Source organism: Lytechinus variegatus, chromosome 4, assembly GCF_018143015.1.
Source record: "Lytechinus variegatus isolate NC3 chromosome 4, Lvar_3.0, whole genome shotgun sequence".
NCBI classification, from domain to species: domain Eukaryota; kingdom Metazoa; phylum Echinodermata; class Echinoidea; order Temnopleuroida; family Toxopneustidae; genus Lytechinus; species Lytechinus variegatus.
In genome coordinates, this window is record NC_054743.1 from 20,285,034 (window position 1) to 20,388,728 (window position 103,695).

At 36.4% G+C, this 103,695-nt stretch overlaps 1 protein-coding gene across 1 annotated transcript; it reads left to right on the top strand.

The window, feature by feature from the left end:
- The first annotated feature begins 2,705 nt into the window (after positions 1-2,705).
- LOC121413582 lies at positions 2,706-72,321 on the top strand. Its single transcript, XM_041606448.1, has 7 exons — positions 2,706-3,682; positions 31,738-31,924; positions 32,574-32,679; positions 38,759-38,849; positions 55,035-55,080; positions 56,228-56,297; positions 71,940-72,321. Exons 1-7 carry the CDS (start codon positions 3,194-3,196, stop codon positions 72,049-72,051), a joined length of 1,101 nt encoding a protein of 366 aa, XP_041462382.1. The 5' UTR covers positions 2,706-3,193; the 3' UTR covers positions 72,052-72,321.
- Positions 72,322-103,695: the final 31,374 nt, after the last annotated feature.

The window sequence follows — 103,695 nt, forward strand, 5'->3', positions numbered from 1 at the left end:
ATACAGGCCTCCAAATTTGTCATTTGCAGAAATAGTAGACTATAATTCGGCGCCCCCTAGGTCGAACATCAATTCGCTGCCCCCTCCCTTCCCTCTATTTTTTCCTTCTCTATTTCTTTCCCCTTTCTTTTTTCTTTCTCTTCTTTCCCTCGTTTTTTTCTCCCCCTTATCCTTTCCTCTCTTTTTTGCGCCCCCCTTTTCGCCTACCCGGGGGCCCGGGCCCCCGAGCCCCTCCCCGCATACGCGCACGATCTACGTACCTAACTCGGAAAGCGAATTAGCAGCTGTTTCCGCGTATCTTACTACAACAGAATCTCAGAAGCGGATCTAGAGGGGGGGGGGGGGTGTTGCAACCCCCCCAAAAAAAATCCGGGGACCATTTTTTAAAATCTTATCTTTTTTTAAACTTGTAATTTTATTTTATTCTATTTCTATGTATTTATTTCATTAATAGTGGTGTTTTAGATGCAAGAAAACGCTATTTTCACACACAGATTTTCAAAAATTTTCCCTACTGTTGGAGGGGGGACACCCCCTCCCACACCCACCCCCCTCGCTCGCTTGGACTAGGTCGCTACGCTCCCTCGCATACCACCCCAACCCCCCTTTATAAAAAGTTGGATCCGCCCCTGTATCTATCTTTCTATCTATCTATCTATCTATCTACCTATCTATCATATAGTCATTGAAGTCATAATTTATATCAAGAAATTGAAAACACTGTATATGTCCATTGCACAAGCACAGTATCAATAAAACAGTAACTTGAAGATGGTCACCAACCTGTCTAAAGTGGTCACATGTCTATATTTCCCCTAATATTTCCCTTCGGTGGCCACTCATGATTTCAATGCACACCTTTGACGTTGTTAATTTTTTTATTAATTGTATTTTAGCTGTGTTCATATATATATCATTTTTTTTATCTTACAGTTGGTATAATTCTGTTATGTTCTACTTTAAAATCGGCTTTGACAATAAATGAAAATAGAAATAAAATTGTCTTATTTTCATTATTCATAATTTGCTTATTTCACATGCTTATACAGTGCGTATCAAAAAAAAGTTTACACTTAGAAAAAATCCTGTAAAATTATACATTTGTAATATCCTGAAGATTTTACCACATTTTAAGATTGGTACAGATCCATTTCATCATATGACAATATAACTGTCGAAAAATATTTCCGCTTGAGTGAGCACCACTTACTTTTGAAAAGTTAATGAAAAAAGATTTGCGCAGAACTTTGAAATTGTTATGCGGAATAAAAATAGACCTTAATCATGAAGAACACGTTGAATTTAGCTAGTAAAATTGATTTGAATATATCTTTTACCTTTTTGAGTTGTTTCCTTGCCTAAAACACTTCGAAGAGTGCATTGCGCCCCACCCCACTCCCCCACACACCGAGGCCATCGTGACGATATTTGCTTCACAACGAGCTGTGATTTACATGAAATGGCTTAGGCTTGATTTTCATTTTGTTAATCATTGTCAAGCTTGGAAAAGGTGTGGAGAAACAAGTATTAAATAAAAAATGAAATATACACCCATTCTAAATGATAAGAACTTAGTTTTAAAAAATGCTGGAGATGTCTGATATAAAATTTTGTTCAGATTTGGTTATGTCCTCAGTTCCAGCTGGCACAAAAAGGGTAAAAGTTGTGCTTACTAACTGTTGAAATTTCAATTTGGGTGGCAAATTTGTTTAAAAATGCTTGAATGTATCTGTTTTATCTTAATTGACTAAAAGTGCAAGGGAAATGTAGGAAAAATGTATCGCAGGGCAAGTTTGATTTCGCCCTTTCCCCTTGACACTGCGTGAAAACGAGCATTTCTGCGCAAACAGATTTCTGCGAGCTTTACAAAAATGGACAGTGCTCACTCAAGTGTAACATTCTGTCAAAACTTTTACTTTCATTGGATAGATGAGACCCAAACCTAAGATTATATGTGAAAAAATTACCCACATGTTGTATATTTTGTTATTCCCAGGGCTTTTTCAAAGTGTAAACTTTTTTTTGATACGCACTGTATAATAGCCAGCCCAGGGAGTCTGGTGTATGAATTGTATGAAATGATTGGGGAAGGGGGGGGGGGGGTACATGGCCCTGGTAAGCGGGGGTGCTGCTGATTATTCTCCATAGGCACCACGTGGAATTCTGATAGGGGTCCATGGTGTGACAAAATGGAGAAGGGTAACCACAATGACCTACCTCTTGTCAAGCCTTTTTTTCGCTTGTCGATTTTTTCGGAGCCAAAATGACATTTATTATGCAGTGAAACCCTTTTATTTTTTGGCTTGTCAAATTTCTCGGAACCAAGATGACCTTCATTGTTGGGTAATGCCCCCCCCCCGGGGCGTAACAGCGGTCGGTGGCCAGGGGGGGGGGCAAGAGCCAAGTATTTCCCGTTCATATCGTTGTATGAACAGGATTATTTTTTTATGATCACGCCTGAGCACTAGCATGATGAGGGCGAGGCGAAGCCCAATGCGTGATATAAAGTTTAAAAAACAGAAAATGAACTTCATTTTTAGTGAACCCCCATTTTTTTTTTTTTTTTTTTTTTTGCTTGTCAAATTTGCATCAGCACCCGGTAGGAGCTTGTTTATTAACTGGCTTGGAAGGATTATCGGAGCTTTTCAATGCTCATTGTGCCGTTTCGCTTGTATTGCGTGGCGTCATCTTGTGGCGGCGCAACTCCGTAAAAGAAAACCGGTAGCTAAGATCGATAATGCGTATCACCTGTAATGGATGTCGAAAATCCTACTCTCGGAGGTGTGTGAAGTTAATATTTCCCGTTCTGGATCTCTACTCTCAGAATGCGACTCAGATTAGACGAGGAATAAACCATTTATTATGCTTTCATAAGTAAAGACCTTGGATTAGACATCGGATATCAAAATACATCGCAAATGCAAAAGAGTTGGGATCGACGAGACGCCGCGGTTGCACTTGCAGTTCATGGAACCAGTGTTATAGCAACCGGGATGCGACGGCTCGTTGAATGGTTCTAATTGCATTATAAACATGGATGCAACATCACTCATTATTTAGCTTGGGGATATTTACAGTGTGATTAAATATCATGAATGTTGTCTATGATTGATGGTTATTGCAATGGTAAGACATGGCTGCTTTGAAGTGAAGAGTGAAACTTAGAAACCAGTTGAGAAGACGAGGCGTCAAGATGGCATCTCGTCCAAATTTCAATCCACAGTGGCACGGATCGGCGGCGGCTTCTCGACGGAGACGCGTCGGCTTGGGTACTCCACAGTACCTCGGTGGAGGCAGCGCGTCGATGCAGCCAAGGAATTCTCGAATGTTTAGCGGTGTCCAATCCCATAGAGTAAGAAATTCTTATGATGCTAGGGATTCTGGAGTTAGTTATGTTCCAAGAGGACAGTTTGCCACAGACTTTGCAACTTACGAAGACGATGTGATAGTGGAAGAGATCGAAGATGAGGATTGGGAGGAATATGGCTTTGGCGAGCGTGAAACAGTTGTGGAAAGGCAGTTGAGTCAGAGCATATCATATGACTCGGATCTGTCCGGCAGTCCATCTAATTCTACTGTGAAGAGAACTACGGAAGATTGGCACTCAGTGTTTGATACACGGTTGCAACAATCATCAGACTTTTCAGTAACCGCCACTTTGCCCAAAGGACGGAAAGTTTCGGTAAGTAAAAAAGAGCAAAAAATTAGATCTAATGAGTGATAGATCTCTTGGTACTAAGATACATGAGGGTCTAGATCAAATTGTAAAATTACAATATTAAAAAAAGAAAATCAACGACCAATGACTTTTTCCTATTCTGACCATCATGCATCATTTATTATCACTCCTACATGTACCACCATCAGCACCACTGTTACCAGTAGCACTTAAACATCACCTTATTAGAATCATTGCTATTACTAGTTAAAACCTTCATCACAAACATAGCCACATCGTCATCATCACCACCACCACCATCATCATCATTGTCATCATCATCTTTAATTCATCATATCATCATCACCGCCATCATCACAAGCATCATTTATCATCATCAACATCATCATTCATCATCTTCATCATTCACCACCACCACCTTAGCCAGCGCTACCACCACCACCACTGTACCACCATCAGTTGCATTAATTACTAATTTCATCATCACTGACTTCACCACTATCTTTGCCAACATCAATTCTCAATACCATAGTAAACATCTTCATGATGTCATCCCAATCATCACCAACCCCATAAACATCACAATCATCATTACTGTTGCCATCATCATTGTCATGTACCATCAACATACATGTACATACAATTATCACTTTCACCAACATTTTCCTCCTCTGCCACTTCATCATCACTTTCATTGTCATTTTTATAATCTCATCGCCACCACCACCACAATCATCACCACCACTACCATCATCACCACTACCACCATCACCACTACCACCAAAACCTGCAACAACCCCACCACCACCATCATCATCTTTGCCACCACCACCTTCATCTTTGCCACCACCACCTTGTCACTATCACCATCATGTTTAACATGTACCTGTACAATCATCACCACCATTTCCATCATCTCCATCACCAAGCAACCACCTCAACTACATGTACCACCATCATTAATATGACAATGACAGTGACCACCACCAATGAAATATCACCACCACATGTGTACATGTACCTGCATCATCTCCATGTGTATGTGGATGTAAATTTCTGTAATTTACAAATCGAAAAGACGAAAATACCATGAGGGGTATTCACACTTGCAGTGAATCATCGTAATGATTTGTGCCGTTTTTCTGAATGAGAACAGAAAAACTGCACGAAACTTCCCGATCAAGACTGCGCGAAATATTGTGAGTCATCTTGTGGTTTTTCTATTATCGCGAGTAAATAACTTGCGACGTGCATCCAATGACCCGAAACTCTGTGATGTTTTGTTTAAATATTGTGCGTTGCCTATAGGCAAAGCAATAATTCCATTGCGCAAGCGCACTTGTGTCCAAAAGACCCCGATGTAGATACGGGTCCAGAAAGATTGCAATGTTTTGCTCCAGTGTGAATCAAGAGGTTAAAAGATCGCAATGAGCTCGCAAGTCAAATCATTGTGGTCAAATGAGAACGGCCCTGATACTAATTTTGTGAGGGTCTATCTTTTTGTACTCAATATTACCCGATTGGGTCCACCCAACATGGATGCATCTGATCTTGCAAAAGTAGGTAAAGCATGTTGTAAAATAGTAATTCTATGCCAAATTGGACTCTGAGAGTGAGATAGGTATTGGGACTATAACCCTGAATCAGGAAGATCAGAGAACCAATATTATTATCCTTCATGTTTACAGACTGGGGTTATTTTACTTTGACTTGAAAAAAAAGAGGAAATTTCCCAACTCCCGGCTTTGAAATTACAAATTGAGACGACTGCACAGTGTACACATACGGAATCAAGTGCAAAGAGTAAAAATTACTGGTATGTGTGTGTTTGTAAATTCAGTTTTTGGACTTAAATCTATATCATTATAACACTGTACGTCTGGGCCCAACCTTAAACGTCACCATCTGAACGACCTGACTAGGACTAGAACCTTGATCCTCAACATCATTATCCCCAGTGATGGTCTGGTACACTTCACAACACCTTGTTTGCCAAATGAAACTCTGGAGTTTGGGATTAAGAATAGTGTAGGGTTTAGAACAAATTAGCATGCAATTGGTGTTAAAGTACATAAAGGCTATAGCAAAGATGGTTTGAGGATGCTGCCTGAAAAAGAAGAATTTCAGAGAAATGAGGGCCAGGTTAAATGAAGTGAAGTCACACAGTACTGTGTCAATACATGTACATTAATTAATTAATGAAAAAAATATATATTATGGGAAATTTCATCTGTCAAAAGTCATTGACTCCATAGATGTTCAGTCGTGAAATGAAAGAAAAACAGAACGAAGGTGGGCATTGTTTACTTCTGTGCAGTGCAATGTTTTGTTTGGTACTATTCTTTTTTCTACCAGTCACCTCTCTGTGACCTATCTTTATTATGTATGTCAAGGATTGACATCTTCGCAGGGGGTCCCCACCCTCCCAGGGGCTTCACATGCACAACCTCCCAGTGACATGATACCCCCAGGGGCCACATGTACTGTAGGCTACGATCAATCAATGATTCAATGGTTTTTTATAATAGTTTTAAGAGCCAAAAGTATGGAAATTTCCTTTTACTGTACGTATGTGAAGGATTTATGTTAGATCCATATTACAACCCTAGATAAGATCTTGGCAGCAATCAGTGGGCAGGACGTTTAACAACAAGAACAAGCCGTTTAGATCTGTCAACTTCTCATGGGGATACGACTAGGGAAAACTGATCTCAAATGAAAAGAAATATTTATATTGACAGATTATTATGAATAACCTACATTATAAATCATTATGATGGGACTGTGTCTGTGAGTGGTACAGTATTTGCTTTAGGTTGCAAATATTGAATTAACATAATTTTTGTCATTCATGTTGAATAGCCAGTTTGTCCTCATGGGGATGTTTGTTTTAGATGCATGGTGAATTTAATGATTCATTTGGTACACTGTACATTATGTATGTATTAGAGGTTGGGGGTTACTCTACATGTACAACTGCAAGTTTTGTAAAATTCGTAAATTTGAATCATTTTTGTTGTTACCGTAATAAATGTTGAGAAGCAATTGCACAGACCTTGATACTAGAAATTTGCCATTGTGCGATTCTATTATCTGTGGTGGCATGTCTGTAAAAAATGGGAAAACCAATCTACATGTAATATTAAAATAAAATCAAATTGCACTGCCTATTTTTATTTAAAAATAAATACATAACTTCACAGCCTTTTACTATTTGAAGTTTTACATGGCTGTCTATAGATATAGAGTGTCTGAATGTTATTTTCCTATACTTTGTCATCATTAAACAATCCAAACTGTTTGTATTTTTACTACAGGAATTATTGATAGAATTATCCATGTTCCATAGCAGTACCGTACATGTTTTCCACATTACAGTAATGAATACACTCATTGGCTTGCCCTTTCTATGTGTAGTCATAACCATTCCAGGAGAGATTTTACAATAGTACTAGTGGAAAAAATAGTGGTGCACAGTATTTACCCATATTTTGTGAATAGACCTTCAAATTTGCAAAGTGCAAACACGATTCTGGGGCTTGGTGTAAAGCTGAACTTTTCATTTCATTTTATTTCACTTTTAGTGCTACTTAGAGTGGACTATCAACCAGAAAAATCTACCATGTTTGAGTTTGATTGGTCAGATTTTCAATAAAAATCAGCCATTGTTGATATTCTTTGAAGGTTGGAATTGCACAGTTTACAATATACAGGCCCTTCATGTATTTGTAGTCAAGATTGACTTAGTGAATTTAATGAATTGCAATGCTGTATTGAGTGTACATGTATTTGAATTGACTTTATGGTTCCAATTGAATATTGTGTGTCAGTCTGAAGCAGGGGAGAAAAATACACTGGGGTTTGACTTGAAAATAAAATGAAAACCCATATTATTTGTATTGTTCAAAATTGAAATCTGAAACAGAAATACATGTACAGGGTAGTCTGAAAATTCATTTTGCCCAGTTGATTGTAGGACCAGCAGCCAGATCAACATTGCTCTATCCCTTGGCTTACAGTTAATTGTTGAACGCCAACAGGGTAGAAGCAATTCATATCTTTTGGTATGATTTGGCTGGGGTTTGAACTACCGACCTTCCGGTTGTGAGACAGATGCTCTACCAACTGAGCCAAAACAAAAAGCCCTCAAAAATAACAATAGAGCCCCCCCCATTCCCCTTTCACTGCAATGTGTTAAAGGCTTATCCAAGGTTGCTGATTTGGTTGTGAATAGTAGCCCCTGAAAATGATAAAAATTGCCTTGTTTGAAGTAGAATTTATGAAATATTAGAAATGAAATAAAAATGAATGAATAGTATAAAGTAAACAAAGTCATTAGTTGAAGTACTATAGCCAGTCTTGTATTGTATAAAGTTAACATGAAAATTTGTTCAAGTATGATAGTGTATCTTTTTTGCACTAAATGTACGTACATGTACTATATTGACAATTATCAATTTCATTTGAGTTTGGATTTCAACCTGAAGTGCTCTTGAATACCAGAAGTAGAAAACCCTGGCGAGGAATTTAGAGGATGAAACATTCCTGACAAGAATGATGAGGGTAGAAGTGTACTTTAGCTTTCTTACCTGCTTCAAAACAAAAACGTAGGCCTATTTTGCCTATTAATGGATCACTCTCAGATCACTGAAAGAGTCTGTATGTGGCTACGTGCATATGCACAGCTAGACCACATCATATAAGTTTGCTTTTTTATCATCTTCTTCACCAAGTCATTGTGTGAATGTACTGGTGCTATTGATTATTGTATTGAAGAAGACTGTGAATTGACATAGAAATGTCTTTCCTGGTGGTCGGTTAAACCACCTGTCGCTTGTCACTACTTTCAATGAAAAGCTCCTCTTCATGAAAAACATGGCTTCATAGTAGTTTACAATGTACGTACAGTCTATTATACAGGGATTTAGTAATCTATCATCCTTATCCACCTTATCTTCTCATTCACATGAGAATCAATATCGTGCATATACTTAATGTAATAAATCATGTAATAAATCATGTAGCCTGATACCATGGGGAGGGGAGGGGGCACAGGGCTATACTTTCCAAAATACAGTTTACAATGTACATACACATGCAGGCCTACTGTCTGTAGCCAGTGTAGGCCAAGTCTTTGTGTGCTCTGATAGTGACAATGAAAGTAAAATTTTACCAAAGGGAAGGGGGGGGGGGGGGAATGCCGGGCCCTCTCCTAGGCCTCCCTCCATCCCTCCTCCTGGAAAGATAGTCGGACAGTAAATTTTGGGGGAGCCCTGTACATTTACATTGATGTAGGCTGTATTATTTTTGAGTGGGAGCCTTCACAGCATCTGCTTATCTCTTGATGACCTTTAACCTCTGAAGAGAGAGTGCCTCCTGTGATGGATAACATGGTCAAGAACTTGGACCTGGTAGTGACTGCATGTGTGGTAGAATATTTGGACTCGGGGGAGTAGGCCCGTGACTACTCTGTACACATACCTGTATTTTGTAAATGGTCTTTCATCCAGCCATACAGTGTGCTTTTCAAATTCAAAATGATGTTCATTTCATTTCGGAGACTGTTTGTAGTACATTGTGTACAGGCGTTGGCCTGCGTTCTTTTACCTCCACCATCATAATGCATGAAAAAGATGCCATTAAAACGCACCATGGACAGGAATCATTTACCCTAGTATACATGTAGTGTTCACTTTCTTGCTCAATAGGTGGTTTCAGACCGCCTCGAAGTTCGCCAGTTCCAGGTATTCTCTGATCGGGAAATTTACCCCGATCAGAAAATACCAGGTATTTTGGTAATGTGAAAGCAAACTACGCGTAATCTCCCCGAAAGAAAATACCCGCTAAATAGTGGGTACTTGGCGAAATTACGAGAACTTTCGTGGGGATTTTTCCAAGGTCGCAGGTATTTTGGCGATGTGAAAGCAAATTACGGGAACTTTTATCCCAGCGTGTCGTTGGGCGCGGCGGCGTGGGTGGCTGCTGGGCTAGAGATTTTGAATCTCCCGCCTTGCCTGCTTATCAGACCACACTGCGCATGCTCGTAACTTCGGGAACTTATCTCGAAGGATGTGTTTCGGGGCGGTGTGAATGCAGGAATAATTAACGGGTATTTTTTAGCCTTAAAAAGTTCTCGTAATTTAACGGGGATTCTTGTGATCGAGGCGGTTTGAAACCGCCTAGTGTTTGGTGTCTGCAGGATGGGTGGGGAGTCTACAGGGTTTAGAGGTCATGCTCCGTTGGCTTCAGGTATGCCAGAATTTTATTCCTCTTGAGATTGAATTTCAAATGATGTCAGAATGAAAAACAACCCCATTTACCAGCTTTTGTAGACTTGTTGACAGCCCATGGTGTGGATAAACATGCTTACTTATGACATAGGCCTACATGGAGGCCCAACATCGTGGTGTAGTGGTTCTGACACTTCTCTGGTAATGAGAGGGTCGTGTGTTCGAATCCCACCATAGCCTAACAGTCCGTTGGCAAGGCGTTAATCCACACTTTGCCACGCTCTACCCAGGTGGTAAATGGGTATCCAGGATGTGAAAGCCTATGTACATGTAGTATGTCTAGGCATACATTTACAAAAAGAAGAAATTGCAAAAGAAGAAACCCAAACAACATGTAGGCCTACATTACATCTCAATTGGTTCAAGTGATATACCGGTATATGCAACTACATGTATACAATATCATTTTGAAGTGAAACTTCATGATTTTGTTAAATTATTTTCAAACAGATATATGGCAAGAAACAAATGCTGGTAAAAAGTGGGAATGTGTAGGCCTAATTGAAGATGTTACCAGATCCAAAACTGAGAAAAGGTACATGTATCCTAAAGGCCCCACAAGAATGACGAGATGCTAGTAATACATACATGTATACATGTAGGCATAACAAGTGAACAAAAACATGTAGAATTAGCTACAGTGTAAGATAATCCAGGACATATTTTTTGAAATTTTTTTAATTCATACCCTTTCATAAACCCATCCTCCAATTAGCCGCCTAAGGGTAAAGCGGATAATTCAATAAATGCGTTCACAATTTCTGAAAATAATCTGCACGTTTCTTTTTTAAGAGCGCCCGTCCTGAAAAAGGCAGACAATCGTCATGACAACTGGACACGCCCCCTCCGATGCGGTGGTGTTGGAAAAGGGTGACCTTGTGACCGCACCATAGCAATTATCCGCATTATTTGGAAATTATGCGTTCATAAAGTCAAAATCTGGTCCCGATGCTGCTATTATGCGGATAATAGCAGCATCAAAATAATGCGGATAACTCTGGTCCTCCTCCGATTTTACGATCAAATTATGCTGCTATTAGTCGCATAATTGGGTTTATGAAAGGGGTAGGACCCCTATCAGTTGTAAAAGTTGTAAGATTCTGATTATAGTGTTATGGATACCAATTACCAGCAGAATATACATGTGAGCAACCATTGCCCCCTTTATAGTGGACTTAAAGTTTAATCTTTCACAAATATTTGCCCTTGTAATACTCCGAATAAATAACTTTTTTCCCCATCCATGATTGCTGTATATACTTCAGAACAAATTTTCTATTTTGTATACTGGAACAAGCTATGATATTATTAGGTGGTCTGTCTATGACAGATCACCTATTGATTTCGTCAGAATTTTCTTTATTTCTTTCTTCCTATCTTTATTCATTGTACCTATTTTTTGTCGCCAACTTTTCTCGAAATTGGCTGAATCAATTTTGCTGATTTTTTTGTCATATATAGAATCTATCATAGAGACGGCAAAATAAGCTTTTCAAGGTCATATGGTCATGATGACGTCATCTACGCGCCATTTTGTAAAATTCTTCATTTGATCATATCTTCATTATCAATTATCAAAAATTAACAATATTTACATGACATTAACTTCATGTCAGGGGTCAAATGCCAATGTCATCAAAGGTCATGTAGAGGTCATGACGCGCGCGTACGCGCGCGTCAAAGGTAAAAAAATCGTCCAAATGACCTATAAATTTTTTTGGGTACGTTTCAGGTCATTTTAAGCATTTCAAAAATTTGCGCGCGCGCACATATGCGCGCGCGTTTCCGCGCGTTACACCTTAACACAACGCAGAAAAACCGTTTCTTTTAATATCATTGCATTGCTAATAAAATTCTGAGCAATTTGATACCTTGATCAACCTTCTACAACCATTAATAACGAAATTAACACCCGTTAAACTTTGCAGCACGTGTGCGCGCGAGCTCTCACTATAGGCCATATATGGGCAAAAACATGCCTATTGCAAATTCACTGTAGCTCTTTAAATAGTCCGTTGACCCCCAATTTTTTTTTCATATATCGATAGATTATGAGTTGTAAATTTGATTTCATGTCACCATTGTCCCTAAATTATCTCGTGACGTCATCAAATAGGCGCCCAAACTAAAAATTTCATTTATTCAAAAATGACGTCATCAAATTTATGCAAATTTGGCTGTAACTTCTCGAATATAAATCATTTTTCGCCCAGATTTCGATATGTTGTAGTTTAGAAGGTACTCTTTCTCCTCAGTTACATGAATATTCGTTTTGAGGAACGCATCATTGCGTAAAACAGCGATGAAAAGAGGCATGTCATTTTTCCTCATTTTGCGTGTAATCTCTATGGGACATGACTTTTTCCCAAAACTAGATTCGACATTCCTCTATTTCGTGAGCCATATCTCCATTTTTTCTTGTCAGCTTTCCTTGAGCTATTAACATGTTGTAGCTGAGATTCTGGGCTATCGGAAGTGTGCCCTTCATTTTTGGATCAGATGCCAGGATCATGCCCGTATTTCACTTGCAAAATTGGAATTGTAATTCTCAAATTTGCTTACGTGTAAAGTCTATGGGAAATATGCTAGCTCAATCGGTTAGGCGTCAGACTTGCATCTCATTCAATCATGCGGGCGCGGGTTCGAGTCCTGGGGTGAACAAGATGATTTTTTTTTTCAGTTTTTTTTTTCTTTTTGCCACTTCTTACATGATCATTTATGATAATTGAAAGGTATAAAAGTTAAAATTTAGCAAGATAAAACAGATTATAATTGTTTTTTTCATATCACATGTGTTTTGCGTGTAATCTCTATGGGACATGACTTTTTCTCAAAACTAGATTCGACATTCCGCTATTTCGTGAGCCATATCTCCATTTTTTCTTGTCAGTTTTCTTTAAGCTTTTAGTATGTTGTAGCTTAGATTCTAAGCTTTCGGGAGTGTGCCCTTCATTTTTTGATCAGATGCCAGGATCATGCCCGTATTTCACTTGCAAAATTGGAATTGTAATTCTCAAATTTGCTTACGTGTAAAGTCTATGGGAAATATGCTAGCTCAATCGGTTAGGCGTCAGACTTGCATCTCATTCAATCATGCGGGCAGGGGTTCGAGTCCGCGGGTGAACATGAATTTTTTTTGTACTCTCTTGTGCATGATCAGTTATAACAATTCTAATAATTAATACCTAAAATATTGCAAAATAAAACAGATTATAATTACTTTTTTCTTATATTATATCTATCTAATCATATCCATCCATCCGCTATCTGTTATAAATCTATCTATTTATCCATATATATGTCTATCTATTTACTTACTTTGTATATGTATCTGTCTATCTATCCCTCTCTCTCTGTCTAATATAACATATCTATCTGTTTTGATATGTATATCTATCTATCGTTCTATATATCCATCAATCTATCTGCCTGTCTCTATCTATCTTTATATATGTATGTCTGTCTGGCTATCTATCTATATCAATCTATTTGTCTCTATCTATCTATTTATCTATCTATATGTCTGTCTGTCTGTCTATCTATGTTTTATTAATGTAACCACCTATCATTTATCTCTCAATCGATCACTTGATCCATCCATCGCTCCATCCATCACTCCATCCATCTATATATATATATATAAAATCATCTATCTTGTATGTATCTGTTTGAAGATGTATGTCTGACGATTGTCATCACCACATCAATAATCACATTTAGCAATGGTCAAAACTAATTCTTAGGATGTCCACGATCAAGATTATCAATATATCTAAATGATTTATTTCATACATTAGCCGACACTGAATGACAAATCATGACAGACCACCTAATTCGTCCGCATGACGAATTAAATTCTAGTTTATTTGAATTTTATGCAATAGAAAAAGTGCAGGCCATATACATGTACATTGATTAGCAGTGAGTACAAAAATATTTGAATTGCCTCCTCGGTAATCATGGATAGGCAAAAGAATACAGTAGGCCTTACAGTGTATGTTTCATTTCTATCATGGACCTACTTAATGTCGGTCCATGACTTTAAAACTGTTTGCAAACATACAGGCATGCAATGAAAAGTAGGATATAGAATAAAATATTACGTGGAAATATGTAAAATAGGTTTATGGTCCAGCTGAAAGTTCAAATTTCAAAAGTTCAGTGTCCATGCATCAGGGAATAAAAACGTTGAATAAACATGAAATAAAAATTCTACATTGCCCTCTCAATCTAAGAACAGAGAAATAATGTATAGTTTCATATGCAGACCAGTATAGAGTCGTGATTCTTGGATTTACACGTATAATCATTTATTATACATGTAAATCCAAGAATCAGGACTCTATACTGGTGTTATAATCATTTATTATACATTGTAAAATGTAAATAGATGTATATTGTATTTCTCAGTTGATTCAAATCTGTAGGTCAGCTACATTGTGCATGTACAATGTTTACATCTAAGGTGATGTTTACATGTTAATCATGTAAGTAATTATCTGTTAATTATGAAATGACATAGCTCTGAATCATCAAATACAACATTCCTATGAAAGGAGTTTAGAGATGGCAGACCGATTTCTCAAACAAAGTTGTAATTTGGTATAGATTGAAGATTGTTGTCTGATTATGTTTCCTCATTTCTATCATAATGATCATCATTTGCATTGCTACACCCCAAACAACCCACCTAATTTTGAGTCTGTAGAGTGTAGAATATATTTCCCAGCAGAACTAGTACTGTAAGCTGTATGTTCATGTGTCACTCTATGTACAGTGTAGAGCACCGAAGCTACTAAAGTGTGACATCTTCATTTTTTCTGTTTTTGCATGTCATTGTTTTTTATACCATATTTTAGTAGAGCTGGGGAGCGTTTCATGGAAGGACTTGTCAGACGTTTTATCCAACAGTTACTTTAGTAAGAGTGCTTCTCAACCAATCAAAATCCTGGAAAGTTGTCAGATCTGACAAATTGTCAGACGAAAATATTGATGAAATGCCCCCCCCCCCCCCCGATGCAAAAACCCCACAACCCAAATTTGGCTGGAATCTGTCCATGGGTCCATAAGAAATGACCTCATGAATACATAATTAGCCCCATTGAAGTTTATTGGTCTGGTTCTAAATGTTAGGAACCAGGCCAATATACATTTATGTATTCATGAGGTCATTTCTTGGGGCCATGGACCGATTCCCATCAAATTTTTTATACTGGGTGTTTTCCATCATTCTCTGCCAAAATATGGTATGAAAAACGCTGACATGCCAAAAAAGTTTTTTTATGATGTCATCACTTCTGTAGGCCTACTCTGATACCACCCCTTATTCCTTACAGGATATACATGTACTCCAAATCATCTGGACAGATACTTATGTGACATAGACCCCTGTTACATCTGAAAGTTTCCTACCCGAGACCCGACCGAGTCCACTTGCAACCTTGACTGGATTATTGGTGGATTAGCTTCGCGAACGGACCGAGTCCGAAATGTGGTCTGTTTACATCACAGTGTTCATTCCCTCCCCTTTCGCCCTATCTGTACTGTTTCGAGCGGCATCCGATTGCTGACACTTTTAAAAGGCGCTCTCGATCTAGGCTCCGAATAATTCGCGCGCGCTAATTGAAGTTACCCGAGATTCTGAAAGAATGCTGATGATCCCAGCAGTCGTTGAAGATATGATCGACTTGAAAAGGATACGTTTAAAATACTTCTTTTCACTCACATCAAAGACTTTATCAATCACAATTCACATGTCGCATGCCGCAAAAACATTCGAAGAACGACGGGGCTGGGGAGGGGATAGCGCGCGCTATGACGTAATTTGACAGCTGGCAAACGGACCGAGATAGGTTCGAAAGCTTGTGTGCGTTTACATCTATGAATCGGTGGACCGGGGCCGGCCCGATACCTACCCGAGACTACCTCTGGATGTGGTCTCGGGTAGGTTCGCTAAAAGGTGGCCCGAGGTAGGTTTGGGATGTTTACATCTGATTTCTTTCCGACCCGAGGTAGGCCCCGGGCCGGCCCGAGGTAGGGAATCTCTCAGATGTAACAGGGGTCTTCCATGTAGGGGAGACCAGGGTTAGTTGGAACATGGGGTAAGTTGAAACATTGTCATTTTATTTAAGGCCTGTAAAATAAATTTATGCAATACTGCCCTCAATTTATTGCTATTAATAATACAACAGTGTTGAATTAGTATTGCAATAAATTGAGGGCAGTATTGCATGAATTTATTTTACAGGCCTTAAAGAAAATGACAATGTTTCAACTTACCCCACATTCCAACTAACCCTGGTCTCCCCTACCATGTAGTAGAAATTTACAAATTTTGATATTACATACAGTCCGACAATTTTACACAAACAAAATTTAAAGAAAGTTTTTTATTCGTACTACAATATATTACAGCATGGTAGGCGTATATTATGGTACATGTACATTATAATTTTTATGAAATCATGCTGCGAATAAAAAATAAAGCTGGCCTGCATTGCATTTGTTTATGAAGATCCATATTACAAATCCACCTTTTAATGAAAAATATGAAGACGAGCAATATGTTGGCTACTTTGCATCATAATACATAAATGTATGCCAACAAAATATATGCTGCTTTCATTCACAAAACAATAAAAGTGTTCTGATTGAATAATCAATGCATGCAATGAATTTAAAGTGAATACTTGTATGTTCACATTGTCACATTTTAACAAAGAATGTCACCAGCTCTGTAATTTACTCCATATACACATGTAGACCGACATGTAGCTTTTTATTCATGTACACTGCAGTAACTATTGCATACATGCATCTGCAGCCATACATGGATGTACTTCAAAGAGAGAGAGAGAGAGGAAATAAAAGAGAAAAAATAATGAGAAAGAGAGAAAGAAAATGTTTGTAATAATACTGCTGGGATTATAAGGATATTCTATTCAGAATCAACCATGTAATTAATTGGCCAAGCGCACTGTTCACTGAGCACACTAGGTGGTTTCAAACCGCCTCGATCACAAGAATCCCCGTTAAATTACGGGAACTGTTTTCGGCTAAAAAATACCCATTAATTATTCCTGCATTCACACCGCCCTGAAACATACCCTTCGGGATAAGTTCCTGAAGTTACGAGCATGCGCATAGTATGGTCTGATAAGCAGGCAAGGCGCGAGATTCAAAATCACTAGCCCAGCAGCCACCCACAGCTCCCACGCCCAACGACACGCTGGGCTAAAAGTTCCCGTAATTTGCTTTCACATCGCCAAAATACCTGCGACCTTGGAAAAATCCCCGCGAAAGTTCTCGTAATTTCGCCAAGTACCTACTATTTAGCGGGTATTTTCTTTCGGGGAAATTACGTGTAGTTTGCTTTCACATTACCAAAATACCTGGTATTTTCTGATCGGGGTAAATTTCCCGATCAGAGAATACCTGGAACTGACGAACTTCGAGGCGGTCTGAAACCACCTACAGTGTACTGTTACACATACTCTCTGTTCACACTATCCAAGGAGGGGCAAAGTCATAGAAGTTTGTTTTAAGAATGCCTGTGACCATTTACACCCTGCTTTTGCATCTTCGACAGAGGCTCTAGGCTACTACAATAGAATATATAAATTATGCGCATGCATACAGTAAGTCCTGCCATTACATTTGCACATTCAGTCAAATACTTTCATGTACATGTGTGGCTGGTGAAGTTTACTGTACAACCAAGATCACTTGCCCTGAAGTACCCCCATACCTCTTGATGGAGATGGAAGCAAGGAGGGGATTGATACTTGTACATGCATATGTCGGGCATGGGGGAATTTTTCTCTTTTCATAGAGACCAATGTGAATGCAGAGATACTTTCAGAACTTGTAAAAAAAAGTTATGTGTAGCCCAAATGCCAACACATATTTAATTGCCAGATACATGTAGTTACTTCCATTTTTATACAGAGATGATAAGTTAAAATATAAATGTTAAAAAAGCAGTTTTGGGATAATAGTAGGCCATACAGGTCTACAGAATGTACAGTTTTTACATGTACATGTATCTGTAGGACGGTAAGACCTACTTAATCTGCAGGACAAATGCTCAAAAATCCACTGGTCCATGAAACTGTTTTTATTCCAAAACCTCAAATCCAGCCTACTCAAAAAATTCTTACAAAAGCAGCATACAGCTTTTTGTTTATTACATGGGTTTTAAAGACTTTTTTATGGATGAATTCCTGTTCGGTTTTTCTCACGCCCCATTCGTCTTTTCTTGAGACCGGTTTCCTTTTTTAGAATGTGAACTTAGATGGCTGCATAGTGATAAGTACGGTAGTGCATAGACTTAGAGCTTTATTAATGTAACCAAATATATTCTGTTTTTATTACAGCTTTCTTTTGCCAAGGTTTGAAGATCTAATGCATATTAAAGTCAACTACAGGTTGCTTTCAGACATTCAAATTGTTGATCATCATTTGCACCATCATACAATGTATCAATCAGTTAGGGTCAAAATATTAATTTCTATATTTTTGCAGAAAATCAGAGTGGAAGTCCTGTCCAATATTTGTGAAAATGGTATGTCTGGAAAAGGTAGCCTGCATAACCCTAAAATTCCCGTGTATTTTAAGGGGTCTTTTTAGATTGAATCCCTTTCATTTGCAAAAATTTATCAGAGTATATGTGTGTTTCTATCAACAATAATGCTGTATACATGTAGGTGAAACTTTATTACTTCGGGTCTTCACATTAGCATACTGCACCAATCCATGTCATTTGTGAGGCTTCTATTAGATTAAAAAAATGAAATCTCAAGAAAGGTATTTGAAAAGAAAAAAGAAAGAAGAATGATTGGCCCAGGGTCAACACAGTACTGTATTCTGGTATACCCTTGCATCTACACAATAACAATTGAATTAGTGAACCTTAATTAATACATAGGTGAAATGAGATCTCACTCAATGGCCAAGTTTCTTTAACTGTGGTTGTTTGAGGCACAGAGCTGACCAATTGATACTAAATTGAGGAAAGGCAGGTGCAATTAAGCAGTTAGTTAGTAAATAGTTTAATTGTTTGTGCTTCATTGGGTCACAGAGGTCAGGTGTATTGTATGTATTGCCCCTGAGTGATTGAGAATATTTTTGTTAGATTGTCATTAGGATGTCAATAACAACATTCGTGTTGTGACTGCATGGGTGATCATGAATGAATAATTTGTTATTCTGTTTCATTTAACTTTGTGCAAATTGTTATATATAGAGAGAGAGAGTATACTTACTAATTGTATTTTTTCCACTTGAGAATTAAACTCCCCTTTTTATAGCAGAAAGATTATTAATTCATGATATTCAGTATCTCAAATTATTTTTCATTTTCCTTTTATTGGAGAAAGCTCTTCTCACTGATTGAATCCAGTCTTATACATCTTCATGGATACCTTCATGTAAAATTAGCAAATTATTTTTGTCTTTGCTTGTAATTGTTTTGATTGTTGCAGCTTGTTATAATTTAGATTTGATCCTCAAATTTGAAGGGCAAAATGTGTATTGGAAGTTCTAAGATGAATGTGCCTTACTTTGTATTTATTACTTAAAAAGCATTTAAACCACTAGAAGAAGTTTAATTGTTCACTTTTCTGCCAAAAGATTATTTTGGTCTGACTTGGAGCTTTGGAGGGGTTTGTTATATTTGCAGTTGGTCAAATGCTTTTCTTAAACATTCAGCAGTGTGTAAATAGTCCCCTGGTCTCTTCAAGATGTTGGTAAAGACGTCTTAAAGTAGAAAACGACCATTCAGACTCTTGTATCTCAGGCATTGTATCAGTTCTTTGATTGAGTAGTTATATCTGTAAGGCAAATCGTGGAGATGTTTTTGCAGTTCCTCAATGGAAATAATTAGATTTTAATTGAGTAACAATGTGCATATGTTGAGGATGAATAAAAGGATAGAGGGAGGAGGAGAGAGAGATAAAGTGGGGAAGGGGTTGAGCAGAGATAGGATCAAAGATTTGAAGTAGAAGGGCTCTCAACTGTATATAAAGTCTCTAATGATGACGCTGGCATGCAGGCTGTTTTTACGAATTAAAAATGGATGAGGTTAAAATAAAAGCCCACAATCTTTCATTATATAAAAAAAATCTTTTTAAAAAATAAACATGAAGTACATGTATGTTCTTGAATCCTCACAAGTAATATGCAATATTCAACACATTATTTCCAGGAGTTGCATTTAGAATATGAAGCTGAATTTAAAAATGTTGAAATTTATCAAACGTATGTACCTTTAAATTGTCATTGTTACCTATTACAGTGTACATGTATATTGTTTTTATTATTACAATATCTTTATTTTTTTTAGTATTTTTTTATTTCTTTTCTTTATTCCTAAACTTATATTTGAAACATTAAATTCTTCACTTTAAAAGCAATGATACATGTACAAGTAATATGAATATAAGATTTTGTATGTGTTTCTTGTGTATTCATTTTCCAATTTTATGTTTATTGTTTTGCTCTTTGAAAATGAAAAAGAAATTCAATCAATTATCAAAATAATAAAAAATTACATACTCCATGTACATGTACATGTGTAATTTGCTATTTGCTATTTCTAGAATCCCAGGTATTTCTTCACAGAAACATGCTATCTACGAAATCACGAATAATTTTCTCACAGTGCGATTTCAATCTCTCCACTTGTATTCTAATGAAATGTGCAAACTAAGGAATTTTCATACTCAAATAGCCCAAAGCCGTTTCTTTCAATCTTTCTTCATGTAGTAAACAATTGGGAAAAGGGATTGTATGACAAAGGCAGGGAGAAGACTGTCAAATTGCTACACAGTAGGTCTGCCTTCGCTGCAGTGAATCTCTTCTGAAAGCATGCATTTTTTTTTAGTTTCACACCTCTCAAAGACAATTTAACTTTATCAAAGATTCCAAATTATAATTGAAAACGCTGGTAAAAAATTACTGTAGGGCCAGTAACTTTTCAGAAGTAGCCAGATTTACAGGTGCGACATGACCAGTAAAAAATACAAATGATAACTACTATACTAATAATATAATAATAATAATAACAACGCGCCTCGGAATAGAATACATGTATTTCTGGATAGATGGTGCTTTATTAATGCCTATTATTATTATTACTACAAATGATATTTTCTTTTTTGTAAATTATGAAATTGCCTCTTGCATCTCAAGAAATGGCTCTCTAAAAGAGTTCTCATGAGTTATGTTGTTTGTGTGTGTGCTGTTTTTTTGTAGGGGGGGGGGACAATAAGCAGTAAAAGACAGAAAAATTAACTTGAGTCTTTTTTATGTTTTCTCTTTATTTCTTTGGACCAATAAATTTTTGGTTTGGACCAGTAGAAGTGGTTTACTTGGTATATCTACTGGTTCGACCAAGGAGATGTTACCTTGGTTCGACGTGAAAGTTGGACCAGTAGAAAAGTGGTTTATAGTGTGGAGCCTTGGCTTAGTGCTGGTAACTCCTTGATCAGTCTCACAATTACACATACTCTAATGTGATATTCAATTCAATTTTATAGTAATGGGAGAGAGAAAACATCAAGAAATATATATGTACATCTTTGATTGAAAAATCCCTCCTTGGGTTGGCATCACTTTCACAGCCTGTACAATACCTCTAAAAATCACTTATTCTTTCAACAAATAATGATTCAACTATAATCGCATACTTGAAGAGATTAGGCATACATTTTAGCTGGATACTGCCCATGAATAGTGCACTGACGCACTCTTTATGTGTAATCCTCTTTAGAGTTTACGCTGATTTCCTTGTTTTCAGGTTACGGATTAAAATTCCCCACTAAAAAGAAACTTATCTATAATTGCTAAATTACATTGGATTGAATCTGTAATTTAGGAGGATTTTGTTTTGGTTCCATTTATAATTGAAATTCTCTCATAATGTTGGTAGTTAGATATATAAAATGATGTTTTGAAAGATATTTTAATTTGTCTAGTACCTAGAAATTACAATTCACAAATCCTTTTTGGTGAATCCACCCCCCCCCCCTTTGAGGGAGGGGGATGATTTGCCTGCCCTTGCAATTTACCGTATAGTGGTTCAATTATGTCTTTCAGTTTTAATTTATTTTTCTAATACTGCAAAGAGAGCGTAGATGCTTGGATGTGCTGGTAAGCAACCAGAGGACTGATGGCTTAAGGTCCTATTCTATCCAAGGGACCTTGTAAAAATCAGCATTGAGCATTAAGAGGAAATTGATAACATCAAAAGGAATGCTATAGGAATGTAACCGAAAGTGACTTCCTCATTCTTTATTTGGTCATGTGAGGGAATGTTACGTCAGTTTCTCATGTTATCAAAATCAAGGTGTATATTTTTGGTACTGCCATGAGACCGACAACCACAGGTTTAGTTTAAAGACTGTTTTACAAGTCTGATGACTACATGTATCATGTTCAGTAGAGTATACAGGTGTATGTAACAAGACAGAAAGTACATTACTCGCCATCAGGAGACTGATGCTATATGTAGACAGAGATCCATGAAACTTTATGACGAGATACACGAAATGGACAGTGCCATCTGTAGATTTGAAAGAAGAGCCGGTTTACAGAGGCCAACATTACAGTATCAAACAGTATACAAATAGCGAATAGGCATGAGTACGATGGAGCGAGATATCGCATGAGGTGAAAGAAAGATGCTCTATTCAACTCTAACGCCTCGTTGAATAGAGCGCTTCTTTCTTTCACTAAATGCGAAATCTCGCACCATTGCACGAATAAGAATATTCGCTATTTGTGTTGTACAACGCCTCAGAATTTAGGGTAAATATGAAAAAAAAACAAGAGTTTATCCCTATAATAATCTATGAAAAGGGAGCAAAAATACTGAAAGCGAAAAGCAAAATCCCACAAGCGCACATCGACCTTAGCCAGCAGGCTTAATACGCGCATTGCACCTTCATTTTTACTGAGCGCAATGAATTAAATCATATTGTGACGTCACCTAAAGCCGTGCAACGGTACATTTTGGATGGTATGTCTTTTGTGCAACGGTACGAATGTTTGACATTTAGCCTCCAATTTGCTTGCGTACGACAAGCTAAGTAGGTGTTGTACAATATGTGACACTTAGAGGCCGTTCTCATTACGCTTTCTAAAACTAGTTTACTGGAAGCCGTTTCAGGAAACCAGTTTGGAAGGTCGCTTTGCTAGCGTTCCCACTTGATCACACGAAAGTGGTTTTCAAAATCACGTCACGTAAAGCGCTCTTGTTGCTATAGAAACGCTCTCAGTGGGGTGACACATTTCGCGCGAAATTCGAAACCGCAGGATGGTCATTCTACACCTGTGGTGTGGAGTAGCGCGCTCAAAATGTGCGAAGATCGCTTCCCGAAGAATGGTTGTGTCCTCACTTACGCTAAAACCAGTTTAACGAGGCAAAGCGATCTTGAAAAGTACATCGCGAGGTGGTTTTCCAAACTGGTTTAGAAGATCACTTCCAAGACCGCTTCGACCGTTCTCACTTCGCGTTAAACTGGTTTCCACTAAACTAGTTTTAGGAACTAAGTGAGAACAGCCTCTAAGAACCACTGATTTTATGCCACAGTCCCCTCAAGGAAACCGACTCCAGGCCTTTCAAAATGATTTGTATTTTCAATGACTGTACCAGGCAGTGTGGACTTGTTTTCCTTTGGTGTGACTGTAAAGACAGATAAAGACCCTGCATATAAAGGGTACTTGATGCTCCTGATGAAATTAATTCAAACTTTTAATACAAAAGAGCTTTTTAAACTTTTGCTCATGAACTGTTAGTGTATTTAACTAAATTAAAAACCCCAAACTGTCTGTATGGTACATTGCAAAATGAATTCGGATTGAGTGGGGAAGGTCCATACCACATTAATCTTGGACCCAGCCCTCTCACGAGCCAATATGAAAATAGTAAGTCCTCCTGTACATGTATGTATTTAGAAGTTCTGGATGAATGAGATCCTGTGTGTACAGCTCTGGCTAAGAAGCTTTCTAAAGACCTCAGGGAATCGGGCTCTCACTGTGGCCGAACAAAGAAAGAAAAATTGATTTTCCTCAGAGAGTTATTTCTCCAACCAGCTGAATTAGCTTCCCCCAACACGGGATAATGGTTGCACAAACGAGAGCTATCGCTTCATGGTTGGCCCTTTCATAAAGCTCAGAATCCACATTGATTAACTAAATTAGAACTTATTAAAATACTTGGGAAGAATTCTTGCTCAACGTACCAAGACTGTTGTTTGCCAATACAATCTCTTATTGTCAAGAAATGACAACTCAAGCATTTGCCACAAAAGACTTGCATCTTGATTCTTCCAGTCTGTTGTCATATATTGAAGAAGTCTGTGTTTTCATTATAAAGTTGATTAGGGAGATTATACCATGTTTCTTGAGTCCCTCTATTTCTCTTCCATGGTCTATTTGATTTTCCACTCAATCCATTGATGTTTCTGAGGAAATGTGATAACTGAATCATAATACAGTTTACATGTAAATCAAGGAGCTTCATGTATATGCATTAGATTGAATATCCACAAGAAAGGAAGAACAGAAAGAAGAAGAGACACAAATACAATGTGACTTGTTGATATTATTCCTGCATCTTGTTAGAAAGCTTTTTATTTAAATGTGACATCTGTTGGTGGTTTCTTTTCCCAGATAATTCTGGGACAACCATATGGACAACAAAGGTTCATAGGGCCTAGCTACATGTACCTGTTCAGCATATTTTGTACATTAACGATAATTTCAAAATATGAAACAGAGTTTTCTCTGGTCCTTCATCAGGGTTCTACTTGTGTAGGCCTATATGCAAGGGAAAATCTTGAAAATTCACTGGTTTTTCCCATTCTCTCCATTCATCGTGTTGTATTTGCCCCTGGTGACTTCAGCTTTTGGGAGTTCCTCAGCTACTCACAGTGTGAAAAGGTCAGGCGCTTGGTGTGACCTGTCACAAGTCATTCTCATTCACAGCTAACAATTGACCATGCACTTTGCAGTTCACAATCTGGGCTCAAAATTTGACGGAAAAGCCACATTTTTTGTGATGCTGTCATGTTGGTACCTTTTCCATGGACCTTGTTTGGTGTGGACATGAACTTGCCCTTCATTTGATATAGATATTCTGATAGCTGGAATGAATTTGAATCTGAATTAGAATTCATGGAGAGTGTTATTACTTTTGGATGGTAATAATAGTTGTCCAGTGGTAATATAAAGCCTGAATATTATCAGCTGTCATATTAATGCATATACATGTACATACAGTTACTGTATTTCATCCCCTAGCAACATTGTAGGAGAAGGAGTTGGGAATAATTTTCAGGAGGTGGTCAGACTATTAAGACAAAATAAGCTGTTAACCCAAGTATACATTCAAATTACTACAAGTATCAAGAGGAGTGGAACTTTTTAAATTGGGGATGGCAAATACTCCCTGTCCCCAATAGTTCAGACACTCCTTGGATACATTCCTATATGGAGAGCTAGTGAGAGGGGTGAGGGGGGCAAGCGTGGATCTTTATGCCAAGGATTGATTTACCTGGATTCACAAAGCATGGATATTGATTTGTACTGACCCCAGTGGTGTGAACTTTTGTGCCTCTCTTGATGATTTTGTTGCTCATCCGTAGACGTGTAGGCATACATTTTGACATTACGATATCCCCTGGGGCTATTTTTCTTTATTTTGATAGACGTTGTTCATATACTGGGTCTGTCTTCTAAATGTAGCTGTATGAATAATTAAGATTTCAGACTTATACAAACTTGCTTGTGATCATCCATGGAATTACAATGTAGGTCATGAATAGAAACATATCACATCTACATGTAAATCACATATATCACTCATAAATTATAATATTTTGTTGTTATTTGTTATATTATTCCTTGTAATTTTTTAGATTTTCCTCCATGAATTTTTGTTTTAAGTCTCAGCAGGCTTAAATCTGAATTGTTTTGTAGGCCTATTTCTTTACCTCTATCCAGTAGTTTTTCTTCAACTTAAGTATATTTGTCTACTTGTATGTATTTTCCAGCACTTAGAAACATTGTTTATTATTAAACTGCTTTACAAATATGATTAATGTTATTATTAAATCATATAACAGCTAATTAATTCAGAACATTGAATCATGTTTACCTTTTATAATGAAACTACTCTGAAAGACATGATGAAAACTGGTCTTTATAGACAGGTCCTAGTCAGTTTATGATGAAAAATGGAAATAGGAAATGTGACAGATGGTTCTCCATAATATTGTGGGACGTGGGTTCAAATCCCAGCCATGTTTTCCTCCAAGAAATTTACCCACATTGTGCTGCACTCAACCCAGGTGAGGTTAATGGGTACGCGGTAGGATTTATTCCTTGAATGCATTTATTAGCTCCTATATGGCGGCTCAGCTATACATGTACAGCCAGGGTACTATAATATGATACCAAGTATCAAGCGCAGTAGAGTATATACAATTATAGTAGTTGCGCTATGTACATGGACCATATAATTATTTTTATGATAGTAGATTTATAAGGATTAAGATGTAGGTCAGTGTCAATCCTTTGGTTCAAGCCATGCATGGTTATAGTTTTATGTGGGCCTTTTTTTTCTCTCTCCCTTTTCTAGATAATACTATCAAATCATCAATATAACAGATATCAAAACACAATAGGTAAAACAACAACATTACATTTCATCCATAAATTTGTAAACTCATTTGCATCTCCATTTTCAACAAAGAGGTTTACAAAACTAGGAGCTCTACTTCTGTAAATTTTTGTTGCATTTCCTCTGGGAAGCAATTAAAATGCTGGTCTGCTAATGATCGATGACCATTTGAACATCTACATGTAATAATACTCTGGAGGTTTCTAAAAATATATTACAACATTTCCTTTTAAGTATGACAGTACTCTACATGTACATGAAGTTAAATATCTACATGTATATCTGTGAAGAAATTAACAGCACCTGTGATAAAAAAAGGAAAAGGAATAGGGGCCTGCTTCCATGTAATTGCTCCTAGCGATCAATCATGATGCGATTTAAAGGGGGTTTGGGAATGCTTACTTGTAAATAGTTCTTACCTTTATCAAGGTCCTGTACTATTCATTCTAATCCTTTTGCGGTCATTTCAATTCCGAGACTTTCATTGTTTCTCTTCATTGTGCTTCTAAACTCTGGGAGCAAGACTTTTGCATGACTGGGCAGCGTTGCAATGCCTAATATCATGAATATCTTTTGATTGATTTTGGTTTAGATTGAATGGTTTGATATTGTTGTTTGATTGGTCTTCAAAACCAGTTTAAAGCTGAAGATTATGTCTTGATATGAATGCCTCAGATACACATAATGAAACAGAAAAGCAAAATTCGACCCTATAGATTCTTGGTAGGAAGGGGTATAATTTTTTGGTAGTGAAGGAATGGGTGCTCATTTAGTTTAACTTTGAACTTGGGTCTCTCTGACTCCCCTATTGAAAGGGAGTTCAATTTGATGCATAAGAAGAGATATTTGCTGGTTTGTACATCTTCGTTAGATGTAAAAAAAAAAAAATTATTACAAGAAATAAAGAACATTTTTTTAGGTTGATAGAATCTTGTCTTGAAACTGCATGTAGTTCTAACAGGCTGTTGGAGATACATGTATTGGACATGATTTAAAGACATTTAACAACAGAGAATTGTGCAATTTGAATCCCACACCTTGGCTTAGAGTCCTTTGGCAAGGCATCAATCCACACTTTTCCACTCTCCACCCAGCAGCTAAATGGGAACTTGGTAGGCCTACATGTATAGCTTGCAAAAGTCATTGTACAATCATGGAGCTAGCTCTATGGTACAATGTAGCTTGTCCAGTATTATGTGCGCCTCAATGGCAACTGGCTGTAATGCTTTTCAAAGAGTGGAGGATGTACATAGCTTGTGTGCAGGGAAAACTGCTTGAATCTGATTTTCAGGGTAATAACAAATCTGTAAGCACCTTAAATATGTACAGTGTAAAATGTATTTTATTATGAAATCATTACTGACGGCACAGAAACGCTGTTAACTCTAATAAACAATGTGCTAAAGGCCCTGTTACAACCGGTAATGTGGCAGTGATGCATAATGTTTAACAATGCATTACTTACCACATTGAAATAAATGTTCTGACTTCACAATCTGAAAGATGTGATTGGGCTTACTGTTAGCACTCTGAATAGGCTACAGCATTTCTGTATGGCCAGCACAGATCACATTAATTTTAATTAGCATACAATTAATAAAATTGTAGCTTCACTGACAGGGGCTCACACATCATTGACAGCCTTAGAAGTGCTTCTACTGTTGACACAGTTACATGTACATGCATGTTGAAGGAGAAAAACCTTGCAGTTCCGTTTGATTCTCAATACAAACACGACATTACTACAGTGTCCGCATGTAAAGTAAATCATCAAATGTATATAAACATGTACATAGTGTATTGACAGTAGGTATTAAGAACCATAATCTTGGCTCAATAATATTTGACTTGACTTTTGTCTGCATGTTCAAAGAGGAAGAATCAACCTTGAAAAGTGACAAGGAAGTCACATGATCATATTGTCAACATCATTTCATGTGTGATGTAGCCATAATATTTAGCTACAGAGGTGTTCGTTAAACACCACGATACATCAAAACTGTTTTTTTTTTGCACTGGTTATATATGTAGAAATAAATTAACAAATCATGCGCTGATTGGAAGGTGAGGTCTCTAAAGTCTGAGAGGAGTTGTACATTTTGCAATGAAAATATGTTTATGCCTTTTATTTGGCTCTCTGTAAGTTCATTTTTGGTTGTATGGAAACTAAATTACTTACAGGGTTCTAGAATCTGAAAAGTAGTAAATTTTGCAATATATGATATTTTTTAGCCTTAAATTTAGCTCTTAATGTGTCAATTATTGGTATGGAAACACTCCATAAGTGTAAAATGAAATTTCAGGGTGTAGTGTTATTGAACGACATTAATTGATTTCCAGGGTTTAAATGAAATATTGTTTTGCTTTTTTTTTTACTTTTCCCATTTGTGTTTTAATCCACTGTAGAAATGTGCCCTAAGGAACACTTACATTTACCAATATAAACTTGTCAAAATTTAAGGCTTGGTGATATTTTGAAATAAGATATCCTTTAATACTGAATGCCAAATTCATGTAATGTAGGAATGTCATTCAGACCATGCTGGTAGGTCCATGTTCAGACGTAGGCAAATCATGGAGGTATAGCTTATGGTCTCATCCAAAATTTTCTTGGCAAGTACATGTAGTCCCTGTATGTTCTAAACAAAATTTATGTTTCATCATATTCCCAATGTCTGGAATCATCTGTCAAAAATTATTCAGTCCAAGGATACATGTATATGCCAAAAAAGACCAGTTTTATGGCCTTATTGCAGAAAAACATCTTTCTTCATTAAATTGTAAATCAAATGCCTTTTTCACCAGAAACCCATGTAGTTATACATTTGTAGTATCAAATACATTGGGATTGTACTAATGTATAATGTTTCCATGTTGGATTTTTTATGTCTACTCCGAATCTATTCAAAACGTCCTTGAGTTTCTTTTACCATTAAATTGGGCAATTTCACTTGAGCGATTATCATTGTAGATCAATGCAATTGATGAATCGTGTATTTCTAGGGGGTTTAATGCATTCAGAGGAAACATTTCATTTCAATAGGGAGTCTAATATTAAAGAACCTGCCTCAGTATATATGCTCATGAATTATGGAATTAGACTGGGGGTTATAAATCATCTTATTTACTTTTGGGATATAACCTTACTACAAAAGAGAGTGTTTCCACCTATAGGGACAGACAATCCCTCTCCCAATTCTGTTTTGCATGGCTTGCAACAAATATTTTTGTATCAATTTCACTTTTTTTTAAATAACCAATCATTATTAAAGACAGGTGATTCATTGCCTTGTGTGATGTAGATTAGACTGGTCAGACTGAACATTGTAGAATGATGGATTAAATTGTCCGGTCATCAGTCATTACTATTTTCCATTTATATTAAAGTCAGATATTTACTATATATGATCTTCAATAGGCTATGGTTTGTGGAATTAGAGGTGGAATAATTTTGAAATTATGGTGGACCATGCTATTAGCCATTTATTTGGAAAAATAGTAGCCGATTGAGGAAAAAGGTACCATTAAAATGATCTCCTGAAGTAACTGTTTTATATTTGCATTTTAATGTGTGAACCTTGTCTTTGGTCGTAGCCTACATGTATTAACACTTTTGTAAATTCGGCTAAAATATGAGTAGTCTGGATCAATTTACAGTGCAGTGTGGACTCACAATGAAATTAGCATTCTTTAATTCAGAATTAGTTTGCACTTCTTTTATGTAATAAAAAGTAGTTTGGATTAATATGAACATAAAGAATATGAAGGGATAAAGGGCGTCAAATATGATGGTCAATCAGTTTATGCTGTGCAGCGCAGTGCCATGTCATTTTGGAAACTGACTGCAGAGTCTCTACTTCTTGAGAATCCTGTTCATGGATTTCAAGATACATGTACATGTAGATCGAGTGCACCTTTATACTACATTGTAGTACGAACTGAGCATTAACCCCTTGCCTACTAGAACCAGGTGATCTCTGTACAAAGTCTATGTGAATCACAGAAATCGGTAGTCAATAGTTTAATAGCAGCACTCAGATTGTTCAGACTATTCTGGTTCTCGATCGTGCTCTCGATTTGAAATTGTTCCTTACCCAAGACTGGATAAGAATTTGATTGAATGCATCCTTTGGAGTCACGTTGGTGAGAGCCTGTACAGACCATTAAACAACAGTAAAGATTGTTCAAATAGTCCTTTAGCTCAAAGTTTTTCAAATTATGCATTCCATTCTCCTTCCTGTGCCAGCAAAATTTATTTACTTGCCTTTATTTTAGTGTTTACTTTGTTTGAAGTATTGAGCTTTCCATAACTGCAGTATTTGGAAGGAAGTGAACTTTTAGACGGTTTGCTCAAGTTCATGTGGATTTGACCAAATACGCGTAGGCGCTACAATTTTCTGATAAGTTTTGAGACTTCTTTTCTTCAAATGTCAGAAAGGTCCTTTTTGGATTCACTGAAAATTTGTTTTTGTGGTAAATGGTATATTCATTGGCGATGGTTTAAGCGCGTAAGAAAGGTTCACCAGTCTTTCTTAAAGTCACTTTTAACTTAAGAACAGCTTTATGAAGCGCCCCCTAGGTCCACTTCATTGTTATATTTTTTAGATGTAATTTTTTATCATCCCAGCAGTTATTGTGTAAAACATCATTGGTGAGGATTCTTATTTAACTGATTTAAAATCAATTTCAGATAATGATGCTTCATTGGGACATTACCTTGAAGAAATATAGTATAGTAGAGGTGTTGCAAACGAATTGAATAAGTCCTCGGACTATGGGGTCTGGGGTTCAAATCCCAACGCATCACTTGCGTCCTTTGTCAAAGCATTTATCTACATTTGCCACTCTCCACCTAGGTGTAGTATATGGCCACCTGGTAGGAAGAAATTCTCAAATGCTTCAGCAACTGATCAAGGTAATTGTGATAAAGCCAATTTAATAATAACATCATATTTAATAATTTCAAGCAGGGCCCGCTTTGAGAACAGTTTTCGGAACTGAAGTGGCTACCCTGGGTAAAATATGACAGTGTTATCATTTTTCTCATTCAAATGTCTTACATTTATTTTAATTCATTCAAACAGTTGCAGTGTGTAGACGGCATGCGAGTGAGGGATCTCTTGGCTGGTGCTATGTTAGAATACAAGCTTCCAGACTGTAGGGTTCGTCTAGTCTCAACGAGGGCGCTACTCAACGAGGATGCAGAAGCTTATTTACTCAGGAATAAAGACATTGAATTTGAGGAGAGGTTGCTGGAAATACCAGTAGAAGGTGAGTTCTTCAAAATGATAATGAAAATATTTTTTTAAATATTCTTTTTACCATATTAGAATCATAATATTTGTTTAAGATATTCATCATACATGTATATCAAGCCATTCCATCTCGAGTCCATCTTACATGGTTTTATGTAACAATTTATCTTTCTGCATTCATTTATTGCCTGGGTAAAGTGAAAAAATTATGTAAATGTAGATTTGAAGTTTGCCACAAGTCATTAGTTGGTTATTGGTCATTATCGTCATCATCGTCATCATTATCATCATCGTTCTTATTGCTGTCATCGTCATCATCAACATCAATATCATCATCATCACCACTACCACCATCACAATATTCCTTACATGCCTTGAGCACTCTACTGAGTGGATTTAGGACTTTATAAGTCACATCATACTCTTTGTTATTATTATCATCATATCACTTTCACAAGCTCCATCATCTCATAGACTTTTTTAATCGTTGTAAATAAACAGTGTTTGGTATCTCAATAGATATTGATCTCAAAGTGAATGATCTCATCTCAATAGCCTATTTGTCTGTACGATGAATAAAAAGCAATGCTTTTGATATGTTTTTGTTTACCCTTTTTTCAATTATTTTTCGGACTGCATGATAAATGTATATCTTTCTTTTTCAGGTACCACCGACCGATGTCTAGCTCTTCTTCTCAACTTTGTCATATCACAGAGGGATTACTGTGATCTTCTACGCAGCTACTTCAATACCTATGAAGATCCACTAAGGTATTTACCTACCAATTTGATAATTTTGGTTTAATTGCAGGATTTACATAATAATTTTCCCGGGATATATCATGGCTTATCATTTATTTTGAAATGTTGTTAATACCACAAAGCTTTATATATAATAATAATAATAATATAGGGTTTGTATAGCACATGTATCCACCTTGCTAGGTGCTCAAGGTGCTCCTATATTACCCCGGCTAAGCTAGTCTACCGATTCTGGTGTTCACAGCTTTTTGAGGAATCACTTCCTGCCGGTACCCATTTACCTCATGCACCTGGGTCAAGTGCAGCACAGTGTGGATAAATTTCTTGCTGAAGTAAAACACGCCTTGGCTAGGATTCAAACCCACGACCCTCGGTTTGAAAGGCAAGAGTTAGAACCACTAGACCACAATGCACCCACATAAAAAAGAAAGATATTTGTAGTGCCAATTTGCCGAAATATAGTTTTTAAAAATGAATTAAGTCCTGAAATGGGAAGAATATGAATATAAACAAAATCTAATGAATTTTTATGAATTCATTGATACATTAAAATTTCCAAAAATATTTAAGAAATATTATTATGAAGCCCAGGATATCATAAAAGTGTGGTTTAAAATTCTTATTTAAACTAGGGTTAACTTTATGTTTGATTATCAGAATACCACTCCTTGTGTAATGTATTGCATTCAAATATGGATATATTTTGTGTTTTTTTACTTTTAAAGCACTAATAAACCAAACACAAACAAGCAACAACAAAAATGAAAAAAAAGAAAAGAGAAATAACAAAATTGAAATAAAGAAATAAAAAAGACACTATTAAAAATCAACAGCATGCAAATCATTGGAAGCCTTCTAATGTAGCTCTGCTTTAAAAGTAAGATTTTTTTTTACTGAAAAAAGAAATGGTTTTGAATTAGCTGGAACAGTTGGTATAATTTCTTTGGCAAGACCTGAAGACTGTCAAGGGATCCAGTTAGAAATAATGAACTTTCTTGCATGGTTTAATGCACTATTAAACAAAGTAATCCATGTCTTATACATCTATTTCAAGAGTTTGAATGCAATGCAAATTGCTTCTTATAGGATTATACATGTATGCTGAAATTAGAATTGGTAATGTGTAGAATCTAGGGTATTCATGGATACAATTCTTGCGTGAAAGTACAAGGATATTTCACACTTATTCAAATCTATAATATTTATTGCTGTGTTAAAGTATGCAAACTCCGCAGTCCAATGTCACATTCCATGTTCACACAAGAATTATCCTCCTTGGCCTGATGGAGATGGGGTTTATTGAATGTTGAGATTGAGCCCACCTGGGCTGATGGAGCAACATCCACTGTGCATGTGTAGGAAATAAAAACATTAGTACCGTGTTTACACATTGACTCGGCTCGGGGGTTGAACACGAGAGCCGTGCTCAACACGGCAATTTTATGCTGTGTAAACGCGATCAGAGTGATCCGCGAGCCGTGTCGAACACGGCTTTATCGATCCTACAAAATCGAAGGTTTCAACCCGCGACCCGAGTCAGACTCGGCAATTTTTTCGTGTGTAAACAGAAAGCCGTGTCAAACTCTCGACCTAGGTCACTGCGCGCGCTTTCACTTTTGGCATTGTTGTTGTTCGCACGGACAAGATTCGATTCCGGCGGTGAATTTCCCGCTTTTAATTTGCGACGTCATAATTCTTCTTCCGTTCGAGATCCGCGAGCCGTGTTGAACTCGCCTTTTTATATGTACGTATGAACGCGATCTCTGATCCCTTCTTCGCAGTGTTCAACCCGGCTCGCGGATTCAACACGCGAGCCGAGTCAATGTGTAAACACGGTATACATTTAGCATGCCATGATTGCAATGTGATAACTCTACACCATAATTGGAGCTGAGATAACATCTCAATTATGATAGGAACCTAATCTGGTGATTTATAGATTGGATCGAAAGCGGCAATTCCAGAGTAAATTCTGTTCTATCTGTAAAATATGTGAATTTTTCAAGTTAATGAGCCAATGCGACAAGTTAATAATGTACAAGTAGTATTTAGAAGTTGCAAGATGAAGTTTGTCCCCACTTTTGCACTAGTATATAGCTATTTTTATTGATACTAAAATATTTCAGAAATTTTTCCTTTTTTTTGCAACTTAAAACAGAATTCTCTCTGAAAAGAATGAATGATATTGTAAGTTGCAGTTCAGTATGAAAACATTAATGTGGATGAAAAATGTAATAATAAACTCATGAATTCACTGTTTAATTTGAATCCAATCCAATCCAGTACTCATTTGATATAGTGTCTTTTTCTTGCAGTTACAAAGCACTGCACACATATTTTACAAGCATCTAATGAGATAAAATATTCACTCAAAACACAACAATTTTTTCATAATTGGACATTAAAATGACAACCATATCATTTGGAATCTTGAAGATGGGCTTTTGGTTCACATTATCTGGCTGATTTAGCTAGATTTTGATGAGTTATAATTATTTGGGAATTCACTGAAGAAATTTTTAGTCAAATGTTGAAATCCTGGGATTTTTTTAAAGAAAACTTTTCACAAGCCCTGGTGATTTAATTGCCAATTATTACATGTACATGTTGGTCCACCAAGACAGGACTTAGAAAATAGAAAGTTGACCCTGACGTTGAAGACATTTTGATGAATTTGATAAAGCAGAAAATGACAGAAAAATATTGGTGAACATTTTGCATAAGAAAAAAAGCCATTACAGAATAGAGTTATTATGATTTTCTAAGTTTTTAATATGAAGCATCATAATCACATGCCCAATATGGTCACGTGATACATTTTTTCTAATGGTTCATGATAATTGATAATAGTTTTTCTCATAGAAGCAGGTATGAAATTATGTGTATGATAGTATGTTAAATGCACAAGTATAATCATTATCAATTTTCTGAAAGTGGCATTTTGATTTTCATGGACTTTATATTACATGACTACATGTATATACATGGGGAGCTGCTTGTGTGAAGTCACAAAATTAAATCTGTATTCTCTATAGCCATAAGTCTGCTAATCTTTAACAGATTTTTGTCATATCATCACCAATGTGTTTTTCTTGTTAAAAAAAATGCTTTTACAAAAACCAGCTTTATGTATGTCTGGGTGAACTTTACTTGATGAAACCCCAAAACTAAGTACTTCAAATAATTTTATAACCAAAGTCAATGTTGCTTGAATGTATGGTGTCTTTTCCTTTCAGTGTCAAGTACCGCTTGTTTCAATTCTCAGTTTAATGACTCATAAGACTTCTTTGTCCCCTATCTTTCCATGGAGACATTTTTCAGATATTATAAGTGACATTTACTCCTTGAAAACACCATTTTTGCCCAGAGTTACAAATTTATGAGCACAGGTCACAGCAAAGAGCGTAGCAAATTAAGTCTGCCTGAAACCAAAACTAAGCGGGATGACTAAAAAAGCTGAATTACGATATTAATGTGATGGAATTCGGCAACAATACAGGGGCAGTACTGTTCTTCCGTGATTTTGGTTTCTTTTCCTGGCCGACCAGCTCATTGCCCCCTATAGATAACTACTTATCCCCCATTCCATTCAAATGCAGAAATAGAAATGCTTTGTTATCGTCTTCTGGTTTAATCCTCATCTCTCCCCTTTTGACCCCTATCAGCTATAGAACATGGGCAGGATGATTCTGTTTTGCATTGTAGAGAAAAGGTGGTTTCAAACCGCCTCGATCACAAGAATCCCCGTTAAATTATGAGAACTTTTTTGGCTAAAAAATACCCATTAATTATTCCTGTATTCACACCGCCCCGAAACGTACCCTTTGGGATAAGTTCCCGAAGTTACGAGCATGCGCAGTATGGTCTCATAAGCAGGCAAGGCGCGAGATTCAAATTCACTAGCCCAGCAGCCACCCACGCCGCCGCGCCCAACGACACGCTGGGCTAAAAGTTCCCGTAATTTGCTTTCACATCGCCAAAATACCTGCGACCTTGGAAAAATCCCCGCGAAAGTTCTCGTAATTTCGCCAAGTACCTACTATTTAGCGGGTATTTTCTTTCGGGGAAATTACGCGTAGTTTGCTTTCAGATTACCAAAATACCTGGTATTTTCTGATCGGGGTAAATTTCCCGATCAGAGAATACCTGGAACTGACAAACTTCGAGGCGGTCTGAAACCACCTAAAGTGTGCTGTGATTCTTATTGTATAAAATATGTACATGTACCAGGGTATTTTAACAAACATGTGCTTTCCTACCACAAGATCACAGAAATATCTAGAGTTTTCCGATTAGGAATTTCACAGGAATCAAGAAATATTTGGTATTTTCCAAATATGAAAGAAAATTACATGTATGATATTGACTCTAAAATTCCTGCAAGTGTAGAAGGTACATGTAGTCCTACTTTTTCAAATTGTGAGACCGTTCACATTAAGTTGTCAAAAATTACCAGGTTTTTGCTGGGTGATATCTAGCAAATTTTAAGAACTTCAGATGTAAGACAGAAACAAAAGAATGTGCTGCCCTTGTTTTGGAATTCAAGAGTCTTTTACCCCTTTCATATTGTGCTTATCTCCGGCGAACTTCACCGGTGAAGGGGAAAGTGTCCAGTATGAAAGGAGAACTTCGCCGGTGAAACAGCCAGTATGAAAGGAAACCGGAGAACTTCTCTTTATTGACGTCAGAGGTCAATTTTTTTTCTCTCCCAAAGACCCCTGTACCGAAATTCCACGCGCAATAAGTTGCAAGCTCAGCTGAATGCTATGGCCAAGGATAAACCCTCGAAAATAATTTGTTTTACTAACAATATTTATTTAAAAGCACTTTTTACATGTATAAAATGTGCTAAAATATAAAAACAAGGTGATATTGTTTGTTTTTCTCGAAATACTTCCAAAATATGCTGTTATTAATTTTTTTATACCTTTTTGTAAAAGGTAAGAAGTAATGTTTACAATTTTCTTTCGTTTTGTTCTGCAATCGCCCGTTGACTTTCGCCGGGGAAGTGCGAAAGGGTATATTTTTTTCTTCGCCGGTGAAGTGAGGAATGCGAGGCAGAGAAGTGAAAAAATTAAAAGGGCAATATGAAAGGGGTATTAGTGCTGGCTCATTACTACATGTATAGGAACATTTATGGTTCAGGTGGGGGTGAACATACATGTACAAAAGAATTAGAGACCCAAATAGGTTTTCATAATTTACAGATTTTCTTACGAGTGAGCAAGTATAAAAGCACCCATTAAGAGTTAAAAATGTATTTCTGAACCAGTAGAATTCATCTCATCTTCCAACACAAACTCTTCTTTTTCTCTTTCTTTCCCCCTTCTCTTTCTTCGCCTGTTTATGGCCGTGTTTATGCTTCCTCTTTTCAGGCCAGAATCAGCGTTTCCAAACGTGATTAGTCCAAAACATGGTTGCGTCCATGCTTACTTCCATTTAAACGCTTTTTCAAAACGCAGATAGTAAACTCACAAAAAGGTGCTTTGTAAACATCATTTGACCAGAATCAGGCTTTCTGGGGAAGCATAAACAGAACCACTATCGTAAACTTGTTTAAATGACGTCATTTGGTACATGCTTCCGGTGAGATGAAAATCCGCGGGCAAATACAGTCGCATTGCTCCACGTTATAACAACAATAAAAAAAAAACTTTCGAAAAAAGGCGCGCCCAATTTGACCTCGCTTTACGATTCGAAGCCAGCTGGAGATCTTGATTTGCGCTCAAAAGTTAAGCATAAACAGCACTCCCAGAACCACGTTTACGATCGGCGTTTTGAATCGACATTTGAAATCGCTGATTCTGTCCTCGCAATGGAAGCATAAACACACCCTATGTGTATCTCAATCCATAGATATTTATACCATTGCTCGTATGTATGTCCCTTTTACTGTGTCTCTTGTTTTCTATTCTTATGTTTACCAGTGACTACCTGACTTTGTTTTCAAACTGTATGCATTAATTATGTTGTTTTGGTATTAACGTTTCCTTCCTTTTTAATTTTGAAACTTCACCTGTTTGGTCAAATAATGCTAGAAATATGTTTGCCATTTATAATTTTTCCTCCTATATTTTTTTCTCTGCAGTCAACTACCTTCATTATCATCATACCATAAACGATTGTTGTTCTCAAATCTCAGGCCAATTCTACGCTATAGCACCAGACTATTAGCACAGGTGAGTGAGTTTAAGTGAAATTCAAATTATTACAATTAGAAGGTTTTACTACTAGATAAGTTTGCATTCTTATGTGTCAGTAAATTAGTATGAGAGCTTTGTAAAAAAATTATCATAATTGTAAGCATAGAACTACCAGCAATAGCAAACATGACATCAAGTTAAAATATAAAATGTGAGAAGTTAAATAGGTATAGAGGTAGATGTAGAAGTAAAAGTAAAAAGAAAAAAAAAATCTGGAAAATACAGGACAATCATGGTGCTATCAGTTAGAAAATACGATTTGGGGGAGTATTAATGAATGCCATCAGAAGCATAATAATCCATCTTTAATTTTGTGTCAATATTTTCCTGTGAAAAAAAAGAAAGCAAGTTTTTCTTCATGATAAATATATTCATATGATCTTATTAAGACCCCTGGAAATGTCATGTGAAGCATCACACCCATTTGTAAATAGAGTTCTTACAAATACAGTGACAGTGGGTTAGAATGTTGGAAGCTCCTTGTGAAAATATAGTACATAAATCCCTGGTTTTGCTGTATTTTGCCTGATAAAACACCTCCCCAACAGACTAATCAATGGGCTCTGTGAAGTAAAGTGCAATACTGCCATCTTGTGGTCACTGTACCAACAACTTTCAATTTTCCAATGCATTGGCCAAATTTTTGTCCAATGCATATGAAGTTTCTTTCATCAACAGCGCCACCTATTGGCAGTAACCTGTACATGTAGCTGATCTGCAGTTTTCGGGTTCTTCTGTGTTCTTTGAGAGAATGTTTTGTTGCGCTCAGTGATAATTCCCTTTTGTTTGAATGGATTATTTTACTAGGAACGCTGTATATAATTTGAAAATTTGGTATCAGTCATTTGATATTCAGGAGTGAAATCAAAGATTACACTTTCTTTCAATGATTCACCTGGAATCCACATTATAGAGATGAAAAACAAGGAATATTTTGTTTGAAAAAAAAGAGAATGCATTGTCCTTTTGCTTCAGAATTCCAGCCCAGTTCCCTCAGAAGTTTTATAGCATACTCTGTACCCAATCCTCTCATATATCCTTTTTTTTTAAGATAATATTTTTAATGTTTTATTTTCTCCTGGTTTAGTACATGTATCTCCTTATCCCTATGTAGCCCGATATCTGCATTATACTTGTTATCAGGGGAGCAATACATGACGAAGTTCTGTCAGCCATGTAAGAATTTCAGTATCTTATAACAACAGCTTATGAAAATCATTTGTTTCCAGAAATGCTGCCCGGGGGCCCGTAACACAAAGCTTATCAATGCTTGTAGAGCATTTTTGTACAATTGATTGCGTTGACTGCAATGTGCAATTAATCGTGAAAATCAAGCGTAGGATTAATTGCTAACCTTTGTGATACGGGACCCAGGTGGGTGTTTCATAAAGCTGTCCGTAAGATATGAACGACTTTACACACGACTGGTGACCCCTTCTTGTGCTAGATGATACATCCCTATGTCATCCATTTAGGACATAAGAACATGTTCCAGTCATTCTGAACACAAAAGTTTGCAATTAAAGGTAAATTCCAGTATTGGTAACGATCTCAAAATGACTTTTTACAGAATCTAATATGACCACCCAAGTGTCTGTTTGTATGAATAAAAAATATGTGCCAAAGGATTCTGGAAGAAATTGTGTAATTGCTGAGAAATAAGCAAAATAAGCGCGGATTCGGTCACTTCCGTCGGGTCTTTATTCCAGCAATAATAATACACTGTCCCACGTGTGCCTATCTGTGTTGGTGATCTTCAGTGTGAATATTTTTCGGCATAGATTTCAAGATTTCACAAAGTTCAGTTTATGTAACTGTACCAGATCTAGATCCTCAATGATATAATGACAATTAAGCCTGGTTTTACAGACTTTTTCATGAAATCAGTGTTTATTGCAACTACTGGCATTTCTCTTTAATCGCTAAATACCAGTGACCAATCAAGATCATCGTTGCATGCGCACTCTGTTTGAAATACTGACCGGGATCCAATGAGTGCAGTTCTTTCATATTTGCAATTCATCTCAAACCTTTGTGTTCCGGACCCCTGTCTCATTCTATATCTACCCTCTCATCCATCCACTCATCCATGTAACTTGATCATGTTGTTTGGCATGACTCCAAGTGATGAGAACGAGATGAAATGATGACAGATAATGTAATGATAGGTCTCTAGAGATGTATGCCATTATTTATCATATTGTCTGACATCAAGTCAAACTTGAATTCTAGGGGGTAGGCCCATTAACACTGCAACAAGTTCAGTTTTTTATTGTCATGAACATAAATGGTCAGCAGTGTAAACTGGGAGGAAGAGAAAACATCTCTGTAGAATATGAATATGACAATACATGTAATCCATTTTTAAGATGGCTCTAAATACTTGGGTACTGTCTCTTAGGGCCTCCCAGAAGGGCCATCTGCACCACCCCGAGTTTTCAAATTAGCGCGATATTTCTGATCCAGTAAATTATCCCGATCTGAACAATCTCGAGATTATTTGCAATGGAGATGCAATTACACTAAATGTATCGCGCTAGTTCTTAGGATTAATCTCGAGATTGCAATCCCAAGTCAACTTGGGATTATTTGCAAAATAGCGTGCTATTTTACGAATTATCGCGCTAATTCGTAGGTGCAGACGCACTCGGGATTCGGGTGTCAGACCATAATGCATCGATGCCTCGCTCAAGCAGGAATCGCTCTTCTTGCGATGGTTGAGACGGGGTTTCTTGAATCTCGAGATTAATCGCGAAGAGGGCCAATCGGGCTAAAATCCTAAAATTGAGCAAACTCGGGATGGTGCAGCACCGCCTAGATACATCATCACTCCGATGGAGTCTGGTCATCGGATTATTCTTGCACATGATCTACATGTATGCATATGAAAAAGATAGGATAAAAACTTGAGAATTCCTCATGTGTGAATGTTTTTCATCTTGCCAAGAAGGTATCTCGTTGAATACCATACATCTGTTGTTGTGATGAACTTGGTACCAATTTGGAAATGCTGATTAGGGTTTTCATTGTCTTGAAATGTTTGGTAGATATATTTGATTTTCTCTGTGCATACATAGCATAGGGAAAAGTTAAGTTAACTCCATGTGAAAACACATTGGAACCTGCAGCAAAGTTGTTTATTTTCGTGGTTCAGACAGAACTTTGTAATAATCTGACATCCAACGCAATCCCTGATGTTTCTAAAACATCAAGAGAAATGGAATAGATTCATTAAGAAAAAGCTAGAAGTATTTAAGCAAATAATCCAAGTAATTACTTCGTAAGTTGCTGTCTTGAGATTGCGGGAGGGTGATGATGTTGATAATGATAATAATACCAACATGCTTATATAGCGCATATCACTGCCAAAATGCATCCCTATGCGCTTAATTGGATATTATTACCCTGGCTTTAGCCTCGCAGCCTTTTATAGCGCGATGGCATTTCAAGGAATAAATTCCTGCCAGGTACCCATTTACCTCACCTGGGTCGAGTGCAGCACAATGTGGATGAATTTCTTGCTGAAGGAAATTACGCCATGGCTGGGATTCGAACCCATGACCCTCTGTTTCAAAGTCCGAAGACTAATCCACTGGGCCACAATGCTCCACGGTCCATAGTTTTCGGTCATTGACACAGAAGATATATAAAAAGCCTCAACACTGCTCTCCTTGCCGACTGTTTTCGCAACTTCATCTTGGTTGGACGGGTGATCTCATACTAGAGTAGGCTGACTGGTTGTCACAAGCTAACTGTGTGTCCTGGATGTGCTCTGATGTATATCTGGCTGAGGCCCATTAGAGAGAGATTCAACCTGAGAATTATACCCCTTTCATATTGCGCTTTTCATCGGCGAACTTCAGCGGCGAAGTTCGCCAGCGAAGGGGACAGTGCCCAGTATGAAAGATACACAAGAGAACTTCACCTGTGAAAAGGCCAGTATGAAAGCAAACCGGAGAACTTCTCCTCTTTAATGACGTCAGAGGTCAATTTTTTTTCTCCCCCGAAGTCCCCTGTACCGAGATTCTGTGCGCGATAAGTTGCAAGCTCAGCTGAATGCTATGGCCAAGTAGATACCCTCTAACTTAATTTTTTTTACTAACAATTTTTATCAAAAAGCACTTTTTACATGTATAAAATGCACAAAAATATAAAAATAAGGTGATATTGTTTGTTTTTCTCGTAATACTTCCAAAATATGTTGAAATTATTGTTTTTGATACCTTTTTGCAATAGGTAAGAAGTAATGTTTACAATTTTCTTTCGTTTTGTCTTGCAATCGCCCGTTGACTTTCGCCGGGGAAGAAATGTCAGTGCGAAAGGGTACATTTTTTCTTCGCCAGGGAAGTGAGGAATACGAGGCGGAGAAGTTCGCCAGCAAAGTTTTTCCGGTGAAAAATGAAGAGGGCAGTATGAAAGGGGTATTAGCGAGCCTTACTTCTACTCTCATAACTTCTTCGCTTTCTGCTCGAGCTGAAGATAACTACATCCACATATCATTTGTGGATATGGCCTAGTATGGAGGAGAAAGAGGGAGGGGGGGGGGAAGGAAGAAGTTAAATCTTAATGAAATATAAATCAGTTAAACTGAATTCTTCTAGGATAGGTTCCTAATACTGCAACATTCCTTGCATTTTTAATAAAATGAAAGTAAAAGGACTTTTCTCTGACTGATCTGTTTTAAGCAGTTAGTGATGAAAACTAAAATATGGATGCATTTGCCAAAGGCCAGTACAAAAGAAAAGCCAGAAAAAGAGAGAAGTTACACAAGATAAAAGACCAGAGATAAGTGGGTTTAACTCCGCTGTACTTCTCTTTACAAAATGAGGAAATGTATCAGAGAAGAGCCAATTAGTTGAGATTTGTTGAACCCATGCCAATTGATTCTTCGTATTCTCTTGTAGCTTCTCAAGGCAGCATTACTGGCATATTTCTCTTTGCTTACAATAATCCTAATCTGAGTATTTAAAGCCTAAACTGGTACTAACTTATTGAATATCATTGTCATACCCTTTGTCGCAATCAAATAAAAGGTGAAAAGCAGCTCTTGGTTCCACATTATTGATTTTACGTCATGTTTAAGTGTTGAAAGTCGCCACATCTTTGACAATTACTGAAAGGATTTCTGTTTTGATGCATGGTGATCGATGCAATCCTTTGTATCTCCGAATACAAATTACAAAAACTTCTTTTATCTTACAATAACAATTAAATGGGTATTTAGCCTTAAGTGGAAATCCATGAAAAAGTGCAGATACTTGAAAGTCATGACCCGCATGTGTGTGATCGTCACGTCATTTTATTTCTCATCTCCAGTAACCCAAAAGTTTACACGTAGGCCTGTCCTAGTTAGGTGGTATTCGGTTGCATGGTCTTAAATCTCGAGTACCCTATAGACTTCTTAATTTGTCCTGTTTACTTTCTCAATTTTCTGATGCAATTCTGTTATAACGTTTTTTTGTATGGTAAATTTTGATAATGGTGTTGAATGTATGATGGTGATGATGATGATGGTGATGATGGTGATGATGCTGATGATGAGGATGATTATGATGATGAAGTTGATGATGATGAATATGATGGTGGTGGTGTTAAAGATGATGATGGTGATGATGATATTTGTGATGGTGGTGGTAGTGGTGGTGATGATGATGATGATGATAATTGTGGTGGTGGTGGTGATGATGATGTTGATGATGAAGATGGTGATGAATGATGTTGCTGTTTTTACTGATACATTATTTACCCAGGGTAGTAGCCTCACAATTGCTCCATCTGCTACAAAGCATCTACCATAGTGTCGTCAAGTGAAGGAGGCAGATTGGGTTGTGGACCCATCACCTCCCATTCATGAGTCTGATGTTGTTAACACAGAGCATACACATCTGAGACACTGATGATTTTGTGACCATTATTGGTTCACACGATGGTTTATTGCCATACTTTCCATTTTGTTGATGCTGTTCTTATCAATGCAAACTATTTGCTTGTACATGTATTTTCAATTAATGATTATCTGTCATATATCATCTCAGCACTTCATGCTCTCAGACTAGCTTATCAATGCCTTCACTGCAGGGGAAAGCCTCTTGTGGGAGACATTCTGTGCTCCCATCTTCTCAAAGATATTCCAATCTTTCAAGTCATTATAAAGAGGGCAGGCTATTGCTTTTTAAGAAGTGAAAGTTTATGCTAACTTGAAGTTGGATATTGATTTAATTTTTGGCTTCTGAAAGCTGAAGAAAGTGCTCAAGAGATTAAGTGGCCTTTCTCGCCATACAGGCCAAGGCAGATATTGTGGATGGTTTGCTTGGACACTGGTCACATGCTGGTCCATGTGGGAAAGACCCAGGCAAGCAAGGGGGTCCAAGGTACCCTCCAGACTGGTTCAAGACTTAAAACCATTGATACCTGCTCACACAGCAAAGAATTGCTGTGTGAGCAATGGCATCTTACGCTCCACCTATTTTGTAGTGGTCTTTCCTATTCAGTTAAGAGAGTTAAGAGAGATACAAATGACCTACACTGATGCAATGACCATTATGTCCACATTTCAGCAGTGATCATCCATTCCTTATTATAAGCAGTATCTCCATTCACTTTTTACATCCTTTGTTGCGTCAGTTTTTTTTATTGATTTGCAGTTTATTTTGAGACGCAACCTTTTATCTCAAAAGCAGATCATCCAGCACCAAGACAGATTATTTTGCCATTACACAGTTCAGCCCTACATTCAATTTTCAAGCATGTTTGAAGAGAAGTTGACAATTTTTCAAACTTATTGCAAAATGTCTTTGCTTATTGGATACTAACACCATTCATCCCCCTTGCTCGGATACAACAAAACAAATTGTTCGATGGATATAGGCCTAGGCCTGTAGCCTTTTAAAGCACCTGACAAGTAGGCATATCATTCTATACTGTGCTACATATGAAACAATGTTTATGTAGCTAAGGCATAAGTTGTAGGCCTATATGTCACATATGTTGAAAAAAAAATACTTGATAGTTTGTCAATAAAAAGACAATAATCATGCCCAGATTTGACTATGCTGACAAAGGTATACAGTCTCCATGAGAAGTGAATTATTCAATTGAAATATTTATTTGCTCGTTAGGGAATCATATCCAAGGTAGTCTAGATCTTCGTATTCCCAGGCACCGGGCTGTAGGGTCAAAATCAATCAATGGTTCTATCTCTGAAGTTCTGGTTCTTGTGCACATCACCTGATGTGACAGAATGCCACTTGTTGGGTCTAAATCACGGCACAGTGGTGCTGTAGGTATACTAAGGATACAGCCTTCCCAAGAGAAGTCTTTCAAAGGATAATTTCCTGGAAACCAAGTGCAAATTTTCTTACCTTTTTTGCCTGGTAGGCTATACACTAGTTAAACACATGGTTCTGCCTTTCTCTCATACCCCTTTCATAAACCCAATTATGCGGCTAATAGCAGCATAATTTGGTCGTAAAATTGGAGGAGGACCAGAGTTATCCGCATTATTTTGATGCTGCTATTATCCGCATAATAGCAGCATCGAGACAAGATTTTGAGTTTATGAACGCATTTCCAAATAATGCGGATAATTGCCATGGTGCGGTCACAAGGTCACCCTTTTCCAACACAACCGCATCGGAGGGGGCGTGTCCAGTTGTCATGACGATTATCCGCCTTTTTCATGACGGGCGCTCGTAAAAATAATGCGGCTTATTTTCGGAGTTTGTGAACGCAATTTTTATTGAATTATCCGCATTACTCTTAGGCGGCTAATTGGAGGATAGGTTTATGAAAAGGGTATCATTCTGTCAGATCAGAAGGAATTTTTTTCTTCTTTTCATTCCTTTAAATTAAAACAAAATAACAGTCATGTAATGTTGCATGCTCTTATATTTCATAGTCCTTGGTCAAGTATTTACACTGAACATAATTTCAGCAGACAAGAAGGTAGCAGGTGTATTGAGGTCTACCATAGAATATTAAAAAGTCATTAATTGTTGGAATTGCTTTTCAATCTCATGAATCTTATTTTATCATACTGTACATTCATCATTAGAAATACATGGGACTAGGCCCAGAAAAAATCCTTCAGGAGGAAAGTAGGTTGTTTATTTCTAAGGCTTTTTAGACCTTGAAGCTCTCCTATGTTTGTAAATATTGTGACAGAGAGGACTGTTAATGTTTATACCTTTTGCATCAGTCATTGCATGGACCTTACCACAAATGGTCCTTTTAACCAATACAAGGATAAGTATACTTCTAGGATGATAATCTTGAATATGTAGCAGACTTGGAAAGAATATTTATTCCTCATTGGAGAAATTTGCTTGGTTTGTGTATAAAATGTGTTTCCTGTTATTTACATTGTGGCAATCCGTAATAATGATAAAATAGGGCTAACCCCATATAGAGTTTTGAATTGTAAATTAGCTCAACCTTTGGAAATCAATCCAATCCAAATTCAATTTACTCTTGATAGGGCCTAGTCAAAATTTTAAAACGCTGTTCAGATGACCGTTCAAAGCATTAACGTTGACCTATTTTGATGACCATATAGATCTTTGGCCTTTATTGGAAAAAAAAACTAAAAGTAGCAGAAATTTCACATTTTACATCTTTATATTTATTAAATTCCCATCTATTTTCCACAGTTAGCATTATAATGAAGTGATGAATTGATGCAATCATTTGATCAGTTCAATGGGAGTTTTAAAGGCACTTTGAAACTTATAGAACGAACCACCCCCAAGAGATGCCCCTTGATGGGTAAATCAGCAAGCTCCATTGAATGTTTGATCTCGACATTATATAGGCCTACCACTAATTCCCTGATGTAGAAAATATTAGGGATAATTTTATTGCACAGTAGAAAGGGGCATCCCCTAAAATGATGAGAGGGCTTGCTCTAATCTTGGTTCATACCCTTTCTGAAGGAAATGCCTCAATAGGTGGTTTCAAACCGCCTCGATCACAAGAATCCCGTTAAATTACGAGAACTTTTTAAGGCTAAAAAATACCCGTTAATTATTCCTGCATTCACACCGCCCCGAAACATATCCTTGGGGATAAGTTCCTGAAGTTACGAGCATGCGCAGTATGGTCTGATAAACAGGCAAGGCATGAGATTCAAAATCACTAGCCCAGCAGCCACCCACAGTTTCCGTGCCCAACCTGCTGGGCTAAAAGTTCCCGTAAATTGCTTTCACAAAATACCTGTGACCTCTTAATTTCGCCAAGTACCTACAATTTAGCGGGTATTTTCTTTCAGGGAAATTACGCGTAGTTTGCTTTGAGATTACCAAAATACCTGGTATTTTCTGATCGGGGTAAATTTCCCGATCAGAGAATACCTGGAACTGACGAACTTCGAGGCGGTCTGAAACCACCTAATGCGACCACTACAATGAATAGTGGGGGTGTCGTGGTATAGTGGTCAAGACTCTTGTCTTTCAATCTGAAGAACGATGGTTCGATTCCAATCCATGGCCTATTTTCCTTTATCAAGAAAATTACCCACATTGTGCTGCACTTGACCCAGGTGAGGGAAGGGTACCTGCAAGAAGTAATTTCTCAAAAAGCTCTTCGCACCAGAATTGGTAGACTAGCTTAGCAGGGGTAATTGGATCCCCTTACATGCGCTTATATAACCCTTTTCATAAACCTATCCTCCAATTAGCCGCCTAAGAGTAATGTGGATAATTCAATAAAATTGCGTTCATAAACTCCGAAAATAAGCCGCATTATTTTTACGAGCGCCCGTCCTGAAAAAGGCGGATAATCGTCATGACAACTGGACACGCCCCCTCCGATGCGGTTGTGGTGGAAAAGGGTGACCTTGTGACCGCACCATGGCAATTATCCGCATTATTTGGAAATGCGTTCATAAACTCAAAATTTTGTCCCGATGCTGCTATTATGCGGATAATAGCAGCATCAAAATAATGCGGATAACTCTGGTCCTCCTCCAATTTTACGACCAAATTATGCTGCTATTAGCCGCATAATTGGGTTTATGAAAGGGGTATTTGATTCCTATTTTATTTATTTCATAGGTCCATGAATAATACCAAAAGTCTGTACAATTTGAATTTACAGGGAAAACTAGTTGAGGGTACACTAAATTGTCTAGGGAAAGAATTTTTTTTGTAGAATAGTGGGAAGGGCTTTGTCCCTCGAGCTGATGGTACAAACTGCACCCCATCCTGCCCCAGCCCCTCTGTCTAGGCTCTTGAACAAATTATGGCAAAATTCTAAAATCTAAAATTTACTTCTCTCTTTTTTCATTAATTTCCTATTGAAAGCACTGCTGTTGATAGATACTTGGTTTATTAGTACAAAGCTCCTTTTGTACATGATATAATGCCGATAATTTTTTTTTATCATGTCATTTCAATTTTCAAAGTTGGGGAACTCAAAGCACCCCCATAACTGTATGCCTCTAAGTAAACGGATATTCATTCTGCTTTTTCAAGGGGGATCGTGTTTCTTGCAATATCTAATTTCCAGATAGTTTAAATGAAAGGAGATTACATATTTTCAAAGTTCCAAGCAGCTACCGTCAATACTTGCAAGATAAGACCCTTTATCAAACAAAGCAAAACAAAAGATTACATTTGACATCCCAAGGTGTGTAGTGAAGACCCCTACTTGACGTCATAGATCAGACGACCTCCCATCTCTAAGATATGAACTTGGTACTGGTTTTGAGCCATTAAATTGCTTTGGGAGGGCTTAGAAACTAACCTTTAAATCGCTCCTAAAATCAGTGTCAAGGATAATATTTACTCCTATATATTTAGAGTTCAAGGAGATAGGGTTAAGCTCACTTGACTTGGCAGAGAGTGTTTTGTAAGATTTTCTGTGGCCTTATTTAGTTGGTTTGCTTGTTGCTTCATTGCATGACGCTAGGTGATTTGATGGAAAGAATCAAGGTGAAGGATTTCTTTTTCCTGTCCTATATGTTATCTTCTTTGCTACCGCCAACACCCGGCTCTCCAGGAACACCCTTGCCATTACCACTATGCCACCACTGTTTGCATCCATCCATTGTGCTCCACACCCGTTACCACAAATACCATTGCAACTGGTACTGCTACCACCGCTACCACTGTACTATTATTCCACTATCCACCACCGCTATTATTACAAGTACTTTGACTGTCACTACCATTATAACCATCATATAACCATCATTACCATCACTCCATTAATACCGTGTTTACACATTGACTCGGCTCGGGTGTTGAATCCGCGAGCCGGGTTGAACACTGCGAAGAAGGGATCAGAGATCGCGTTTATACGTACATATAAAAAGGCGAGTTCAACACGGCTCGCGGATCTCGAACGGAAGAAGAATTATGACGTCGCAAATTAAACGCGGGAAATTCACCGCCGGAATCGAATCTTGTCCGTGCGAACAACAACAATGCCAAAAGTGAAAGCGCGCGCAGTGACCTGGTCAAGAGAGTTCGACACGGCTTTCTGTTTACACATGAAAAAAATTGCCGAGTCTGACTCGGCTCGCGGGTTGAAACCTACGATTTTGGCGGATCAAAAAAGTCGTGTTCGACACGGCTCGCGGATCACACTGATCGCGTTTACACAGCATAAAATTGCCGTGTTGAGCACGGCTCGCGTGTCGAACCCCCGAGCCGTGTCACTGTGTAAACACGGTATATATCTATTTAGGCCTAGGCATATCATCCATGATCTCAGACATATTTACATTATTTGCCACTTTAGGCATAGCTTTTTTTTTTTTTTTAGGGGTATCGGCATTTGGATTGTCTGTAATATTTTTGCCTGGCATAGCAACCACAGAATAGATGTGAAATAAGGCTAACAAAGAAATTTAAAGAAAGTACAGTCTAAAACCCATCAAATTATTAAAGGCGCTGTCACACCTTGGCGTTTTAGACAGCGTATGCCCGACGTATGAGGAATTTGGCGAATACGCTGGCGTACGTCGAATACGTTACGGGTAAGTTTTGCATACGTTAAGAGTACGCTAAAACACGCTGGTATACGTTGTCATACGGCGAGGTCGTCGAAAAATTTTGTGCAAGCTCAAAAATTTTCGACGTATGCCGGCGTATGGCTCATACGTCCCGCATACGCGGGCCATAAGTTGTAGGCAAGTTACGCGATCGTTGATACACGTTGACACACGTTACTCGTAAGTTACTCATAAGTCGATGTACGTCGAGATAATGTCCAGCGTACCCTAAAACTTACTTCTAACCTATGAGTAACGTGCTTTGAACGTATGTGTAACTTAACTCCAACGTATATTGACGTATGAAGACGTGCTCCGGACGACCACAAAACTTACTGAACGTGTTTATAACTTACAGCTACCGTATAATGGCGTATTGACAACGTTTATAGGAATTGGTATATAAAGGTGGGGTTCACAGGACGACCTCGCCGTATGACGACGTATGCCAGCGTGTTTTAGCGTACTCTTAACGTATGCAAAACTTACTCGTAACGTATTCGACGTACGCCAGCGTATTCGCCAAATTCCTCCTACGTCGGGCATACGCTGTCTATAACGCCAAGGTGTGACAGCGCCGAGCGGCAGCCTTTTTATAGGCTACGACACGTGTTCGTCAGCGATACGCTGCAGCGCGCTATGCGTAAGTTAGGCTATCGTAGGGCATAAGTTGTGTACGCCAGCAAAACGCTAAGCATTCGTTGGAATACGTTACTTATAAGTTAACGAAGCGTTCGATATAAGTTACTAATACGTTATGTATACGTCCAACTCGTTATGAATACGCTAAGTATACGCCCAGAGTTGAAAAAAAAAAATCAAAGTTCAGCGTATGCCGACGTTTTAGAGAAATTTTGATACGTCGGGCATACGCTGTCTAAAACGCCAAGGTGTGACAGCGCCTTAAAGCACATATTTTCGGTATTGTAATTTTTCTTTTTAAAAGAGAAAAACTTCAATTTATGTGTTGTAAAATAGGGGAAATTATTAACAACTGTTACTTCATGCAAGTGCATGTACTGGAATCACAATTTTATTCCAATATATGATTTCTAACTTAGAATTTTGGTGATGAATGGCTAATATAGCCCGTTGTGGGGTTCTCATATTTCTTTATTTCTAAATCAAATGAGGCCTTCTCAGCTAGTAAGCAATGGAAACGATGGATCCTTTTATGGAATTGTTCTGTATTTAATTACTTTCCCTTTCTGATAAGGTCTTCACAGTAATTAAAGTAAAAAAATGGTGATAAATTAATTCTAAGTATTGTAATTCTTATTGTACACAAGATCATGTGATACTTTCTTGTGGTTTTGTGAATATCGCATGATTACCTTCCTCTAATAATTTTTTTTTGTTTACATTTATAACCTATGAAGTCTTAAAATAGCATACCTGTCATCAGAACAATGATCTCTGAATAAAAGCAGTCCACACTTCATTTAATAATCAATTAATTTACTCATTATCTCACCCTCTCTAATCGCTTTAACCTTCTTCGATTGATTCTTTTAAAACTTAATGCCATGGTAGGCCTGCATCCAGTTTAATGTGAACATTCCGAAAAGGACATTCACCATATTAGTATGTGAGTGAGGTAACGCCTTTGGTAGAGCAAAGTTCAGTGATTGGTCACGATAGTTCACTCACCTAGCTGCTTGATTGGTCCCATATACCCCAGATGACCTTTGACCTATTGATTTATGGATTTGTGATTGGTCAGGATGAATGGACTAGCCCATTGGGTGTCATAAGACACAGATTGCAAATGAAGTGTAATAAAGATTAGACAAAGAAGAGATGAAGCAGAAATTATGACAGGTAATGTGTGTGTGAGAGAGAGCGCGAGAGGAAGAAACAAAAGTTTTCAAGAAAGGAAATATGAATCAAAATTTCATTCATTAAATTTTCTCAATGGTAACAATTTTTGCGCTAGATATAAAGACCTTGATTTGTGATAAGTGCTGTTATTAGTCTATTCCCAATAGTCATGGATTGGGTTTGGATGATTGGATAAAATCTAGGGTGATTGGAGTTTAACTTCTGTTAAAACTTAAAAAAAGTAGATGATAAATTAATATTAGGATTGTATGAATGGAATGGACAAACAGGAAGTATTGCAAAATTGAATCCAGATGATGTCAGTAAAAGAATAGGAAAAGGGAAATTTTGGTAGAAATAAGAGATGGGTTGTCTGAGAAAGACAGATAGTAATATCTCATTGTTAATGGTCTTTCTGCTTTTATACAGTGAATGAATACAAAAAGGTCATACACCTGTTTGAAACTATGACCTGATATGTTGCAATGAAGCCATATGTATTCTTTGTACTTGGACATCATACTAATTTGTATGCATATTTAGAGATTTTCTTTTAAAAGCTGACAAGAAACTTCATGGAAAGATGGGCCGGAATGCTAATTATGAACAATGAAATGGGTACCAATAAACGTAATTGATTAATAAAGAAAATAAGATACCACAGTGACATCTTGATGTAGACATTTATGTCATGTCTAAGGATTTTGTGTTATGACGCCATACAGTATATTTCCTTTAAAAAAAATTAAAGGCAAATGAGACCATCACTTACTCGTAGGACCTGGCTATATAAACATATTCTCCTGTAGATGACTAGAACACACTTGTCTAGATTGGGTGGTCCTTTTCAGGACCAACACTTGCCCAAGAAAGATAACTGGGGGCCGTTTCATAAAGCTGTTCGTAAGTTAAGAGCGACTTTAAGAACGACTGGTGATCCTTTCTTATGCGCTAAACCACAGCCTATGAATATACATTTACCACAAGTAAGGATCACCAATCGTTCTTAAAGTCGCTCTTAACTTACGAACAGCTTTAAGAAAGATACCTGGTTTACCGTGAAACCTACTACACTAGGACCTACAGTACATACCTGATTGGGCAACCTCATAAACCTCTGGTATTCATGCTATTCAGGGGGCCTGTTTCATAAAGACTTAAAAACTATTGCAACTTTGCCATTATTGTAACTTCCATAGAATCATTGGTTGTGATTGGCTGCTGAGCCTGGTTACCATGGTAATCACAAGAATGGCAAAGTTATAGTAGTTGCATATTCTTTATGAAACAGGCCATCAGATTGGACAGCTGGTTGATTTTCAAACTTGATGCGATCGGTCCATGATGCGATTTTCTTCTAAAGTCGGTTCATGATCAGGTCATGTTCCCAAGTTTGAACTGCGGGGCATTTTGTTTTTCCATTTACATTTTTTACAATATGATTATACAATTAAGCCCAAATGTGTATAATGGTACCAGGGGGGGGTCCTGGATATGATTAAGGATTGGGATTATGATTTAACAGCAGATTCTTGCTTACATCATATTGCCAGTATTATATCTTTTGTAATTGAAATATTGAATTATGTCAAATGTTGTACATAACTCTTATAATTCTCATTTTATTTGGTTTGGATGAAATGCAGTGGAATCAATAGATATTCTTATTTTAAAATAAATAGAGGAAGGGAAGGAAGAGATATTTCTGTAGGGCAGCCTGCTCAAAAGTCAACCACTTGCAGATGTAGGGATTTGAAGGAATAAACATTTGTAAAATGGGCCAGTTGAGTTGAACTGTAGAAATACCTAAAATGCATTCCACGAAGCTTCACGTTACATCTAATAATGTACATGATGACAGCTTTCAAATGTTGGTAGACTCAAGTTTCCATATTCAACAAGCCTAACCTTGAAATTTTTCTTCCAAATATATCCCAAATTTTCTCTACTTTAAAGATGTAAACACAAATATTACTTTTTTGCTTAATCATTTCGATATGTGTTTAAAAAGATTGTAATAACATTTATCAAAATGAATGAATTGAATAGATGTATACAGAAGATGCATGCTAGTGAAGAAAGGTGTTTGGTAAACACAGGATTGAAAAAGTAACCTTTCTTTTTACCTATGACATTTGAGTATATTTCTTTAACTGAAACATATTTTACTACATTTGAAATACGAATAATTGTTATGTTTATATTATTGGCTATTATTTTTTAATAAAGACTGTATTTTTTTCAGAAATTATAAAATTGATTTCATATTGTCAAATTCTTATATTAACAGAGATCTACCTTGTCTATTATCACTTACATGTTGTATTTTCCTCTTTTCACATTTGCAGTTAGAGGAGTTAGTCACAAGCTGGAATACAAGACACAAACCTATAGGTAAGAACAAATTTAATTGTATTTCCTAAGTTGATTGATTAAAGAAAAACAGTTTGTAGTAATCGCTCGATTCAAATGACATCTCATATCCAAATTTAAGGTATTTATTTATTTATTAGAACATATTTAATCAGGTACAAAAGATCAGTATAAAACTGTTTTTCATCAATGACCTGATGAAAACATAAAGAACAGCATAAATCATCACATCATACATGAAAATAAAGTCAAAATCTATATCAAAGATAACAATACTTAGTAACATAGATAAACAAATATTGTTACTTAAATGATAACATGAATCAAACTAAAATATTTTAAATTATTAAAAGGGAACAGTAACTAATTTTAAAACTACTAATTGTATAATTTATTCGCTGATAAAAACAATGAACAATGAAATAATTCTGGCACAATAGAAAATCGAGTGAAAAAATGGCAATCAGTTATAAATGTATGTCTAACTATAAGATATCAAAGGGTTAAGATCATTACAAATAAAAGCAATGTAACATCAATGTTAAAGAGGAATAGGGGAATTGTATGTAACAGCATTATCATCTGAACAATTTGCATACACCATTCATGAATGTTGTGCGTTGCTTGGCCCTCACAAGCATCTCTTAACCTCATAAAGTTGATAATCAATGATACCGTTCACCATAGTTTTCATCTGCCTTTACCTTGTACATTTGAAAGTGGTTTCAAAATAAAGCCTTAAAGATAAATACCAGTTGTGGCAATGATCTCAAAATGAGTTCGAACAGAATCCAATGAAATTACCACCAAAGTATTTGTATGTATAAATAAAATATGTGCCAAATAGCTCTGGAAGAAAATGCGTAATAGCTGAGAAATGAGCAAAATAAGCACAGAATTTTCCATAAAATTTTGGGCATTTTTCGAGAAATATTAATACACTGTCCAACATATGCTTTTCTGAATTACTGAACAACAGAATTATTGATTTTGAGTTAAGATTTCATGATTTTTACAAAGATAATTTCACATTATTGTACCAGATCTAGATGTATGATAATATTTTTATAATTAACCTTTATTTAAAAGACTTTCTCATGAAATAATTAATTGCTGCAACTATTGTCTCTTACCTTTAACATATAATTCCTTGTATTTCTATTCCTAGGTGTCATCTTTTCACGTGAACTTTGGCAGGAACACAGAAAGTATTACAACACATACAACGAAATCAGGAAGTAAGTATATGATCATGTTTTATGTACCCAATTATCTCTCGCTTTATGATTCAATAAGAATGACTGAATTATAATGATTGTTCGGAAGAGAATAGTTTTGGTGAGAAATAAAAGCTAAGTAGTTGATTGCATGGAATTCCATGTACAGGATTGTAATAGATATATCATAAGAATTAATAGGGCATCTCAAACCTGGTAAATCACAAAATATATATTTTTTTACATTTAGATTAAAATTTATTTGTTTATTGATTTATTGTTATTTTTCCTTTGGGATAGGGTGAAAGGGGATGAAAATGCGTCTTATGTTGTTTTATATTTATTTTAAAATAATTTCATTAGCTTTTATCCCTGACCAATATTTTTAATCTTTCACTTTTTTAATATTTTTCATGCTTTATTGTTGAGGATTGCAGATTTTGAAGTGTGCACTAAGCAAACCACCTGATTTTACTTGCAAATCTGTTTTGCTTCATCGAAAAACATGTCCAAGTTCAACAGCCTCTTGAGCAAGTTCTGACCATGACTTCTCTATGGGGATAAATATAATCGAAAATTTCCAACAATAATCTTCAGGGTTATCTTTGACTAAAAATCTTTGCTAGACTCCAGATAAAAATTTCAAACGTAAGCAAAATTTGCATCAACAGCAGGCTTGGTTTTAAATAATTTTTATTCAAAGATAAGTTGAAGTTCAATATCCTCTCGAACAAACTCTGACCATGACGACTTTTTGGTGGACAAATATTGTTGAAAGTACCCAGTATATTCTTCAGGGTTGACTTTGGTTGTTAGTATTAGTTTATTTTGGCATTTTTACTAGGTCAAATACAATACTGTAGGAACAACAAAGTTATAACAATATAGAAAAAAAATGAAGGATATTTCACCATACATGTACATATCCAAGTTGCAAAGGAAAGGACAAAGTAAAACTGTAGTTGATATGATTTTTGCCCTGACCTGGACATGTTAATAACATTTACAGAAATCAATTAAAAAAAAATATTCACTTTATACGAATATCAAAAGAAATGATTTAAATAGCATCATCTAAAATTGGAATGAAAGAATGATATGGAATTCTACAATGTAATTTGGAAAAAATTGATATATTATTTATTTTGACATAGAATATTGATGATTTGCAATTAAGCAAAATTAGACTGTGCAATTCTAACTGCTTCTTATGACGTAACTTTGACATGAAAAGAAAGAGAAAAGTTCTGTACTCAAGAATGTTCCAGTCCATTCTTCCAGGCCATTGACCTGTGTGGATAACAAGCTTCATTCTTGTACCATGGACCCTACATGCTTGTACTAGCACTGGATGATGTTGAGTGGTTTTAGATGATGTAGCAATGACTTTAATTGTGGCTGTGATATAGCGGCCCTCTAGGGGGAGCTATTAGTCATGATATTTCAACACCCTTAATACCAGCCAATGACATTTACATTTATTGGTAATTTGTGAGATTAGGATTTAATGATTACAAGAAATTGAATTGGTTCAAATTTTCTTTCAGGTGTAGTGGCAAGAAATTGATGCTTTCGAGCTTTGCCTTACGACGATGTGACTTCAACTTAATTATATGTTTGAAATTTTGTAATCATTAATTATTATTCTATTCTAGTAAACCTACATTGTTAATGATTTTGGTACTAATAAATAGCTGGATTTATAAAGCGCTTTTTGCCAGAGGATCCAAAGTGCTGCTATTATTACCCCGGGTTTAGCTCGAGCTACCATCACCAGTGCTCATTGCATGCAAGGAATTACTCCTGCCGGGTACCCATTCACCTCACTTGGGTCGAGTGCAGCATAGTGTGGATAAATTTCTTGCTGAAGGAAAACAAGCCATTGCTAGGATACGACCCTCTGTTTCAAAGGCGAGAGTCAGAACCACTAGACCACGACGCACCCACTACAACCTGATTACAAATATGATAACATGATAAGTCTGCAAGCACAGACTCATATTTGACACTTTAACCAATAAACAGGTCTAGAGTGGAGACTAGATGTCAAATACTCTGTGTCAAATAGCCAGTCACAGAACATAGTGAATCTAGTCTCGCTACTTCAGACTTTGCATTATTCTCTATAGGAATTGCAAAAACCAAGGGTCTTTGCCTGCAGGCTAACATATGACAGTATCTGCACACAGACCAATAAGGAGTTTTTGATTGACAGAGAATATAACTTTAAATCAAATGATGTAGAGAACCAGCCTCCAATATTGAAGTGCTTCACATAAATGTGTCTCACATTTCTGTTTCTGTCAGCTAAAGTAGATAGAATTTAAAATTTGTTCCTTTTCAGTTATTAAAATATAATTAAACAGTTGAAAGCTTGTGTAAATGAACTCGTCATGCATCATTTTCATCTTCCTTAGGGAGTTGATTATTTCAGTAATTTGCATCTTTTCATTTCAAAGCCCAACCTTGTTATCTCTCCATATTGTAATTAAAACATTTAAACTTCAACCTGAATAAAGTTGAAGCATCATTCATCAATCAACATCAGTTCTATAAATGACATTTAAAGACAGAAATTGATGGAGACCATCATATTAGAAAAGCTCAATGTACCCCAGGGATTGTAGAGTATGTACAATGGTTATCACCTTACATTCTTTGTCTAGCCCTCTATGACCATGATCATCCATCATTTATATAGGTGTTTTCAGACCGCCTTGATCACTGTAGCACCCGTTAAATTATGAGAACTTGTTCAGCCTAGAAAATAAATAATTATTTTCTGCATTCAAACTGACCCGAAGAAGGCCCTTTAGGGATAAGTTCTCGAACTTACATGTACGAGCATGCGCAGTATGGTCTAATAATCAGGCAGGGTGTGAGATTCAAAATCGCTTGTTCAGCAGCCACCCATGGCGCCTGTGCCCAACTACATGCTAGACTAAGAAAGTTCTTGTAATTTGCTTTCACACTGCCAAAAAACCTGCAACCTAGGAAAAAATCCTCACGAACACGAAAGTTCTCGTAATTGTGACAAGTTCCTACTTTTTAGCAAGTTTTTTTCTTTTGAGGATGTTACGCGTAATATTTTCTGATCTGGGTAGATCAGGACAATTTTCCTGATCAGAAAATACCTGAAACTGATGAACTTCTAAGGCAGTCTGAAACCACCTATTGACTTGTCTGCATCTCTTCCACCATCTCATTACACAAAGCCTAGTAATTGATCTTATGTCTGATTTTACAATCAATTGAACAATGTGGTTGATCCATTGATGCAATGAATAAAATGTAATGTCATCACTGCGAGCCTAACATTTCTGGGCCCTTGCACCCCTTATGCAGAATTTGTAGAAGAGGGGTCCAGGCTGTGCCCAGCTGAAAACAAGCAAATAACATAAACAAAAACAAAAATACTAAAAACAAATAAAAACAAAGATAAAAAAAAACGCTCGGCACAATGCATACAAACACCTTGTCATAATTATATGTGACATCTGAACAGACAAACAGTTAGATATGCAGACTATAGTTTATTCTTACCCCAAAAATTGTTATAGTAAAGTCATACAATCTTGCAATTCTAGTTTGAAATCATGCTCAAATTGTACTTGGTTCATGGTGTTGTATATTTTGTAGTGGGTTATTTGATTTAAATGTTTCTTTAGTCTTTATTTTTGTTTAGACTTAATTATTAGTATAGGTTCAATGACTGATGAGCTATTTAATGTGTCACGCGATGGAGATATTAGCATCATGCCATCATATACATCAAGATCATTTATACTGAGACCTAACTGATATTTTTCACGATGGTCACATTATTCATTCTCAGAAATCAATGTGTTATGAAGATCATTAGTATCCTTGGCTAAGATTAAGATTTTAAGATGAACGATTATACATCTACTGCTTCTATCACCGCCACTCACTTCTACTGTAATATGTACCCCTTGACAACCATAGCCAAGAAGCAACAATTCATGTTGTGAACCATGCCTTTGTGTTTCACTGAATTAATTTTAAGCCAGTTACATTCATCCCTCATCCTTATGATCCAGTCTTCATCTGCAAAGAAAGCATCTCATTTTAATTTCCGAAACCTTTTCTCAGAAAACCAAAGTCAAAGACAAAGGAGACAGCACAGACATCTCATCTTGTTTTTCAATAGTTATGGGAGTGTGGCTGCTCTCAGGGGTACAAATGACCGATCTCATAATGAACCAAATGACTTGAGGGGGGTATGGGCTTCTAGTGCCTGATGATGGATCACTTTGTTTTCAGCTCTGGCAAAGAACAAAGCAATATCTACTCAAATTATCCAATTAGGACTAACTAAACCAATTTGATGAGCAGTCAAATGAAATAAAGATGAACGACATAAAAATGAATACGGACTTCGTTGCAATCCTGCACACTTCATCTTCCGAAACTCCAAGTTTGTCGGTAAGGTGGCCTTGATGTCTCTTCTTTAAACTTGGGAAGAATGAAGAGCATCTAGAAGGTGAACTTGTTTTGTGTTAAAACCGTGTCAAGGAATTCAGGGTAATTTGATCTAGAGGGGCGCGGTGGTTGGTGGTTGGTACTTGTAGGGGCTTTATAGCTTTCGGCATTGACATAAGAATTTATGATAGTCTTTCATTCCTCTGTAAGGTTGGGAGGTATTTTACTTCAAGCGATGAAAAGTTTAGAAGGATTTATGAAATGATTTACCAGTGGCACGATTGATAAAGATATGCAATTTGAAATTTTGGTTTTGCAAAATGACTTGGTAGATTGTTGCTCTACTTTCCCTTGTTTTCATTAGAATATTTGAATAAAAACAAAACAAACTTGCATTGTATGGTTTATGTTTATGATAGAATTATCAACCGGAAAGCATATCTAGGTTAATTCATGATCATTATTTATCAAAATTTATAATATTTCACATCTTCATCCTAATTTAATTCATTCCCTAAAAAAATTAGTATTGATTGGACTAGGATGTCACCAATATTTTTTATAAGGGAAAACAAGTAAAATTTTATGTTCATATTTGTAAGCAAGAGAGGTTATCATAACTAAGCATACTAGTTTTAAGAAAGGCCGTAGGGGAGGGGGGGGGGGCTTGGGATGGATATTTTTTTACCAATATTTAAAGCTACTCCATCTTGCATGATTTACACCTGTGGCTCAGCACCTTTCATCACATTCCCTCACTGGAGGCTTATACAAACTTGACTTTCTAACTTCATGTTCTTTTAAGCTCCGCTCTCTTTCTTTCCCGTTTCCGATGCTTATGAGCTTCACTCGGGGCTTGTTTTGATGTGAAACACTTTCGGAAGCCCCGTCAACCAGAATAGAACAATTTTTCAACAGCATTCCATGAAGCAGGAAACTTCCTGACATTCTCTTTGTGTAGAAATATTTCTTATATAATTTGGAGTCAGAAGAGCTTTATTTGTATACTGTTTAATATATAGGCTTAATGCCCTTTTAATCCTTAGGCACATACAATTTTAACACCTTTTGGCTGTGCTTAGACAATAGATAAGTTCATGAATGCCATGCCTTGATTAGATATGATTATAGATAATGAAATTTCACTATGAAGATTGTCATTGAATTCACCTGCTGCATTTTATTTCCCATTGTATTAAATTCTTGGACTTTCTCACCACAGGATTAGTCTGCTGGGCAAACCCTTCATTCGAGTCAAGGGTCTGAATGTGCAGCCTACTCATGCCTTGTTTACTGAAAGCTCTCAAGTTTTGTATGTGCTAGTCTTTGTGTGGAGGCACACTTGTTGATCGAAGTTCCAATCAGGGTCTGTGCCTGCAGACTACTACAGGATATTCAACCAATCCACCTGGATAAAGAGTGGCAAAAGTAGATAAAATAACCATGCTGAGTTACAGGTGCTGGTTTCAACCCCCCCCCCCCCAAAAAAAAAGTTCTTTGCTGAAAGCCGGTCAATGAACCTCCTGGTATATGTATCGTTATCATCCAAAACAAATTAAGAGTTGATTCATTCTGTCCCTTTTCCTGAACATTTATTATGAAAATATTGAAGTAGGTCATTGAAGAACATCAAGCACATATTTCCTGTCAAGTTCAGGATCATTATCCATCATAAATCTCTCCAATGCATCCACTTACAGAGGGAGGATCCATTAACTAGGTTGAGAGAAATATAACCTTGGAGTAATATAGAGTCTTGAAGTTGTCCTATCATGTTTGTTTTGATCCATAAATTGCTCATGAAGTTTACTTGATCGATGACCTTTTTGCCGATCTTTTGTTCACTCCAATGAAAAGTTAACCTGCGAGGAATGATATTGGCCATTTGTGTCTTGCTCCTTTCTCAACATGAGCTATTTGGAAATTATTCAATTAGTGATGAAGTGACACTAGATAATGTCATTATTTTCTTGAAGAAGACTTCTTGAAAGGAGGGATTTATTAGCATCTATGGCATTAGACATGCCTCTATTATCAGACAGTTATATTTAATGTCTTTTTTTCTTGGGATTGTCCCATATGGATGTTGATGTATTCATTTTTACTGGTCTGCTCTGGAAAATGCCCATAATCATCAATCTGTTCTGACCTCAATATTGATTATTTTGCCTTTCACACCTGCCTTAGGTAGATAAATTTTCGTAGGTTTTATTTCCTCTCGTTTGGCATCAAAATTAAGGAGGAGGATTGATAAATCAAATTCTGCAGAAAAAAAGATCACGAAGTGTAGTTGATTGATGGTGAATAGCACTGATCTTTTATACTCAACTTCTGAATTATGAGCCATCGATGCTGTATTGCTGAAACGTGATCATGTTGGTATATTTTATGGAATAATTTTTGAGTAAATAAAAGATACATCACTATGAACAATAGGCAATTAAATATATTTGAAATCATGCACTGTGGGGTCTAAAACAATATTACAGGAGTATACAACTGGTGACTGTTTCAGGATCCAACATAATTTGTGCCCTTTTCATGTGGCATACCTTGAGAGGAGGAAAGAATTTTTTTTTTGGGGGGAGGGGGGGGGGTAGCCAAAACAAGATTATTACCCCTCCCCCCCAAAAAAAGGAAAGGAAAGAAAAAAAACTTGGAAAATTCATGTAATATACAAGAATCAACCAGCAATAGCAGTCAAAAGAGGATGCGATTTTCAGTGCTTGCCCCATTGCACTATTGAGACACTGTTCTCATTATACTTTATAAATTTTAGTTTACTGGAAACCGGTTCAGGAAACTAGTTGGAAGATCACTTTGCTAGCGTTCCCATTTGATCTGCCGTAAAGTAGTCTTTTCGTTATGGGAACGGTCTCAGTGGGGTTGACATGTTTCACGGGAAAATTCGAAATGGCAGTGTAGACATTCTCAATACATTGTGTGAAGTTGCACGCCCAAAATGTGCAAAGATCGCTTCCCAAAGAACGGATGTGTCCTCACGCTAAAACAAGTTTAACGAGGCAAGGCGATCTTGAAAACTACATCGTGAGCTGGTTTTCCAAACTGGTTTGGAAGATTGCTTCAAAGACCGCTTCCACCGTTCTCACTACGTGTCAAGCTAGTTTCCACTAAACTAGTTTCCAGTAAGCTAGTTTTAGGAATGTAATGAGAACAACCTCTAAGTGATCTTCAAAACTACATCTCTAGGTGGTTTTCTAAACCGGTACGTTTGGAAGATCTTTTCCAAGACCACTTCGACCGTTCTCATTACACGTTAAACTAGTTTCCACTAAGCTAGTTTTATAACGTTAGTGAGAACGGTGTCCTAGATACCCCACTGTCTGATGCTACTGATTGGGAAAAAGAGACGGAGACTGGATTTATTTTATATTTGGGTTGAGCCGCAAGTGGAAATCATTCATTACTGGTGGGAAGGAATTTGGAATCAATATCTGATCGGCATGACTGGCAAAATTTATGGTCGAATCTGAACATTTGTTAAAAAAGAAGACTTTGACATTAACCTGCCTTTATTTTGAACTAAAACAGTGATATTTGACTGGGAAAAACAGAGGTAATACCCTTGAAAATGAGTGATAAGAATACATGTAGGCTACACTCTAAATCATGATTTACCATGCTTTAGCTTTACCTCATTTAGGTCTTAACTTGTAAATGAAATGAAAGAAAAAAGGTTTTTACAATGATTGAGTGTGATATTCGGTTGTGTCTCTAGACTAGGAATTGATTTGGTCTTAAAGTGATCATTATACTTGGCCAAATTAAGTTCAGTTTTCTTGAATTCTCAGAGAGAGAAGTGATGCACGGAAGTCTGTGCAGTAACGGACAACAAAGACACTCAATGCGCAAGAACCTGACAAGGTATTTAATTTAGAACATTGATTAAAAAAGGAAGAAAAAGAAGTAAAGCCTGCCAACCCCTCCCCTTTGCCTTCTCCTTCACCTTTCCCTTCCCTGTCATGGAAGCATGCATGGGTAGTATATTTCCCTATACTTTATCACATTGATATTTGACTGAAGTTGGGCATTTGCTGTAAGGGGAGGGGGGTTAGCTACATGTATAAGCTATACTAGTATAATGATATTAGAGCAATGGATCTTAGGATTTGATCAGTGACGATTCCATCCATACATCATAACAGGAAACCAAACTGTCCCATCTTAGTGGGGTGCGATGACAGGGTTATCTCAGGAAAAGGGGCTGCCGTCCATACCATTACATCCTTGGTGTGCAGATCAGATTGAAGCCATTTTACATTTTAAACCCTGATCAGTCTTTTTTTTAACGATCCACTGAATTTGTCCAGTGATAGTCGGTGACCTGTCTGTTGGCTCAGTTGGTAGAGCATCCGTCTCACAACCGGGAGGTCGGGGTTCAAACCTCGGCTGCGTCAGACCAAAAGGACGTTAAAAGATGGGAGTTGCTGCTACCCTGTTTGGCGTTCAACGATTAAAGGGATAGAGCCTCGTCGATCTGGCGCTGCACAGTGGCTGCCGGGCCCACGATCAATTGGGCAAAGCAAATTTTCGGATTATTTTATTTCATGTCTATTTTGAACAATAAATTATGGATAGTCACTATATTGAATGATCCACTTGAGCATGTCCCAAGATTGTTGATATGTAATTGCATTGACTGATTCTTTGAACTTATCCAGGCTCCCGTTGCATAAAAGTTACCATTATGATAACTTTGCCATCCAATGGTAACTTACATGGAATCCTTGATTCTGATTGGTTGTTGATGAGTGTAACCATGGTAGTTACCATAATAGTTACTTTTATGCAATGGGGCCCAGATATAGTATTTTTACGCTGATGGGTTACTGAACTTTATATCCAGAGGATGCGTCATACTGGAGTCAAGTCTTCCAGCTTAGTTTTATCCATACACATTTGTTTTGGCCCTTGATAAAAAAAAATGTTCCCCAAAGCATGGAGGTAGATACCTAAAGGTGAAGATTGCTTGTGTTCATGATTTAAACCAGGGGCTGTTTCATAAAGCTGTTCAGAAGTTACAAGCAACTTTCTTTTTCTGTTTCTGGTAACTCCCTTTAGGAACTCAGCAGGACAGCATTTTGCTGGTAAACGCCAAGCACCAATTAGTACCTAGGAAACATTTTATGTCTAGGTTAATCAGTCATAATGGCTTCACGAACACACTGGTGATGCTTGTAAGTTGCTTGTAACTTACAAACAGCTTTTATGAAATACCCACCAGAACTTCTCTACAGCTGGAGGAAATCCAGAAATCCGTAGGGTGAGCTGCATTGGAAAGGTTCAGAGGTTTGGTTGTAAGATCGCTTGGAGCATTCACCCTAAATTTACTATAACACTGGACCAGTTCCCACTGGATCAATCCAGAAAGAAGCAGATTTACTACTGGCTTGCAGTTTATGTTGTATCATTTTGTTCATATCTGCCCTTGTAGAGGGCATTTCCTCTGAAAACTGTATCAGTCAATGCCCTTCTGGCACTCACCAGAAACTTTGATAGTGTTTTATCTTTAAAAAAAATCGAATAAGTGAATGGACTGATACAGTTTTCAGAGGCAGTGCCCTTTTGAATGGTTTTAACCTAACATGTTGGCTCAGTGGTAGAGTGATTCCTTGTTAACGGGTGGTCGTGGGTTTTTATGGAATTCTTTTTCAAAGGATATTATACAATGTAATTCAATACAAAATTTCAAAGGAAAACTGAAAAAATATCTTCTGGATTCATATTAGATTATCGTTTTTTTTTCCACAAAGTTATGTAACTCAGAACTTAATATGTAAATGTGTTTGTTAATTTCTCTTTGTATATATGTTTAATCGTTTTATGATTTCTGTGTACAGTGTATACTGATTCATTAATTTTTATTTTTATTTATTTTTATTTTTATTTTTGTTTATTTTTTATTCATTGTATTATGTATTGTTTATTTCTTTATTTTATCATATTTTTATTCATAAAATGTACTTATGAAAGGGGCCTTCACCCTACAAGCTCTGCTTTTTAGTTGGTCTCCTTCTCTTTCGATTTCATAGCATTATTGTATTATAGAAATGATTTATGTATTATATTTTGTAAATATGTCTATTGAACTATCATTGTAAATGTAAAAAGATTGAAAGAGAAAATAAATGAATTGAATTGAATTGATTTGACAGTGAAAAATACAAGTTTTCTGTCAGCCCTATCCACTTTGAAAATGTTTCATTGTCAAAGTTTAAGACGTTTTTGAAATTTGAAATAAAGCCAATTCATCTTCCAGTTTTTGTTCAACTTTTCACATGCAAAGTCCAACCATGGTCCAACACAACCATTTCATTTCAAATAACCTGGACACCGTTCTCACTACCTTCCTAAAACTAGTTTACTGGAAAATAGTTTAGTGGAAACTAGATAAACATTGAGTGAGAACGGTTGAATCGATCTTCCAAACTAGTTCAGAAAACCACCTGGCGATGTAGTTTTTAAGATTGCTTTGCCTCGGTAAACTGGTTTTAGCGTTAAGTGAGGACACAACCGTTCTTCGGGAAGCGATCTTTGCACATTGTGAGCATGCTACTCCACACGACAGGTGTAGAATGCCTACACTGGGGTTGTGAATTTTGCGCGAAACGTGTCACCCGACTGAGAGGGTTTCCATAGCAACAAGATCGCTTTACGTGAAGTGATTTTGAAAACCACTTTCGTGTGATCAAGTGGGAACGCTAGCAAAGCGATCTTCCAAACTGGTTTCCTGAATCGGTTTCCAGTAAACTAGTTTTAGAAAGCGTAATGAGAACGGCCTCGTAGAGAATGAATCCTGTATGGAAACACATGATGTGTTCCAGATGTGGTATATATACAGTAATAATGTGATGGCAGCCCAAGTTCAAGCTAATAAACCGGAGCTAAAGACCTCACAATGCCAGGAGTAAATCCACCGAAAACAAATTATGAAATCACATGAAATAAACAAAACATGAGTTTGATGTATTTCTGTAGTCTCCCACCATGTTTCTGCATGATTGCTCTTTCAAGACCACCAGTCTACTCCAGCTCTTAAAAAATGATTTTCGCAAGGTTTTTGAAGGTAAGAGGCATCTTGGGAAGTGAAGTAAAATACAAAGTAATTGAAGAGATGTTATTTTCATAATGGCCAGTTCTGATGAAAACTGTTTCTCTTACATTGGAGAGATATAAATAAAGCATGATATAAAATACAATATTGGAGTTTCATATCAATATTTTATCCATCATGGTTTTCTATAAATTTATGGATCTGATTAAAGAAATGGTCATTTATATCTCTCTGCTCCAATTCAACCATTAGTTCAACTAATTTCATACCAGAGACCATATCAAGTTGGCCAAGGACACATATTTCTTATTAGTGCTCTGGTTCTAATTCTTGGATCATGTCCAAAAGATAGATGAAACTCATCATATTTAATGATGTTTGACCTGAATTTGAAGTTGTATGAAAAGAAATGGGTCAGATTTGCTAGTAAAAAGGTCTGGATTCTGTTGGTTGTGGAAAGTGTTTTTTTTTCCACAAAAGAATTGTTTCTCTTTTTCTTGGCTTCTTCAGATATGTATATGGAAGAAATTACTTGTACTTCTTTTTGTCCATTCATCTTTATACTTGATATTTGGGTTTTTCAAAGATTATTATGCATTGTTGATTTGCTAAGATTTTGCTGTTGAAATCACATTTCTTTCACTTTTTCCCCAGATTGTATTATTTACTTTTGATTATGACATGAGCAATCAAGTATTTGTCTGACTGATTTGACAAAATCTGGCCAAATGTCCTTAATATTCAATCGTTACAAAATACCCTGTCAACATTACACCATCAAATTATTTTTATTGTCGTTTAAGCCGAGGCATACATGTTACTGTACCTTGCTTTTTATAAGATAATTCAAAGCGCTTACCACAGGAAACAAAATTACAAAATCAATATAGAAAATGCTTTGTTCACACTAATTTTGATTGAATGTTTTTCCTGAGTTGAACCTGGTGTAAACACTATACAGTACACGAACCCTGGAAGAAGTAGTAGCATTCCTCATGTTACATAAATCTTGACCTAGATAGACCTCAAATGTTAAACAAAATATGCCATTGCATCTTTGCGGAAAATTCCATATCAAATTCGACATTAATCTCAGCTCATTTTGAGGGATACTCTGGCACCCGTTCAATGCTGTTTGCTTGAGGGTAAATCTCTCTGCATATTTCCATCTTTCTGAAACAATGAATTTTGACAGAACTGTCCGTCTTTTGTGGATTCTATCAAATTGGATGAAATTTGTGATTTTGAGATGAAGCAGATTGGCACATTTTAACATGACATACATTATACTTTATTTATTGAACGAAATTGTTGCACAAATTTGGTTATATTTCACAAATATTCATCAAATGTATCATTTTAAGTTTAAGGGGAGATGATGATGGGAAATGACTCAAAGAAGATATTTCAACAAGATTAAAAAAGGAAAGAAAAGTCAATAAATATGTGGAAGAAGCTTTGAGTAGTCAGAATACAAAGTATTATTTCTAATTTCATTTCTTTTTTTATTTATAGACAACAGTTTTCAGTTAACTTTTGTGTATTTGATTTTGTATGAAAGTCCTAATTACATGAATAAGGTTATCCATCATTCTAATTATCCCACTTCAAGATTAATCAATATATTTAAGTAGGCCTATGCCTGATAAAATATATAAAATACACTGACGTAGCAACACATGTGGCTTATTTCATAAACCATTGAAAATGTTGTTCTGCAGCCCTCCAGTCATGGCTGCCATAAGTTACAGTGCTCTGAAGTTGGACTCATCTGTAGTCTTGAGATTTTCTGATGGAATCATTTGCTGAATTGTTTTGCAGGTCGATGGAGATAGGCTTTGAATACTTCTCAAGAACCATGTCAACTTTGTTAGATGTAAATGTTTTTTATGATCTATATTAAGGTGATGAGATAGATGTATAAAATCCTTTCAAAGCCTTCCAATCAAACGGATGACCCTATTATTTTGGCATCTCCCGCATTTTAGGGGTGAAAAGGTGGCACAAAGAATTATTGGGTATGGCTCAGTGTTTGTAAAGATTTTGGGTTGGTTTGTTGACATCAAACTGTTATCCTTAGCCAGTCAGTTGCAATAAATATACCCTGATTATAGAGAGATGATTTAAAAAATGACATTTAGTAAAGGGATGATTTATAATAAGCGCTGCCCTATTGAAAGATTTGCTACAGTTTGATCCATGGATCAATCCAAATCTCTCTGTGTTTAGGCCTATCTAGGAAATTCAAAGATTTGGGAAAGTCAACTTGGATTTGATGTAGTAACTAGAAATTGTCGCATTCGGCATGAGAAAGAGGCTGTTCTCACTACATTCCTAAAACTAGTTTACTGGAAACTAGTTTAGTGGAAACTGATTTAACGCGTAGTAAGAACGGTCAAAGCGGTCTTGGAAGCAATCGTCCATACCAGTTTGGAAAACCACCTCGCGGCGTAGTTTTCAAGATCGCTTTGCCTCGTTAAACTGGTTTTAGCGTAAGTGGTGACAACCGTTCTTCTGGAAGCGATCTTCGCACATTTTGAGCTCCACACGACAGGTTTAGACTGCCTATGCTGCGATTTCAAATTTCGCGCGAAACGTGTCACCCCACTGAGAGCGTTTCCATAGCAACAAGAGCGCTTTACGTGAAGTGATTTTGAAAACCACTTTAGTGTTATCAAGTGGGAACGCTAGCAAAGCGATCTTCCAAAGTGGTTTCCTGAATCGGTTTCCAGTAAACTAGTTTTAGAAAGTGTAATGAGAACGGCCTCAAAGACACCCCTTCCCCAATATCTTTCAGACCAGTTGGATGTTTAGAGGAGAAACTATACCCATGACAAGTGCTGAAAATGCACCTTCTTTTAATATCTGGTCAGATTAAAATTTCAATAATTTGTTGTTGTTTTTTAGTATTTTTTCAATTTTTCACTGCCTGAAATTGGGGCCGAATTTGGATAATGTTCTCCATACAACCCAGACACACCATTGTAAAAACTTTTAACAAGAGATGATTTGATCTACATTCAAGTTCAAATTTATTTTTTGCAGTTAGGACAGACCTTCCACTCCCATTCCAAGCAGAATAAATCAATGGAGTCTATATCATATTGATAATGTACATTTTTGGAATGACGCATATGTGCAGAAGGCAAAATCTTTATTTCATTTGTAAAGGAAACATTGCAATAATGTTGATCTGTTTTGAAGCAGTGCCCAGCATCACATGTAGTTCAGGTTTCTTGACCTCTGAGAGGATGTCTTATGACATGGAATGGAACAAGGGCATGGGTCAAAGCGAAGGTTGACCATCCCTTGACCATTACAGCTCAGGACATTTACCCCCAGCAAGCCTTGCTTCTAATCAGGCCGATGACAGAATTATCTTTGACTGAAAATGAGCAGACTTGAGTATGTCTTACCACTGAAAAATATATGACAACACGATAACAAGTATATATATTATCAGGCTACAAACTAAAGACATAGTTGCTTGACCGAGATAAAAACTATCCATGAAATTGTTGAGAGTATGGGAGTACACGTTTTTGACCCAAATTTACAAAAATACAAGGTTGATTTGTTGATACTTTGTCTATACATTGATTTACGAAATTTTGAATTTGTCAAATAATTTGATTCATTAACTATACCATGGCTCATTGATTTTATTCCATTTTTACAAATAGTTTTATATTATCTGGTTATAGTAGCTTTTAGGAGAATTTGGACAAAATTTGAAGGGATTTAAGATAAATGTTGAGCAAAGTTATGATGTTTTGGAATGTAATTGAAATCACAGTACAGGTAAAGAATTAATCACTATTGTTAATGCAATTGATTTCTAATTTAGTGTAGTTTTTATGAATATTGGCAGTTGTAATCAGATTTCAGTAGCTTTTTATCCCTTCATTGTATTGTGAACAATATCAATATGGATTTGCATCTTTATAAAACTCCCTTATTTTTTTTAATTAATTCTGTACATGCAAATTTGCGAAGTGCTGCTTATGGAATATGAAAACATGTTGAAACTTTGAATAAAAAATTATTGGCAGTGATTATACTTGCAGAGATTCTTACGATTTTATTATTTCATGGTAGTAACCATTTTTCTTTCCCTTTTTCACTTTGTTGTATTTAATCTTTAGACTTACACATTATCTTCGCCAACACAACCAAGAGTTTATTGAACTATGCCAAGAGCTACGAGGTGCTGCAAGACATTCATTTGATTCACTCATTTTACTACCGGTAAGTTGAAAGGATGGAGATGATGGCGAGAAGGAGGAGGGGGTGGGATGATGAGGATGACAATGTTCCCAATTATAATCATGTGGAAGTGATATGGATAACAAAAAGACAGGAATGATGAGAATGATGCTGGTGATGAGGATAATGATTAATATGATGATGATGGTGGCGGTGGTATTGGTGATGATAAGGATGAGGATGACAATGTTCCCGATTATAATGGTGTGGTGGTGATATGGATAAATATAAAGACAGTAATGATGAGAATGTTATTGATGATGGTGGTGATGAGGATAATGATGGTGATGATGGTATGATGATGGTGGTGATTGTGGTGGTAGTAATGGTGGGAGTGGTATTGGAAGTGATGGCAGTGATGGTGGTGGTGCTTTTGTTGATGCAGTCAACATTTGAAACACTATTGCAACCTACATTTTATTGCTTCATCTCAATTCTTGAAGCTCTCAATCGAGATCAGCCCATGTACCATTTCGCACGTACATCATGCCTACTTTCAAGCATACTGGATCAAGTTCAACTCCACGACAAAACCATACCCAGACGCAATAAATCTTTGCGAATTGGCTAGTCGACATGGCAAGTTAATTGGGCAGATTTTGAGCGAGACTCGTAAAACCCTGTATGAATTGAGAACAGAGCACTCGGCATGCTATGCCGAAGTCTACTGACTTTATTATTCCCTATCCGTAAGACCCAATTTCAAGTGAACCTATAGGCCTACAACGCAATCTTATACTTGATGATATAATATAATTTCTCCCCAATTTTACTTATGTATGGTTTGTGCAAGTAGGTCTACAGTTGGACAAAGGAAAAAAAATGAAGGAATGACGTATTCTGTGAAATTCCTGTGTGTTACTTATGACGTACATGTGAGATGAATTACTGCCTGGACCTAATTGGAATTGTGTAAGAACATCTATATGACACTGAAGGTGCATAAAGAGTAGGCCTACCTCTGTGTAGTTCAGTGATAAGCTCTCTATTTTTACATCCAGGGACTCTGAGGGATGATAGTGAGAGTGAGATGTGTATCATCCCAAGTAGCATCTGAGTACTGTTAAGGGGGAAATCATTACTTATTAAAAATGATGATTTCCAGATCTACGTATTAAAAGATAGATGTAATTGGAAAGAAATAAAGTTGCACTGAGCAGGAAATTAGTTATGTATGTTAAAATAGTAAACACAGTAAATAAAGGTATTCTGACCTAATTCTGATAGAGATTGGGGTCAATGACCCCAGAGCTGGACTAGGTCATTCCGACCTTGTTTTTCATGTCCAAAGTTGACCTAATTTTGATTGTTTGATGTTGGTCATTAAAAAAATCTTATTTCTTGCTATGAATTGCAGATCCTCCCACAACTTTTCTTAGATTATCATATTTTGTCTTCAAATTATTATATGAGATAGATTATTTCATAAAGTTGATGATGATATTTTAATGATATTAATTACAGTATAATCATTAATACACTAATGAATGTATGAATGCCTACACGCATGAACAGGCAAAAAACTGAATGATTGAAATAAATAAATGTAAGAATTTCTAAATTAATAAAAATGAATAAAAACTATTTAAATAAATGAACAGATCCTGAATATAAATTTACAAATAGATCAGTGCTAGATTTTACAAATTAGATAACAGGTGAATATACAAGATCCACCCAGTTCACAAAGTGAGTCCTTCATCAATTAAAGAAACATGTTATTTGAAACCGGGCCTATTCCTGTGGTTTGTATTTCATCCTTTTCTCATTGACCCAGACTAATTTCCCTTTCTGAAAGTGATGCAAATCCTCCAAATATGAAGCGATATCCTTGCTTTTCTTTGCTTCGAGCCTCTCTATTTCCTTTTCCCTGTTACACCCTTTTTACTGTTAAATATTTTGATATTTCCCATTTTTTCCCCTCAAGCCTCTCTTTTTCCATTTCCTTGTGAGCTATGACACCATTTTCTCCTTTGTTCACAACTTTAAGTTGAAATGCTATCTATATATTCCTTTTATAAAGCCAAAAAACGTTTTGCTTTAATTTCATGTGTGGAGATACATGTGGTTGGTAGTGATGTTTTTTTCTTAAGATAAAATCAAAGTTATAAAACAAACTAAGTGGCGAATGCTTTTCAGGACAATGATTTAAATTTAATTATTATGATAAAACCAAGAAAAATGTATTTGCCTTTCTTCAACCAATGCAAGAATCCGAATGCTCCCTTGCCTGGTGGATTGGTATGAAGATCTTTGGGAAATCTATAGATCCATTTCGAATGTCATAAGCGACCATTTATAAATAATTGCACTGTTTTCCAGAAATGTGCTGAAATTCATGGGCAATCATGAGTGGAAAATGAAATGATCTTCTTCATGTATCTTCATTTCATAGGCGGATAATTTGATACTTATGTTTCGGCATGTAATTCTGGGCCCCATCTTACAAAGTGTTACTATTGATCCCATCAATCGTAACTCTATGGAAATCCATCAATGTCATGATTTTTTCTACAGGAAATTTGCAAAATCAAAATGTCCTTTGTAAATAAGGGAGAGCACACCAAATCGTCAAGAAATCAATTAATTTATGGATATACATTCATATCTAGAATTTTTTTGAACAAACATGCATTTTATATGTTGACTTTGCTGGCTTTCATAGTTGCAATTGATCGGATCGATTACAACTCTTTGCGAGACGTGCCCCAGATCAATAACTGCCTTATAATATATTTGAATTATCTGATGAAATGGCAGATGTTCATAATCATGTACACCATTGAAGGCTTCGCTTTAATTCAGCTGGTATCCGATTCCATACAAAAGTGTGAGTAATGAGGACTCATAGGATTATGAATGTCAGTGACAATGGACCTGATTCGATATCCTGTATTAATACAATGTACATGTTTGATAATTTCTATATTGATGGAAATTGAATGATTATTCTGGGAACTGTAACAATGAAAGTGATTTCTTATTAAGTACTTTTAGTAGTGATAATTTTGAAAAAAGTTTGATTTAGTCTAGTAAAAAATAGTAAATCTATTTATTCAGTGTGTTGCAGTGTTTGTTTTACTTCAAGTTGGTCAACAAAGTCCAAGAATTAGACCTGCGTTTATCAGATGTCCTCCACTAATCGATTTGAACTTGGCAAAAAAATTATCTTGTTGAACATCGACAGGTGTATTTGTGTAAGTAGGGTAGGCCTATTGTCTTCCCCAGGTGTTCTTCAAAGGTTGACTTGAACTTGATGAATTCTTCTTGAACACCAAGCTTGTATGTGAATTTGACTTGGTGTTTTCAGGTGTTCTCGTGTTGAACTTAAATTTAAACTTGATGAAATTGTCATGTGTGTGAATGGTCCAGTTTTTCTTTTCACGGATACTCAGCCTGAACTTAATGAACTCATCTTGTGTGTGAATGGGGCCTGATTTTTCAGGTGTTCTCAGGTTTAACTTGAATTTCAACTACAGTAGATGAACTCATTGTGTGAGACATGGTGTTTTCAGATGTTCTCCTCAATTTCTCTCTGTGCTTGAATCAAAACTTGGAAGAACCAGATTTGTGCGTAGTGTGAATGGGTCTTGGTGTTTTCAGGTGTTCTCCTCAGGTTTACTTGAACTTGGTGAACTTATTAAACATCAGGGGTTGTGTCATACCTTGACACATCAACTATATAGGTCAGCTTATGTTCAGGTTTGTCTGTGACACCACATACAATCCCGCGGTGATGAGAGAGTCAACATACGTGCTAGATTGATTGAAACAAAGACATGAAAATATATTAGATAATGGCAAATAGGGTAAATTGAGTTGGATCAAGGAGAGCTTGAAATTTTATAGAGAGGGAGAGAAAGATGGCTGGTGCCCAAGTTCGTACTGAGATATGATGTAAGACATTTAGATTTGACAATTCTCATTGTTCGCAGCCAAAGCAATGATAGATAAGACCAATTGCCACGTTTGAAAAGGGGGCTAAGTACTTTTCAAAATTCAAATACACAACATAAAGTGAAAATCTATCAAACTTAACATTCAATAGAATGATGATATGTAGGCCGAGATTGTATCCTTCATTAAGAAAAATTGAAAATAATATGTAAAATCCTTTTGTTTTGAATCTAGTTGGGCTTACTAATCTTAGGTCCCACTGAAAAAAAGTAGCATGCAATATCTCCAAATTGCTGAAAGAAGAAGTTAGCAAAGCAAGTATGTAGGCCTTCTGCTTGTATCTGAAGATATGAAGAGGATCTTTATTCCATTTTAGGAATGGTGTAAATATTCAATGTCAAACATGGCCAAGGTCTAGTGATAAGTAGCTCTGTAATACCAGAAGCACTGGGTTTCACTGGTCCATCACAGGTGTGTTGATATCCTTACTAATACGTTTGTTGACAGCAGTTATTTTTTTATTTTCAGACTTTGCATTGTTTATAACAAGCATAATCAGTATGACCAAGGTTTCAATTTATCAGGTTCATGGAAAGGACAGGGGTTAAAGGTCAATCGTAAAAACAAATTTCAGACATGGTAACCGTTGGTAACCATTGCATTTTGAGAGGGAAAGTGGAGAAAAGTGAGAGAAGTTAAGTGATCCCCAAAGAAGTATTTAGGCTGTTTTCATTTATGTTTCAGAAAATAATAAAATTATTTTGAATGAGGATGGGGATAAAGACGAAGAAGAAACGCCATAAGGAGAGGGAATGGTGATGACAATGTTGATGATGATGATATTGATAATGATGATGATAAAAATGACGATGATGATGTTGATGATACAAATGATGGTGATGACGATGATGATAAAAATTATGACAATGTGGATTTTGATGATGACGATGATGGTGATGATGATGATTGTGATGGTGACAGTGTTGATGATGATGATTATAAACACGATGATGATGACGATAAAAATGATGATGGTGATAATAGTGATGGTAACAGTGTTGATGATGGTGATAGTGGTGATGTTAATGATGGTAAAGATAATATACCTGGGAAGGGGGTGGGGTAGTAAAATTAACAACAGTTTGGTACAACTACCAGTAGATTGTTATGCGAATACAGCAGAATATTTCCAAGAAGTTGATGGAAGCATATACCAAGCATTTTGATAAACACATTGTCATCAATCACTTCTTCGTAGGAGGGATATGACGATGATAAGTTCAGGAACAGAGCCAATAAAAGTTTTTGTAATGTTCATAGCATATTTAGATTTTTTTTTTCATTACAGGAATCTCTGCATTGCATTTCCTGTAATCTACATTGTAACAATACAATATAATGCATTTTTAGGGGGGGGGGGGCTCAATTATTAATTGACCCTTGCATTTATAAAAACTGTTATCTCCCAGAAAAACAAAGTATTTACCACGTATTTGAGTATACAGAATAATGCACAAACATTATCTAAAGTTGTTAGAATTGTAGTTTATCTAAGAGTACTTGTTCAGAAGAAAAATATTCAATAGATTACCATTTTTTCTTGTAAATATTCATTCCTCCTAAGGCAAATGCTTCATTTAGCAGGTTTTGAATTCCAAATTATTATTCCCAGGTCAGCGGATTACCATTATCGTCAATTCAGGTCATTATCTTCATTTTTTTACTTTAAATATTTTCATAATTTTGTGGTTTCGGTATTTTTGCTAATCGGTCTGGGAATGACCACTATACAGTGTCCAACTTGTATGGCTCTGATAGAAATGAATAGTCTTAATAACATGTCAGCCTTTTTCGTTATTGTCAAGAGAAACGTACCTATAATCATCATCAAGGAAGCCTGTTAAGTCCACAAAATAAAATTATAGGATTTCATAAACTTATTCATCACCCATTTAGGCCTCTCATTGTGAGATTATCTTCATGCATGATTACCTTTGGGAATATGTAGAAATGAAGATAGTAGCTTTCAGTAGTAGATTCTCATTCTTGATATCATCAGTTTGGGGGTTAAAAGGCATTGATTCATTTAGGGGCAGGATAGTTAAGTACTACCCCCCCAAAAAAAAAGCAAAAAAAAAAACACACTTTGTGCTTTCGTTTTTATAATGATGCAGTCAGGAAAGGTTGTCCCCCACATTTCCCCTAGTATTTCTGCTTTTGATATTTTTCTCCTGACCTGTATTTGTTTGTATTTGTTTTTCTTGAAAGAAAAAAAAAATTGCACTCTTCCCTTTAAATTCGACCTGGCAAATTATGTAAGCTTGACGAATAAATCATAAAATTTTGTTTAGAAACCTGACCTTTAGAAAATTGGGCCATTATTGGATTTAGAAAGGTGTTAATCCTGCTGATTCCACTTTGTATGAGGGATTATCCAGGATTAGGTATAATCTGAGATTATGTTGCCTTTTACCACATTAGCCTCAAATGTAAACATCCCATTGTACACCAATCCGTTGTTTCCTTATTTTGTATAAAATGTATAGGCTTAAGTTTTATATATCTAAAACTTAATGTCTTTTATACTAAATAGGTTCATTATTGCGGATTGAAATAATCGCTAGAGGGTATTCATTTGTCTCGCAATCTACTATGGTCAACAAGGAAATTCGTGATCACTCTTGCAAAAAGTGTTCACTGGCTTTCTAGGAAATTCGTGATCACTCTCGCAAAAAAGTGTTCACTAGCTTACAAGTTCACGAGCTTTCGAGTGCCGCTGCTACTCTTTATCAAGTGACAAGGATTGTCCGATATCGTACTGTATTTATACTAATCTCCAAATGTCTTTTTTTTGTAATTATAAGTGCACGTCCTCATGCAGTGTTGAAATTAATGAGAAGCATATTCTTTAAACAAGTTTCACTGGAAAAAATGCATATTGTGTGGCCAAATGTATTTTTTTACATGTAGGGTCTATATTTGACACATTTACTTTATAAAACTTGGCATGTGAGGGAGAAGGGTCACAAGGGTGTACTGCATCTGCATTGTCCTCTGGAAAAGAGCCGAGGAGGTGCTATCATAATAGGTTCATGGTGCTATAGAGCTATAGTGAATTAAAATGTGTGTGGGGGAGGGGTGTTTTCAATAAGTGACCAGGGGCCTGTAACACAAAGCCAAGCAATCATCTTGGAACATTTTTTTTTTATGATTGATTGCATTGACTGCAATGTACAATTAAATCAAGCGCACAAATAATTACTATCCTTACAGAGATCCAGGTGTGTATGAAAGCAAACCTCTGAAGATTAGGAAAAACATAAAAACTTGCCCCTTCCACATAGCCTCGGGAAACAAGGTTGCTGGGGGTGTATATTATTCAGTTTATTTTACCATAGGCAGCACCCCCTATCAGCTACATGTAAAGTAACCGTAAAAGCCATTCCTATGTAGACAAAGAATTTTATAAGATTATGTATTTATTTGGTTATTGAAAGCGATGGTCCAACCAGTATAGACTATCAGAACGGATTACTTATTTTCTGAGAATCTACCTCATTTCATTTCTGGTGTTTGTGTCCTTTTTCTCAGTGAGAATTTAAGATCTACAATATATAACTTGTATCAATCACATATTTCTCTCTTGGTGTGGCCTATCCTGCTTTTGAAATTCTCTCATGTAGATGATAAATGAATAGCTTTTCCTCTTTTAGACAAGGAGCCTCATAAAATAGATAATTATTGGATTATCGAGCATGTTGATCTAACAGGTATAGCCTAACATCGGATTTATTATTTTCTGAGCAACTGCAATATCACTATGATCTCATTTCTTTCAGTAACTTGTGTCCTTTTTTAAATTTCTCACGCCGAACAATTTAACGTGACTTGTGTATCACGTGTTCCTTTAGTGCGCGAACGGCCTAGGTCCCGCTTCAAAAGAGTGGAAACTGTGTTAAGAACTATTCTTTAAAAAATCGCAAGGAATTATATCCTTGTCACGTTCATTTTATGGAAGAGGCTTACTGATGAGCGATAATCAGAAAAGTATGATAAATGATATACGTTTCCAATGTTTAGATATCATTATTGGATAACTAGCATGACTTTTACCCTTCACAAATTTTGACTCCATATTGAGCTCTGCTTCATATTATAATATCGGTTTAATTATTTTCTGAGAAACTATAATGACGCTATCACATTGCATTTTTCTAAATCGTGTTATTTTCCCTCGTGCCGAATCATTTCATGTGACTTTGCGATCACGTTTCTGTAGTGCACAAATGGCCTGTCCAATTTCACAACGTGCCAAGATCTAACCTTTAAGTTTAATATCAAACCATGTCCCAAAATCTGTTGCGCTTTAATGCTTAAAGTGGAAGTTCACCCTGATAAAAACTTTGTTGTAAAAATAGCAGAAAAAATAGTAAAAATTATTGGTGAAGGTTTGAGGAAAATCCGTTAAAGAATAAGAAAGTTATTAGAGTTCAAAGTTTTGGATTTTTGACGTCATAAACGAGCAGCTGCTCCATGTGTTATGTAATATAAAATCATGAATTTCATTTTTTTATGGTTCCTGATGACTTAATTATGTTTTCTATTCATGATCGGGTGTGAAATGATTTGTCTATTGATATACAAAAGGTACAGTGAAAACCATTTTTGAATTTTCTGAGAAAATGACATTTCATTGATTTTTTTACCATTCGCTATGTAGGAATGCTTTCGTCAATATTTTTTATTATTTTTTCTGCTATTTTTACAATGAACTTTTTGTCAGGGTGAACTTCCCCTTTAATGATCTTGCATCCATTAGAACTGTGAGCTGCATCATTTGGCATTGGTTTATGATATGGTACCAAGGAACACATTAAAAATAATCTGATATCAATCAAATTCTATTGGGGATTAATCAATTCTTAATTGAATATATATGGCATAAAGTAATTCATCAGTGTTTGAAGTGTAGCAAGCCGTGATATCACTTGTCTGTCATACATGTAGCAGTAAGAGGTATGATATTTTCTTTGTCTGCAGTTGCCAGTTTTGTATGTAATTAAAAACTATATAAAACTCTGAAAATTTACTCAGTGACCCCCTAAGATCCGATCCAGGCGACTTTAAGTCTTACTTGGTCTAGTGACCAACGCCAGAACAGAAATACGGCCTGGACCCATTCCATCGCCCCAGACAGGTATGAGTCAGATGCTACAACACTTTCATTGTTCGTGGAACTGAATCTCAAAGATTGCAGACCTAATTTTGAAGATTTGAAATTGTCATAATAAATAGCTGGATCTGGCAGAAGCAGGTCATGTGTGTTGTTAAACAGTTGCCGGGTTAGATTAAATTGTTATGGCTTTTCGTAGAAATTCAGATTCAAACCCTGGACTGTCCCAAACTTTTTAAAACTGTATTCCATAACGAGTTCCAGCACGTTGTGAGGTCTGGCGAGCAAAGACTAGGATTAATCAATTCATTGATAAAAAATACCTCCCATGTTACACATTAGATATGGAGTAAAATCTCTTTGCTTAATATGATTCCTCAGGGATAGTGGAGGAGCCATGGTAGCTCTACCTTGAATGGAAGACACCAGATAAGAACCAAGACCATGAATACAGCTCACTGGGGCGTGGCAGTGTTTGACAACAGTTAGAATTGGGACAATAAAGATTAGGAAACAAGGTGTTATTTGGCGCCCCAACAGGTGATTGTTCAAGAGACAGGATAATAGGATTTAGAGGATTAGTTGATAGGCTTAGTCTATCAGGCGCTTCTTCAAATTCAGTCTGTCTGTTGAGGTTGGAGGGTCTGGTGAAGATGACAGAAGGGGGGCATCTTTGCACCCATTTCGCCTTCTGGTATAAGAACTTAAGCCAAGAGATTCATCACACTGATGCAATTTGTACCTGTCCTTTTATTTTTTTTGCTATTCCTTAAATATTTTGGAGCTTGAATAATGAATATCAAAATACAATTCATCTATATGCGATTGGAAAAATTCATATTCACAATGATCGGGCACTTAGAGCATTTACAGTATTCCTTCTTTCTGGGACGCTAGAGTTTTAATGCTGAACATGACATAGGATTTGACTCATTATGGCCTTAAACAAGCATCGATTACAAAGTATTAATTGATGATCAGTGTAAGGAAAGCAAGATTGACAGAGGAGGAAAGGGGATAGCTCCGCATTTCCCACCTTTGATTACTCCTCTCAGGAAGGGTGTACTGATGACCCCCTATCCTACCAATGACCCCCTTATCTTGCACTTACAACCCTATTCATGGCGAGTTTGAAGAGAAATAAAAACTGGAATGTAGATGCTTTCTAACCTAGCCGACCTGCTCACCAAGATACCTGGATATTTACAAGAACTTGTCCAGGTCTCAAAATACAAGAATTATTTTCTGCATTTATTTACTTGAAACAGACCCTTTTGGGGTTAGTTATCAAAGTTAAAAGCAGGTGCAGCCAGCAGGCTAGCGACCCAGGTACTCTTGCTCACATTCACTGATCCAGCGTACGCACAGGGATGGAATCAATCTTGTTATTCACTTTCATGTTTGAGAATACCCAGCATGGAAAAATCCCTTCAAATTTCCTGTAATTTGTACAAATATAGCTGCTACTATTTAGCAGGAGTATTTAAGGCCTGGTCATACCGCCCGAGCGTTGTTGGAGCGGTCGTGGAGCGGTAGGGAGAGATCGTTGAATTTCGTTCACAAAATTGGGGAAAAAATCAAAAACAAAAAAATAACAATCGAAAATGGTGAACGGTAGCGAGTGGTGATGATTTTTTCTCTCCGCTCCACGACCGCTCCAACAACGCTCGGGCGGTTTGACCAGGCCTTTACATTTTCAATGACACCAACAAAACTACTGATTGCTGTACATGTAGATAAGGGAAGGGTAGAATAACAAATGTATTAGCAAATATTTGGCCTGAATTCAAAAGTGTATTTCAGTTATGAAAAAAAATTGATAAAATTTCCCCAATAAATGAAATCATTAATGAAGTTTACATCGGAAATTACATTTTTAAGGGTACCATTGTGCATGTTTCTTAGATAATCTTTGCATATTGCATTTGATGCAAGGTTTATGTCCTCAATCCTCATACAGACATACCTTGTTAAGAAGTTATTTTTGGAATAATTTTTTATGGTACACCAATTAATCTTCTTGCTTTAAGAAGATATCCTCTAGATTTTCAGTGATTATGTACCGGAACATTACGTATGGGAGCCTCTTTCTTTAATGGCACCCCAATATATCTTCATATCTGTATTAAACACAGACATGACAGACTCATAAAATCAGTTCTTTTATTTTGGAATCTTTGGTACATGGATTATGATAGATGTGGGGGGTTTTATCTAATCCCCATTTTTGAGATGCCAATTTAGCACCTCCTTTGAGCCTTTCGGCAGACCACAATCACCCCAATCAAAGGGGTACTTCCGACTTCTCCAGCGTATATCCAATGAATTTTAAATCGGAAATCCTACTTGCCAAATCAAATGCACATTATTCTCTCACCCACTTCAGTTCAATTGAAAGGTGTGAGGGTACTTACAAAAAAAAAAATCATGCGTAAATACGGGATTTCTCAAACCAAACTAGGACAGAACCTGGAACAGGAAAAGAAAGGCATACACTCGCCAATCTGCTATGTATTCAAAATGAATTTATTCAAACGTGAAGTTCCAATACAATTTAATTCATTTGTTATTGAATTATTTATATTCTCTTTATGTCCTATGTCCCAAAGCCAATTATAATCACAACATTAGGTGTATAATTAAAAAATTTTACTTGTTGCGGTCCTCTAATATTGATGTTTAATGCTTTACATGTATGCAAATAATTTCTTAGCATTTTATACAAGAGAATAAAAGATGTTGATGTCGGGAAGGAATTCCGGGCATTGATTCTACATGACTTAACAAAAAATAATGAAGGAAAAAGTACAGGGCCTGCAATTGCCAATTACATGGACTATTGCTTAATACTTGAAACTACAATTATTTAGCCTACTGTATCTCTTTTTGTTAGCAAAATTTTTTTTACATGAACCAAAGTAGTTCTTCCCAATTATAGGTGTCAAACATGATAGGAAAAAAAGAGTGTGAGAGTATTTATAATAATCACCTATTGTATGCGTCATTAGGGATTAATATCTATTCTTCATTGAATGAATCATAGTTCTGTTCAAAGTACTTTTTGTTAGATATCATATCTGGCTTAGTTGCTATTTGATGACAAAGTTGTGGAGTAATTGCTCTCATTTTATCAGTGAATGCTACATCCTCTTCTGCTTATTCGACGTTATGTCGCAGAGTGAAATGAAGGAGAAATGGTAGAGAAGAGGAATAAGAGAGGGACAGTGAGATAGAGAGAATGAGAGAGAACTCACCCCTGCTGAAATAATGGTTTAGCCAGGTCTTTTCATTGGCTGAAAGTTGAATTGGGAGAATTCATTTTAGACTGAGGTCATTCATAAACTGAGAGTAGGGATTGCATGTAAGTGCTCTCTTTTTAGGTTATTTTTAAGTCATTCTTGATACTCAGGAAGTTTGATGTGATCAGGATATAACATTCCTCATGTAACAACACGTGACTTTATGCATCAATTTTCGAGAAAAAACTTACAGTTAGCAACAATGTATTATCATTGAATTATTTTTATTACTTGCTACATGTATTGTCAATAATTGAATGACATGCAATTTATATCATACATTAAATAGTTTGGTAAGGCCCATGTGGTGTTCCGCATGCGAGTGTGTTTTCCTGTAATTCTTTTGTTTAGATTAAAATGTCTGTCACGCATTATAAAATCTGTCATCCATTGATAAGTCCTAAGACCTTTAAATGTTCTTAAAGACATTGTTTTCCTTTTCCTTCTTCAGGTTATAAAGAATGAAATGAGTCTTATTCCAAGAAAATAACATTTGAATGCTGCTTCGCTGCTTTGCTACAAGTAAACATATGCACGAAAACCAGATCACATAATGGTAATATGTCATTTAGTCAGGGAATTCTTTGAATTTAAATCTGTGCCTTAATTTGTTCCAGGGTCTCTTTTCACTTCAAAAAAAATTAAAGTAACTAACAAATGCACATTTTCTATAACAAATTTACTATCACTCAGCCAATCAGATTGAAAGATTTCAGTAGCTTGTAACTGTTCTGGTAAATTTGTTATAATGTTTTATGAAACAGACATCTGGTGGCAAGTAATAATAGAAAAAAAAGTAAAGTATCTACGAGATACAATGCTTTTGGCAGATTTTAAGTACTGGATAAGAAAAAAATCCCAATTCAATACTTAATGGAAAACACAAATATTGTACCAAAAGCATGTTGTATTATTCATGCCCAAAGTAGGTATTTATTCTGGATTCACAGATTTTTTGACATGCTGTAGTTATCAGGGGCAGCATCGCCAGTTGGGGGGCACGAACCCCTTAATAATTCTCAAGAAGAGAAGAAAAAAAAGGAAAAGGGCAAGAAAGAAGAAAGAATAGTACAAAAACGAGAGATATAGGACATGTTAATCTGTAGTATTACCCCTATAATTCAATTGAGATAAATGAGGTCTTCATTACGTGTAGGTCATCCTGCCCCCCCCCCCAAAAAAAAAAAAAAATCCTTGTTCTTGACTTCTAAAATCGTAGAGATTTTGTTCTTAACTATACTTTTGAATAACTCACATCCCAGCTGGGTCATCAATAATTTCCTGTATTCAAGCAATTGCAATTAGCGACAAATTCACATTGACTAGTGTTTTGGGGAAGGGACCTCCAAGCATTTCTTTGATTAATATGGAGAGAGTTCAGTGATGTTATCCTGTCCATAATTGCTCATTGGCTTCCTCGTGTCATTGATAAGGACCTACGACACATCCCTATCAGAAACTTTCCAAGTAAAGGTACTATCATGGTAATAGCTCCATGGTTCTATCTTGGATACAATCTACCTGGCTCGTCATCAACTACCGTCCCTCACCATCTGGTTACGCAGCTGTTAGTCAGCGTTGGGGGATGGTACCGAGTCCCTCTCGGCTTCATTTATCAGTTTGAGCTGGTGAGGATCACAAGTGCATCTAGAAAGCTCTCGCTCTGACTGGAAAAAAAGTACACATCCTGTGCGTTCTCAGAAAAGAGCATCATGTGATTTTGTTACCAGAACTCTGAGCTTATGTTGTTTACATTCTGCAGGAATAGCCTGAGCTGAGCATACCATCTTGCAAGTAACCGGTAACTTGGAACATTTCACAACAATCTTAAACCGTTTTCGGTGATGTTTGTTTGATATTTGAGCTTTGTTTATTGATCTTATTTTACTGTTAGGATCCACAGACCTGATGGACAGTTATATTGTGGAGGTGATGTAAACTTTCGATTTTCATTGTATAAGGTAGGAAATTACCCTCAACTTGGCCCAAGAGCAAACATTCAAGTCTTTGGACTTTTGGAGACTGAAGGACTTTCCACTTGTCTGATCCATCAACTCAATAATGGTGTCTCTATTCTTGAATAATAACTGCTTCAATCTCTGATCCATAATCCTTTTGTTCTGTTCCCCCAATCCCTCAATTTGACTGGCTTTGTGGTCTCGTTATTGCCACAAATTATTTCAAGCATTTCTAAGCAGGCCAAATATTGTACAGTATTTGGCTTTTGGGAGAGTGAAAAGGGAAGTTTGTGACTCTGACAGGAGTGAATTGAAAAGTTTGCAAGCGAGCATCATTTTTTTGTTTGATATCAGCTCTCTAATTCTTCATGACTGGAGATAAAATCTGAATTACATTATGCACATTTAAAGTGCATTCAGCAGCATTTCTATCAGAGATAAAGATTTTAACATACAACAGACAGGCCTCTTGCGCTGTTTTCTTGTGCTACAACATGTTTGGACGTAGGAAGTCGCGACGCTCCCGCTCCCTGGAGCGGAAGCCCCGGCGAAAGTCGGTCCAAGTACGGTTCGCCGATGCCGAGAACATTCCATCCAAGATCGAAATCTCTCGCCCAATGCAAGTTCGTAGGTTGAAATCGTATTCGGGAGATGGATCGGACTTCATGGAAATACATCCAATCAGGGATGGATTAGAAGACAATGATAGCGTCTTCACGACAGAACCTTGTAAGAAAGAGAAAGATAAACTTGGGAAGGAGAAAAAGGATAGGAAGGTACAGAGGAATAATGAAAGGAGAAGAAGCAGCAACTCGGTGAGTTTTTAAAATCAATCCCAATTGAGCATTCAATTGTGCTGATCAGTCAAAATGCATGCAGTAAAAACGCTGTTAAAATGTATTTTTTTCAATCACTGTTTACTATATAAACTTTACAGTAGATGTTTAAACGGTTTATACAAGTGTAAAATTCTTGTACAACAAAGTTGAGTATTTGATATTTAATTCTCAATTGAGGATGGTCATTTTTACTGTTAAACAGTTAACAACTACTGTTAGGTTCATAACAGCATTGCTTTGTATACAATTTTAAACAGCATTTACTCTTTTTATGCTGCATATATGGCATTGGGCTTGACATAAAAGTCCAAATGATCATATATTTTTTTTAGGGGGAGGGAGGGCGATGTGCATGTTACATCTTTGATCACTTTCTGCAAAAAAATACAAGTATTATTGAAATGATAATAATCACTAATAGATGGGTTAATCACATATATGGTGTTTATTTATTACTATTTCTGGAAGTGTAGGTTCAGTAGTTTTCCTTTGAGCATTTTCTGGAAGTCAGAAACAATGTTATTATTATTCCGTCAATATCCGGGATGTTATTCTGTATACACAGATGTCTCCTTTTCATGACACGAAACTAATTACTTCTAGTTTTTATTGCTTCATCAAACAAAGCCTTAACTAGTATAGTTGTAAATACTAGTAATGTGTATTCAGTATTGGATCAGTAGTCTTAGGGGAAAATCAGTTTGTTTAGTCGGAGAAGGAGGCTGTGTTCCCATGATCTTTTGTGACTTGAAGAAGCCTTTGGACAAGTTTTGAGCAGATTATATTGCTCTGATTGAAAAATACTAATTCATCTTTCATATGTAGTAAAAGTAGAACTTTTCTGAAGATACATGTAGGCCTATGATAATACATGAAAATAGATTTTTCTTGTGCCAGTTGGGATGGGTGGGTACGGATGAAGGCATATAGTATTTTTTCTCATTAACTTCAAAATATGGCAGTTCAAAGATTCTGATTTATTTCCCCTGTCCAGTGCATGCAGAAGTCGTATAGACCTTGTTTAGTCCATAATAAGATGTACGCCTAATTTCATTTCTAAAACGTTTTTAATTATGTAACTAATAATGATTAAAACTTTCATACAGCACATCTATAATCATCTTTTGTAAATAATATATTGTCTACTGTGTTTACTATGGATGTGGGCCGTAAAATAGTATATGGTTCACTTTAGATTAGAAATTTAGAACTTTTTTTCAAATTTAGTTCCTCATTGCTGGTGATATTTCAACATATCCTTTGTTTTGTATACATTGTGTGGTTGAATATTTCTCGTAATATAACCAATCACTATTCTGCGGTAGTGCGTGTAGTATCCTGAAATGTGCGAATACAGGATTTCCCTTCTCACTGAATATGATACGATGGAGGAAAAGGGAAATGCAATTTTCACTGTGGCTTGGGAAGAAACTTGATCGTTGCCTTGTTAGAGAATAATTCCGTTCGGAGGATTACCTCACTTTGATCCCATTCCAAACTGGCTCCTACGCTAAGCCTGCATTCTCTTAAAAAACAGTCCAAGGAATTCATAAAGATATTAGGAAAAAAAGAAGAAAATATGTATTTGTTGCCAAAACGGCATAGAGACATATTTGATACACATTTATCTTTTCTTTGGCTCTTATGAGTAAAGCCTTAATTTTCCTTATTTCATTTTTACCATTGTTATTGAAAAGTTGAGTGTAGAATATGTTCTCTTCGACATATCTGGAAAAAAAAATCAAATAATAATTACAATAGCTATTAAACCAAGCACCCTCTTTGTGAATATTAATTTCTGAGTCATTCTCCGTAATTGTATTTGAAATCTTTTCTTGTGTATCTTCCCAATTTGATAAGATAAGGAGTCTTCTGAATTGACATTTGCTGAATTTTAAATTCAATTGGACTATTTGAGGCCTCCATGCTGTCTGTATATTGAGATACAGAAAAAGGTAAATTAGTTGCCAAGTTGTGAATCACTTCGGTCTATTTATAAAACATAACAGTAAGATATTATATTTCTGGCTTATGTTTGCTCCCTTCGCAATAAGAATCAAGTTTGGTTGCTCGACATAATTTAAGCCTCAAAATCTCAATAAATTAGTAAGTGGTGAAAAATACAAAAAAATAGGCATAAACCGCATAATGCTATGCCTACAATAAGAATAATTTCAGTTCGTATTTAGAAATTTTATCTGTGTTTGTATAAATTATCTTTGGAAACATCTTTATGAGCATTTCTTGTTAAAATTTTAAAAATATTTTTTTTTAAGAATATTGAGGTAAAGTCATGAAATGTAGGCTGATACACAAAAATGACTGATGAAAAAATGATTAAATGGTTTGAATTAGATTGTATTTGAAAAACATTACTTTGTGGTATAGAACGATCAATCAACTACATGTGCAATAACAAAAAATCTTGATATGTTGGTGTGTCTACCTGTGGGGTAGGTGTACCTTTACTGTCTTGGCCATGGGAACAGTTGTTACCAGGTGTGAATAGTAAACATAGGGAGTGTCAAAGTCTGTCTGCTTCATTACCCCTTCCTTCCCCTATCCTTCCCCTCTCCTTCCCCCCATCATCACCCCTTCTTGGCTGGTCTGACAGGTTGTGTTCCCATTATTCAAAATGAAAATTGTCCCTGTTCATCAATATTGGGAAGTTTAGGCCTACTGTCAGAAGATTCTCTTCTTGAAAGAAGTTATTAATATTTTTCAATTCTTGATGGAAATAATGTAGTAAGAATAAATGGTTATTCTGAACAAAGAAATCTCTATCTTTCTTTGCTAGAGATGATGTTATATTTTTGTACATTCTTGTTAGCATTCTAGGAAAATTATGAAAAGGAAAACGACTTTTAACAAAGTGCTGATTTACTTTGACTTATGAGAAGACACCCTTAGTTTACTACTAATATTAAGTTATCTCACTTCCAGGTAATGGATACACCCTCTTGACTAATAAGAAATTCTTGGGGGTAGGGGGGTAAGCTTCAGAAGACTTGACACAAACCTGCAGGCACAAGATTTAGCCAAAGCCTTTCAAAGTAGGTACTACTTCTGTCAAAAATATTGCCTGCTTGGTAGACTTGAAAATTGACTTCCCCTCTTTTTATCCAGTTATTGATAGTTATTAGATTGATAAGGAATTAAGATGTGGTCTTTCTTGTTGCTTCAGTCCACCCAATACAGTTTTTTTTCCTGGAAAAGGGGGTGCTAAAATGCCCCGACCACCTTCACGTGGTGCTGCCCTCACACTTGTCTCGTTGTCTAACTCCTCAGAAAATCTGTATAATTTTAATCAACTTGCATCTTTGGTTACATTTGTCCTGAAGCCATTTCCCAGTATGTGAAACACAACTTATGAATTTAATCATTTCGGCAGAAGTTTCAAGGATGGCAAATACCTGTCTGGAAGATAAAGACTATTTGCTTCTGGAATATTAATTTACATTTTTAATATAAACCTTTGCTGTGGAGTAACAGCTGTTTTCTTCCATGCCTAATGGTCCCATACAGGGGTTGTAAATTAAAAAGTCTGGAGGTATGGTTATGTTACAATGCTGATTCCTATGAGTAATAATGGCCTTCCATTGCACATGCCCAGATAATGTAGGTGTTCACACTTGTATTGAACAACGTAACAATTGCCATGAAGAATGAGATTTAGATTCAGTGTGAATTCATTTGTGCATGCTTGGCATCATACTTAATACTAAATCATAATAAAATTGTTTGAATTCATTTACAATAAGTTTAGGTGGTTTAACACTTGGCTGATATTTAAATGAAGACCAAGAAAAAAAATAAAACAGAAAATAAAATCATAGAAGAAGAAGGTCTAAAGGTTTGGAATTTTCCCCTATGTGTACCTAATATTTTCAAGCATGAAAAAACCCCAGATTTATAACTACTAATAGTATTGCTATAAACATGCACGCTGAATTCAGTCTGAAAGGCTGTAGGCTAGTCTCATACAATGCATTTTGGAATTTAAAAAAAAATATTATTTCCATATTCACTAGACGTTACATCATTATTTGGAACTAAAATAAAAAGGTCTTCCGGCATTAGCCTAATTTTTAAGGAGTGAGGGGAGTGAGGAACCAAGGGGAAAAGAAAAACTGCATCAGTTAAATGTTTATCTATGGTTTTTGTTTTGAAAGTACCCAATTTTGTAAGTAAAAAATAGGAGAAAAAATATATATACATTAATCTTTAGGAAGTTGAAGCTTTTGGGCCAGTTTCTAGACAAGCCTCTCAAGTGCTGACTGAATTCCAGCCACTCCACAATAAATCCTCTTGTTACAAACATGGGAACTTTGACCATGGCTTTTAGAATTTCTCCTTACTTACTTTTCCAGATTGAAATTCTGATGGAGATGATAGCCATGGGGATTACATCATACACAGGACATGTGACATCTGCCCATCCCTTCTCCTGTCTGTAAATCACCCTTCAAAGAATTCCATATCCTCAAGGAATTCAATCTGATATCTTTGTGCATGCATGGCATGGGGGATAAACCCAGTCAAAGTTTGGACAAAAGGTTATGAGAGCCATGCTAATACCCCCCCCCCCACAAAAAAAAATGGCTTGTGGACACAAAGAAGTTGCTCGACATTTATTTTACACCCATAATACAATGGAATTTTGTGGAAGGTGTGTTTGTATAAAACTTTGAGCTAAATCTGCCTAAAATTAAAGTCCCATCACCGATGATGTTCTTTTAAATTAGATTTTGAATTTTTTTTGTATTGATATTCTCAACTTCGAGCTGCTCCTTATGGGTCAATATCCTTAAACCTGTAGGAACCCTGTCGTCCCTGTAGTACTATCCCTATGTGGGCTTTCAAAAATTAACATACATGTTGTACTAGACAAGGGCAAGACCAACCTCTTTTATCCTACCCCTCCCATGAAACTACTGCTGTAAATGGAATGCCTGATGATGTTGATAGGCATCTTCCAGGTAGAAAGGTGTGAATTTCTTTAGTGTGGGAAAGGTGTTGTCCATTGTTCTTAGCTTTCTTTGTAAGTGGACTGAAGATGTGTTTGTTATTGCAGCTTGAGTGGTGAGATGCCTTTCAAATGATGTTTGACTAAAATCTGTAGGTTTCTTTGATCTGTTGACTGCTTTCCCTTTGATAGATAAGAGGCCAGATAGGAAATAACTTAATTAAGCATGATCAATGCTGCTTAAAACTAGTATGCCAGGTATGCACTGGGAACAGGTGAACCTCACAGAAGTTTACCTTCTACAAATTGGCTGTTTTCCATTCAGGAGAGAGAAAAAACCCAAGATAAAGTGAGAGAAAATGGTTTCCAAATGGTGTAAGAAACATTCCAGAAATGTGTCTGAGAAAAAAAATGCAACCATGTTGATAGTTCTATTATTTTGGTAATTTATCAAATCCTAGAACACAATGGATCCATGTCTGTAAATGGCCTGTCAATAGCCTATTTTTTTTTGGGGGGGGAGGTATACAGGGTAGACCAATTTGGGGCAAAGAAAATTTTTTTTTCCAAATTTTAAACCAATGACAGGAGTCAGAACATATATTTGCGTATGAATGGCTGATACCTAGTAACGTTCAGGCTCACAGGTCAGCAAAGAATGGCATAACCCTGTCAAATAATACCCCTCAAAATTTTTCCCTGCATTTGATCAAGGATAATATTTGTAGTAAATATTTATGATTCAGTTGACAAGACCTGTAAAACTTATTAATAAAAACTGCCTGCACAGGCAAGTAAATGGCATTGCTTCAGAGATTGTTTGGATGAAATTAATAATGAATTCAGTCACTACAAACAATTTGTCAAAATATGAAGGACAGAGAGAATCCTGACCAGTGTGGTGACCAGACCTGGGAAATGTCCAGTCCAATAACAGTGACCAACTGACCATTCATGCAAAAATATATCTATTCACACTACTATGATTCTAATCCCTCATGATTTAATATGGATAAACTTTGCTTCACTGGATTTATTCTGACCCAAGCGTCTGCCGCACTTGTTTTCTTGACTTGAAGTTTAAGTCAACAAGAAATCTTGGTTTTGTATTGATAAGATATTGTTCTGGTCTTGCCCCCTCAGAACTAATTAAATTGAATTACTTTTTCCTCAGCTTTGTTTCTTGACCTTGTTATAATTAATGAGCTATTTTAATTACTTAATCATTCTTTATTGGGTCATTCAGGGATGTTAATCTAAGAATAGGCCTATCTCCTTGCTCCAAGCCTTGGACTTATCCAGAAGGGCTTTGACATGTGTTTGACTTTTAGCTCCAAACGCACCATAGGACAAACCATGGTACTAAAATTGCTCATCTAGAGACCTTGTTCACCTTCAAACCTTATGCAGTTGGTCAAAAATAAAGATGCTAGACCTTAATGGCCAATTCATCTGCCTAATCAATAATATTATTTATGAGATCAAGTAATTCAAGTATGACCTACTGGTATGTCAATTTTTACCATTGATGATAATCATGACACTACATCTAGTACTTTTTTAACCCCTTGATGTCAAATGATGTCTCTTATATCTGAAGTCCACTATGTTTGCAGTACATTCAAATTTACAACTGGCTATTAATATTTGTATACTAAAGAGTTGACTATAGCGATTACTGGTACTCCAAACTAAAGTCTTAACAGGCTCACTACAGGTATCACCAAGTTCTTGTAGTCAGGTCCGAGTCTTAATAGGTTAACCTTTTCTGGCCCCCTAAAACAGACAGTATTCTGTAAGCCTTATCAATAATGTGCAGCATGATGACCCATAATACCTAGCAAGAATGCTGTAATGAGTCCTCACACTTCGTAGGATCTTCAGAAGTAGCCATAAATGTCCATGGGCTTGTTCCAGACCTACTAATAGGCAGTAGCACTGGTCAAGTCAAGTTGATTGCCAATTAGCAGGATGCCAAGATAATGAACAGGGGAAGTTCAGCTGTAATTAGACAACTAAACAAATTTCCTTTCTCCGACACAGACTGTCAAGTTAGCTGGAAGTCTAAATTTAATCCACCCCCTACATCCTTAGGCCTATATTTTTTCCTTGTTTATAAATACTGTAAGTCGTTACTCATCTTCTTTGATAGGCAAGACTATGAAAGTGTGCCCCAGATCACAGTCAAGTTCTCAGATTTTTTTTCTTCTTCAGAAAATCCAATGAAATTAGGTAGGCCTAATGTTTTGCAACATAGAAATCCCAATGTGAAGCACCTTCTTTCAACAACATTCCTGCTATGAAAACATTTTTGGCTTCAAAATTTCCCATTTTAATGTATATTCTCCATAAAGCAACAGGGAATATGGGGGAAATCTGTTGCAAAAGACACCCACCAGAATGCTCAGAGATAGTGCATAGATTGAATGAAGTTAACTAAATGGAGTAGCATTATCATTTCTTTGTATCTAGCATAGGCCTACTATATTTCTTTTAAAAAGGCAGTGGAGGCAGTATAGCATTTTTTTTGGGGGGGGTAAATATTATGTGAACATTGTAAAAAACTATTCATGTTCCGCATTTTGGTGAGGGAAGGGGGTCAAATTTCATACACTTGCGATGTAAATAATATTAATATTTGGTATTTTGTATTCTAATGTTGTATGGATGTACGCCTATATCTATTATAGCAGTATTATCTTGTATCATAACTGCTTGAAGATTAACCCCCAACATCATAACTGTGTGAAGTAGGATGAGTGTATCCATGAGTCAGGGTTGTGTCTGATCTCTTTGGATTTACCTAGGTGTTATGTTGTTAATGCTTCATCCATGAATCATTCTATGTTCACCTTTGATTTTGACATGTTAAAGAGACATTCACATTCAAGAATAAATCAAAAGATTGTTGTTTTTATAGTGCCCTTACGCCCCCCCCCCCCCAAATAAAATAAATAAATAAATAAAAAATAAAATAAAATAAAAATAAAGAATAAGAAATAAGAAAAGTACATTGCTCTATTACTTTGCATCTGAAGCATTATTAGGAGAAACAAATCTAAGATCTTAATCTTTAATCTTAGATCTTAATCTCTAATCTTATTAGGGGTAGCCAAGAAGTTCAGCCAACTTTCATTTAGAATACATTTGTGCCTGTGTCACTCCATATTATGTTTTTACGCATGTAGTGCATATGATATTAGTCCTGTTATTTTTAAAAATCTTTTTATGAAAAAATAACATTAGACCTGCTTGATGTAGAACAATTTTTACCTTAAACTCCAACAGCAATGTTGACATGTTGGGTTGGGAGGGGGGGGGGGTGAATGAAAAATGTACTCAGCAGTGCTTCCTAGCTACCAATGACTAGATTCATAACTCATGAAATATGAAATCCCTGGATTCACTGAACTTCCCATCTGAAAATATGACAAGGTGAACAATTTCGTTTTACAGAGGATTAGATCTACTTGATAGAACCAGAGTGGTAGGTCCATGATAGAACATTAGACCTATGTATTTATCAGTATCCATATTCTATATTCTGGTTGGAAAAAAGAGAAGATAGGGCTATATTTTGTTTTTATGTAGATTTATTGTGCATTAATTTCTTGTTTGTAAATACTTCATGTACATGTCACTTGGTCAAATTTTTCCATAATCAGAAAAAGGGGCTACAAAGGTGAGATTAATGTCCAAATCTGTCTATTTTGATGATTAACTCTCATAATCGGTCTCGGGATAGACTCACCCAAATCAGATCAAACCACAATCGCCATGGAAATGGGTGATAATCTCACCTTTTGAAACAGTTTCCCTGTAATTAGCTTCATGGGGTGTGAAATTGAAATCTATTTTCACAAATCTGTTTATGATTTTGTGAGATTGCAGATCTGATTAGTATGGACATATATTGAATTAGGGCATGTCATCTGGACCTATTTTTTGCCATTTTTTTGTCAGGATGAGAGGATATTTGATTCCCCTCATTACACACTTTGGTTGCCATGGTATTTTGCAACAATAAATGAATATGTCTACCTGTTAAATTACTTGGTTAACCGATAATACGTTTCAAATGGTTCTTCATCATAAAGCATTAGTAAATACTATAGGACGAAATGAAGACTAAATTTTGTTTAATTTGGTCTTTTTTTTTGGTATGTAGATTTAGAAATTATATGGCATTGGGAGTAACCTATACTAGTGTAATACATATAAAACTCCTTTGAATCTAAAGCTTTCACTATAAACTTATTTTATTGCTGATATATATTTTAATAGCCTGATGAAATTCTCATTCCTTTATTACGCTGTAAAAACTGCGGTGTTAAAACTGACACTAATTGGCGTTAATAGAGGACCACACCCTGAGGTGTAATAATAACACCCTAGAGATTGAACATAACGCCAAAGAGTGTAAATGTAACAACCATAGGTGTTGTAATAACACCTATATGTGTAAAACTAACACCACCAATTTAACACAGGCGTAAAATAACTGGTGTGGTCCTTTATGTACACCGGTTAACACCACAGTTGTTCCTATAGTATGAGCATGCTTTCAGTGCATGCATCTCACCAAGAGAAATGATAAGTGAGTTTGGGTTCAGACCAGTGTCAAATGAAATCATCATTCCCTTGGTCTCTTCACAATCCAAATTTATGTCATATCTGTCTTTTTTATGCCTCAAATTGATATATTTCATTCAGTCTTATTGCTCTGCAGAGACAGTGAAAATGATGTAGATGTATTTCATTCAAACCATGCATCAGGGAGTGTGGTTTTAAAATGTTTGATGTCACAAATTCGTGAGGGGTCATAATATTGATCTTTGATCTTTTTGGTATAGGCCTACAGTATGTCTGAGAAAGAAATATTTCAGATTGAGATTAAGTTATCCTGTCATCTATAAGTTACTGCAATATAAGAGGAAGAGCCGTGGTGTAGTGGTTCTGACTCTCGCCTTGTAAACAGAGGGTCGTGTGTTCGAATCCCACCGCGGTCTAGCGTCCTTTGGTAAGGCTTTAATCCATACTTTGCCACTCTCGACCCAGGTGCTAAATGGGTACCCGGTAGGATGCGAAAGATATTGTATGTTTGATTTTGCCAGCGCTATATGTGGCTGCGACGAATGCAAGGAATGCTCCCCAGGGAGTGGAAATTGTGCACTTTTCATGCTTGATTGAAATGAATCCAATGCTGTAACGCGCTTTGGGCCATTCTGGGAAAAGCGATTTATAAAAATTGGCTATTATTATTATAAGAGACATACATAGTCTATATCAACCCAATATGTTTTTTTTTGGGGGGGGGCCTCATTGCAAGCAAATGTAGGCTGAAGAGTCAGTTTGCTAGAATATTGTTATGCTCCCTTATGAGCTTTAATAAAGTACTAATGGTTTGAAAATCCTCTCAATACATGAGCAAAGTATTATAAGGAGGCATAGTAAGTCAGTTGGCCAGTAGTGTAGGCACAGGCTCTTCTAAAAGTGGTGCCATCTCCTGATTTGAACATATAGTTTTGTCTTCCTTTACACTGGACATCTCTATAAGTTTGCTAAACACGCATCTCCATCTTCAGTAGAGAGTATTCTAGTGTTTACTGGATGATCCAGATTTCAGACCATAATTCTCCTTGAATCAATCATTTTAACCTATTTCTTCACCAGGGTAAAGGATGGCATTTTTCATAAAAATGCTTGTCCATTAGGATAGATCATGATTCTAACATTGTAAAATACAATCTCCTGTTGAATTAATTTGTATTCAATAAATGAAATAAGCGTTAAATGATTTCATTTCATAAAGACGTCACTCTCTTTCATTTAAGAGACCTGTATTGATATATTGACGATGGTCACTTGACCCAGATTAGTGACTCCTGGGGGCCCCGTAACACAAAGCTTATCAATCATCGGTGAACATTTTTCTATAATCGATTGCATTGACTGCAATATACAATCAATCGCAAAATCAATCTTACAATTATCGCTAACCTTTGTGATACAGGACCCTGGTCTCATGCTACAAATAAATGGACAGTTTGCCAGGTCTAAAATAAGCTCAGTTGCATATGATGAAAAGCATTCATTGGATTAATTTGCCAGTCAAATACTTATTGTTGCGCACTTCAATCAATAATCAGGACCAGGTTTGGAAGGTCGCTGAACTATCAGGCTCAAATTAAGATAAATAATGACCAGTATCTCCCTTGTCTTTTAATCAATGAGTATCTTTCCCACCCTCAATCCGCTGTGGTGTTTTTGGTTTACCATGAGATATATGAGTGAACGCGTTGCTTGTTTTGGTGTTTTATTTGTGAGTCACTCTCCGCCCTTCTTAAAAACAAATATTAAACAAGGATACATTTGTTTCATCTTTTGTTTGTGAGAGTGAGATAAGAATGTGTGATGTTCTATTTTTGTGAGAGCCTTTTGTTAAAGTAGGTAGTGACATTTACTTATTAAGGATGTCATTTACTATTGCAATTAGCAGAAAGGAATGTGATGAGAAAATAAACAGATCCTAGTATAATCCAAGTAGGTAGGGCCTACTTTCATATCCACCAGATGAACAATATTTGCAAATTTGGGGATTTTTTTCAGAAATCCAATGTTTGTTCATTTATTTCTTAGGATCATACCCACCTGAAGTGAACCATGAAAAATCATCAGCATTTCTTGTGATTTATTTTGTTCCAATCTTGCTCTAAAAACTCTAAAACAGCTGTGTCACTTTAAAATCATGAAAGATCAGTCATATTTTTGTGGAAACCGTACCTTGCAATCGTTTCTTTCAGGAGCAAAAAATTTCTCTAATGAAAATGTGAAAAACAACTTACCAGCACATATTTTGCAAATAAGTGCAAATAAATGTTGAAAATGGATAAGATATTGTTTTTCAAGTCCTACAATGTCATTGAACAAGAGAAGGATGGCATTTTCTTCTCAAAATACTTCTGACCACCAATACAAAAAGTTGACCAAAATTTTAACACAGTACATCAATTACTAAGGTTTCACTGTGAAATTAGTTTCACTTTTACTAAGGGGATTTGATGTCGTTCACCTCTCAGAAGAAAATACCAGGTCCCCCTATTGTTGTCCCCAAATGGCTTAATTGCTTCTTTTGTTTCCCTGTGGTTATTGGGGGAGGGATGCCGAAGAAATGATGCATCCGTGTATCTTCTATTCTCTCAAACTTATCCACTTTCTTTGGCTGTTATGATGATAGTGAATCATGTTATATTTTTATACAGTTGTTCATATGTTGGTCAGAATTATTATTGATGTGAATTATTGGTCAATGAGTCTATTCTGTAAAGAGTCTTTATAAACTCATGTAACTTGTTGATAAATGGAAAGCCAAGAGAAGGTCCTGACTCCATTATCTGTTGACAACTGACAGTTCTGCAGGCCTCCAGGTTTTCTGTGAAAATTATCAATTACAATCTTAGGTACAAAAATAGGCCTAGATCTTCTACGAGAATAGATCATCCATGATGGTTCTGGTAAGTTGAGTTTAATGTGTCTCTCGTCTATTTTTTTCCTGCTTGGTAATGCTTGATATATATAACTTCAGCCCAATGTGGAGATACACCATTGTATTTTTCCACGTGAGTTCCCATGTGCTGTATTTATTTTAGGCCTATGTTTTTATATCCCCCTTATTGGGTCACGGTTGAGAGACGCAAGATATTGGGACGTGACAGAAGTGAAGCTTAATCCATGCCTGCCTGTCTTCCCTCATGGAATGTGTGCCTTATCGCTGTCGTAAACACCATCTTACACATAAACGTCTCTGTCTATGCCTGTCCTATTCGTGCTAAATTAGTTTAGCAACATCCTCAACTTTGACTAGCAAGATCAAGGCCTTCCATTTCACCAGGCAGGATAGCAGTGACTTGACCTAGATGTCACCGAAAGTGGCTAGGATCACAGCTAGATGAGAGTCAGACAAGGTATTCAGAGATTTATTCAAATATTCCACCATGGCAAATCAAGTTTTTCAAGACCATAAGGGCCGTCTGCACCATCCCGAGTTTTCAAATTAGTGAGTTATTTCTGATCCAGCAAATTATCCCGATCTAACAATCTCAAGATTATTTGCAATGGAGACCCAATTATCACGCTAGTTCGTAGGATTAATCTCGAGATTGCAATCCCAAGTCAACTTGGGATTATTTGCAAAATTTTATGAAATATCGCGTTAATTTGTAGGTGCAGATGCCCTCTTGATTATTTATTCACGGCGTCAGACCATAATGCATTGATGCCTCGCTCGAGCAGGAATCACCCTTCTTGCGATGGTGGAGACGGGGTTTCTTGAATCTTGAGATTAATCGTGAAGAGGGCCGATCGGGCTAAAATCTCGAGATTGAGCAAACTCGGATGGTGCAGCACCGCCTAAGCCCTATAGTGTCTTTTTTAGTGGGGGGGGGGTTACATTTCAATGTTCATAGGCCTAGATATAGTCTGTTATATGTATGGAAGAGTGTGGTCTCTGAAATTCAGGCTAATGCATTCAAAATATCTTGCATGATTCTCAAACGAAGGCCTTTCTGGACAATTTTGTTGAAGGTTGGATCATGACTGGAATGAGTTGCATATAGCCATTATGTTTGCAATAACACCCCATCCCCCCCAAAAAAAAAAAAAAATTGTCCCTAACTACCCATCATAGACTGGTAACCCAAGTGCATAGGTCAAAGTTCTCTTCTAAAGCGCATCACAAATTCCCAGGTCCCTTTCTGATCTCTCTCTAAAAAAGATAATCGTGCATAGATCTCAGAAAACTGTCCAGGTTTGGAGGGGATTGAGATAGGATTTTTCAGCTTTATATGGATAAAAGCTACGGGTAAGTAAGCCCTAGGGATATTTAAGGGGAGGGAAGGCGTTTCGGGATTTTTTGCACCTGGATGAAGCCAGGGATAGGGCCTACCCCGTGTGAGAAGTTCTCAAATGACTCGAGGTGTTCACAGATTTTCCATCTCACTGAAAATTTGTTCTTGGTTCGTTGATCTTGATCTGTTTCTTGAACATCGTCCAAGTTGTCTTTTGTTCCAAAGGGCTTTGCGCAATCAGACTGGTTTCTCCTCATCGAATATTGACACATATTCTAAAAGAGTGGATTAGGGATGATACGCCCTATGGCGTGGGCAAAAGTTGAGGAATCGGACTTCATCCAGAAGTCTACAGAAATATAAGCTATTTTAATCTTCAGTTTCTACTTATCTTATTTTTTTTTGCTAAATATAGGTCTACATGTGAGCTAGATTTAATTTGCTTGCTGTCAAAATGATATTTTCATATCAGAAAGATGTAGCCTAAATATTTTAGATAAGGAAAATTTCCAAATCCATGCATTGAATATCTTTCTCAGGACTTTTTTGTATTAACCATATCATTCTGAACAATTTTGTTTCGTCAGAAGACTGAATTATGCCCAGAGAGTAAAGCCTCTTGAGTTATTCCTAAGACTAACCATAGAGCTATTAGCTCCATGGACTAACATATGCCTATTTATTCCCCTACAAAATTTGCAGTTCCAGAAATCTTGATCATTTCTTTTCTTTTGTGGGGATGAGTGCTAACTGCTATAATCTTGTCACACTTGATTTTCTTTGGGCTATAATAGCATTGTGTGTTGCATAACAGATTTCATCTTTTGGTTGCAAAAAAAGAACAGTGATAATTATCTTTTTGTAGAACTTTCAATACACTGTCATATTATTATGCAGTAAGGGATATAAGTGTTATTTGAATAAGTTCATATTTATAATGTGAAAATTTTTCACCTTGGAATTAGGTACTGACCTCCTGAGATTGTTGCCAATATTCCTCTTCGAAGAACTTTTTCAGGCAGCTAATGGCTGCCAGTCAAATGTCTGGTAAGAGTTCGCTATTAAAGTCATCATACACAACACTGATTTCTGTTTTGTCACAGTTTTCATCATTTTCACCCCCCCCCCCTCCTGCTCTATTAAACTAAAGCAATTATTTGTGTAGGCCTATATGTGTAATAATTAGACAATTTCCTTTGATTTGTTGCATGGTACTCATTATCATGCTTCATTCTTTATGCATGTTTATAATTTTGTATGTTTGACGTCACCAAACAAACCTGTTTGTTTTCAGATTCCCTGCAAATTTGTAAGAAGCCTTCTTACAATATAGCACCTTACATTAAGCAATCTTATCGAAGCAATTAGTAAAGTATCCCATTTTAAACAACCAAAACCATGTAGATGGTGAAACCTGTCCAAAGCAAAAAGACCTCACAGTCTGACTCTATTTTTAGGTTGAATCATTAAAAGTAACTCATGTGATGGAGTCTGGGGAAGCGGCTTTTGTTGTGCTTTTTGCATTTTCTTACAGTTTTCTAGGGATTCCCTCTCATCCACCCTTATAAATGCTCTCTATTCTCTATATAGATCACGATGCATTTGTATGCCATCCGTTTGCTGTTGTCATGCGCTCTGTAAACATTTTCTGTTAAGAGATTCTTCTTTTCTATGTTTAATTTGTTTAGTTTCACTCTCTCTCCATTTCATATGAAAGACCGTATTACAAAGCTTGTACAAAATAGAGCCTATGCAAACCTTTTTCACCCCAAAGATTTAGTGTTTATTTCTCATCATCTACTCTATCTTTCTTCAGTGGTTGAATGCTGTATGAACTCTATTATTGTATGGATAAGAATAATGAGAAAGAATAATTAAGTCCCAGTCTAGGAATAAATAGATGAATTAAGGGTATTCGGCCATTGGACAAATCCCACCTTACCTCTTCCCGTCCACCCCCCCCCCCCTAAAAAATGCTATTTATGCTAAAAAAATGCTATTTATGCTAGAAAATCCATCTAGCATGAAAAATAACAAATTTCAGAAAAAGAATCTGGCAAATTTCTACGCTGTTTAAGCTCATCATCAACCATGATTGGTCATTGCATTTTTTACCTGTCATTTCCAAATCTATTTCTTCTTGTGTAATTTTTTTACAATGTGCAGAGATAGAAAAAAAAAAGTTTTGATATGAAACATATGTCTTTGCCCTTTTAAGCAATTCTCTTTTTTTTTATTGCGTCCCTTTAGATTTTGCATCTGAACATGGATGCACTCTTTTTCCTGAGTGTGCTATGTATCATCATCTATCTAAAGCTGGTTGGATTATGTAGCTGAAATGATTGATATCCTGCCAGTATTATCCTATACCTAGTTCAGAGAGTTATGAATGGCGGTGCGTGTGGACAGACAGGTGGACGAACACCTTTACCTTTAGTAGTCTCAGATTGAAGACCTCATCGGTCAGTTTCAGCTAATCATGATGCAGCTTTTTATGATTTGAATTTTATATAGAGAGCTAAACCTTTTATTCTGATATATTTTTTAAAATGAATAATAGCAGATGGAATGGTCCTAATATTCTTCTGAATAGATTTTACTCCCAGGGATCTGATGCAGTCTCTTCAGGCATGAATTGAACAAGTTGTAGCCCAAAT

Coding starts and splice junctions, on each gene's coding strand:
- LOC121413582 (XM_041606448.1), top strand. CDS start 3,194: ATGGCATCTCGTCCAAATTTCAATCCACAGTGGCACGGATCGGCGGCG. Junction 31,925..32,573: donor GCTGGAAATACCAGTAGAAG/GTGAGTTCTTCA, acceptor TTTCTTTTTCAG/GTACCACCGACCGATGTCTA. Junction 56,298..71,939: donor ACATACAACGAAATCAGGAA/GTAAGTATATGA, acceptor TTTAATCTTTAG/ACTTACACATTATCTTCGCC.